The sequence below is a fragment of the Mytilus trossulus genome, chromosome 10 (genome assembly GCF_036588685.1).
Source record: "Mytilus trossulus isolate FHL-02 chromosome 10, PNRI_Mtr1.1.1.hap1, whole genome shotgun sequence".
Lineage (NCBI taxonomy): Eukaryota > Metazoa > Mollusca > Bivalvia > Mytilida > Mytilidae > Mytilus > Mytilus trossulus.
Genome location: NC_086382.1, coordinates 34,307,999 through 34,428,272, shown reverse-complemented (window position 1 = coordinate 34,428,272; position 120,274 = coordinate 34,307,999). Strand labels below are relative to the sequence as shown.

Genomic DNA, 120,274 nt, shown 5'->3' with positions numbered 1-120,274 from the left:
TGTTTTTGTGTAAATGATCGAGATACACACATGAAAGGGAATGATACCACTGAAATTTGAAGCCATTACAGATCATATGAAATACATGTTTCATTTACAGAAACTTGTTAGAGCTGCTAGGGCTGGAAATGTAGAAGACGTGAAACTATGCCTAGAGAATGGAGCAAAACTTGATTATAAAGTGGTACAGTAGTCATACTAAAAACAAACTGTTTTTTGCTAGACTGTAGAGCGAAATAAATCGTTTTATATATAAATTCATGTACAAAACACACAAAAAAGTTACTTCGCAATTGTGACAAAAATATCTTACTCAAAGGTATATGTTCAAAAAGGTACTTAACTTTTAGTTTACATGACATATACAAAACACACCTCACTATATATGTGACAGTGTTGTCAAGATTTGAAAACTTTCAGCATGAGTTACGGTCTTACAACTGGATTTTTTTTATCGACATATTTATCACCGTTTTAAGTAATTATTTTGACGATAAAAAATTGAAAACAACACGTTCAATAATTTCAATGCGTCCGAAGCGCTATTCTGGATTTACCTTCACCAGGAACGCTCAAAGCTTATGGGCGTCAAGTTGGTTACCTATTCCCTATTCCCTATTCGTTACCTATTCCCTATTCCCTATTCGTTACCTATTCCCTATTCCCTATTCCCTATTCGTTGCCTATTCGTTACCTATTCCCTATTCCCTGTTCGTTGCCTATTCGTTACCTATTCCCTATTCCCCATTCGTTGCCTATTCGTTACCTATTCCCTATTCCCTATTCGTTACCTATTCGTTACCTTTTGCCTATTCCCTATTCGTTACCTATTCGTTACTTATTTGATTTTTAATATCCTTCCCCCTTTTTAATTATGGCATGGAATAGTTTAATATGGCTGTCGTTACCATGGAAACGGCACAATTTTGAAAAAAAATCTGTTTTTGGTTTTTGGTGAACTGTTTGGATATGTTTCAATTCAGAATCATCATATTTTAAAACAATGTAGGTGTCCACTATGTACAGGTGTTGGATGATTTTGGCGATCATTGGAACTACTATGTTGCTATGGAAACTACACCAAAATTTTCAAAATTCTCCAAATGCTCAAAACTTCATGAAACTTCACAGTAATGACGAGCAACATTGGTAGATGTGGCATTTGGAGTTGGAATTTCCAAAATAGGTCTTGTTACCATGGAAACAATGCAAAAAGGTCCTAAATTTCAAAAATAAGAATTTTCAGCAAACTGGATGAAACTTTACAGGAATGGTAACTGGCATAGGCAGAGTTGGATTTTGAAGTTGGAATTTGCAAAATGGCCGCCGTAACCATGGAAACAGGGAAAATATCAAAAATTTTAAAATTTTCAATTGTGTCCGTGTCTCTGGTGGTAAAATTGTGTTTTTAGAGATGACAATACACTATTAGCGCGCATGTACCCGTTCCAGCGCTCGGTTAATACCCTGTTACCTATTCAATACCTATTCGTTACTTTTTCACTTATAATACGTTTGTTGTACGTTGCACCTTTTAGAAAGAAATTTTCAATTGTGTCCGTGTCTCTGGTGGTAAAAATGTGTTCTTAGAGATGAAAATATCCTATTAGCACGCATGTACCCGTTCCAGCGCTCGGTTAATACCCTGTTACCTATTCGTTACCTATTCGTAACCTATTCGCTTATCATACGTTTGTTGTACGTTGCACCTTTGAGAAAAGGATTTTCTATTAAATTCATATCTCTAGTGGTAATAATGTGTTCTTATAGATGAAATACTCCTATTACCGCGTATTTACCCGTTCCAGCGCTCAGTAAATACCGTTACCTATTCGTTACCTATTCACTTATAATACGTTTGTTGTACGTTGCACCTTTAAGAAAAGAATTTTTAATTAAGTTCATATCTCTGGTGGTAATAATGTGTTTTTATAGATGAAATACCCCTATTAGCGCGTATGTACTCGTTCTAGCGCTCTGATAATACCCTGTTACTTATTAGTTCCTTATTCGCTTTGAATGCGCGGGGGTATACGCTGCACCTTTAAAATAAATCGTTTTTTTAATTGTGTTCATGTCGATGGTGGTAACAATGTGTTCTTAGAGATGAAATGACCCTATTAGCGCGCATGTACCCGTTCCAGCGCTCGGTTAATACCCTGTTACCTATTCGTTACCTATTCGTTACCTATTCGTTACTTATTCGCTTGTTGTACGTTGCACATTTTAAAAAAGGATTTTCAATTGTGCTCATGTCTCTGGTGGTAACAATGTGTTCTTAGAGATGAAATGACCTTATTAGAGCGCATGTACCCGTTCCAGCGCTTGGTAAATAACCTGTTACCTATTCGTTACTTATTCGCTTTTAATGCGCTGGGTATACGGTGCACCTTGAAATTAATCCTTTTTTAATTGTGTTCATGTCTCTGGTGGTCACAATGTGTTCTAAGAGATGAAATAACCCTATTAGCGTGCATGTACCCGTTCCAGTGCTCGGTTAATACCCTGTTACCTATTCGTTACATATTCACTTATAATACGTTTGTTGTACGTTGCACCTATCGAGTTATGTCCCTTTATGAAAGGAAAAATTGACAATTTTCCTAACCTAATTTTACATTATCTGAACTAAATTTAATGAAACTTTTACACAATGATTGTTCAGATGTGCCACCAAAAATATTTGTGGGGTCATTTTCACCGTGTGAGTTACGTTCCTTTATACATAATTTGCCGTTTCCTCACTCTGACTTTAGTTTGCATCGACTCAATTGAAAAGTTGTAGAATTTATTGTATATTTACAAGCCGGGGCATCTGTGTCCTATGTCATAACTTGAAATTGTTGCCCAAGGAAAATATACATTGTAGTACGCTGTTGATATTTTACAATATCAATGTGTAGAAAACCTGATATATAAGTTATCAATTGTGTAAGTATAGCAGTCTCTATGTATGAATATTATATTATCTATTGAAAAGTTTTATTTCATTCATTATATATAAATAAATATTCTGAAAAACTAGTGATTTAAAACTACTAAAATCATTTAGTTGTTAGCTAGACTTTTGATTATTAGAATACAGACACACACAAAAACTAAAATGCATCCCAATAATATCGGAGTTTTTTAATTATCGAATTGACTAGAAAAAACGGCAAAATATATTGTTAAAAGAGTAAAAAAAAAATCGAGCATGTTTTTAATTGTTTTTGTGTAAATGATCGAGATACACACATGAAAGGGAATGATACCACTGAAATTTGAAGCCATTACAGATCATATGAAATACATGTTTCATTTACAGAAACTTGTTAGAGCTGCTAGGGCTGGAAATGTAGAAGACGTGAAACTATGCCTAGAGAATGGAGCAAAACTTGATTATAAAGTGGTACAGTAGTCATACTAAAAACAAACTGTTTTTTGCTAGACTGTAGAGCGAAATAAATCGTTTTATATATAAATTCATGTACAAAACACACAAAAAAGTTACTTCGCAATTGTGACAAAAATATCTTACTCAAAGGTATATGTTCAAAAAGGTACTTAACTTTTAGTTTACATGACATATACAAAACACACCTCACTATATATGTGACAGTGTTGTCAAGATTTGAAAACTTTCAGCATGAGTTACGGTCTTACAACTGGATTTTTTTTATCGACATATTTATCACCGTTTTAAGTAATTATTTTGACGATAAAAAATTGAAAACAACACGTTCAATAATTTCAATGCGTCCGAAGCGCTATTCTGGATTTACCTTCACCAGGAACGCTCAAAGCTTATGGGCGTCAAGTTGGTTACCTATTCCCTATTCCCTATTCGTTACCTATTCCCTATTCCCTATTCGTTACCTATTCCCTATTCCCTATTCCCTATTCGTTGCCTATTCGTTACCTATTCCCTATTCCCTGTTCGTTGCCTATTCGTTACCTATTCCCTATTCCCCATTCGTTGCCTATTCGTTACCTATTCCCTATTCCCTATTCGTTACCTATTCGTTACCTTTTGCCTATTCCCTATTCGTTACCTATTCGTTACTTATTTGATTTTTAATATCCTTCCCCCTTTTTAATTATGGCATGGAATAGTTTAATATGGCTGTCGTTACCATGGAAACGGCACAATTTTGAAAAAAAATCTGTTTTTGGTTTTTGGTGAACTGTTTGGATATGTTTCAATTCAGAATCATCATATTTTAAAACAATGTAGGTGTCCACTATGTACAGGTGTTGGATGATTTTGGCGATCATTGGAACTACTATGTTGCTATGGAAACTACACCAAAATTTTCAAAATTCTCCAAATGCTCAAAACTTCATGAAACTTCACAGTAATGACGAGCAACATTGGTAGATGTGGCATTTGGAGTTGGAATTTCCAAAATAGGTCTTGTTACCATGGAAACAATGCAAAAAGGTCCTAAATTTCAAAAATAAGAATTTTCAGCAAACTGGATGAAACTTTACAGGAATGGTAACTGGCATAGGCAGAGTTGGATTTTGAAGTTGGAATTTGCAAAATGGCCGCCGTAACCATGGAAACAGGGAAAATATCAAAAATTTTAAAATTTTCAATTGTGTCCGTGTCTCTGGTGGTAAAATTGTGTTTTTAGAGATGACAATACACTATTAGCGCGCATGTACCCGTTCCAGCGCTCGGTTAATACCCTGTTACCTATTCAATACCTATTCGTTACTTTTTCACTTATAATACGTTTGTTGTACGTTGCACCTTTTAGAAAGAAATTTTCAATTGTGTCCGTGTCTCTGGTGGTAAAAATGTGTTCTTAGAGATGAAAATATCCTATTAGCACGCATGTACCCGTTCCAGCGCTCGGTTAATACCCTGTTACCTATTCGTTACCTATTCGTAACCTATTCGCTTATCATACGTTTGTTGTACGTTGCACCTTTGAGAAAAGGATTTTCTATTAAATTCATATCTCTAGTGGTAATAATGTGTTCTTATAGATGAAATACTCCTATTACCGCGTATTTACCCGTTCCAGCGCTCAGTAAATACCGTTACCTATTCGTTACCTATTCACTTATAATACGTTTGTTGTACGTTGCACCTTTAAGAAAAGAATTTTTAATTAAGTTCATATCTCTGGTGGTAATAATGTGTTTTTATAGATGAAATACCCCTATTAGCGCGTATGTACTCGTTCTAGCGCTCTGATAATACCCTGTTACTTATTAGTTCCTTATTCGCTTTGAATGCGCGGGGGTATACGCTGCACCTTTAAAATAAATCGTTTTTTTAATTGTGTTCATGTCGATGGTGGTAACAATGTGTTCTTAGAGATGAAATGACCCTATTAGCGCGCATGTACCCGTTCCAGCGCTCGGTTAATACCCTGTTACCTATTCGTTACCTATTCGTTACCTATTCGTTACTTATTCGCTTGTTGTACGTTGCACATTTTAAAAAAGGATTTTCAATTGTGCTCATGTCTCTGGTGGTAACAATGTGTTCTTAGAGATGAAATGACCTTATTAGAGCGCATGTACCCGTTCCAGCGCTTGGTAAATAACCTGTTACCTATTCGTTACTTATTCGCTTTTAATGCGCTGGGTATACGGTGCACCTTGAAATTAATCCTTTTTTAATTGTGTTCATGTCTCTGGTGGTCACAATGTGTTCTAAGAGATGAAATAACCCTATTAGCGTGCATGTACCCGTTCCAGTGCTCGGTTAATACCCTGTTACCTATTCGTTACATATTCACTTATAATACGTTTGTTGTACGTTGCACCTATCGAGTTATGTCCCTTTATGAAAGGAAAAATTGACAATTTTCCTAACCTAATTTTACATTATCTGAACTAAATTTAATGAAACTTTTACACAATGATTGTTCAGATGTGCCACCAAAAATATTTGTGGGGTCATTTTCACCGTGTGAGTTACGTTCCTTTATACATAATTTGCCGTTTCCTCACTCTGACTTTAGTTTGCATCGACTCAATTGAAAAGTTGTAGAATTTATTGTATATTTACAAGCCGGGGCATCTGTGTCCTATGTCATAACTTGAAATTGTTGCCCAAGGAAAATATACATTGTAGTACGCTGTTGATATTTTACAATATCAATGTGTAGAAAACCTGATATATAAGTTATCAATTGTGTAAGTATAGCAGTCTCTATGTATGAATATTATATTATCTATTGAAAAGTTTTATTTCATTCATTATATATAAATAAATATTCTGAAAAACTAGTGATTTAAAACTACTAAAATCATTTAGTTGTTAGCTAGACTTTTGATTATTAGAATACAGACACACACAAAAACTAAAATGCATCCCAATAATATCGGAGTTTTTTAATTATCGAATTGACTAGAAAAAACGGCAAAATATATTGTTAAAAGAGTAAAAAAAAAATCGAGCATGTTTTTAATTGTTTTTGTGTAAATGATCGAGATACACACATGAAAGGGAATGATACCACTGAAATTTGAAGCCATTACAGATCATATGAAATACATGTTTCATTTACAGAAACTTGTTAGAGCTGCTAGGGCTGGAAATGTAGAAGACGTGAAACTATGCCTAGAGAATGGAGCAAAACTTGATTATAAAGTGGTACAGTAGTCATACTAAAAACAAACTGTTTTTTGCTAGACTGTAGAGCGAAATAAATCGTTTTATATATAAATTCATGTACAAAACACACAAAAAAGTTACTTCGCAATTGTGACAAAAATATCTTACTCAAAGGTATATGTTCAAAAAGGTACTTAACTTTTAGTTTACATGACATATACAAAACACACCTCACTATATATGTGACAGTGTTGTCAAGATTTGAAAACTTTCAGCATGAGTTACGGTCTTACAACTGGATTTTTTTTATCGACATATTTATCACCGTTTTAAGTAATTATTTTGACGATAAAAAATTGAAAACAACACGTTCAATAATTTCAATGCGTCCGAAGCGCTATTCTGGATTTACCTTCACCAGGAACGCTCAAAGCTTATGGGCGTCAAGTTGGTTACCTATTCCCTATTCCCTATTCGTTACCTATTCCCTATTCCCTATTCGTTACCTATTCCCTATTCCCTATTCCCTATTCGTTGCCTATTCGTTACCTATTCCCTATTCCCTGTTCGTTGCCTATTCGTTACCTATTCCCTATTCCCCATTCGTTGCCTATTCGTTACCTATTCCCTATTCCCTATTCGTTACCTATTCGTTACCTTTTGCCTATTCCCTATTCGTTACCTATTCGTTACTTATTTGATTTTTAATATCCTTCCCCCTTTTTAATTATGGCATGGAATAGTTTAATATGGCTGTCGTTACCATGGAAACGGCACAATTTTGAAAAAAAATCTGTTTTTGGTTTTTGGTGAACTGTTTGGATATGTTTCAATTCAGAATCATCATATTTTAAAACAATGTAGGTGTCCACTATGTACAGGTGTTGGATGATTTTGGCGATCATTGGAACTACTATGTTGCTATGGAAACTACACCAAAATTTTCAAAATTCTCCAAATGCTCAAAACTTCATGAAACTTCACAGTAATGACGAGCAACATTGGTAGATGTGGCATTTGGAGTTGGAATTTCCAAAATAGGTCTTGTTACCATGGAAACAATGCAAAAAGGTCCTAAATTTCAAAAATAAGAATTTTCAGCAAACTGGATGAAACTTTACAGGAATGGTAACTGGCATAGGCAGAGTTGGATTTTGAAGTTGGAATTTGCAAAATGGCCGCCGTAACCATGGAAACAGGGAAAATATCAAAAATTTTAAAATTTTCAATTGTGTCCGTGTCTCTGGTGGTAAAATTGTGTTTTTAGAGATGACAATACACTATTAGCGCGCATGTACCCGTTCCAGCGCTCGGTTAATACCCTGTTACCTATTCAATACCTATTCGTTACTTTTTCACTTATAATACGTTTGTTGTACGTTGCACCTTTTAGAAAGAAATTTTCAATTGTGTCCGTGTCTCTGGTGGTAAAAATGTGTTCTTAGAGATGAAAATATCCTATTAGCACGCATGTACCCGTTCCAGCGCTCGGTTAATACCCTGTTACCTATTCGTTACCTATTCGTAACCTATTCGCTTATCATACGTTTGTTGTACGTTGCACCTTTGAGAAAAGGATTTTCTATTAAATTCATATCTCTAGTGGTAATAATGTGTTCTTATAGATGAAATACTCCTATTACCGCGTATTTACCCGTTCCAGCGCTCAGTAAATACCGTTACCTATTCGTTACCTATTCACTTATAATACGTTTGTTGTACGTTGCACCTTTAAGAAAAGAATTTTTAATTAAGTTCATATCTCTGGTGGTAATAATGTGTTTTTATAGATGAAATACCCCTATTAGCGCGTATGTACTCGTTCTAGCGCTCTGATAATACCCTGTTACTTATTAGTTCCTTATTCGCTTTGAATGCGCGGGGGTATACGCTGCACCTTTAAAATAAATCGTTTTTTTAATTGTGTTCATGTCGATGGTGGTAACAATGTGTTCTTAGAGATGAAATGACCCTATTAGCGCGCATGTACCCGTTCCAGCGCTCGGTTAATACCCTGTTACCTATTCGTTACCTATTCGTTACCTATTCGTTACTTATTCGCTTGTTGTACGTTGCACATTTTAAAAAAGGATTTTCAATTGTGCTCATGTCTCTGGTGGTAACAATGTGTTCTTAGAGATGAAATGACCTTATTAGAGCGCATGTACCCGTTCCAGCGCTTGGTAAATAACCTGTTACCTATTCGTTACTTATTCGCTTTTAATGCGCTGGGTATACGGTGCACCTTGAAATTAATCCTTTTTTAATTGTGTTCATGTCTCTGGTGGTCACAATGTGTTCTAAGAGATGAAATAACCCTATTAGCGTGCATGTACCCGTTCCAGTGCTCGGTTAATACCCTGTTACCTATTCGTTACATATTCACTTATAATACGTTTGTTGTATAATTGACATGAACACAATTATAAAAAGATGTATTTGAAGGTGAACCGTATACCCCGCGCATCAAAAGCGAATAGGTATCGAATAGGTAACAGGTTATTTACCAAGCGCTGGAACGGGTGCATTTGCTCTAATAGGGTCATTTCATCTCTAAGAACACATTGTTACCACCAGAGACATGGGCATAATTGAAAATCCTTTTTTAAAAGGTGCAACGTACAACAAACATATGAAAAGCGAATAAGTAACGAATAGGTAACAGGGTATTAACCGAGCGCTTGAACGGGTACATGCGTGCTAATAGGGTCATGTCATCTCTTAGAACACATTGTTACCACCAGAGACACGGTCACAATTGAAAATCCTTTTCTAAAAGGTGCTACGTACAACAAACGTATTGTTAGTGAATAGGTAACAGAATATTAACCGAGCGCTGGAACGGGTTCATGCGCTCTAATAGGGTCATCTCATCTCTAAGATCACATTGTTACCACCAAAGACATGAACACAATTAAAAACGATTTATTTCAAGGTGCAACGTATACCTCGTGCAGTAAAAGCAAATATGGAACTAATAAGTGACAGGGTATTATCCGAGCGCTAGAACGAGTATATATGTGCTAATAGGGGTATTTCATCTATAAGAACACATTATTACCACCAGAGATATGAACTTAATTGAAAATTCTTTTGCAATGTACAACAAACTTTTTAAAAGCTAATAAGTAACGAATAGGTAAGAGGGTATTTTCCGAGCGCTGGAACGGATACAAATGCACTCTTAGAGTTATATCACCTCTAAGAGCCCAAATCTTCCACCAGTGACAACAAAACAATGGAAAATGATGTTTTAAAAGGTGCAACGTAAGATACTCGTATTATAAGCGAATTATAAGTGAGTGATCGAACGAATTAAACAAGGTAATAGCATGCTCCGAAACGATGTGCACCCTGCTTACATGTTTAACTCCACCATATTATGTTAGTATGTGCCTGTCCCTAGACAAGAGTCTGAAATTAAGTAGTTATTGTTTGTTTTTGTGTTACATATTTCCGTTTATTTTTTTTGTATATGAAATACGGCCGTCAATTTTGTTGTTTGAATTGTATGAGGTTGTCATGCCTGGGCCTTTAATAGGTGACTACACGGTTTGGGCTATTCTCATTGTTGAAGGCATTACAGTAAACTATAGTTGATAATTTCTGTGTCATTTTGGTCTAATGTGAAGTGTTGTCTCATTGGCAATCATACAACATCTTCTTTATTATGCAAGTGCTAACACGGTGATTTCATCCCGTCGAACCAAGATCCATCTTCAAACATACGGACATAAAGCAGTTAAAAGGTAGAACGTATAAAAAAAACCAAGTAAGGAACAAATGCGTATCGAACATGAAGTAAAAGGATCGGTTGAGCACAAACACATTTAAATAGGTCATAAAAAGATCATTTTACCTCAACAAATTTAGAACTATTACCATATGTAAGAGTATTAGCAACTAGATTGGTAATTGCTAGCAATAACGGATGGCACCTTCCTCCTATTACCAGGTGAGCGGCAGCCATTTTGACAATTCCAAAGTCAAAGAGAGCATCTACAGATGTCTAGTAACATTTTTGCAAAGTTTCATTAAGTTTGAACATTTTGATATGTTTGATATTTTTGCTGTTTCCATGGTTACGGCTGCCATTTTAAAAATTCTAACTTAAAAATCCGACTCTGCCTATGCCAGTTACCATCCTGTAAAGTTTCATCCAGTTTACTCAAAGTTCTTATTTTTGAAATTTTTGACCTTTTTGCATTATTTCCATGGTAACAAGACCTATTTTGGAAATTCCAACTCCAAATGCCACATCTACCATTGATGCTCATCATTACTGTGAAGTTTCATGAAGTTTTGAGCATTTTGAGAATTTTGAAAATTTTGGTGTAGTTTCCATGGCAACAAAGTAGTTCTAATGATCGCCAAAGTCATCCAACACCTGTATATAGTGGGCACCTACATTGTTTTAAAATATGATGATTCTGAGTTGAAGCATATCCAAACAGTTCACCAAAAACCAAAAACAGATTTTTTTTCACAATTGTGCCGTTTCCATGGCAGCCATATTAAACTTTTCCATGCCATAATTAAAAGGGGGAAGGATATTAAAAATCAAATAAGTAACGAATAGGTAACGAATAGGGAATAGGGAATAGGTAACGAATAGGTAACGAATAGGGAATAGGGAATAGGTAACGAATAGGCAACGAATAGGTAATAGGGAATAGGTAACGAATAGGCAACGAATAAAGAATAGGGAATAGGTAACGAATAGGTAACGAATAGGGAATAGGGAATAGGTAACGAATAGGGAATAGGGAATAGGTAACGAATAGGAAACGAATAGGGAATAGGGAATAGGTAACGAATAGGGAATAGGGAATAGGTAACCAACTTGACGCCCATTCAAAGCTTAACATTTTAAATCCGAAGATGTATAAGTACCGAAACCGTTGAAGAGCCATATGACAAAAATACATAAAATTGATAGCAAAATTATCTAAAGTCAACTTTGCCTGAGGAAGTTGAAACCTTAGTTTCTTATTAATTTCAAAATTTATAAACGGACAATTTGGCACTAAGTTTCAGCATGTTTATAGTACTCTTTTCCGCATTGTTTTTATGTTGATTTTTTAAAGGCTATTTACGTTTCCGCATTTTAATTTTGAATGTTTGACTCTTCCGTTTGCCAGTTAAACCTTTGGCCCCCTTCTCACCAACGGGGATACAGCTACATATTTCACACTCTTTTTTTATTTTATAAAAATAACAGTGTTAAAATGAATGGTTTCTCTCTGTATTGTTACCATGTGAAATATTTGTCAACATCAAGCTTTATATATACTATTGACATGTGTGTAGTTTCCTTTCCTCATCATTTTTATAATGTTGTGTTTCTCAATTTCATCATCAATTTTGTATTTTATTATGTGTTTTATAGTTTTTTTCCAATTATCTAGCTACTAAATTGTTATTTTGTTGTTTTTTCTTCGTCGGAACAGTAATAGGGGTGTGCTTATTTCGCCCCGTTAACAGTTAACACAAAAATAGCAAAGGCTATTAACTTGGGGTTTGGGCTTATTATCCCCTGTATTCTATTAACTTAAATCCAAATTTCTTTGCCATTTCTTCTTCGTCTTTTATTTCTTTCTTCCGAAAACGAGAAGTTCTTTTTGTCTCTTACATCTAGCCACTGTTCGTGACTGGGTCTTCATATAGCTCCTAATCGTTTACATTCACTCCTACTTACTATTCATGTTGATGATGGAAGTGTTTAACAACCTTGACTTGCTTTTCAGCCCTCGCACGTTTGGTTGTTCATGTTATGGTATAATGCATGTTCTTTAAGGATGTACACCTCTGAGGAGCCAAAAATTTCTAGAATTAAACTTTTTTCTAACCCTGTTTTTTTGGGTTCATATGACTGTAAAAAAATAATTGGTGAAGAAAAAATCATATGGTGGTGCACTTCTTTCTTTGCTACGGCCCTTTCAAAGTACTCAATTTTGATGATTTTCTCATTTTTCATCAGTTTTTACCTATTTTTTGTCTATAATCATGAAAAAAATCACATTTCCACAATTAAGCTTTTTGTCATACTTTCAATAAAGATAAAGGGGACCAATCTGAATAAATTTGAATTACAAAAACTATAGGTAGGTGTTAATATAAGAAAGTTTTATCATATTTTGATGCTTTTTTGTGCCAAATTTACCATGTTGTCAATTTTGTAAATTTGTGATTTTTCTCCGTTTTAAGTACAAATTGCATATTTTTTCAACTTCTTTGTTATAAATGTTTGAAAACATACATATCTAAGAAATTTGAAAAGAAAAAAGGGATGTGCGATGTACATGTTTCTGGTAAAATAATTTTTTGTATCCATCACCCATTTTCTCGAAATTTTGGCTAAAAATACTGACTTGATTGGTAATAAAATTTGAAAAATTGATTACTCAAAAACTACTCATTGGAAATACCCAATTTTTTCAAATAGTTGAGTTTGATTATAACATTTTTTAAATTCATTCATATTTTCCACTTGTACCACATGTTTTAGACATAATGTCAGAACGAGATTTCAACGAGACTGAACGACATTGAAAAGAAACATAGATATCTCAAATAATTTTCAACATTATATTTTCTTATTTGTCCTAAGATAATTAGAATCATTAAACTACCATCTTTATATGATTCTTTGTTCTCATTTGTTTTCATTTATATTCTTTTATTAATTTAAATAATTTTAAGGTGGGTATATCAATTGTTTTTTCTTATCTGCTATTAATTTCTCTGATTGATAAAAACACAAAATGTGTAGGGCAGTGATAGACAACTGTACAGTACAAAAGATATTTATACTCAAATTATAAAAAAGATTTGCTAAATAAATAAACTAACTCTTCAACAATTTACATTATTACTTCTGTCTTGGTTTTTGTGCTCACAGTGCTTTGATTTACACATCTTCGTCATGTTAATCAAACAAGCTATAGTTATAGCTTGTTCAATGTAATCCAAGGCTCCGTGTTGAAGACCGTACATTGACCTATAATGATTTACTTTTTAAAATTGTTATTTGGATAGAGAGTTGTCTCATTGGCACTCACACCAAATCGTCCTATATCTATATATAGTGTCATTTGTTTCGTTTCAGATAGAAGGATGAACAGCATTAATGTTGGCTACAAGGAATGAACACCTGGAGGTAATTCGACTGTTATTAGACGGAGGGTGTAACACTGAAGACAAACATGTATGTTTATGATTATATCTTATTCTAATTACATTCCTAGTTAGTGAATCATCTCCAAATCATGTTTTTAATCAGACAGGTTTGATAGGATGTCTTAAAAACAGATACTTGTTAGTGTTATATAAAGTCGGGTAAAATTGTATTTAAGACATTGTTCCGAATAAGAAAATAAAGTCTTATTTGTATTTCTTTCAAAAAATTATGTTATAAACATCAGCTAGTATTTATTTTACTGATAAAAGAAACAATTCTATTTAGAATTACAATAACTTGTTAGAATGGTATAAAATGGGGTCACAAACTTGTACTTATTCAAGAAATGTTACTTTTTATTTAACAGTTCTGTTAAAATTATTATTATTCAAAATCTCACATCTCTCAACAAAACATGTGTTTATCCCTGCACAAGGCCTTGCAAGGTACATAGAAATACCATGCATCAATCTGTCTACCTGTCCGCCTGTCCCTCTGTATGGGCGCTGTCTGTCTGGTTTTGTTAGCGCTCTCACATGTACAATCCTTGACAGTTTTTTTTTTTTATCAAACTTATTACATAGATATAAAAAAGATGTGGTATGAGTGCCAATGAGACAACCCTCCATCCAAGTCTAAATTTATAAAAGTAAACCATTATAGGTCAAAGTACAGTCTTCAACATAGAGTCTTGGATATTTTTAAATCCGAAATGACTTGTACAAGTTCAAAAATCAGTTCAGATCAATATTTTTTAAAGAGTTTATGACCCTTGGAAACATTAATTGTATTGAAAGTTTTATATATATATATATATTTCACCTTCTATAGATTTCTGGTGATATGATTGGTTAAACGACTACAAGTGGTGACTAGTAGGGAGTTACCTACCTTTCAAATAAAAAATGACATCTGAAAAGTTTGAACAGACGAAGAAACTGATAAAAAACTATTGAAGTACATTCATAAAACAAATTCAAATCTAACATGTTGTTATTGTTAGCATTTGTTTTTTTGTTTGTTTATATAAATGGAAGTAGGTTCTTAAATATGTTAAAACTGAGTATTGAAATCTTTTATTTGACTTTGATAGGCCGCTGTCTAAATAACACATGTCAGCACATGTCGGTAAGATAAATTCGTTACACGGTGTGCTATTGACCAAAAACGATATATATGGAATCAGTAAATTCCATATGGGGATTCGAGCTTCACTTTCACTTATAGGGAATTAACTGACCCAATGTTTATCGTATTAGGTCACTAACACTCTATGTAACTGATAATATATATACTAGTAGCACAATATTATCCAATTCATAGGACAACTTTTGATGTCCATTGTATAATTCCAGGGTGATGGATGGACAGCACTAATGTTGGCTGCAGTGGGAGGACACCTTGCGGCTACTAAACTATTACTCGACGGAGGGTGTGAAAAAGATGCCACAGATGTATGTGGATAATTAGAATTTTTAAAGGCATTAGAATAATACTGTTTATCGCCAATCAGTATAATTGCAGTATATTTACTTTTAGCAGAGTATCATTAATGCAAAAATTGTTCTGCATTATGCAAATGTTATTTATGCGTTCTGATAAACTGAATGAATGGCAGTAAAACTTACGTTTAAGATGCAATACGGTTATCTCTATTCTAATGAAAAATAAATACATTCATCCATTTTAATATTATTTTAATGTAAAATTTCATAAATGGAGAATTCCGCTATCTTTGGCAAATAGATAAGGTCATGTTATATGTATGCTGCCGGCTTCATGTGTATTCAAGAACAAAAACAACAAAAGAGAAAGGCATGTTTGGTTCTTTTTATTGGGCAATGTTGTATCATTTTATAGATGTTAAACCGAAATTCCGAAACAATATTATATCATGTGAAAAGGGCTACCAAGGTTGACAAAATTACCGTTTTTGTCCTCTAAAAATTGACATTATTCCTTGCAGCTGTAGATTTGTTTTCATGTAAACATGGTTTGGCAGTAATAAACCATAACTTTTGCCTTTCGCACAGGATAAAATAATTGATTATACATGCCCAACCTATGTTTAAATGAAAACAAATCTATGGCTGCCATGAGTTATTTCTTATACATTATATTTTTTTTAGAATAATAGGTAGTCACCTTTTCTTTTCTTATCATACTGATCCAGATATTAAATGTCTAATATTGGTTTCTTTCAAACAATTAATTTGTGAACATTAGAAACATTTAGATTAAGACAGCACTGATGTAAATTTCTTTTATATATTATAAATATGTACTAGAACCATATGACAAAGGATTACATTTTACAAGCTTATAGTAAAGGGAAATGTAACTTTTTTTTCTAATACCGCAGTCCCACTAGGCCACGATCATACTACGATCTGTGAAAGAATGCAAATTTTGAGGATCGTAGTACGATCGTGTAGATCGCAGTAAGGTCGTATCTTATCGTGGTGAGGTCTTCGAGATCGTGATGAGCGTGGCCAACTGTGAACATGTTCAAAACAATCTTGGTGCGGTCATGGCGAAATCAGGTCGTAGTAGAAGCGTGATGAGAGCGCACTAAGGTCATAGTAAGATCTCAAAGGTCGTTGTACCATAGTAATGAGAGCGTAGCGAAAGCGTGGTTCTTTTAGGATATACAATGGTGAGCGTGGTGCGATCGTGGTCTAGTGGGACTGGGGCTTAAGGGTTTTCTTATCCCAGGCATATATTACCTTAGCCGTATTTGGCACAACCTTTTGGAATTTTGGATCCTCAATGCTCTTCATCTTTGTACTTGTTTGGCTTTATAAATATTTTGATATAAGCGTCACTGAGTCTTATGTAGACGAAACGCGCGTCTGGCGTACTAAATTATAATCCTGGTACCTTTGATAACTATTTACACCACTGGGTCGATGCCACTGCTGGTGGACGTTTCATCCCCGAGGGTATCACCAGCCCAGTAGCCAATACTTCGGTGTTAACATGAATATGAGTAATGGGGTCATTTTTTATAAATATCCTGTTTACCAAACTTTGAATTTTTCAAAAACTAAGGATTTTCTTATCCCAGGCATAGATTGCTTTAGCCGTATTTGGCACAACATTTTGGGAATTTTGGATCCTCAATGCTCTTCAACTTTGTACTTGTTTGGCTTTATAAATATTTTGATATGAGCGTCACCGATGAACCGCGCGTCTGACGTACTTAATTACAATCCTGGTATAAAAAAAAAGTTACTTTGACCTGATTTGTTATCTAAATCTTCCAAGGCTTATTACTACTTTTTTGATACACAAAATATAGTGCAGTGACCATAACAGTCTTCTTCACCCTATCTATGAACATTTCCAGCAATTTATCAATGTAATACATGCACAAATATTCAAGTCAAAAAATGATGTCACACAAGTCATGACAATTACATAATTTTTGCAAGATGTAGGAATCTAATATATGTTCTAAAACATAAATAATGTCATTGTTAAAGTTTAATTAGACTACACATTGTCCTCAATCAATGATGAATATCTGATATAGCTTCTCAAAAACGTTTTTTCTTTGTCATAACGGGCTTGATGAAAGATGCTCAGATGAAAAAAGCTCGAAAGCCAAAACAAGAACAAAGTTGTAAAGCACTGATGACCAAAAGTTCCAAAAAGTTGTGACCAATACGGCTAAGGTTTTCTGTCTTGGATAAAAACATCCTTACTATTTGGAATAATTCATACTTTTGCAAACAGTAAATTTTATAAAATGACTATATAATAGATACACATGATAAAACCGAAGTGGTGACTAACTACAGAATAAAAACGGATACATTACATGAAACATCTTAAACCAGCACATCAGCCGAGTAAGCCCAAGTCATCAACGCACTTGGTGACGTCAAATTATTAAAATAACAATACTTATTAATATCAAATTGTGGTAGTAATTAAATAATTTACAAGTACTTGTGAGAATAATGTAAAGTGGGGTCGCCATTTACTAATTTCATCATATACAGGAAATGTATATATTTTTCGCATTTCTGTATTCCTCTTAACATGTTAATCAGAAACGCTCACTTCCCAAATATTTGTTGAATTGTAAAACACAAGGTTTTATTTAGAACATTGTCTTGTAGTAAATCCATTAATATAAAATATTTATATGTTGTGTGAAGAAGAAATTTGTATGTCATCACTGGTAGGTAAATAGGGTATTCCGGTATACAGTTGATCGTCTTGTCTGTCCATACTTCTGTCCAGACATTGGTTTCTGTTCTGTGATTTTAGTTTGCCTCTACCAAATGTTATGAAACTTTAATGCAATGTTTATTACCACATAAAAATAGAACAAGTTCAAACTTGAATTTAGGAACCAAAAAATTGAACTGATTAAGAGTTGTAAACAAATTTTCCTTACCTTAATTGCTTCTCTCTGATAGTTCCCATTGATGGACACTAGACTTTTGACCAAGATATTATCTAGCAATAAATGATCCTTTGATTTTGTCATTTGATTAGGGACTTTCCGTTTTTAATTTTCCTCGGAGTTAAGTATTTATGTTATTTTACTTTTTTATAATGGAGAATACATGTCTCCAGTTGTTTATGTACATATTTTCCAAGAATTGTAGAAACAGTACAAAAAATATGCTCACCGTTTTTAACTTCCTAGTTTCTATCTTTGTTTTCTTCAAATATTTTTTTTACTGTTGTGAGTTGTACTATCTGTGGTACTATATGGCCGAGATCACTTAAAACTCTAAGAGTCCACTTTTTTCTGGACTTACTTTTTGTTTCTCCTTTGGCGAAATCCAAAAAAATCCATAGCCTCCCAAAAAATCAAATGGTTGCTGCCTAAACTCGGACCAAGAGTCGTAATTGATGTAGTCACCCGGTAAATTATAGGTTTTGACAGAGCAATTCCTTCATCTTTGATGCATTTTGCAGGAATGTTATGCATTCCTGTGCTCTCCAAAAAGTTAAAATTGCAAAGTTCTTTTATCTTTAAAGTATGAAAATACTTTTGTTAGCTCTAATTGGTCATTATTGCTTGTAACCTTACTGCAACATTGTCTCAACAGTATGGAATTAATATTCAATATTTCTTGAGCCGATGGTAAATTGTCCACATGAGGAGAAGCATGCTTTAGAATATGATAAATGATTTACAAATTCTTCAGTTTTAGCATTCTGATCCGGCTACACTAAAATGATACTTGTCCCATCATCACTGGATCCTAGGAGTTTCAATTATTGCCAGAGCTTTTTAGGTGATTTGTCATGTTCCTAAATTTTGCCTGACCCATAGTTTATAATCTCTCTAGACTTTCTTTCTCTTGTTACAAAGATGTTGCATCGTGTTTATTGTGTGTTCTATTGTAAGGTTGCAAGAGGTGTCTGATGTTATCTAGGATATCAGATGTGATCCATTGTTTAGATTGATGCTTATTATGCCCCACCTACGATAGTAGAGGGCATTATGTTTTCTGGTCTGTGCGTCCGTTTGTTCGTCCGTCCGTCCGTCCGTCTGTCCGTCCGTCTGTTCGTTCGTCCGTCTGTCTGTCCCGCTTCAGGGTAAAGTTTTTGGTCAAGGTAGTTTTTGATGAAGTTGAAGTCCAATCAACTTGAAACTTAGTACACATGTTCCTTATGATATGATCTTTCTAATTTTAAAGCCAAATTAAACTTTTGACCCCAATTTCACGGTCCACTGAACATAGAAAACGTTGATCATGAAAAATGATCGTGCGAGTGGGGCATCCGTGTACTTTGGACACATTCTTGTTTTTATCTTTTTATACAGAGCAATTTCGTCAAGGGTTGAATGAGAATTTCTACCGGCAACCAATCTATGGCATTCAGTTAGTGAATCTTTAGTGAATCTTATTCTGACTGTATTAACATATACACAATGTCTTATTACCACAAAACACAGATCAAGTTCAAATTTGAATTAAATCACTTTCTCCATTCTTCAGTAATGTCCCTTTGTAAATGGAAAAAGTTCTGAATATGAAGGCAGAAGCATCTGTGTCCCATGGACACATTCTTGACACTGACGATTCTCCGTTTTCCACAGAGCTGATGAAAGTTCAAACATCCAACAACAAAACGAAATGAAATATATCGAATATGAGTTCAAGTATGACTGGACATTTCAATTAGTTTTGATCACTTCTTTATTTGATAGACGTTTTGTTTATATTTATCACACAACTATGTTTAGACTTTTTCTATGTCAGTTGAAGGATATGTTATATATATACTAGTGATGCTCATAACAAAGTATTGTCCATTATATTATATGTTATTTGATATTATAGAAAGATGGAAAATCCGCTTTACATTTGGCTGCAGAGTATGGATATTTACAGGTCACCAGATGTCTTGTAGAACAAGGCGGTATCATTCCATTACTTACGACGCATCAGGTACTGTTTATATTATAGGCCCTGTGTTAAACTTCAAAATAATAATTACTAAAATGATCTTTTGTGAAAATTGATCTATTTTTTTGTTTTTTCAAGGTTTAACAAATTTCCCGAAAAAAATCAATTGCTTAACATTTTGTAGTATTAAACAACTGTATCAGTTTAAATACGCTCGGTCTGTTCCAGTAGTATTGTTTGATAAACTTTGCCGAACACGTAAAAATGATGTGGAACTCGTCCTCAATACACTGACCACATACTTTGCATAAACATCCATCACATCATATTTTGATAACGACTAGTCTCAATACTTTATGAACTTGACGATACTTTTATTTTGATAAATGCCTTCCAGCACAAAATTAAGGTAAAATAAATAATTTTGTAAATTTAGATTTGTGATTATATTTCTTTAAATAACACAGATGATAATACAAAAGATTTGTATGAATTTTAGAGTTATACTCCATACAATCTAGCAGCAGCAGGAAAAAAGAGTCAGCATAAAGAAGTGATGGAATATTTACAGGTACATATTCTTTTGAATGAAACATTTTTACATTTAGGAGAAATAAGGCAGTACCGTTATCGGGCTTGTACAGATCGCACTGCTAGTACATTGTCTGAATCCCCTTCGTGCCACAAAATATCAGGTAACAGATTTTTTTATGTAACTGTTAGAAATTGTCTAATTTCTTGAAAACTATAAAAGATAGATAGCAAAAATTGATCAACAAGTCAATAATTTTTTATTAATAAAATCAATTCCTTATTGAAGATCATGCCCTTTAGTGATGGTTCTCCAAGATTTTTTTATAGAAGTTTTGCCTATTATCTTGAAAACTATAAAAATTGAATAGAACTTTGAACAACACAATTGATCATTATAGTTTTTATTATAAAACATTCTTAAAATAATCTCTATCAAAACTGAATCTTAGCTCTAACAATTCCACATCATCTCATTATAATATTACACAACATGGTAAGGTGTAATGCGAGCGTCAGCGCGCTTTTGCTCTTGTTTTTAGCAAAGTACAAATACAGCTGATATTTAAAGACACTAAAGTTTATTGTCTTTATCCTGCTATTAATTTTGAACATTTTATTGCTTTGAAAGACAGAAAAACTACCATTTATTGCACTTATTTCAGATATAAAGTCCTTTGAATCCTGCATAGTAATATAGAAAAAAAAAATCACACAATCTGCTGATGAATGATACGCCGAAAAAAAACCATTCATGCATGGCCAACAATAATAGATCGCTCAAAGTTAATAGTATGAAAAAGAAGTAATTTATTTTAATATAGCAGTTGGCAGCACTTTAAAGTGATATCTGTATAGTAGAATACATATACAGGCTAGCAATATTTGTTGGTTTGTTAATGTATGATAAGACACCCAATTGCAGGATAAAACGTGAAAATATTGGAGACGGGTTAGTTATTTTGAACAGGCAGATGAACATTGACAAATTAATTTACACCCTGTCCTTTTTTTTTAATTTAACTTGATCAGTGTATTGACAAAATGTAGGAATAAGAACATAATGAACAGGAATTATAGTTTTTCTTTTATCTTGCTTTGCTAGCTAGGCATTATTTGATTATGGCAGAATATGATATTTTCTAATCAAAGTTTTTCGCGTAAGTTCTAAATTAATAACTAACATTAGTTTGTAAATTATCTTAAGATCCCTAATGGTAACTGTTTAAATTGATGTATATGTTGAAGAGTCATATTTTTTCTCATTGCTTCAGATGGAGTAAAACACTAGATGACAAGTCACAGACAGAATAAAATAGCACCATCAGTTTTGTGTATTGGTCATATGGTGATCAGAATTATTTAAGTGTTTTACTTACTGATCTGTATTATGTCTTGTGAATGCTTTAAGGTCATCGGAGCATAGTGTTAATACGAGGAAGGCGCCACCTTAAATGCCAGCTTTATACTAAGACAATGTCCTATATATTGATTGATTGTTGGTTGTTTAACGTCCAGTGGCAAATATTGCATGCATGTTCAAAACGAATGTCCTAGGCTACATTAACATATTGTTTATGTCTAAAATAAAATTAAAAGTTCAGAAGGAAAATGTTTAGGGAACGAACATTGAACTTGATAAGGCATGAGGGGGTAATGGTATTGTTCAATCCTGAAAGAAATATTCTGATTCCCAAATTGATGAATAAAACTTATGTTCAAGCATAGGACAAAAAAAATATTTTTTGAATACAGATCTTCACCAGAAATGTTTTTATCTTTCAGATATGTAAAATAGATTAAACTTTTATATATTTAAAAACATAGAAACTTCCCAAACTGCACAGATGAGTCTGTACACAGTAGTTTTTTTATGTGATGATTAGGCCGTATTTGCCAATTTGTTATGATAAACCTTAATACTAGTGTTTAATTTTGACTATATAGTTTTAATTGATAGCGCTGAAGGGCTTCCGTAAAAAAATCTGCCTCAAATAAAAAAACATTTGTATTTCTGATCATCTTCAGTTTGTGAGTTCTACATCAATTTCATGTACTAATTCAGAGTCAGTTTTATGTCATTTCTTGCATGTATTTATTTATTGTTACATGTACATGATGTAGCTTACTTTTCAAGTGACGGCAAAATAAAATTGAGAATGGAAATGGGAAATACAAGCATGTCAAAAATTTGATTTTGAGTAATGATTTAAAAAATAATCATGTCACAGTTTCAAGAAGACACATTTGGTTTCCAGACAATAAGTGAATGGATCTCAATGAAATTTTACTAGAAGGTTCAATACACAAAAGGAAGATTAGAATTGATTTTGGAGTTATGGTACAACATTATTGGGGGTGTTTTTTCTTCAAAAGTTTGGGGTTTTCTTCCAAAAATTACCTTATTTACATTGATTATACTCATCTAGTATATATAGATGCAACAAATACTGATTTAGCAGGAGATGCACTCAAAATAGGGTGTTTTAAATATTTTATCTGTAATTTGTGCATTTTCCTATGATAGGTTCTTCTTGATAATGTTGATGTGAGTATCATGATAAAACAAATATATTTGGTAAGTATATATTCACAATTGACATGCACAAGTGCACTGCAAAAGGATCTTCTTTCCCTTTCATTCCAAAAATTGCACATGATTTTTTTTCTCTCACAGAAACACATGAGTCATTTGGTAAATAAAACGCTTGTCATTGTTTGAAACTTTCAGTAATAAAAATTTAGTTTAGCCTGTTTCACTGATTGTGTGAAAATTTTAAAAGAAAATGTATAAAACACTTGATAAAATTGCATTATCTGCAGAATTATTGATAACTTTCCTCACGATATATTCACAAGGACATAGAACTAACATATTGTCCATGCTATTATGATCTGAGTTTTTATTCATACATACATGTATACTGGCATGGCTGGTGCTGTTTCAAGTTGTCTTCTTTTTTCTGTTTCTTGAGAAGTATTTGTTTAACCTGTTCAGTCACTATAAAGTGTTACAATTCTTATTAAAAAGCAACACATAAATAGTGACCAAAAAGGTACTGCTTTCACATAAGAGAAGGTAGAAAAAAATTAAATGTACACATTTTCAATATTTTTTTGGGACTTACTATCATATAGATATGTAGTTAGAGACTTCGGCTGGATTGAAATATGTGGGTTCATCTGATACCTGTTTTCAAATTAGTTCATATTGAAGTTTAAAGGATTCAAAATTAAAATATGTTTGATTTCAACTGACATAAAAAATGGTGTTTTTTATATGCTTAATACACATCTGTGGTCGTCTCAGGCTGTGTGTGGCGAAGCATTTTATTGCTTTTAGGTCGGTACTTTTTTTTTTGGTCATGAAACTAAATGTGTAGTTCTGTTGTGAAGTTGCTAACATGAGAATACCCAAATTGCACCTAAATTGTCAGTTTTTTTACCAATTTTTTGTATGTACCAAACAAAAGTTATTCTATGCTTATTTTGTAGACTATCCTGGTTTACTATATAGCTACACCAATCTCATTTTGAGTCCATGTAGAGTCATTGAAAAATGGGTTTGAAATTACATCCAAACAATCCATGATACTGTAATGGGGTCAGTACCCAAATTCCATACATCATTACATGTATGGTTAATTTCAAATCCTTAAAACTGGGATATAAACAGAGATTTGTTTTATTTCTTCAAATATTTCGAACAATTTGACATTATTTCATGCTTTAACTATTCTTTTTCGAAGAAAAGGATGCTGGTAAAAAATTTAATTTGTTCATTTTAAAATTTTAAAAAGATGAAAATAAGATAACTTCACATCACATGCATTATGACATGGTGCAAGAAAACTTGTAAGATATTTGCAGGTTTTATTTTTGCTGAATAGGTGCAATTTGGTTACTGAGTACAATTTTGGTACTGTGATGTTATGTAACCATAAATGTGTACTGCTAAATAGGTTGAAATGTGAATCTGATAGGGATATAGTGATAAAGTACTTGTTAGAGTGAAAATGTTTTGATCAGGTTTAAACTGATGCATACAATATGCAGGGGACTGTTGCAGCTTGTATTTTAAAGGATATAGCCTACATACTTCCAAGTAACATGCCCCGTATATACCTATCAAAGTCATGGTATTCTCATGGGTTATCATAATAACTCCATCTTCCCATAAAATCCAATTTTGGACAATATGCATATGAGAGCAAACAATATAACAATAGTCAGTTCTAAATGTACTACTAGTACATTGTCTACTCAGACTCAAGTCTCCTTTTATGATTTAACTTAGAAAGAGAAAACAAAACAGTTTCCATCTCCGGGGACTGTATTGTATAAGGTATATATCTGATATGTGACATATTAAATCAACATGATCAATGAAAAGATTTGTTGAGAGTTTGCCAAAGGAAGTACATAATTAGAAGTTTGTGAATTATTTGAATATTTTTTTTATTTTTTAAAAGTTTTGAATTAGTCTGTGGGCTACCATAGGATCCAGAGGGGGGCCCTAATCTTTGAAGAAAAAATGTTGGGAATCACTGAAGCGTGACTGGAGCGCTCCGTCAACAGCCCCCTCAGCCCTCTTACAATATGAAAAATGATGGATTCGCCATGGACTACAATGAATAACCGTGATCACATTCAACAGTACTTCTACTTCTACTTCTTCTACTATATAATGACCACCTTCAACACGTTGAAGTTTACGTCACTTGTAATTGTAACAGTATAATTATCACTGTTCCTTGGTGTGGGGAATAATGTGACTGGCAGATGAACATAAGAAGTCATGGTCAACAAGTGCACCGGAGTTTAACCCGCTTGCCGCATGGCCATTATAAAAAACTAGAGGCTCTAAAGAGCCTGTGTCGCTCACCTTGGTATATGTGAACAAAGGAAGCAGACAGTTCATGACAAAATTGTGTTTAGTTGATTGTGATGTGTTTGTACATCTTACTTTACTGAACATGCTTGCTGCTTACAATTATCTCTATCTATAATGAACTTGTCCGTGTAGTTTCAGTGAGTAAAAATTTACAAATTTTATGAAAATTGTTAAAAATTGATTATCATGATTATAAAGGACAATAACTTCTTAGGCGGTCAATTGACCATTTTGGTCATTTTGACTTATTTTTGAGTCTTAAATTGCTGTATGATTATTGCTGTTTACAGTTTATCTTTATCTATAATAATATTCAAGATAATAACCCAAAACAGCAAAATTTCCTTAAAATTACCAACTTAGGGGCAGCAACCCAACAACGGGTTGTCCAATTCATCTGAAAATTTCCGGGCAGATAGATCTTGAACTGATAAACAACTTTACCACATGTCAGATTTGCTCTAAGTGCTTTGGTTTTTGAGTTGTAAGCCAAAAACTGCATTTTACCCCTATGTTCTATTTTTAGCCAGTGTGCCCATTTTGGTTGGTTGACCGGGTCACCGGACACATTTTATAAACTAGATACCTTAATAATGCTTGTGTCCAAGTTTGGATTAATTTGGCTCAGTAGTTTCAGAGAAGAAGATTTTTGTAAAAGCTAACGACGGACGACGGACGACGGACGCCAAGTGATGAGAAAAATACTGAACTCCAAGGAAAATTCAAAAAGAAAAGTCACTAATCAAATTGAAAAATCAAAAGCTGAAACACATCAAACGAATAGATAACAATGTCATATTCCTGACTGGTTTTATAGCTAAACCAAAGCATTTAGAGAAAATCTGACTCGGTTAAGTTCTTTATCAGGTCAAGATCTATCTGCCCTGAAATTTTCAGATTGATCGGACAACCTGTTGTTAGGTTGCTGCCCCTTAATTGGTAATTTTAAGGAAATTTTGTCGTCTTTTGTTATTATTTTGATTATTATTATAGACAGAGATAAACTGTAAACAGCAATAATGTACAGCAAAGTAAGACCTTAAAATAAGCAACACTCCCTAAGGAGTTATTGTCCTTTTTAACAATTTTCATAAAATTTCATAAAATATTTTCCACTGAAACTACTGGGCCAAGTTCATTATAGATAGAGATAATTGTAAGCAGCAAGAATGTTCAGTAAAGTAAGATGTACAAACACATCACCATCACCAAAACACAATTTTGTCATGAATCCATCTGCGTCCTTTGTTTAATATTCAAATAGACAAAGGTGAGCGACACAGGCTCTTAAGAGTCTCTAGTTATGATTTCACTTTTCTACAAATGCTGTGAACTAACTCTTGAATACTTGGAATAATTAATACATTTTTAATGTTATCGGGATTAGGAAAAGTGTGTGCGCAATTGACTGTACTCATTCAGATTGCCTGCAATATTCCATTATTTTTGGAACAGATGTGCAGATTATATTGCGTAGGAATTTATTTTCTATATAATTGAAAAGAAAGGATGTTTTAGAGGATCAAGATTCTGACCCAAAATCAACACATCCAAATGAAAAACTAAAAGCAAAAGTTTATGGGGTTTCGCCCCCTGTTCCTCATCTAAAAGTCACACTGAAACTCAACTGTTGGTCACAACCTTCACCTCACTATAGAATCAGTAGGGCATTTTTTACGAACGTAATAAACGAATTAGCTACACTGAGAAATTCAACTTAGGGTTTATATCAACTAATTAAAACATTTGAAAATAGAATCTGATAGATACTGTCATAAAATTAGATGTTTTCACTGTAAAATGCAGTAATTAAAGGTACCAGGCTGATAATTTAATATGCCAGACGCGCGTTTGACTTTCGTCTTCATAAGACTCATCAGTGACGCTCAGATCAAAATAGTTTGAATCCAAACAAGTACCAAGTTGAAGAGCATTAAGGACCCGTAATTCCAAAAAGTTGTGCTAAATACAACTAAGGTTACCTATGCCTTGGATAAGAAGATCCTAAGTATTTCGAATTATTAATACTTTTGCGAACAGTAAATTTATAAAAAATGACCTTAACATTGAAGTGCTGAGTGATACTGGGCTGATGATACCCTCGTGGACAAAATGTCTACCATCAGTGGCATCGACCCAGCGGTGTAAATAGTTATCAAAGATGCCAGACTTAAGATTTAATACGCCAGACTCGAGTTTTGTCTTCATAAGACTCATCAGTGACGCTCGGATCAAAATAGTTTGAAAGCCAACCAAGTACCAAGTTGAGCCTTGGGGGTTCGAAATTCCTCAATTGTGCCAAATACGGCCTTGGATAAGACAATCCTTAGTGTTTCGAATAATACATACTTTTGCGAACAGTAAATTTATAAATTTAACTATACAATTGATATTTATGTCAACACCGAAGTACTGAATACTGAGATGGTAATACCCTCGGGGATGAAACGTCCATCAGCAGTGGCATCGACCCAGTGGTGTAAATAGTTATCAGTAACATGATTTATTTTTAGGTAACTATAGAGTACACTAAGATGTATTTTCAATTACTTGAAAGCAAATTATAAATAAAAAATAATTTCGGAAAAGTTTCAATGTTCTTTTCATAGAAAATGATTTCATATATTTGTAGATGATTTGATTCCAACTGAAATAAAGTTAATGGCTGACAAAAGATCGATTCCTCTATATCTTGAATTACTTAAGTCAGGCTCTGAGAAAAAAAGGGACATACGTTTAGTAATAGTTGGGAAAAAAAGGTGCTGGAAAGACATCATTGATTAAAAGATTGTTTTCTGAAGAGAATACAGAAGTTACTAGTACAAATGGTATAGAAATCCACACAATAAAATGCAAGGCAATGTCTGATGATGGCATATGGAATAAATTAGATGGTATGATATATAATTTTGAACACATAATTGAAAGTGCATGATCTAATAATAGTTACTCTAAGCGTTTAACATAAAAACAGTCTAAAAACGAGTAAAAATTATCAAAAGATACAAAAAAGATGGATTAGCTGTGGTACAAAATATGTTTGCATATACAAGTGCTAATTGACTAACTGGCTATTTTTATCACAAAATGAGTGATACAAACCCATTTGTGCTTCTTGTTTTGATTTTGAGTTTATCAAAATTATCAAAATTAAATGAAACTTAATCACTTTATATAGCAAAATATTGATTATGGTTAAGTGTCAATCATGTGTCAAGATTGTCACCAAATTACCCTAAAAAAACTTATAAATAATTCTTACAACCTATTAAAAAAGAATTTTGTATAACTAATTTCAAGTCTTTGTGTTGTTGATAGTTTTTGGTAAACTGTTAAGGCTGTTTTTAAGATAACAAAATAGAAGAGGATTGACAATGTTTATAATGTAACTGTTCATTGCTTATGTTATAAATGAGCGTCCTAAACAAATATCCTATATTTCTTATGATAGGAACCAATGAAGAAAAAGAAATGCATGCAAGACTGTTAAAACAGTACAAAGGAACAATTGAAGCATCAGTAGAAGAAGGATCCCACGATGATGTCCAGGAGGACACCAACATATCCACTTCTTACAGTAGTATTGATGAACCAAATGAATCAGCAATAGTTCCTCAGCAGCCTGCAATAGTGAAACCTTCAGCAGCCATTGAATCTACAGTTGAACTTGCAGCACCCAATTAGCAACCAAACAAATCAATAGAACAAGCACAATTGGACATTGAAAACATGCTTAAATCTAATATTGATTTACATGACAAAGAGGAGTATGCTACATTACTGTTATGGGATTTTGCAGGATATGAAGAACTTTACCACACACATCAAACCTTTTTATCATCAGATGCGATTTATCTTGTTCTAACACAACTAAATGAGGCTGACGATAAAGAAGCACAAAGTAATGTTTCATTTTACTCCTAGGTGCCAAATTCCATGGATACATAAGTTTGTGGTCTGCATACAACTCTATAAAAAAAAACCACTTAGTTGACCAATTAAAAATAGGTAATAGATAAAGAAGATGTGGTATGAGTGCCAATGAGACAACTTTCAATCCTAGTCACGAAATGTAAAAGTAAACCTGTATATGTCAAATTTTGAGTAAAAACTCAACTGATCGAACATAGTCCTCTCATCAATGCTAACATGTTTAAGTTAAGAGTTATCTAAGTATAATACATACTAAAAGTGCTAGTTTTGTATTTGGTATAACCGTTTAAAGACCCACATAAATTTATACATGTGATGGCTGAATTAAGTCTAAAACAAGTTGTATTGAGCATTGAGGTTTTTTTTTCATTAAGTTTATGTATTAATCCCTTCTTTATTGTTAGCAAAGCTTCTCTTTTAAAATTCAGGGTTAGAGTTGAGCCTTGAAACTAGTTTAACCCTGCCGCATTATTTATGTGTCATAAGTCAAGGGAATACAATTCAGTGGTTGTCGTTATTGCCTCATATCTTTTTTGTTTTTCGTTCATTAGTTTGTACATTTATCAGGCCATTTGTTTTTTCATTTGAACTGTTTTACATTTATCAGGCCATTAGTTTTTTTTTCATTTGAATTGTTTAACATTTGTCATTTCAGGGTCTTTTAGAGCTGACTATGTGGTATGGATTTTACACATTGTTGAAGGTCATACAGTGACCTACTGTTGTTAATTTATGTGTCATTTGAAGAATTGTCTCCTTGGCAATCTCTTTATTTTTATATTGATAATTTATACTATTTCTTTGCAGACTTGTTCCAATTATGGATGGACTCAATACATTGCTACAGTAGACTTGAAATGGACACCAATAAACCAGATGACAACAAGAGAAAGTCAGTTGATCTTGATCCACCAGTAGTTATTGTTGGCACTTGGAAAGACGCTGTGACCTCCGATGTAGATGAGGTATTTAAAATTTTAAAAATATTTAATAATTTCAGACATACTGATGCTGTTTGTGTTACAATGTATTTGTATAGGAACATGCTTTGCTGTTACTGTAGTGTACCAACATTATGAAAATATCAAATTAATACTTTTTTTTAGATTTAAAATAATTCCAGGGAAAGAAAATCATACCTCATAGTTTACAAAAAAGTGTGGTCTTTCAACAACTTTTTTAAATATAGTATTGAATTATGACTATCATACATGTTTATAGTACATGTATTTACTGAATGTTTTCAATATGTTCAATGCATTCAGTAGATAGATATAGGAAGATGTGGTGTGAGTGCCAATGAGACAACTCTCCATCCAAATAACAATTTAAAAATTAAACCATTATAGGTTAAAGTACGGCCTTCAACACGGAGCCTTGGCTCACACCGAACAACAAGCTATAAAGGGCCCCAAAATTACTAGTGTAAAACCATTCAAACGGGAAAACCAACGGTCTAATCTATATAAACAAAACGAGAAACGAGAAACACGTATATATTACATAAACAAACGACAACTACTGTACATCAGATTCCTGACTTAGGACAGGTGCAAACATTTGCAGCGGGATTAAACGTTTTAATGGGCCCAAACCTTCTCCCTTTTTCTGAAACAATAGCATTACATCACAACATATAAAAACATACGATAAAATATCAATTAGCAGACTTAACTCAATCAAAAAACGTATGATTACACAAAGAACGAATAAATTTGATCTGCGATATCTGAATACAAATGCACAGTTAATTAAATATTAGAGACAAACAGTCATGACCAAAAGGCTATCAAATAAATTCAAACACACTGAGAAATATTTAACCAATCAATGTTCACTTTAGAAAAAAACCGGTTTTTTATAATCTTGAAGTTTATACAAATGTTGTAAGAATAAGTGAAAAATTGAAGATATTACAAATAATCAAAGCTGGTATACAGCCAAGATCCATATAAATAAAAAATGACAAAAAAGCATTATAAACAGTATCAACAGGTCGAATTAACAAGAAAATACGATTTGAGAGTACTCGCAGTTACTGACAGCTAGTTAAAAGCCAAAACCAATTAATAGTAAAAAATCATGCATCAGAGACTAAAATCGACTAAAACACATCACAGGGATTTAGTATTTTAACGTCATTAATAGTCAAAGAAGACATGACTTGTGCAATGCCAAAAATAAATGTATCGACAGGTAGTAGTATAGTGAAGAGCGACTTCTATAGAAATAAAAGTTAACGTGGCTGTGTCCCCTATACATCTCGCCTCAAAAGATAATGAAATTTAGTTATGTTTTAATTTGCTAATGACAAAATCAATATTAGTGCCAAATGTGAACTATATTCAGAGATCTAATTACAATATTGGTACGATAACCCTTACTTATAAGTTTGTTCAAAGGTTCGATGAGTTTACAAGGATCACATAGTGATTTCCTCGCTTTAAGTACAATATTACCATAAAATTTAGGATGAGAAATACCATTTTTAATAAGCTTTCTACAGGTATAGCCAAATTTACTAATCAAATCTTTGTATCTATGAAAGAATTTAGTAAAAGTTTTAAGTAATTTATGGTATCGAAATCCCTGACACAACAATTTACCAGTGATGCATTGATTACGTTCGTTAAAATCTATGACATCAGAACACACACGGGCAAACCGAACGAGTTGCGATATATAAACACCGTATGATGGAGCCAAAGGCACATCGCCGTCTAAAAAAGGAAAATTAACAATAGGAAATGAAAAATCGTCTCTTTTGTCGTACATTTTAATTTTTAGTTTATTTGTAAAGACTAAGCAAACAAACACATATTTTATTTTGTAGATTGAAGATGTTTGTAGAAAAAACATTGTTAAAAATATGAAAAATATGTCAGACGATGAACTAAGACATATAAGGTGTGAATACTTCCTTTCCAATACAGAGGATGACCCCAGTGTTTTCCAGCAAATAAGAGAAGATATCTTAAACTTAGCCAGAAAAATGAAAACTTGGAACAAAGCCTATCCTTTAAAATTTATTCAGCTGGAAAAACGACTACAAGAGAAGAAGAAGAAGTTACCAATTATTTCCTTTCAGGAAATAAGGCGTATTGCTATTGATACACCAAAGCCGCTTAGTGATGAGGAACTTAGATCGTTCCTTGAATTTCACCATGCCATTAGGGCTTTAGTTTATTTTAAAGATCTTCCTTCATATATTATTTTAGACACACAGTGGTTGTCAGATATCTTCAAATGTATAGTAACAGCAAGAAAATTTAGAGCTATTAGTATAAAGAATATAAAAAAATGGGATGAATTGTATAGTAAGGGCACATTAGATAGTGAGGTTTTAGATGATATATTTAAAAAAGAGCAACATTTTTTTTCCAAACACAAGGATCATATTCTGGATGTAATGGAGAAATTTGATATCATTATACGTCCATCCATTTCAGAGAGAGACGCTGCTAATGAAATACCTCGCTATTATGTGCCTTGTATGATTAAAGCAGAACCTGAGTGTGACATATACAAAATGTTTAATGTGACAGAAGAAACATGTAAAAAGTCTTCCTGGTTATGTTATAAGTTTAGTTTCCTACCACCTCATTTGATAAACCATTTAGTTGCCTCTCTGTGCAGGAAATATAAAGTTGCAGAAGTTTTCACTTAAGAACAAAACAGACAGCTTGCTCTTTTTAGAGGCTCAGCTGTCTTTGAGGTTCAGAAAACCACAAAATTAACAAAACTTCATGTAATGAAATGTCCAAATTGGATTCGGATTCAGGTATCATGGCAATTTGGGAAAGAATATGAAAACAATTTGTACAAATGCATTGACGACTTTGTTACAGAGGAAATTGTCAAGATAATCAGCACAAGATTTAAGATGTCTAATGTGAAATTTGAGAAAAAATGGGAATGTGGTCGTACAAAACCTGAGTCTGTTACAGGATCAAATGACTTTGCTGAAGAACATTTTAGAGAATATTACTGTGAGACATGTACATGAACACACATATTCATTGATGAATGGCAAGATATGCAAAGTAGAAAACATTTCGTAAGTTTATTTATTTCAAAGAAACTACGAATTAAGGAAAGGATTATATTTGTTGATTTCTGCGTATCTTTCTGTTCCATGGAGCTTCCAAAATTTTTGTCCGTCGTCCCCTTCCATTATAGTTTACAATTAACTCGGAAACTACTGGGCCAAATAAAACAAAACTTGACCATGGTCATCAAAGGGTATCTAGTTTAAAAATGTGTCTGATGACCCCACCTGCAGGCAAACATAGCTGATTTTGCAACAAAAAAAGAACATGAGGATAAAGTGTAGTTTTTTTTAATATCTTGAAAACCTCTAAAGGTAAAGATAAATTTGACAAGGCATTAATGTTGAGAATGATAAGACATACCTTCGACGAAGGACATTAAAACTGCCAAGTAATTTCTTAAAGGTGTCATTGCTTTTAAACGATAAGTTTTACCTTTTTTTCATTTTTGCATATTATCTTGAAAATTATGATAGATTAACAGAAACTTTGAATATCTGAAATGATCAGTTAGACAAGCTCTGTTCTGTTCTCCTTCAGCATTGCTCTTTAGTTTTAAAAAAAGATTTTCTACCATTTTTTGTTTGCATTTTGGCCTATTACTTTGACAATTATTATCGATAGATAAAAAGTTTTTATGAGAATTTTTCATTCATAATTTTTGGGGTGTTGTTTTCAAATTTTTTCAAATATTTCCATTGATTATATCTGATTTATATAAGCAACAAATGCTGATATTCCAGGAGATATGCAGCAACTAGGATATGTAAATTATTACATATAACTTATTTTAAAGTATGTATTGTACATGTGCAACAGTACAGTATAGCGCAATAGCACAATATATCCCAATGGCACATTTTACTTATACTAATAAATGTTGTTATATGAATCATTTCAGATGTCCCAGAGTTCTGAATCTGATACAGGAATGAATCATTACTCAGAAATCTCTAGTCAAACCCAAACTACATGCACAAAGGTAATAACTATTGGATGCAAGTTATTGTATATTATATATTTTGTAAAAGGACCGAAATTATTATAACACAGTGAGATGGTTTTATAGGAATTGATAATTTGATATAGCTTGATATTAAAATATACGTATAACTGGACATACTATCATTCGTTCTAGTTACGATCGATATCTGCGTTCACATATATACATTTAGATCAGTTCACCTATGATCGATTCAAACTAAATTAACTCTTTTTTGTGTTTAAGTTTAGACCGATTAAGAATCGATTCAAAACGTTCTCATTAATCTTTCTAAAGTCAACTGAAATTGTTTAAATTGATCTAAATGTCCTAGAGTGTTTGGGGTCTTACTAAAACAATAAAAAAATTGTGAAAAAAATGGCTTCCAGATGCCAAATCAAATACTATATTTGAAGTAACGAACTAATAGTAATAGTTTTAATTTTCAAGCTCTAAGTTCAAGGTTAATATCACTGAAAATATTTTTTTGATTCATTATAGCTGCATGAAATTATAATTAAATAGAATCATTTTTTAAAGTCAAAATAAAAAACTGTGTTTAGGTGATTATAAGCTTTTGACTTTTATATAGGCGAGTAGGTTATGTCATCATGCTTACTAAAGTTTTTATATTTGTTAATTACAGTTATGTTTCCGTTTCGAAGGTAGTAAGAGAGAAATTTCGAATGTCATTGAAGATTCATCTGGAACAGCTAGTATGACACAGGTATGTATTCTCACAGATATATATAGTTAGTGTTGTTTCCACCTGATTAAGAAACCAGGACAAACTTGCAAAAATATGTCTCTGCATCATTTGTTTTGTTATTATTTTGGACAACATAAGCAATTTGGTTGTTACATTTTTTTTAAAATTAAGTCGGGAGTTATTTTGGTCACTGATTGGTTTGAATTTTAATTGTTGTTTTTGTTTTTTTGTCTTACCTGGTATGAACGTTGTGTAACGCTAGAGCTAGGGATTACTATCCATCAGCATCATGGTTCATTACTCAACAGATTTTGTTATGGTCTTTCGGTTTATCATAATCAGATTGGTTAAAAGCAATGAGTCAACTTCATGCATATTTGGTGTATGGTTAATTGCACGGTGTAAATGGTGTTGCCATGGGTGGGGAGTGAGGCTTAAGTAATGAGTTTTTGTGGCAAGTTTAATTTTTCAAAAATTACAAGCAGTCAAGCAATTTATTACATTTAGTGTGTGGAATGATGTAAGGTGTAGATATCTGTATGACGGTGATCATCTGACCTTGGCCTCCTTTTCATTTTTCATTTGTTAATGTAAAACTTTTGAGTTTTGTTCTGAATTTTGAATATGATAAGCATTAGGTCAAACATATTTGTTTTATGAAATTGTTGTAAGGTGTGCATGTCTGTCTGCACGTTTAATCTGACATTGAATTCATTTTCATTGACTAATTGTCGATGTTAAGTTTTTGGGTTTAAATTTGATTTTCATATACCATTAGCAATAGGTCAACCGTTTTTGGTGAACTTGTTCTTGTAAGGTGCTCGTTTTTTGTCTGAAAGGATATATATGACATTAACCTCAGTGTCATGGATTTATAAAAATGTCAAATGTATGTGACACTTATGGTTATTCCTTTGATTTGTCTTTAAATTTTCAACATAAAATCAATGGTCAGTCAAACTAGTTAGACATTTTAGCATGTACAATCTTGTCTTAATTATGTTTATTTCTTAAATATCATAAGCAATATGCTATAGTTGGTGTATGGTATAATTGTAAGGTGTACTTTCTATCTTCGAGGATTCAACCCAGCTTGACCTCATTTACATGTATCGTATGTGAAAATTGCCGTAAAACCTATTGTTAACTATATTGCAGACTTTTGCCATGAATTCAATTATTCAAGTGATGCAGGTGAGACATTTCAGCTTCTCTAATTCTTACACGAACTATCTACTCCCTGACCTGTTGATTATTTTATTTAATCAACGTGTGGTTCGTTTGATCCCATTTCTTTATTTGTAAAAATTTGTTAATGTCATCAAATGTTCTTGCTTTCCTCAAAACTTCCTATTGAGATGACATGAAAAAAGCAACCATGCATGATGACGTCACATAAAAAAGAACACATTTTTTCTAGGTAAATTGAAGGAAAAAAATTGCATTTCTTGAAAAATGATTTGCAAGGTAGAAAAGATGTCATTAAAATGATATTATAAAAAAATTAAGAATGATAAAAACACATGTAAATATTTTTATCGATTGTTTAAAGAAAATATACAAGTAAATCCTTCAAGATGCCATTAGAAATGGTGGTTTGATTAAAGTCTTAAAGGTTAAGTTTTATTTTTTATTTTTACTATTTTCTGTTATCAAGCTTGATCTATTCTGTGTCAAAAATAAACAGATTTCTAAAGCTAGGTAAATTAAGTCTTAATTTTGCCTTTTATTTATATATTATCAGAATTCTTTACTTTTATCTGCTTTTCAGTTCACTTAAGAAGAAATGAATTATACAAAGATAGGAATGGTTGTCCTAAATATTTTGGCTGATGTTTTGTATACGTATGACCTATTGAAGCCAGATAAACCAAATCTACGTCCAAGGAATGATTGTGATATAACACTCTTGTACAAAGAGCACCGGCATCTTAATAAACATATTCCAACAAATGGATGGGGAGGGGAATGGCATATTATTCAGAATACAGACACAGCTATTGGAGATGATATTGAACGCATAAGACTTACTAGGAATGAACTACAACACTCAAAAAAAAATTAAAATGGAAGATACACGTTTAAATGAGTTAGTTTTAATATCAAGTGACCTTTTAGAACGGTTAGATCAATATAATAAACCATCAACGCGGTATACAGATGATCTGAGTAAGATTTTGGCTAAAACGGTTTCTGCAGAGGAAGTAATATCAATTGAAAAAGAAATAACAGGTAAATATTATTTAAATAGTTGAATTTCTAACTATTTTTTCACGCTCTTATGTTATGTTCAAAGTTACTTACAATGTTATCTAGACTTGCTTTTTTTTTTATTAAAGTATGAGTGTACTGGAGTGATCATTCGAAGTTATTGTATGCCTCTTGTTTTGGATCATTTTACATGAAGTTTTCTAAAATACCTGATAACTACTACAGTTTCTTCTTCTGGATCTGCTAGTTAATAAAAGTGTAACTCTATAAAACTTCGATTAGAATAAAGTAGAATGTTTTGGAAAATAGAAACATGGTCACCTTTGCTGCCAGTAAAATGTGGTGTTCATTTGGTTGTGTGAGATATTAAATATTCAGCTATATCTTATAAACAGTGTTAAGAGAGTGCCAGGATCTCTGCACAAAAAACCTTGCAATTATCTAAGAGGTCCTTATGTAGCATGTTGATATGCTAATTTTTCTTTTTTCAATATCCACTAATTTTCTTATGGCAATCCAAATTCCCCCAGATTTATTATGGTCAACCCCTATTACAGGACCTTAATATTGTATTTATTGTGAAATTCTTTAATGTCCTCAACATGCATGACAAATTTGCAACTGGATAAGAAGCAAACAACAATTAATCAATCTTTTAAATAGTAAATCTCATTTTATTTCTGCAATTGTGACTCATTTTTGTTTTGTTTTATTGCAGGAATGACTATTGAAGTTGAAATTCAACACTAAATCAAATTTTAGTCACAATAGAGATAACATCATCCTAAGGATTTTAAAGTTAAGACAAGCATTTAATTGTACACATTATGAGAAATACACATACTACAGGAGCAACAGATTTGCAAAGACTGATTCTGATTAATGCAAGACAATCATCTATAGTAGAAATAGAATGTTGCTGATTAATTTCAGATTAAATCAGTCTACTAGTCATAAAATCATAGAAGGAATTGACCAAAGTGAAAAAGTCGATGAAAGTGTAAATATTGATTGGACTATTATTAAAATTATACCAACATTGGACTGTTAAACAAGTAGAACTATTTGGACTATATAATCACATTTAGCAAAGACTGAAATGTAAATATAACTTAAATACTAACATATAAAAAAAATCGTAAGGGTTCCGCGGAATCCATTGTCTCGTCTACTTTTGATGTTAATAGCAGGCTCAACAAAAATGAGGAAAAGATTTAATAAAAATATTCCTTTCTATACTATCTTTTGATTGTAAGAAGCTTCTGTCCAAGTTTGGTAAAAATCAAGGATAGTTTGTGCATCTAATAAATGTTTTAAAAATTTTAACTGCAGACTGTATGTAATGTTTGCTGGTAGAAAAACTTCGATCATTCATATTAAGTGAAATACGGAAAAACAGGAACAAAATTTTAACAAAATTTCCTTCTAGATACTAGCTTCTGAAAGTTATTAAAGTTTTAAAAAGTTTAACCATAGAATGAATGTTATGTTTCCTAGCAGAATAACTTATTCCATTTATAAGTAAAATACGAGAAGAATGCATGGACTTTTTTTTTAATTTCCTCTGAATACTATCTTATGATCATAAAAAAGCTTCTGTCCAAGTTAGGTAGATATCCGGGATAGTTTAAGAGATTCATTAAGAATTTCAAAAACTTCAATCACAAAGTAAATATTTGTGGATGCCTCCGCCGACGACGACGGAATGTGGGATCGCTATTTCTCGGGGTTTTTTTTTCGACAAAAATTTGCAGGCTCGACAAAAAGGAAGGATAATTTTAAATATGTTTTCAAGAAGATTTTCTTTGTGTTTTTGAAGTTAAAGATACATTTGTATGTGAAAAAACTTATCATAGATACCAGGATTGAAATTTTATGTTAAATTATTAAATGTGTTTTTGTCATTTTAATTTTTTAGTATTGATTTATTTTTGGTTAAATATATTTACAGCTTTAGTTCCTTTCTCATTGAGATATGACACCATCTTCTTTCATTCATTAAAAGGAAAATACAAATAATTTATAGGAAATATGTAAGTCAAATTTTATTTCCAGATACTTTGGGAAATTTTTGTCAGTTTGTCTTCTGCTTTAATATGTTTAATTTAACGAAAGCAATAAACTAGGAATGGACAAATATATCACAGAATGTATTATATAATCTTTTGAAAGAGTGTATATTCAAGATTTGAATTTGGAAACTTGTGGTGGTTTTAAGCCAATTCTGGGTAACACAAGGCCCAATAGCAGCACCCAGACATTGTGGATATATATGTCCATTTAATTCGTTGACATTATTGACAAGAACAGTTACACTAATTATCAAAGGTACCAGGCTTATAAGTTGATACATGAGACTCAACATTGACGCTTAGATCAAAATTGTTAGAAAGCAAAACATGTAAAAGTTGAAGAACATCGAGAACGCCAAAAAAAGTTGTGCCAAATACGGCTTTAACTCGAGGCATCATAGATCAAATGTGACGGGCATTTAATTTGAAGTGTGATTTGTCAAAATTATAAGAGGTAATTCTCAAAACATATTTCATCAAATGAAAAAAAATGAAAATATTTTGCATAAACATAGCATTCAATCAACATATTGTCTAACTGTTTTTAATTTGTGTATGAAATTGGACGTGTATTTTATGTACATTTGTAGTTTTTGCATGATAGGCTTACGAAACAAAGTTTAGATCACAGCACTTTTTTTGCAAAACATTAAGATAAAAAAGCAAATTGATATGCTCATATTAGAATTTAGTAAAGCATTGGATGTAGTGCCTCACATACGGCTTCTGCGATAATTAGAGCACTGTGGAATAATGGCAAAATAATGGAGTGGATAAAGGCCTGGCTCTCACAACGACAACAGTGTGTAGCAGTGTTAAAGGTGAAACGCCTTTGTTAAATCAGGAGTACCCCAAGGTACAGTTTTAGGTCCATTGATATTTTTTTATATATATCAATGATATTGGGGATGATATCAAGTCAAAGTTGTGTCTCTTTTGCAGATTATATCCTTTTATTCTGAGAATAACTAATAAGAAAATTCTATAAAACACAACTATCCCAAGTATGGCAAATTTTAGAAAGTATAAGCCAAAAAATTTATAAGGGTTCCGCAGAACCCAGTGTCTCGCCTACTTTTTTTTTAAAAAGTAAAATACAGAAAAAATGGAGCTATCTTTTTAAAAAAATTACTTCTGGATACTATCGTATGATCATAAATAAGCTTCTGTCCAAGTTTGGAACAAACCCAGGATAGTTTAAGAAAGTTATTAAAATTTTAAAAACTTTAACTGCAGACTGAATGTAATGTTTCCCTGCAGAAAAACTAAGTCCATTTAAAAGTAAAATACGGAAAAAAATGATTTATATTTTTACAAAACTTACTTCTGGATACCATCTAATGATCATAAACAAGCTTATGTCCAAGTTTGGTTCAAACCCAGGATAGTTTAAGAAAGTTATTAAAATTCTAAAAACTTTAACCACAGAGTGAATGTTATGTTTCCCCGCAGAAAAAAACTAAGTCCATTTATAAGTCAAATACAGAAAAAATGGAATTTTATTTTTAAAAAATTTCTGGATACTATCTTATGATCATAAACAAGCTTCTGTCCATGTTTGGTAGAAATCCAGTTTAGTTTAAGAAAGTTATTAAAATTTCAAAAACTTTAACCACAGAGTGAATCTTTGTTGACGCCGCCGACGACACCGACGACGACGGAATGTAGGATCGCTTAGTCTCGCTTTTTCGACTAAAGTCGAAGGCTCGACAAAAACATATTTTAGAGTTCAGTTAATTAACCAACAATCTGACATGGGATATACACATCAACAACATCCCGGCAAAAGCAAATATATCCTTAGACTTTCTGAGGAGAAACATATTCCCAGAAGAAATTAAGAAAGGGGCATATCCATTCATTGTAAGACCAAGCATTGAATACACAAGCAGTGCCTGGGATCCATATCAGGAAAACCACATCAAACAGATAGAAATGGTACAAAGAAGATCATCACGTTTCATAAAAAAATCACTAAGTGAACTATGTTCCATTCGATACCTTTTAATCACTTAACACTAATTACACTACAGGATAACTTATGTTAAAAATTCTTAAGGGTTCCGCGGAACCCAGTGTCTCGCCTACTTATGATGCTTATCGCAGGCTCAACAAAAGAGGAATAAAATCAATAAAAATATTCCTCTTGATACTATCTTATGTTTCTAAGAAGCTTCTGTCCAAGTATGGTAAAAATACAGTATGTTTTAAAAACTTTAACTGCAGACTGTCTGTAATGTAAACTGGAAGAAAAACTAAGTCCATTTATAGGTAAAATACAGATACACAGGCACAAAATTTTAACAAAATTTTCTTAAAGATACTAGCTTTTGATCATAAACAAGCTTCTGTCCAAGTTTGGTACAGGTCCAAAATAGTATAAGAAAGTTATTAAAATTTTAAAAACTTTAACCACAGAGTGAATGCGTTGTTTCCTGGCAGAAAATCTAAGTCCGTTTAAAAGTAAAATGCACAAAAAAATGGATTTATTTGTTAACAAAATTTCACTTCTGGATACTATGTTGTGATCATAAACAAGCTTCTGTCTAAGTTTGGTACAAACCCAGGATAGTTTAAGAAAGTTATTAAAATTTCAAAAACTTCAACCACAGAGTGAATGTAATGTTTCCTGGCAGAAAAACTAAGTCCATTTTTAAGTAAAATATGTAAAAAAAGGAATTTTGTTTTTTTCCAAAATTTCCTTCTGGATACTATCTTATGATAGATAAACAAGCTTCTGTCCAAGTTTGGTACAAATACAGTATAGTTTAAGAAAGTTATTAAAATTTCAAAAACTTTAACCACAGAGTGAATGTAATGTTTCCCGGCAGAAAAACTAAGTCCATTTATAAGTAAAATACAGAAAAAATGGAATTTTATTTTTACAAAATTTACTTCTGCATACTATCTTATGAACATAAAAAAGCTTCTGTCCAAGTTCGTTAGAAATCCAGTTTAGTTTAAGAAAGTTATTAAAATTTCAAAAACTTAAACCACAGAGTGAATATTTGTGGACGACGCCGACGACGACGCCGACGCCGACGGAATGTAGGATCGCTATGTCTCGCTTTTTCGACTAAAGTCGAAGGCTCGACAAAAATTACACATCTATATCTTATCTTAGATAGGAAATGGCTTATTAGCTTGCAAGACGGAGTTCTTTGTTATTTGACTAATAATCAAGTTTGTATTTATCAATTAAAGGTGATAAAAACAATTTCACAAGTTCACCCTTATCCCTTATCCAGTATTATTTATATTAGAACACTTCGAATGTAAACGAAAAATTAGACCTGAACGCCAGGAGTTTTCAAGTGTTTCATTCTTCTTGGTTGCGGGATGTTCTCGATGTGATGAAGACGCATCGGTGGCTTTCGGTTGTTTTCTACTGACTGGTTGGGTTGTTGTCTCTTTGGCATACTCTCCATTTTCAGTCTCAATTTTAACTAAAAGGTGGGTTACAATAAAGGGGAGGGTCAATTAACTCAACGTTAAGTGCAAAATGATAGAATTATTTCGGATAAACACAATTCCCAGTTCAAAAGTTCACAATTAAAAACCAGTTAACATTACAAATTCAAATGAGAAAACAAAACATTCAGAATGTCCAATTTAAGTCCAATGAAATTGAAAGACTTGTTGATTATAGTCTCTATCAAGGTAAACCAATACACAGTCAAAATCACTGTTAGTCAGGAGCTAGTTGGCAAGATGGTTTACGCATTCCAGAAAATTTTAAACAGGAATACCATAGACAGTACAATGCAAAAAGACAACAATGTCCAAGAAAACACTTTCACAATGCATGTTTTTTTTTGTTTTAAATTAAAATATTTCCCTGCTTTTCTACCACATGACCTGGTTGTGGGAAAATAATTAAAAAAAAATCTTCAGTTTTCAATGGTGAAATCTATGCATGGTCAATCCATAATATGCTACCATGCTGGCTGTGAGATAAAACAAGAGCATTTTCAAAAGACTGGAGATTTTACATCCGTTCATGGAACACATTTAGTTCTTCTTGGCGAATCTCGATTGGAATATTTAATTCATTGAATACATCCAGTATATGTAATCTTAATTTTGTGTAATGGTCTCTCTTCTGTATGGAAAAACATTTAGGAATTTTGGTTCTCACTGCTCTTCAACTTCGTACTTTATTTGGCCTTTTTAACTTTTTTGGATTCGAGCGTCACTGATGAGTCTTTTGTAGACGAAACGCACGTCTGGCGGATATACTAAATTTAGTCCTGGTATCTATGATGAATTTATTTACAACTACTGGGTCGATGCCACTACTGCTGGAGATTTAAAGCTACAACTTCAATATAACTGACCAATACATATAGATTCATCAACTGTTACAAGTGTATTACGATATTTCTACACTCGAGACAGTTAAAGTTTAATATTTAAAGCGCGAGGCTTCATGCGCTTTTTAAATAATTAAAATTTAACTGTCGAGATTGAAGAAATATCGTAACACACGAGTTACAGTGGTGGAATCTGTTTCTCTTATGATTGGTATCAATCCTTTTCAAAGATTCGAGGAAAGTTATGTACTTTTGATGTGACGTCATCAGGCATGGTCGCCTTTTTTCATGACGTCACAATAAGAAAATTCAGAAGAAAACAAGAAAATTAAACGTCACAATTGAATTTCTACCAATCATTTGCCGATAACAGATTTTTTACTAGTGAGGAGAAATATTTTTTCCCACACCGTTCAGGAAATGTGAAAATAGCACAAAAATTAGAGAAATAATGTTTCTCACCAGATCGAGCTATATAATATAAAAAAGAAGATGTGGTATGATTGCCAATGAGACAACTATCCACAAAAAAACCAAACTGACACAGACAAAAACAACTATAGGTCACCGTATGGCCAACAATGAGCAAAGCCCATACCGCCGAGTCAGCTATAAATTTTACGTAAATTTTACGGACGCCATCACGAGTTGGTTGACCGTTATGGAATAACCGTTTCACAAATGATATCGGATATGTTCCTTACGTTGTAACTACAATCCCCTTCCCTTTCATGAATTTGACCTACCGAATTAGACTACTTACCGGATTTGTAATCACATAAGCAACACGACGGGTGCCGCATGTGGAGCAGGATCTGCTTACCCTTCCGGAGCACCTGAGATCACCCCTAGTTTTTGGTGGGGTTCGTGTTGTTTATTCTATAGTTTTCTATGTTGTGTCATGTGTACTATTGTTTTTCTGTTTGTCTTTTTCATTTTTAGCCATGGCTTTGTCAGTTTGTTTTAGATTTACGAGTTTGACTGTCCCTTTGGTATCTTTCGTCCCTCTCCTATAAAAGGCCCCGATTAATTTAGATTGAACATTGCTTAATGGTCTAAGATTATTTTGATAAACTTGTAAATGTTATTGCTGTACTACTGTGCAACTTATGTACCGTATAAAGTGTCACATTAATCAAGATGAAAGATCATTAAACTGATTAAGAACTGACCATCAACTTTTTGATGTAATTGACCACGCCACGTTTGTGTGTGTCTCTGTGAACTTCAATGTGTATATGGATTTCACATTTTTACATCCGTTCATGTAAAACATTACATCCGTTCATGAAAACATGAGTGTCTCCGTAAATCCCTATGTGGGTATGGAATTTATTTGTTACATTCGGTACATGTAACCCAATGTTTTGGTGTCACTGGCCATGGAGCTTCCACGTGGATAAGGAGTTCACAGTTTAACCAGAATTGCGCTTTGTTTTCCCAACTGTATGTGTCTTGTCAGGTTCGTGGTAGTGATCTTGATGAGTTTTTTTCGTCATGAGAACTAAGTATATCCATCTTCAATGTCACAGTTTGGTCAGTTGAGTTTGGTTCCAAGTCTGATTTGTTAGTGCAATTAGAGAAAATTTTCGTGATTGTAACTAAGAGTCCTGAGGAAGATGATTATTCTAGACGGAGCTGTTTTTGTTAATATACTGAAGCCTAGTTTTTGCAAAACCTTTGAGAATTACTCGAAGCAAGTTTTCCTTCCTCACATTACTTATTATATCACCAATGAAAAAAGATGTATTTTTCATAGGCAACAGAGGAGATACATGTATATATAACAATATCTCTGTTACAGTCTAAACAGGTTCGCCTTTAAAAATGAAAATAACAAATAAAAAAGATTTTCCGAATATTCTAAATGAAAAGTTCCTTCGTAAAAGGCAAAACTGTAAGCTCAAAATATATAGCTAGTTATGAAGATTTTGAACCACATAAATGAGTTTACACCGATTTATAAGATTAGTAGTTCTCCTGGAATAGAAGTGAGTTACAGAATAAACAAGTGAAACTGCGAGCTACTGCTCACTGATGATACCCCCGCCGCAAATGGATAATATTAATAGTGTTAAAATATGCAAGTGTTCGGTAAACAGGAAGTTGTCGAGTGATGAATCTGAAAACGCATCACACCGTATAGCTGACTTATATAAATCCTGAAACCAAATTTCAGAAATCCTTGTATTGTAGTTGCTGAGAAAAATGTGACGAAAATTTTCAACTTGGCTATCATGTGTAAAATCATACAAGTGTTCGGTAAACAAGAAGTTGTCAAGTGATCAATCTGAAAACGCATCACACGGTATAGCTGACTTAGATAAACCCTGAAACCAAATTTCAGAAATCCCTGTATTGTAGTTCCTGAGAAAAATGTGACGAAAATTTTCAACTTGGCTATCATGTGTAAAATCATACAAGTGTTCGGTAAACAGGAAGTTGTCAAGCGATCAATATGAAAACGCATCACACGGTATAGCTGACTTAGATAAACCCTGAAACCAAATTTTAGAAATCCCTGTATTGTGACGAAAGTTTCATGGGACGGACTGACTGACGGACGGACTGATGGACGGACGGACGGACAGACAGTAAAAACAGGTAAAACAGTATACCCCCCCTTTTTCAAAGCGGTTCAAAGCGGGGGTATAAATATACTAAAATTCGTTTCAGATTTATTCAGAATGAAACTATAAAGGGTGAAGTATAACTTGTATATATAACGTTTGGATCTTTGTTAAAGTTAATGATCAGAACTTGTCAGTTATAAAAATTAGTACTGTAAATACTGTTCAGGGCAAAGCAAAAACTGTTCTAAATTTCTGGCAGCAAGATTCAGTCCTCTATAATCTTTCTTATCTGCGAACAGGTTTTTTGGCCTGTTGAAAAACTGTGGCATATGCATGGCAGATAGACGACCTTTGAGCTGCTCACACATACCAATTATTCGTTCACCCATCATTTCCATACTCCACTGATAATCGTTTGGCAGTCTTTCGCATTCATAAAATAACAAATTCTTCAGATGATAGGATGTGAGACCGTCTCGATCGTCTTGATCTGAACACCAAAAGAGTTCTCGAAGTCTTTTCATGATTCTAAGAGATCTCCTCCTGCATGTCCCAGATCCATCCCTATCTATATCTACAAGGAGTTCTCTTTCACAAATTGCGAAAGACAATTTCCAGTAAAGACGATCGGATGTAACTAAGTTTACTTTGATATGTTTTAGTTGTTGATTTTTTTCTATAGCTGGCCATTGAGCCCTATGGTTAGGCCATCCGAACTCATCTTTAAATGGCAGTCTTGTATTGATCATTGGTGCCAAATCAACATTTAATTCGTCTCTACCACGCTGCTTAACGGTGATCGTCACAGCTGGCGAATCGGACAAAGGTTTAACGATAACTGTCTGGTTAATTTTGGAATTCTTTGTCAAGTAATCAACAGCTTTAAGTACCAGCTGTCTGAAATGTCTTTTAAATGTTAGAGGCACAAGACAACCATTTTCTGACATACTATTAGGTCCTCTGTTATGGGTTTTTAAAGTATATTTCATCGGCAAAATTCGCAATGGTACTGCTGATTTGACAATCCTATGCTTTGCATCAACAGCATACAAGGCAGGTTGGTTCAAATCACTCCAACTGTGCTCCATTCCGGTATTAAATAGAATGCTGTAGTCAAACTCGTCTGCCCCCGAAACCTTTGTGAATGAATGAAAGCTCCCAACTTGTTCCGGTTCCTTTTGAAACCTTGAATCTAGTCCGTTCACATATTCTAGGATTTTTTCAACTACGTCCCTCACAACATTTGCATTTCTCTTGGTTTCATCTCTGTTCATTTGAACATGTTCGTGATAAAATGATTGAAACATTCTATATAAATCCCCATTATGTCTTGCCATTTTGTAAATAAAGGTTGCGCGATCTTATCAAGCACAGAATGTTGGCACTGTCACTCGTATTGAAGTGTATACATCTAAGTTCTCTGTCTGTAATCGAAAGTGCCGGAAAATCAATAAGCTAGGAATTCCCAATACAATCCATATCCTAGTAGCAAGTCTATTATTAGACCTTTTCAACATCTGTCGACACTCATGACTAACTGACTAATGACACCTACAGTTTACAGGTAAAATGGAGGGGTCGTCTAAATTTTTTTTATATATTTCTCTATTATATAATATTTTTATAGGATTTATTTACACGACATTTCACGTTCAATTGATTTAAAAATTACTGCAATCATTTCGCATCTTGATCAGCTGTCTTTTAAATTTTATGATTATACGAGTCGTCTATCAAATATTGTGCCGCATGACAAGTTGAAAGCAATTTATTTATTTCAATTTTAGCATTACATATATAGTGGCAGCGGAGGGTGAAACAAACATTTTTTTTCTCAGGGTCAAAAACAAATTATTTTTTTCTCTCCCAAAACTGGAAACAAACTTTTTTTCAAAGAAAATCCATAGCCCCACAGACAATCAATTGGTTGCTGCATACAATAAATTTGTTTCTGTAAAATGATAATGAAAATTTTGAAATTAACAAAAGATAATTACTGGACTGTTTGTCCGTCCGTTACACACTTATAAAAACGGCACAGTTGGTGTTTTTAACCGATCTTCATTTAGGAAATCAGATGCGCATGGGGGTGTGCTGATAGCTGTAAAATTAAACTTGGAATTTTAATAACATCATACAAAGTGAGTCAGTTGAACTTATCTCTGGTACTTAAGAACTACCAAAAGGGAAAGAAAATGGTCATTACAGCATACTACAGACGACCAAACAGAACTGATGACAACTATATCACTGATACATACAATGAGTTGGCGAAACTTCATTTTCATCTTATCGGGAGACTACAACATCCCAGACATCTGCTGGAAAACAACACCATAGTTGGTCGTCAATATTCACAGAAAGTCATTTAACCATACTTAGACCTACAACATGATTTAGGAATAGAACATTTTGTGGATTTCCCTACTCGAAAAGACAATTTTCTTGATCTTCTTATTACTAGTCACGCAGCATTTAAACTACGTTGTTAACAACTACCACCACTTGGTGACAAAAGTGACCATGACATAGTCCTTTATGATAGTACCCACCAAGTCTCAAGGGAAAAAACCACAACGTAGGAAAATTCATCTTTGGAAAAAGATCGATGAAACAGCACTAAGATCTGCAACTACAGAATTCGCTAAACAATTCAGATTCTCTGAATTTAAAAATCTAAACCAGATGTGGCAAGCATTTAAGGAAGGAGTAATATCACTCATTGTCACTCATATTCCATCCAAGATGTCATCATCAGAACACACACATCCATGTGTTAACACCTAGACTCGCAGCTTAAGTAGAAGGAAAGCAGGAGCTTACAGGAGAGCAAACACCACCAAATACTTGAAGGATTGGGCACGTTATAAAAAATTAAAAGCAGAACAGCACAGCGTGAGTTTATAAAAACAACAGTTAACGATGACATTAAAACCAAATAATTACATTAGATGTATGTTTCATTATAATACGTTACTCTGATTGGCTAACTGCACATCACATGTTATTCCGTAAGCAATTGCATTAGACAATAAAATGCACAGGTGAATTAAATAAAACTGGACAAAAATCGTGTTTTCATGCTCCTAGCTAAAAAAAATGTAATTATAAGTATTGAATGCTTCTTTTTGTAATTTTATAGGGGTGTAAAAGCGTTGAACGTGCGTACATTTTTAGAATGAAGCGCTTCCGCGCTTCATACAAAATGTACTTCGGTCAACGCTTTTACACCCCAATAAATTTACAAAAAGAAGCATTCAATTCTTAACCCAAAACGCTTTTGGTCCTATGTAAAAAGTAAAAAGCAAGAACCAGCTGGAATATCATCTCTTTTGAATAAAGATGTTTTTTTACACAGCGACAGTCATTCCAAATCTGAAATCCTGAACCACCAATTCTAATCTATGTACACAGAAGAGGACTTAACCACTATGCCTGATAAAGGCCCAAGCCCATATGAAAGCATGAATGACATCCGGATCAATGAAATTGGCATCATCAAGCTATTGAAAGGACTTAATAAATACAAAGCATCTGGTCCAGACCAAATACCAACCCGGTTCCTGAAAACATGTGCAGCTGAGACCTCACCAGCAGTCTCACTCTACTATTCCAGTATTCCATCAACTCAGGGACTGTTCCATTAGACTTGAGAGAAGCTCTTATTACACCGCTTTTTAAGAAAGGAGAGCGCAATGTTCGACCAAATTACAGACCAGTGTCCCTTACATCAGTTGTCAGAGCAAATATCTTGAACATGTCGTTCATTCAACCATAATGAGACATCTAGATAATTTCTGACAGATTGCCAACATGGATTCCGCTCCAAAAGATCGTGCGAATCACAGTTGATATCAACCATCCAAGGAATAGCAGAAAAACTGAAAAAGCTGAGAGATCAGGTTGATATAGTACTACTGGATTTTTCTAAGGTTTTCGACAAAGTGCCACACCAACGCCTTTTGTACAAGCTAGGTTTTTATTGGATAATAGGTAACATCCTAAAATGAATTTCATCATTTTTGTCATCTCGAACTCAAAGAGTGATAGTAGAAGGCTCTACCTCAGTGAAGCTAAATGTTCTTTCTGGAGTTCCTCAAGGCACTGTCCTAGGTCCCCTCTTGTTCCTGTTATACATTAACGACCTGCCTGACACAGTATTATCTTCTGCAGTTCGCCTTTTTGCCGATGACAGCTTGTTATATAAGCACATCAGGAATCAAGCAGATGCAATAACCTTCATCAAGATCTGACTGCCCTAGAGCAATGGGAACATGAATGGCAGATGAGCTTTCATCCGGCTAAATGCAGTCATCAGAATAGGCATCAACCGAAAAAAAAACATCTTGGAGACACAGTACCACCTACATGGACACCAACTCGAAGTTGTGGACAGCAGCAAATATCATGGTGTTACTCTTAGCGAAGACATAACTTGGAAAAAGCACGCAGAGATAACAGCAGCCAAAGCATCAAGAACTCTAGGATTCTTGTGCCGCAACTTTGGGGACTGTAACTAAACAGTCCGATCATCATTGGAATATGCGTCTGCTGTTTGGGACCCATACAAAGTGGAAGACATAAACCGACTGGACAAAGTGCAAAGAAGGGGAGCCCGTTATGTCTGTAATAACTACAGAGATAAAACCCCTTGGATGTGTCACCAACATGATTTAGCTTCTCTAATGGGAATCATTACAAGATCGACGCAAGAACCATCGCCTATTGATCATGTACAAGGCCATGATTTCCATACCAGAAGTCAACAGTATCATAAACAAAAGTGACACAAGAACCAGAGGGGCAAACAGATTGAGGCAGGTCTACACCAAAACAGAAGTGTACCGACAATCCTTCTTTCCTCGCACTATCCAGAATTGGAACCATCTACCAACAACGGTAACAAACTCAACCACTTTGGACGACTTAAAGGCCAGCCTCCAGGAAGCGGCGGCCCTGAGGACAACCACATAAACCACCATTTGATGTAGATAGTTTTAACTGTACATAGATACTAGCTTTTTATTTGTACATATCAATTTTGGGAGGAGTGAACACATATTGATTTCATGGGTCGAAGAAAAATATCACAGCGCTATTCTCATCAACGAGAGACTACTCCGCTTCAAGATCATTCATGCTTCTTCCTTGATGAATTGAAAAAAAAAATATTGACTTCTCGTTCCAATGTATTTAAGCAGCCGTACATACCTGCGTATGGAATTTAAATATAAACTGTTAGTTACTGAAGAGCATGTTTTCATTGCAAAGTCTTTTTGAAGAGTGTCAAGCAGGGGTTTGAAGTCTTACGACTTAGAATATCCCTCATTTAATTAAATGGTCGTCCTTGTTATGTTGTGTGTTTGGCTATTCGGGCCGTTATATGAGCGGTAAGGCATATAAATATGTGACTACACGGAGAGTGTCATCTTTAATCCAAAAAAAAGCAAAACGGAAATTATCAGCACAAATTACAGATTTGTACAAACGAAACGAATATAATAAAGTATAATCGTTACTTACTTCTTTCTTTTTAGTTCGATCGTTCGGTTTCGGAGCTATCCATACACATTGTCCACGTTCTTACTCTAGTTAGTCTCCCGCGTTTCGGTCATACTATTCACACTTGATCTTTGTTTCGTTCGATTTCCTTTGATGCAGATACAGAAATCTACGGTTTCAGGACAGACCACGAAGTTCGTTATAGATATATATCGCGTTTTCGTTTTTCTTCACATAAGTCGTTGTGATGAACTGCTAGACATTCCTTCAGTTGGCGTGTTACGGAAGACTAGAATACTCATGTAAATATCTGTTTTGTCTTTTCGTGCACGTTTCATGAGTTTCTTTGCGGATTTCACTGCTTGTTCTGCTTTTCCGTTTCTTTGCAGGTGCGTTGGAGAAGAAGTTTAATGGTCAAATTCCCATAAGGTCGCGAATTTCGCAAATTCGTTGTTACTTAATTGTGGTTTTTTATCGGACATCACGATGTAAGGTATGCCATACCTTGCAAATAAGGCTCGTAGTTTGCGAATAACGGGTTTCGGTTTCTTGCTTCCTAGAAAGTCAATTAATCTAAAAATAGAAGAATAATCCAGTCACAAGATAGTCATTACCTTCAAAACAACACAGATCGGTTCCAACCTTTGCCTATGGTCGGTCTGGGACTACGTGCGGAATTAAAGTCTCTGTCTGTTTATTCTCAAACATTTGGCACGTTTAGCATGATTGAATATACTGTGGTATGTAAGAATGCATAACGGGCCAATACAAGCATTCTTTTTAATAGCGTAAACTACCACCAATGTCAATATGAGACGAGTGAATACGCTGCATCATTTCCAAACGGAGAGTTCTCGGAATAAGTGCTCTCTCGCCGTGGAAAAGAATTCTACCGTGTAGGGTTATCTCATTTCTGAAGTCGAAGTACGGTTTCGCAAGCGAGGGCATGTTCTCGCGCTTAATCGGCCATCCATGTAATACGATAGTTTTAAATACGTGTACCGACTGGTCATTCTGCGTATCAAACTCCCCGGCAGTTCCAGTTCCGATCCGAAAACGGGTCCGAATACTACTTTACAGGTGGCACGGTAGTATTTGCTTTCCATAATTTAAGTTGCTCTTTTGTGTAGTTAGGTAAATGTATCTAAACAGTATGATTGAACAAGACCTAAAAGTACTACATGTACTAGTGGTAAGCACAGGCACTTGTCTCAGAAAAAAAAATTCCTATATACCTTATTATAATAAGGTATATAGAATTTTTTTTTCTGTGACAAGTGCCTGTGGTGGTAAGTTAGGTTTTTAAAATAGCAAAAAAATTAAACGGTCATGATACATATTCAAATTCTTTTCTGAATAGTAAAATGAAAGTACTTCAGTTAACTGTGAATGTAGATTTTTTTGCAGTGTTGGATAGTGGAGAAAATTCTAAAAAGGCTTTCATTATCCCTTATGGGCCAGGAAATACTACCGTGCCACCTACACTAATAAAGGAAAAAAGTTCCCGGGAACGGAAACGATCACTGTCCGTAGTTTGCCTGCATATGCAACTTAATGTATTTCACTCGGTGAGTATTTCCCCATATTTATAACTAGCAAGTCCTTTTCAAAGCTTGTTGTATCAGACTCTTTTAAATACTTACAACCCAGTGTATCAGCAATATACATTTTACTTCCGGGTTTATATCTTGTATTGTAATTGTATTGCTGAACAACGTACACTGTAAACGTCTCGGAGCGGCTAAAAGTGATTTATCACTATCGGCTCGAGAGGTTTATGATCGCTCTCAACATTGTAACAATTCGACTGTAAGTGTATTGGTGAAATCGTTCTAAGCCAAATGCTATTTCATATCTCTTCTTAGCTCACCTGGCCCGCATCACTTGGCGTCCGTCGTCCGTCGTCGTTAACTTTTGCAAAAATCTTCTTTTCTGAAACAACTGGGCCAGATTTAACCAAACTTGGCCACAATCATTATTGGGGTATCTAGTTTAAAAATTGTGTGCGGTGACCCAGCCAACCAACCAAGATGGCTACCATGGCTAAAAATAGAACATCGGGGTAAAATGTAGAGTTTGGCTTATAACACTGAATCCAAAGCATTTAAAGCAAATCTTACAAGGGGTTAACTTGTTTATCTAGTAAATATCTATCTGCCCTGAAATTTTCAGATGAATTGGATAACTGGTTGTTGGGTTGCTGTCGCCCAATTGGTAATTTTTAAAGAAATTTAGCCGTTTTTGGTTATTATCTTGAATACTATTATAGATAGAGATAAACTGTAAACAGCAATAATGTTCAGCAAATTAAGATCTACAAATAAGCCAAAAATGGTCAATTGGCCCCTTAAGGAGTTATTGACCTTTATAATCATTTTTTTTAGCTCTGAATGTAAATTACTGCCTTTTTGATTGGGTGTGAACCATTGATGTTTACAGCAATATCAAAGAATAAGATGATGATGGTAGAAAGAACTATGGACGTCATGTGGCAAATATTACATGCATATCGGACCATGATTTGTCAATCTGTATGAAAAGATTTCCAATACAACCATATTGAGAAAAAATGTTTACATGCTATTCTCTCGAACTAGAATTACAGGGTTCTTGCGTCGTTCACCTTAGACACACATCTTTTTAACGATGTTTAAAAAAACCCAGAACCAATTTAATGTCATATTTCCCTATTTTTTAATATAACTATTAGTCTTTTATCTGGAGAGAATATTCCTATTTATCGGACAAGCAGTTTATTTTTTTTCTTCTGTTATTGAATATCAAGCGAAATTAATTGGAAACTTTGATACTCAATAGCAAAATATTCACATCCCTTGGGGATAATTAGTGTACGTCCAGTGGCATATATATAACATGCATGTCGGAAAAGGAAAGGAGTAGGCCTTTTTGGCCTCAAAATATAGCAGTGTTACAAAATTGATAATATGTAAACTTTTAGTTATTTATTGAACAGTAGAGTGCTTCTGCAACATAAATATGGGCTATTTTTGACTATACAATGAACATGTATCGGATACTGGCACCTTAAAGTCATGCTAAATTACTGAATTCTTCACAATTCTAGCATTTTAGTTAAATTTTAGACGGTTTTCGTGTAAAACGAAAGTGGCCGCATTCGTGCTCATCCTTAATATTGAAATGGAAGTTGTATTTTATGATAATACATAACATATATAAAGGTTGAGGATGAACACGGATGCGGCCACTTTCATTTTTGACAAAAACCATCCGAAAAGTGACATTTTTCGGCATATTTGGTTGATTTTTCATATTTGAGCTAGAATCGGATCGTTTTTAATGACTAAATCAGTTCAAATCTTTCACACAAACTAATTGATTCAAATGAAATAGACACTTAAGTGTTTAAAAAGTGGTCAGAATCTTTTGTCAGATGAATCTGAAATTTAAGGCCAAAATCGGTCCTTACCGGACCTACTCCTTTGGCATAAAGTACTTTCAGAACCATGTTCACATTATTATATACATTATATCCAACAATTGTGATGATGACGAATTTCTCCCTTTGTTCGAAAACAACCTTATTGAAATATAAATCTGTGATCTTTATTTCATCAAATCTTTCTTTTTTTTTTGTATTATTTATATTTTTATATGAAATGTTATTTATAAACAAACGTACGAGTTTAGTAATGACTAGTATAATATATCACTTTCGGACACGCAAGACAGAGATGTATATTATACACCTGATAGTTCAAATTGAAAAGTCATCGGCCGTGTACACTGATCAATACCTTCACGAAGTTGCAAGCCAGACAAGAAATCGCTTGAATACCTGAACGTGTCACCTCACACCCCTTACAATACCTTTGGGAGTAATACCTTTAGCCATGCTGGTGATCGGATGAGGGAAGATCCGAATTTATTTGAATACAGTTTATTACTTTAAAGAATTATGAACGAATTACATTTTCGATTATCACGAAACACTTATTTATGATTTGAACTTTTTTTTTAACTAATTCCTATATTAACAGTCTATTAAAAATAACAGACTATGTTTATTTAAAAAAAATAAGAACATTTTCCGTATCAAGTTAGTTAGTCAGATAAAAACAACCGTACGATTGGCAAGATATCGACACGTAATTACGACTACATCGGTTACTGTAGTTTTGGTCCTTTGTGGTTTATAGACATATCATGATTTTAAATCGGAGAAGATGACAAAATGGCGGAACGAAAGAATTGATACTCTAAATTTAAAATCGATGGTGATCTCTTATCTAGCGGAATAATACTTTTATATATATAGATTTGAGCATTTTTATACAGAATGGACCTAATGTCAATTTTTGATTTTTTTGCGAAGTTCCCCTTTAAATAACATCAAAAAAGTTATCAACAGCCTACCTCTGCAACTATCTGGAACTATACATATTCAGTAAATAGTACTGAACAAGATCAACAGGAATTGCTCAATCTTTTTTAACAGTAGCATTAGACCAACAACTAGCAACATCCGTCAGCTCCGGAAAAAAAAATATACTGACAAGGAAATCCTGTAGATGCTACGTAAACAACACCTCGAAGCCACTAGTTCCTTGTTTTGATTTTTATCATTATATATAGATATTTTGGTCTTTGGTTATTGGTTTTCTTTTTTGTGTTCGTTTACCTTGATTTGCCATAGCTGGTTCTAGTTGTAGAATTTTGGATTATTACTTTGATCTTGATCGTACAATGTAAAATAATAACATTAGACATGTTAGATGTATGTTTCATTATAATACGTTATTCTGATTGCAGGGGAGGATCCAGCCATTTTAAAAAGGGGGATCCAACCACATGTCCCCATTCAAATGCATTGATCATCCAAAAAAAGGGGGTTCCGACCCCCGGACCCCCCTCCCCCTGGATCCGCCACTGTGACTTGGCTACACTAAGGCGCGGATCCAGAGAAAGGGGGGGGGGGTTCCGGGGGTTGGAAACCCCCTTTTTTGAAGATCAATGCATTTGAATGGGGACATGTAATTGTACCCCCCCTTTTTTTGTCATGGGTTAGGAACCCCCCCTTTTTAAAATGGCTGGATCCGCCCCTGACACTGCAATCTCGCGTATTCCTTTAATAATCATCTTCATTACACTATAAAATTTACCATTCATAATGACACGAGGTCCCACAATAAAGTGCACAGGTACATTAAAGCTCTTATGACAGATCATATAAAAAATTATATAATGAAGTTTGAATTAAATGAGTATCAGGAAAATCAAAAAGGGGTTGATAGTGCAACTGAAAATTTAACTAACATTTTTGAAAATATCTCTGATATTACTTGTAAAATTACAAAAAGAACTAAAAGTAAGAGAAAAAAATACAGACAGGTATGGTCAGACAATTGTGTATATGAGACAAAAAAAGAAATAAACAGGGTTGGAAATAAACTTAAAAATGTCCAAATAACTTAAATAGAAATATTTTGAATAGTTAAAAAAGTTTTTAAAAAATTGGTACAATTTAAAAAAGCACAATACAGAGAGAAAATATTTAACTCATTAACAGATAGTTTTGATAAGAAACCTAAAGATTATTGGGAAATACTTAAAGGAAGGAAAAACAAAAACAATACTGGTAATGAAGTGCCAGAAATTTTAAAAGATGAAGATATATTACGAAGCATATTCAGGACCAAGGAAAACCCACATTAGTAAATGTAAAATGGAAAGAGGAAATAGAAAAACAACTTGTTAATATTGAAAAGAACATAATATCTAATAGAGAAACAGATGCTCCAATAAAATACTCTGAAATAAAAAATGTTATTAGTAAGCTAAAAAAAAGAAAAAGCGCATGGGCCAGGTACCATTATAAATGAAATGGTAAAATTTAGTAAAAATGTATCTATCAAAAGTATTGTTAAACTGTTTAACCTTATTTTGAATACAGGTATTTACCCATCAAAAGGGAAATACTCATACTTAATTTTATTGCATAAATCAGGAGTAAAAACTTATCCTAATAATTACAGGGGAATATCTCTGATAAGTTGCTTACCAAAGTTGTTTAATGCTGTATTAAATGACAGATTGATTAAACTGATGGAAAACACTATAAGTAATACTCAATTTGGCATTAGAAAAAAATCACAGAACCTCTGATAGTATATTTGACTTGTGCTTAAGTCTTTAATAAACAAACACTTACACAAAAATAAAAATAAAATATATGCCTGCTTTGTAGATTAAAAAAAGGCTTTTGATTCTGTCTGGAGAAAAGCTTTACATCATAAACTGTATAAGGCAGGAGCAGGGAAAAAATATTTAATATTATTAAAGACAGTATGAGGAAACAAAATCTGCCTTCAAGCATCAAGAGCGGCATTCAGAATATTTTGAAATCACACAAGGGGTTAAACAAGGGGATTCATTGAGTCCTACTTTATTTAATTTATTTATTAATGATTTAGATGCAGAGTTTTCAAATGAAAATAGCTGTCCATTAGAACTAATTGATACTAAAGTAGGATCTTTACAATTTGCTGATGACCTTTTAATATTATCTGAAAGTAAAGAAGACCTACAAAATAGTCTGAACAACTTAGAAATTTATTGTGAAAAATGGCAATTAACTTTAAATATTAATAAAACTAAAACAATGATTCTGCAGCAAAATAATAAAAAAGTGGAAACATCTTTATCAAAATATAAAAATGAAAATGTGTCAAATGTCTCTGAGTATTCATTTCTTGGAATTCTTGTGAAATCAAATGGAAACTTATTGCATAGCTCTGAAGAGCTTGTAAATAAAGCAAGGAAAGTGATGTTTGCCATTAAAACTTATACTGCTTCCTTAAATAATCTGCCAGTTAAAGTAGCTTGTAGTCTTTTTGATTCTATAGTTAAACCAATAGCCACTTATAATTCCGAAATTACTTATATGGATACTTATGTTTCAAAATTTAGAGCAGAAAAACGTGCAAGATTTCCCAAACAAATATAGACCCCCTTAATTTTACTGATAAATCAAGTTTAGTAAAATTACCTTGGTCTCTCTGTAAATATATCCTCGGAACAAGAAAATCTTCATCCAACATAGCTGTGAGAATAGAGCTAGGGAGATACCCACTAGAGATGCATATATAAAAACTCAAAGTATACTTTACTTATCAAGATTACTAAATTCTGAAATTAATCCATTATTATACGAATCCTTTTTACTTTATAAAAGTTTAGATAATTCAGGTTGCCTATACCTGGTTTACATATATTAAAAATATTTTGAAAGAGGTAAACATGGATGCATCCATTCTTGAGGGAAACAAAAGAAAAAAATTACTCAAAGTTGTTAAAAAAAACCCTTAAAACATCAATTCTTAAATTTCTACACAAATATATTAGAACAAAAATTTGAAAAAATAGATCAAATAAGTAAATTGTATTTATATAAAAGTTTAAAGCAAAATTTAGAAATGGAAAACTACTTAAACAGTAAATCTTCTGAAAAGATAAGTCACATAACAAAAATGAGAATTAGCGATCATAATTTAATGATAGAAAAAGGAAGACATTTAAAAATACCTAGAGAAAAAAGACTATGCACATCCTGTTATACAATGGAGGATGCAGCCCATTTTATTTTATACTGCAACAAAAAATGCTAAACTAAAAGATAACTTTATAGGAAATGTAATTAAACATATGCCAGATTTTATGTCCTGGCAAGAAAATGAAAAAAATAAATATCTTCTTTGTCCATCAACCTCAAAAGAAGAAGAAAGCTTGGGGTCCTATTTTAAACAGGCATTAGAACTGAGGACAGTGGACTCTTGGTTTATTTATAAAATATATATTTATATATCATATAGTTAGATTGTTTTGCTTTTTTGCTTTTTTTGTTTTCATGGTTTTGTTTGTTAAATGTATTTTGTGCCCGTATGTTTATATTATTTGTCACAAACTCATTGTTCAGAGTTTATATGACAATAAATATTTGAATTTGAATTTGAATTAAACAAAAACTTGATATAAATAGTAATAGTTGTGTTTTTTTCATACTCCTAGCGTAAAAAAATGTAATATAAGTATGGAATGCTTCTTTTTGTAACTTCATAGGGTTGTAAAAGCGTTGACCTTGTGCACAATTTAAAAATGAAGCGCAGTTACACCCCAAATGAAGTTTACAAAAAGAAGCATTTAATTCTTAATTGGTACTGCATGGGTTCCGTAACTTAACGGTTAAGAACAGACAAGAATTAGGGAACATTTGGGAACGATTACTGTATATAGTCGATCCGCTAACATAGCAAATTTAAGTGAAATATATAATACCCAATTATTGTTAGCTTATTAAAGAAGAAAAAGAAAACTTTAAAACATTAACAGTTGAAGTAAGAAACTATTTCGTGTACAATTTCATTCGTTAGTACTTGTAGTCGTAAATAAACATATAAAGAAAAACCGACAAACAAAATCGAAACATTAGTCACGGTCACCAAACTCAAACATCAAGTACCAATTTAAAAAAGAGTAAACAAACCAAATGTCAATCCGACTTGTATTAAATTACATCATTATCCATAGTTTAGAACTAAATATTTTTTATATGCCCAACAAGTAACACTTATATACAAATAAATCTTGAAGAGTACCATTCCTATAGGATTTTTTTTAAAAAGTCATTATTTTGATGAGATATTTTAGTATTTAACGTCACTGTCAGTACGATTGGCCCGCTATTTCATCGCGGCATATGTTGATTGGTGGTGGTAGCCGGAGGCAGTAGATACATCATGTAACCACCGACCTTCGATGAGGAACTATGCGGTTGGAAAACATATAAATAGATATACTGTTCCCAGGAAAAACTAACAGTGTAAGTCAATTAAATCGAGGTCACGACTGAGTCAAACACGGTACTTGGCGTATAAAAAACAAACTGTGTCAGTGTATTTTACAAATTTTATTAACTGAAATAAGGTATTTTTTATTCATGGAAAAAAACACCCAACAACACCACTTCCATCCTTTCTGTATGATGATAAAATACAACAGGAAGTTGAGAAGATTAAATAACTGCTCCCCAAATGTAAATAACCTGACCAATGTTTTCTTCCGCAATAACTTAAGAAAAGAACATATCGTAAAACTTAATGAGTAATCAATTCTGTTTTTGTTTCATTGGAGCGTAAATACACCTCCAGTCCAACTACAGCGTAAATGATCCAATTCTAGGACATCTGAATCAATAAGTTCTTTTAAAAATCCATTCGGAACACTCTTCATTATAAAAAAAGGGAGATAATCAACACGAATTTCCGGAATATTGCATTGTGGATAATTATGAAGTCGTAGTCGCAAGAAATATCAAATGCATTTAATTTAAAGCAGTGCTGTTGAAATTTCTGCACAATATCTGAGTAAATATAGTATTTATTTAAATGTCAATGTTTTTTATACGGAAAATGATGGTAAAACGATTAAATATTTCCCTTATCTGAATATCATTTTGAACGGTCAAAAGGTAAATGTAATAACCGGAACTGTTTACGTCTAATGGAAAAATGCGTATTACATTTTATGTATATATATGTTTAACATGTTTAACCTTAAATCTTTTGATTTAAATAAAGAAACTTCTCGACGCATTACAATAGAAATTTAAAAAAAAAACCTACAGTATGTTTTGTATTATGATTTTACATGGAAACATGAAATTTGCGAACTTTGACATATATATGAAACGTACATTATATTATGTATGCATATTCAAATTTAATGTTTTTATCTGATCCATATTTATAAATAGAATTATATGATCATACTTTAAGGCTTCACGTGGAGTGCTAATATTTATTTATATTTGTTTTTTTTTATTTACTGAGTAAGCATTCGTATGTTCATAATATGTATAGTACATTACTCCGTTTTGCACAGTCAGAGACGCATGATATTTACGAATATGTCTCTGGTACAATCATCTCATCTGTATCAAAGATGATAAATTCTTTTCCAGCTATGGTAGTAACCACTCATCTATTGTGGGAGCGTGATCTTTAACCGATAGTCATTTTTTTTAATTAAGATACAGTATACATTTACGTAATTCCATGAGAAGTTGAGCATTAGATAGTGAAACATAACTTGTTATAGTTGGGGGAGGGGGGATACGACATTGATTGTCGAAACTCATTGTTTCTGTTTGATTTTATAAATAAAAACTAGGTTTTTTTTTCAGTTAAAAACAAAATGCAAAAAAATAAACCTGACTTGTCCAGAGCCGGTTCACCTTAAAAGATAAATGATCGGTGCATGCCTTAAACTACACATGTAACTTCAGAATAAGAAACGAAAACAAAGTATTGCCTCCAAAATAATTTAGAAAAAAAAATCAAATTAAGAAAGGAGGATATTTTTTTTTTATGAGATAACTTTACAATTTACATTATCATGATACTTACTATATTTTGCAGATAAAACAAGTGATAGTTTCTTTTGAAAAGGTTACTACAGACTCCGTTTGTCATGTTTATTGTAAGTATGGTTATCTCTCAATCTTTTGGTGTAATTTTCCGACTCGTATATTATCATCACTAAGCATACATCATTCGCATTTTATCAAAATTTCCTCTAAAATTACGGGACCAAAATAGTACCAAACATAGCCAAAATAATCCTCGATAAAGTTATCAAGACATCTAAACTTTGGAACTAGTTATCACTCATTTATGTTATTCGTTACCAAGGATTAAATCCGTCGTAACAAATTTCAAATCTGTGATAGCAAATTCCCTTCTATTTGAAATTTGTTTTCTACTATTTGAAATTAAAGAAGTTGTACTTAGATTTTTTTTATTTCGTAAATCACGGATTTAAAAAAGATATCAGAAAAAACTTATTATTGAATATTATCAATACGAAAAAAATCTCGTAATTAAGGTTTAAATTCGTTATAACGAAGCAGAGGTTAATGAACAGAGACTTCCGTTATTCATGATTACAGAAATTCTTAGTTGTCAGAATCAGATTCAATAGTTTATTAAAGTCTCACCACTTGTATACTATTATACATTACAGTATGCATATAACACATTGCGTATATGTATATTGTGTCACGAATGATTGCAATTAGTTATAACGTGACAACGAATATGTGGAACTAGACTAAGTTATCACAGATTTTTGTAATTCGGATTAAATCAGTTATCATAACTTGTCGTAGTAGTCTAAATATGTGGTAAAAAAATATTGAAGATTTTTTTCGTGATTTCGAATTCAAATAACATTTTTGGAAGTCGTGAATGTCCTTCCTGATAATTTGATAGTCTACAATTGTAGAAATTTTAAATTGTATCAACTTTTAAAATTCGTAATCACTAGTGTTTGAAATATAGTAATTTCAAATTATAATTTGTGATAACGCATTTATTTCGCGATCTCTCATTCAGACCAGATATTACGAATGTATTTATTAATTCGTTATATTACGAATGTATTTATTAACTCGTTAACCTGAATTGTATAACCTTGTGATAATAAACATAAATTCTAAAGTAAAGAATTTACGGATCAGCGAAACGAATCTACAATATGAATGAAAGAGGGAAGAAAGATACCAAAGGGACAGCCAAACTCATAATTCTAAAAAAAACTGACAAAGCCATGGCTAAAAATGAAAAAGACAAAAAGACAAACAATACTACACATGAAACAACATAGAAAACTAAAGAATAAACAACACGAACCCCACCAAAAACTAGGGGTGATCTCAGGTGCTCCGGAAGGGTAAGCAGATCCTGCTCCACATGTGGCACCCGTCGTGTTGCTTATGTGATAACAAATCCGGTAAATTGTATAATTCGGTAGGTCACATTCATGAAAGGGAAGGGGATTGTAGTTACGACGTAAAGAACATATCCGATATCATTTTTGAAACGGTTATTCCATTAAGTTGGCATTTATTGAATGCACATGAACAAATGTGTTACATGTAGTTTAAACATATTTATTTATAGTGGATTCAGAAACAAATTATTAAGAGTGCTGCATTGTAGCGGCATTAGCCTGCTTTCAAATGTGTTGTTCCAACTGCACAAGTCACATGTGGTATTATCAATAGATTAGTAGACGTCCGTCCGTCTGTACTCCCTGTTTTATGAGCATATTCTTTTCTCCCTATCCGGAAGTTTTATTTGTCAATTTTTACCTTTTTGGCTCACCGGGAACCAATTAAGGGCCCATGTGAACGTATGCCATCACTTGGCGTCTGTCGTCGTCCGTCGTCGTAAACTATTTAAAAAAAACTTCTTCCTTTGAAACTACGTGGGCTTCGAACTTTAACTAAATGTTCCTTAGGGTATTTAGTTTACAAATTGTATCCAAAGTTTTGACCCATCGACAAATATGGCCGCCATGACTAAAAGTAGAACTTAGGAGACAAATCATTTTTGCGTATAACTCAAAAACTAAAGCTTTAAGAGCAAATCTGACAGGAGTGACAATGATTGTTTGTTCTAAATTTATCATTCAGCCCTGCAATTTTCAGTTTAATCGAACAACCCATTGTTGGGTTGCTGCCGATAAATGACAGTTTTAAGGAAATTTTGCAGTTTGTTGTTATTATCATGAATATTATTATAGATAAATATAAACTGTAAACAGCAACAGTGTTCAGAAAAGTACAATCCACAAAAAGATTAATATGACCAAAATTGTCAATTGACCCCTTGAGGAGTTATTGCCCTTTAAAGACAATTTTACACAATTTGTTCATCAAATTTACAATCGTGCCTAATACTTCTTAACTTTTAATGAATGTTCCTGTTAAAATATTGCACTATTTCCAGCCACTAAGACACGAAACAGCGTTAAAGTTCACCTGAACATGCGGGTCCACTTGGTATCCGTCAACGTAAACCTTTTCAAAAATGTTCTCTGAAACCATTTGCCCAAATTTCAATAATAAGTTGGCTGACTAACCCTAAGGTCTCTAGTACAAAGGTACTAAGTCTTTATTTTGGTTCTAATTAATCAACCAGCAAGTCAACCTTGTATAAAAAGGTGCCATGAGGGTTAAATTCAAGTAATTACTAGTATATCTTGCATCTTAACAATCAACAAAGACGAAACAATCTGACGGCTAAAGATTATTAAGATCTCTACTTTTCATGCAGTTTACCTCAACCACATTTTATGAAACTTATTACTTATTAATTATTAATTTACAACAAAAAATCAGTTCAAGTACAAATAGCGTCCCTTTATAACTTCATATAAGAAATTGGTGGCATTATCTGTGTCCCATGGACACTTTCCCTATTTCTTTTTTGAAGTTTTACTTTCATTGTAAATTGTCTTTGTAATCGTACTGATAAATATGAAACGTAATCAGATTAACTGATCAGCACATTCTGGCAAAGAAATCAGCGTGACAAAAATCGCAACTTGACTCCATCATTCATGTATGAGTTGATTAATCAAATAAAAAGTTTCCCCAATGTGTAGATGATAAAGGTTTATTTATAATTTCCAATTTGAAAAATAGTAAATATAACACATTCACATGTTAAGAGTTTGCATTATAAAAGAGTGGCGAAAGATATTCCAATTGGCAAAGTGAAATTCAAACAAACAAGCCGAAAATAAACTGACAACGTCATGGCAAAAAAGCAAAATCCCCACCCAAATGACAAACAATAGTACAAAACATAACATAGAAAACTAAAAACTGTGCAAGACGAACCCGACAAATCCTGGGAAGTTCTCATATGCTCAAGAATGGCAAGCAGATCCTGCTCGGCATGTGCAACCCGTCTTGTTGCTCATGTACAAACCCGTTGAGTGACAATATAATGTCTAGCTTGTATACCGAATGAGATATCGTATATCCTTTCGATTCGATACCCGAGAGTCCCTTTAAGGCAACCCCTTAAAAATCTAAAAAAGAAAGTAACAAGAACCTAAGTAAGATGCAAATTTCATGCTTACAAACCCCAATAAAAAATGAAGCGGATTCGCCGGGTGCCTGGAATGGATATGTTTTGTTTTATTGTCGAGCCTGCATTTTTTATCGCAGAAAGCTCAACATAGGGATAGTGATCCGGCGGCGGCAGCGTAAGCCAACTTCTTTAAAGCTTTATATTTTAGAAAGTGGAAAACCTGAATGCTTCATACTGTGTATATAGATGCCTCATGTTACGAAGTTTCTGTCAGTCACGTGCACATGTCCAATGTCCATGACCTCATTTTAATGGTTTAGTGACTACTTGAAAAAAGTTAAGATTTTTTTGTAATGTTAAATTCTCTCTTATTATAAGTAATTGGATAACTATATTTGGTATGTGCGTACCTTGCAATGTCATCATGCTCGTCAGATAGTTTTCACATGACCTCGACCTCATTTCATGGATCAGTGAACAAGGTTTAGTTTTGGTGGTCAAGTCCATATCTGAAATACTATAAGCAATAGGGCTAGTATATTTGTTGTATGGAAGGACTGTAAGGTGTACATGTCCAACTGGCAGGTGTCATCTGACCTTGACCTCATTTCATGGTTTAGCGCTCAAAGTTAAGTTTTTGAGTTTTTCTTATACTATATGCAATAGGTCAACTATATTTGTTGTATGGCAGAATTGTTAGCTGTACACGTCTGCCTGGCATATTTCATTTGACGTTGACCTCATTTTCATGGTTCTTTGATCAATATTTAGTTTTCTTGGTTTAGTGTTAAGTTTATGTGAAAGTTGTTATAAAGCTTTATATTTTATAGGACTATCAACATAATATCAATGATTAGCAAAGAAGGCGAGACATTTCAGCGTGTGCACTCTTGTTTACTTCAGTCTAACGAGTCAAATATTATACTTTTATATTACCGGGTTAAAATATTATTTACCAATATTCTATAATTTCAGACTGCCTTATAATAGCCATAATAATGGAGGAAAGTGTGGTGTTGTTAGAAGAGACCCCAGTCCATCACTCATCTGAAGATGACCCACCATCATTGCAAGCAGCTTCAGACAAAATTGGCATAACATTAAGTTCGGCTAAGACAACTTCTTCACATCCTGCTATTCGGAACTCGGCTTCATCTACAGAGTTACCCTACCTTGCGGATATGGATACAATCGCGGATGTTTGTCTTGTTGGTTCCACAGCCACAGTAACACTAGGTTCGTCATCACAAACATTGACAGATCAAAGTAAAATAAAAGGATCTGCAACAAAATATGAAACTTTACCAGCTTCAGCTCATGTGTTATCATCAGTCAGTGGTAAGACAGACGATCTGCTCGTTACTTCTAAGTCAACAGGGATAAATAATGTGCCGATTCCGAAAAAAGCCACGTGTCACAATGAAGCATCTGTCAGTGGTAAGGCAAGTGATCTGACAGTTACTTCTAAGTCGACAGGGATAAATAATGTGCCGATTCCGAAAAGAGTCACGTGTCAAAAAGAAGCATCTAAACACCCACCAGTTGGATTGTCACTGGCTGTTATGTCTAGTTATTCTTCTGGTGAATATATCTCGCGGATAACACGTACATTTGCACCACCAGGATCATCACTGATTTCATCTACCAAACACAGCCCAAAAAGTACTTTGAAATCAGTTATTTCATCAAATATTTCATCTACACAACAAGGTTCATTGGTACCAGCAGGATCATCAAGTATTTCATCTACCACAGGTACTTTGACATCAATAACTCCAACAAATATTTCATCTACACAACAAGGTTCATTGGTACCAGCCGGATCAATAAGTATTTCATCTACCACAGGTACTTTGACATCAACAACTCCAACAAATATTTCATCTACACAACAGGACTCATTGGTACCATCAGGATTATCAAGTATTTCATCTACCACAGGTACTTTGACATCAATAGCTCCAACAAATATTTCATCGACACAACAAGGTTCATTGGTATCAGCAGGATCATCAAGTATTTCATCTACCAAACACAGCCCAATAGGTACTTTTACATCAATAACTCCATCAAATATTTCATCTACACAACAAGGCTCATTGGTATCAGCAGGATCATCAAGTATTTCATCTACCACAGGTACTTTGGCATCAATAACTCCATCAAATATTTCATCTACAAAACAAGGTTCATTGGTATCAGCAGGATCATCAAGTATTTTATCTACCAAACACAGCCCAATAGGTACTTTGACATCAATAATTTCATCATCAGAACATTTCTCATCAGGTGTATTGGTATCATCAGTTTCATCAAGTATTTCATCTACCAAACACAGCACACTTGGTACTGTGACATCAATAATGCCATCAGATATTGCGTCTACAGAACAAGGTTCATCAGGTTCATTAGTATCAGCAGTTTCATCAAGTATTCCATCCACCGAAAATTTGACCAAAACCGAGGAAAACATTATGTTACCTTCTCAAACCGAAAAATTATCCAGTTCACAAAATCCGACTTCTTATAAAAAGGAACACTGTTATACAAAATCTAGCCCAGAAACAATGTCAAATGCTAAGGCTATGGAAACAGAAACAGAAACAACATGTGAAGTGGATACTACCAAAAGAGATGTTGAATTTGTAAGTAAAGAGAACGAACATTTTGCTCCAAGTCACATGCCACTTGACAATAGTCAACCCTCGACACCAACATCTTTAGATTCCATAATGTCGTTCTCTTTGTCAAATAATGACAGTAATGATGGATCGTTTTATATGGAGGTGGAGGATGGCATTGACAATGAAAGAAATGATGACAGGGAAAACAATGACGGGGATAACGCAGATGGAAGTCACCTTTCTGCTGAGTTAAAGACAAAATTGAGTGAAAGCAGGTATACATGATATCAATATATATTTGTACGAAAACACACGTTTTTTTAACAATGCTCATCAGATAAGTTCGAAACATACTCGGAAATTCAAATTTACTCAAAATCAATTACAGCACAAATCAAAAGTGCATGACAAGAAAAAATCAACCTAACACTGTCCTTTTGAGTTATAACTTTTACATACAAAGTACATCATTTCTTTTTGAGTTTTACTACTTACGTAAGTTGGAACATTCTAAAACCAGGCACTCGAACCTCAATGTATAGAGGACAGACTTAGTTTCACGAGTTCCAAACTGAGAACAGGCTATTTGGCAAAGTCTCTGTTTTGCATGTTTTCTTCACGATTCCAAGTTTCAAAGCGATGGACACATTACTTTATTACTTTATAAATGTCAGTCCGAAGCGCTTTTCTGGATAAACAATTTATCATGGACGTTCATATTCATATATCTGTATATTTGAAATCAAAGGGTACATACAAACCGAAATAATGGGGGATCTATATAACCAAAACGGATTAAAACCTTATAATTTAATTAAACTAAGGCCAACTTGAGGTAAAACCTTAGTTTCTTAATATTTTTTTAAGTTCATGACTGGACAATTAAAATAACGTTTTGGAATGCATATGTATTATGACCACTTATGGGGTGTTAGCTGTCAAATTCATATTCACCGATTTGACTCAAATGCTCATATTTGATTTATAACATAACAAAAAGGATATGCAACATGTTCAAGTAACAATAATTTTGAAATTAACAATTTACAATGCATGCGCATGTAGTCGACAATATATTTACCAGCATATCGTGTATTTTAGTCCATACGCTATATCTAACTAACCATCAAAATGACATCCAAAGACTACCGACGGTCATATAAACCGATATAACTAGAAATTGTTTGAAATAGATTGAAGCATCGTGCAATTGGATTGTTATATGTATGTTTGGTTTCATGATAGGAGTTAATAAAAATAAGTGAATCATTGTTTGCCTGTTTCAAGACAGGAATATGACAGTTGTTATTCATTAGTTTGATGTGTTTGAGCTTTCGATTTGGTCATTTGATCAGAGATTTTCCGTTTTGAATTTCATTGGGAGTTTGGTATTTTTGTTATTTTACGTTTTACGTATATAAAAATGTTTTTACAACAGTGTTAAAACAAATCAATTAAAATAAACCAAACTTTTCTTTTTCAGCGATTCGTTTGTATTGCCACCAGCACAAAGTATGGAAAAGGACAAAATATCGACAGAGCTAAGCAGGTCGAAATATTCTCTCGACCAGCCTATAGAACGAACATCAATTAATAATGACAAAGATACAGATAAAGATCAGTCAGAGGAAGCTTCAAATAGTACCGATTTTTATCTTCGATTTCCTGAAATTACGAAGCAGCTTGCTTGCAAGTTTCCATCTCTACCACATGCCGACAAAAGTTGTGATGAGAAACGATCACCAGAAACTGTAACACAAAATACATCTGCTGAATCAAACTTAGATGGAAGGGAGACCAGCACAGCAATAAAACAGAAAAACAATGACACACACCACGCTCCAGGTGGTACAATATCACCAGAAAAAGTAAAGGTTGCTGTAGAAATATCATCCAAAAGTAGAAATGATAACAACAGTCAAAGTAATGTAACTGGTAGGGTACTAAATGAAATCTGTATTCAGAATGACGATGAAATAGATCATGGAGTTAGAAGTTCTGAAAACGAGGAACTGAATGAGAACCAGATATCTAAATCAGAACGTACCGTCAGTTTTACTAATCCAACACCTGTCTTTCTATTTGCTAACAAGAATAACAAAAAGTTTTACCAGACAGATATAAATGAATTAATTATACCAAAAGATTTTGAAGACAGTCCAGATTTTTCTCTTTGCACGGATTTAACTGCAAAAAAAAATCTTCAAACAAGCCATGGTTCAAAGACGAAAACAATAGCAACGTTGAAGAAAGTGTCCAAGTCATTAAGTAGCACAACGAATGTATCTACAGAAAAAACAACTGCAATCAAAAGCAACAACTCGAGTTCAATTTCGTTGGTAAAAATTCACGACACAACTAGTCCAGTAGAGCGAAATATTATCGTTTTGCGTCCAACCTCCGTAGTTTCATCGACACAAACCACTTTAGTAGGTAGTTCAGGAACACAAACCCCCCGTTTAATTGGAAACGCGTCAGTATTCCCTACCTGTGCTACAAGTTTGTTGAAATCGTTTGCTTCTGATTCTCTGAAGATTTGCAACACTGATAATTCTGTAGTACAGTCTTCAAAACGACCAGAAACCTCCAACGTCACAAATGCTACATTAAATAGCAATCGCCCAATGCATTCTGGGAAATACAATAATAATCTCTTTAGAAACAAAAATGCAAATCCGGAAGTTATTGTGAATATTTCGATGAATTCTACAAAAGCTGGCACTATAGTTACATTAAATTCATGTGGAGCACAAAATCTCAAGAATACTGACAGTAAACCAACTATCGCTGCTGCTGGTCATACGAGGCCGAATCTCTCAACACTACTATCAACAAAGCTGAATGTTGTAACTGCTATGCCCTCTCAAATGAATGTATCAACTACAGTGCCGACGAAACACAATGTTGCAAATGCAGTGCCGACGAAACCGAATGTAGCAAATTCAATGCCGTCTAAGGTGAATGTTTCAACTGTAGCGCCGACGAAATTGACTGCTGTATCTGCAATACCCTCTGACGTGAACGTATCGTCTGCATTACCCACAAACCTAAATGTTCCAACTGCAGTGAGGACTGAGATCAAGCGAAAATTACGACCAATGTTAATACCAACTTCTTCGTCAAATCCAAACGCAAACAATGTACAGTTATTTAAGTGTGAACTCCCAAAAGTCAATATTGTGAGAGACAATGATGTTATCAACAAAACAACTGTTGAAAATAAGACACTATGTTATAAACATAGTTCGACATTCAGAAATCCTACCTATACAAATGTCAACTCATCGGGACCTTATCATTGCCAGTTAGTAAACACGGGACCACACCCACGTGTAAGTTTTAGCGATGTTAACAACGTAGAAAAAGGTACAAATCCTAACCAAAACCCATTAGTAATTACTGTTTATCCAACAAATTATAGTTTGTCATCTGCATTGATACCATCATCGAAAAGTGTTCAAGCTAAAACTGTTCAAGTTAAAACTGTTCCAGCTAAAAGTGCGCCAGCTAAACCTGTTCCAGTTAAAAGTGTTCCAGCTAACACTGTTCCAGCTAAAAGTGCCCCAGCTAAACCTGTTCCAGTTAAAAGTGTTCCAGCTAACACTGTTCCAGCTAAAAGTGCTCCAGCTAAAACTGTTCCAGCTAAAAGTGCTCCAGCTAAAACTGTTCAGGGAAAAATGTTGATGCAAACTGAAAAGTCTTTACTTAAATCTCCGACAGTATACACTGCTGTGCGTAAATTGACAAGCCAAACAACAAGCTTTCAGATACGTCCACCTAACAATATGAGCAGTCAGATACGTCCATCTAACATTATAAGCAGTAGTAATGCATCGTTAAAAAATTTGGGCAAACTTGTTTCTGTCCTTCCGAAAACCGTGCACAAACAAACAGCAACAGCTTCTGCTGAAAGTGTTCTCGAGAACACGAGAGAAAAACTTGAACAAAAATTAGTAGAAATTTTAAACAAGACAAGTGATAATCCGGATGTTTTCAACCATACCAACACAAAGCTAGTGAGTTCAAAAAAACAAATGTTATCGACAGCTAATCATCCTACAAAATGTGTTGTATCAGCAACTTCTCCAGGTATTACCATTATTCCACCAACTATAACTATCCCACCTAAAGAAGTCATTGTGCGGCCGCCCATTATTGTTAAGGTCATAAATCATGTAGATACGCAATCTAACAATTCTGTATCTATACTTCCAAAAGCAGGTGGATTACATCCTCAAAGTACAACAATGAAAAAAATGACCTTTGTTTCGCCGTTAAAAACACTTACCGTAAGTGATGCATTGAAACATTCGGTTGGTTGTTCTTCAGCTAGACCGTTGAAGACAACAACAGTGACACAGCAACTTCCTGAGATGTACATCCGTTCTAATAAACAACCAACGGCATCTGAACAAAATAAGTATTCAAAAACAACAATGGTGAGTCAAGATGTTCATTATTATGTTGAGAATGATTCGACATCAGTAGACCCACGTGATCTAATAAATCAACAGAATAGAGGTAATATATCTGTCAAATTGCCTTTGACTTCGAAAGAAGACATCAACTTGAGTAAAGTCAACGCGGCTTCTCAATTTAGTGTGCCAATCATCGGATCACATAGCCAAGGCATAGGTACCGTTGGTCGTTTAGCTACTGCTCTTCCTACGGTGGAAACATCTAACATAGATTATGAGTCAAACTGCGAAGAAAATACAGAAAGTTCCGGAATTTTAATCGATTCTGTTTATTCGCTGCGGCAGAATGATCCTGAGGCACAAAATGGACTTTCAAGGGAGGCAATTTGGCCTAAAGTCGACAAAGAACAGATTAGACATTTTGCTTATCAGTTTGATTGTAATGTTCAACGCGCAAACGTGAAATTAGATAAAGAAACTAAAGAGGATGATCGGCTCAGAGAACCTTGTTTTGTTGTTCTCAAGAGCTCAAACGACGGATCGACAGCTATTGATTCACGGTGTTCTCTGAAATGTAGGAGACCTTTTGTAAAAAGATTAAGTGAAAGAATTGTTCGAAAAGGATTGAAATCTAATAAAATAAGTATAAGAAAAAGTATTTATAGATCGGCAAAAAAACAACAGAAGTCATTCCCAGTTAAATCTGGTCAAAATCAACAAAAGGAAAGACTGCAAAAGAAGTCATCTCCAGGTCAATCTGGTCAAAATACACAAAACACTAAGTCTTTATCTCTTGAACCTAATGCTATGTCTTCTGCACAAAAAAGTGCAATTGTACCGCCAACTTCCGTGGCAAACAGACCTGGAAGAATGTTGCCAAATCCAATAAACACAGTTGCTAAAGTTAATGAAACGATCACCGATAAACAAGGCAACAAATTTATGATGATAAAGCTAGGCAGTAAAACTATACTTATCCCAACTATCAATAATGCTGATAAACCCAAAGCTTACGTTCTAGAATGTGATCCGAAAACATCACTCCAAGAAGCCATTAAACAAGTAACAAAACAGCATATGGCCTCTTTTCCGGATAAAACAAATACATCCATTTTATCATTAGCCAGCTCAAAACCGTCGGCAACTGTAACTAGACAAACGCCTAATACTTCTAACGTGGCAACCTCATCATTTACGGGTTGGGCTTCCGCTTCAACTACTTCTGCGCATACGATATTACCAATGAACAGAGTGAAAAGCGAACCTGTTACTGCAGGATACGGAGATGAACAAGAGAATCATGATTACACCGTAACAGTAAAAACTGAACCCGAGATTTCTGGCGATAGAGATGAATCAAAAGATAATGACAGTGGTCCTTCAAAAAGCAAAATTGCCAGAACAGAAGGTGCTGTAAAGACTGAAAGTGCATCTGAAAGAATAAAACGTTTAAGGGATGAACTAAAGACTCAAGAAAAAGCTTTGGAGGAAGTTAGACGCAAAAGAAAACTAGACACGTCTCTTTTGTATTAAATTTATATAGACAATTTCTCCACCAAACTACGAGTCGACAGATATAAACGCGAAAATGAAAAAAAAAGAAAATATTTTTCATAATGTTCATTGAGTAAATATATCGAGATAAATGAAACATTTTCAATACCTAGATACACTTTTATATTTGCCAGTAAAAATGTTATTGGCATTTTTGTTTTTACGATGACCTCAAAGTGAAACCAAGATTGTTTCTAATGAAAGCCATTCTTTATCAAACAAAACACGGTTTAAGATTTTATTCATAGGCGATATTTTAGGGGTCTAACAATTTATTGGTTTAAAAGTGGCGTACATTTATCATAAAGAAAGGTATTCTAGCATTTAAATTACGGGGATAAGTAAAATACAAAGGTTATAGCGGAATGTGTTGTAAATATTTATTTGTGCAATTTCTTACTGTTAATTTTTTAATTTGAATGTTTTTCCCCAATTGTTTTAAATTTTTTTCTATGTGTTTTAAATATTGGGCTGAATAAATGTAACTATATGAAAGTCAAGTGAGATTTCGTTTGAAAGAGACTTATAAGTACTTAAAAACCCTAATTTAAAGATCAGTACTGTATGTATTTTATAGCGGTTCTTAGTGATGAAAATATGAAAAGTTAGAGTTAAAGGTGAATGCGGTCAATGTTCTTAACTGTCATTCAATGTTGTACAACATAAAAAGATAAAGTTTATTTAAGTTTTTGTTTTATAAATAAACTATTTTCCCCAGTGTTCACAATTGTCTCAAAGAGTGACATGTTACACCATTACTTCATATTACTACGTCAGTAGCACAAATCACTAATACGATTGGTTGATAAAATAAAATGAACACAGCACACATATAATAGCTGGTGTTAACAGAAAACTATGCCAACATAACAAAATCGACAGTCTGGAAAAGTACCATAACGTATATAAAACTTCGTTTATAACAATATATTACTTAAATAAAATTGAGAATGGAAATGGGGAATGTGTAAAAGAGACAACAACCCGACCATAGAACAGAACGTGAACATTACCAACAGGTCTTCAATGAAGCGAGAACTTCCCGCACCCGGAGGAGTCCTTCAACTGGCCCCTTAACAAATGTATGTACAAGTTCAGTGATAATGAACTCCATAAGTAAATGGAATTAAAAATAATACAAGACTGACAATGGCCAGAGGAAAGGCGGAAAAATGCGACGGGGTTAAACATGTTTATGAGATCTCAACCCTCCCCCTATACCTCTAGCCAATGTAGAAAGTATAACAATACGCACATTAAAATTCAGTTCAAGAGAAGTTCGAGTCTGATGTCAGAAGATGTAACCAAAGAAAATAAACAAAATGACAATAACACATAAATAACAACAGACTACTAGCAGTTTACTGACATTCCAGCTCCAGACGACTTCAATTAAACTGATTGAAAGATTATGTCTTCATCATATGAATATCAGGCACACTCCTTCCCGTTAGGGGTTTAGTATCATATCATCATACCATATATGAGAAGAACACAACCAGTGTCATGCCACCAACTGTTTTTTTTAGATAAATGTGTTAGTTCCGTTGCAAAGACCATATAAGTGAATCAATATTAACGCCAAAATATGCAATCTTTAATGACCTGACAACAGTATCGTAACTATATTCCTTCTTGATAAGTCTATTTAAAGGTGTTAGCTTCTGATGTGAATACTGACATGTTTGTGCTTTATAAAGAATATTTTCATAAAAAACTTGAACGTGTAAGGAGTCTGCATGTTGAGCTATATTTACGAATGATGTCCATATACCGATCGGTGATGAAATTTAGTAAATGTTTTGACTAGTTTGTGATGTCGAAACCCCCTAAAAAAAATCAGTAATACATAAAAGTTCTCTCGTTTAAATCTAAAACATTGTTACAAACACGAGCGAATCGTACAAGTTGAGATATATTAACACCGTAAGATGGTGGCAAGGGAACGTCACCATCTAAAAATGGATAATTAACGATAGGAAAATAAAAATCATCTCTTTTATTATAAATTTTATATATACTATTCATATAAAAAAACAAACACAAAAATATTAATAAAGCTGTTAATTGTCAAAAATATGCACGACCAAACCCAGTGTTCCTGTTATCAGACCATGTAGGTGAATCCGGCATTATTCTACTAGCAATAAATAGAGGCCGAATATAACAAAAACTCATAAGTCGACATATCGTAAAAATCATAGTACAAACGAAAACCAACGAAAGAAATAAAACACTACAATAAGATTGAGAATGGAAATGGAGAATGTGTCAAAGAGACAACAACCCGGACACTGAAGAGTAAAAACAACAACAGAAGGCCACCAATGGGTCTTTTACACAGCAAGAAAATCGCGAACCCGAAGGGTAAAACATATTCTGCTCCGCATGTGGAATCCGTCATGTTGCTCAAGGTAAGTACACTTAAATTGTGGTTGTCTCGTGTGTAAACCATAACTTCTCTAATCATTACCAATTACTTAATTACCTGGAACCTGTTGAAAAAATATTTTATGAGCAACATGGAGTTCATTTGTATAAATTTAATTATGATAGACGGTCAAATTTTCTAACTTAAAACAAAATGATTGCACATCTTTTTGCAGATCAGTGAAAAGTTTAGATGTCGTCTTCAAGATATCATTGTTAAGAGTAACAGATTTCAACATCGAATCCTGTGCGTAACGATTTCTACAATTTTGGCAGTTACAATTTAAATCGCTCGGTAAACATCGAAATTTAGATTAAAAAATGATTTATCTGAAGCGCAGAAATGTATCGCAGTCGATGAAGGTGTTTCCAAGGATTTTTATAGCTAACTATACAAAGCCTTGGTGTTTCTGTGTCGTTTAAGGCAGAGTTGATCTTGTGTATATATTTGTTTGTGTGTTTCGGAGAAGTCGGATACTGTTGGTGGTTGATGATATCTTTTCGGTAATTGGGGGGAATTCCTGTTCTTTGAGGATTATGTATTTTTGTGATAGTCGTGTGTAGTCATGCAAATAGGGAGGTCTGTATCATGAATTAACAGATACTAGAGTGCATGGTTACCAAAAAGAATAATGTTATGCTATTAAAGATAAGGTAGAGAATATTTGACAAAAAATAAATGATAGAAAATAATACACGGGGAAATGAAGCATAGAATAAGTTAGCAGTGGAACCTTACCCGAGTGAATCAATTCTTCTATAGTCTCATGCCATCAATTGACGGTAATCTTTGTTTGGTCAACCTTTACATAGCCACACTTGACTTTTTTCAGAATATTGAACATACAGAAGCCTTTCAAGTCAGATTATACATAATTGATAGATTGCCGGTAATTGCTTAACTTCCCGCACAGGACAGAATAAAATTTGGGCGAGACAATTTTCAGTATACACATAAATTTTAGAATGACACTTGCAAACAATGGCAAAACTTCAAATTTAAACTTAAGCAATAAGAAATTCCATTAAAAAATAGGGAGTGTTATCACGTGATTCCGAAAAGAATGTTTATCAATAACTGCATAAATTTAACTGAACTATCTACTATGTTTTTGCGTGTCCAAAAATGCAGAACGATGCCATCATAGCGATTAGTTTGGTAATTAAAGGAACATAGTAAATGTGATTCACCGAATTTAAAGAACAAACGCTAGAATTTCAGTTAGAGAAAATATGATGGAGAGAGATTAAAAGTTATTAATTTTACCTAATTTTTGTCGAGCAAAAGTTGCAGAAAGCTTGACATAGGGATAGTGATCCGGCGGCGGCGGCGGCCGTTAGCTAACTTTTTAAAAGCTTTATATTTTAGAAGGTTGAATACCTGGATGCTTCATACTTTGTATATAAATGCCTCATGTTACGAAGTTTCCATCAGTCACATGTCAAAGGTCCTTGACCTCATTTTCATGGTTCAGTGACCACTTGAAATAAAAGTTCAGATTTTTTGTAATGTTGAATTCTCTCTTATTATAAGTAATAGGATAATTATATTTGGTATGTGCATACCTTGCAAGGTCCTCATGCCCCTCACACAGTTTTCACTTGACCTCGACCTCATTACATTGATCAGTGAACAAGATTAAGTTTTGGTGGTCAAGTCTATATCTCAGATACTATAAGCAATAGGGCTAGTATATTCGGTGTATGGAAGGACTGTAATGTGTACATGTCCAACTGGCAGGTGTCATCCGACCTTGACCTCATTTTCATGGTTCAGTGGTTATAGTTAAGTTTTTGTGTTTTGGTCTGTATTTCTCATACTTTATGCGATAGATCTACTATATTTGTTGTATGGAATGATTGTAAGGTTTACATGTCTAGCAGGCAGATGTAATCTGACCTTGACCTCATTTTCATGGTTGAGAGGTCAAAGTTTAAGTTTTTGAGTTTTGGTCTTTTAATCTAATACTATATGCCATAGCCTAGGTCAACTATATTTGGTGTATGGAAATATTTTGTGATCTATATGTCAGTCGCGCAGGTTTTATTTGACCTCGACCTCATTTTCACGGTTCATTGCTCAGTGTTAAGTTTTTGTGTTTTGTTCTATTTTTCTTAAACTACTAGTATAAGTAATAGGTCAACTATATTTGTTGTATGGAAGCATTGTTAGCTGTACATGTTTGCCTGGCATGGTTAATATAATCTGACCTTGACCTCATTTTCATGGTTCATTGGTCTGTGTTTTGTTATCTTGGTTGATGTTAAGTTTATGTGACAGTTTTTAATAAATCTTTATACTTAGGACTATCAACATAATATCAATGTTTAGTAAAGAAGGCGAGATATTTCAGCGTGTGTAGTCTTGTTTTATGTAGGTACTGAAATAAGTTTTAATAAATGGAAATCAGAAGCAAGCTACATCTTTTTTATTTGCGTCTATATATATAGTATGATGTTTTCAATCTTATCAATGTAAATTAAAATAAGGGACGACATCAAAAGTTCAATGAAGGATAAAAAACTTAATTCACATAGTTTTTTCACTGAACCCCCCCCCCCCCCCTCTTTCCCCAACAGGAATGTTGACCCCCAACCCCCAAACTATTTGATTTAATTTTTTTTTTATCCTACATGATGTCATCGATCTTTTGATGTCGTCCCTACGCAAGTAAATTACATCTTTTCAAAGAAGCCCAAGTACGGAAATTGCTTTCCCGGGATACGATCCGATATTACTAAGACAAGTGCATTTCCGGTAAAAACTTTCAACAACGTTTTTTTACTAAAAATGATAAAGAGAAAGAATTAATAAGATAATAGAACTTACCCATCATGTCTGTGATAATAGAGACTTCACTTGGAGATTTTACAATCGACCTGTTCACTGACGAAAGGCCAAAATGTAATTAGTTATTTAAACATCAGATATTACTCGATTTATTTCACTTGACTGGGCGGAGTTTAACCGGTTCGCTCATAATAAACCAGTCCATCTATAGATAGGTGTTTTAGGATAAACTCATCAATGAAGTGTCTAGTCATTCTTTTGTAAATTCGTTTGATGACACTGATTGGTGAATATGAAATCAGTATTAATTATAACGGCAATCATCCTTATCACACACATTTTCAAATAGACTGTCCACATGCAAATTAAAACGTTAGCTCCGCCCGATCAGTTGAAATAACATTGGTAATACATGTACATAACACTTTACACAAGTTTGACTCGTCACTGAAAATAATTGTCTCTGCTTTTCACAATAAAAGAATTTAATTTTGACATAAACATAGAAACGATTTCATTTCATCGTTTCAGTTCAGAATGTGAAATTGAATTTCAAGATGCCAAGATATTTAAAAACACTACCACTGCCACTGGAAATCTTACAATTTTTTTTAAACACTTCTGTTTTTTAGCAAACTATATATATGTTATTTTAACTTTCAAAAGCTTAAACAAAATTGGTAGATAAAAAAATCCATAGTTAATAGATTATGAGCACATTTATTAAACCCTTATTGGAAGTCATTTTTTGAATATTGCAATCTTTTAGATATGTTAAAAAATTATGTCTGAAAAGAAAATAATTTTAATTCTTCGTTGCAGGTTGTAAAAATTTCCTGAAGTTATGCAAAGTCAAGTATTATAACTTCTGCCTATTCCATTCTGTTCAGGTATGTATGCTTTATATAAATATAGATGTGTTCTGTTAGTACTCTTGGCTTAAAATGTTAAACTTCCCTTCTTTTTTGACAGAGAAACATAACTTCTCTACTAGGCCTGAAGTCAGAAATGTCTCCAAAAGCAATTATATATTAAGAATTGTAACTGCCTATCTAATTTTATATAGCTTTTTTTTTAATGTGGGAATTTAATGTCATATGAGTGAGAAATAGGAGTATGTTTTCTACTGCATTTGAACATTCTTGAATAGAAAATAACAGTCAGATGGATAGCACATGTTGCATAAGATAAACTTGACACTATATAGCTACCATGACTACAGCTCAGGTGGATTTTGCTTTTTCCACCCATCCACAGTGGGAGTGGGCACCTGATGGGCAAAAAAATTCTAGCTTGTCCACTCTGCCCACCCATATGAGTGTGCATGTAATTTCTCTTGTTTAATCAAAATACATAAAAGACTTGCAGGTACAATCAGTTGAAAAAAACAGATAAGCATTTGTAATCAATATTTTTACAAAAAAAGAGATTAAAGCTGGAGTGGGCATGGGTCCACAGTGGGTCGGCGCAAAAAGCAAAATCATCCCAGGCTGTGATATTGGTCAATACATTGCTTATCTAAAGAAGAAAAGTGGTAATCAGAAACTTGAAATTGCAAGGATTGTCATCATGTTTTATATTCCTAAAATCAACTGCAATATTAAGAGTGTAATACATAATTAAAAAAATATGTTTTTCTTTTCAAATTTAAGAGAAAATTTTATTTTACATGAAAACAAAATAATAAGTGCGAGTTATACTTATTTCAGAGAAATTTCATAGCTCAAACTGGTGATCCCGATGGAAATGGTAGAGGGGGAGAATCTATTTATGGGTAAGTTTTCTTCTACTGCATGTATATCCTTCTAATCAAGGAACACCACAAATGTATGAGTAAAGAGAATAATACCATGTCTTTGTTTATTGGATTTACAGTAGTAACCATCTATGTGTTAAATTTTTTTAAAAAGAGTTTATCAATTAGATTCTGCTTAACAGTTTATTGTGAAGTTCTCAATGTTTAGATTATATTGAAAGTACATACAAATGACATGTGTTTTTAAGAGGTTCTCAAACATAGAAACTGTGCACTAAAAGCCAACAAAATATGTCAATTTATTTGAGAAAAAAAACAGGTAAAAAGAACTAACAAGATTAATATGTGAATTTTTAAGATTTAAAAAAAAAAATTCAATATAATGTTGAAAAATCATTTTTGTAAATTATTAATTATTTCATTAGTGATTTATTTCATATTTGTTTGTAGAACTTTATATGGAGAGCAAGCCAGATATTTTGATTGGGAGTTTGTGCCTAAAATAAAACATGTAAAACAAGGTCTTGTTTCTATGGTAAACAATGGCAACAATATGCATGGATCACAGGTAATGATATTTTGATCTTCATAGACAGTACCGGTAGACATTGTTAGGTAATGAAATACAAAAGCTCTGAAATAACCATTATGTAAAAGGAACAATAACTTTCATTCCTTTTGAAAGTTCCTGCTACATAAAGAGACAGAATTTGAAGAGAATTTTAAATGCAAACATAAAAGAATCATAATTTTAAAAACCAAATATACAAAAAGTTAAAACAGATTAGAAAACATTAAAAAAAAAAATGAAGGGGAAAAAAAATCAATTGAAAGGGTGTTTTTCAGTTTAATTTTTAATACATTTTAAGTTTTTTTGTAAATGATGATTTATCCATACAAGGTTGTGTTTGAGCTGTTAATTAGTTATTATGTTTATTTCATGTCCATTTCACAGTTTTTCCTGACTCTTGGTGATTCATTGGACTACTTGGATGGTGTACATACAGTAATTGGTGAGATCACCGAAGGGTTGGAGGTCATCCAGAAGTTAAATGAAGCATATTGTGATGAAAAGTTCAAACCATTCAGGGATATCAGGTAATGTTTTTTGATGAACAGACAAAGGACTTCTCATACAGTTTATTTATATAAAGAATCTCAAATACTGTGCACTGACTAATTTTTTCAATGTATTTTTTGCAACTTTGGCGAGTATCATAACCCTTACAGCTTAGTAAATTCTTCTTTCTACTGATTATGCAATTTTAAAATTTTGAATTATTTCCCTTTGGTCATAAAGTTACATGTACATTGATCAGTTTTCATAAATTTTACATTTTCTATTATGTACCAAACAAACTGAAGTTAATTAGTAATATAGAAACTATTAAAGCAGTTATTCTAAAATTAGAAATATTTTATATTTTCAACACTTATTTGTTCTGCCTAATAGAGGCTTCCCTTCAAAATTTGTCATAAACTATGTCATAATATCTGTTCCTAATGGAACAAATATTCTATACACATATTCTGTAAGGAACAAATATTATTATTATTATTACAAGGCATTTTTATAGCACATTATATGACACTACAATTACTTTAAGCGCTTTACATGTTACAACAAATGTTAAAAAAATATTCTTATAAATACTAAAATTTGTTGGAAATAATATAACAGAATATTTATTCCACTAGAAACTTCTATTGCATAACAATATGCATCATTTGTACAGTTTGTACAGTAATGTAAACACTACAATCATAACACATCATTAATATTAATAATGATCTATAAGTTTGAATTATGTTTATTCCAGAATACACCACACTATCATCTTAGAAGATCCTTTTGAAGATCCACCAGGTTTAGATATGCCAGACAGATCTCCTTCTCCCCCTCCAGCAGTTATTGAGGTAAAACCTCTTTCCAAGCAGTTGGTTTGATGAACTCATTTTAATTAATTTAAGAAATAATTCTTTCATGCCATGCTCTATGCTCATTTTAACATGGATAGGCATTATATTTGTTAATATCTTAATACCGAGCGTTAGCGAGGTATTAAATGTTTACAAATATAATGCCTACCCATGTTAAAATGAGCATAGAGCATGGCATGATAGAATTATTTCGATTCTAATAGGAATATTTTGAACTTTTGTACTTCGAAGTGGACCTATAGTAGACACTCGATTTGTCGCCATTTTGATTTGATGAACAAAAACGTTATAGAAAAATCAACAGTTTATCAATAATAAAAAGAAGAGAAACATTTAAACTTACTTTTATAATGTTTTTATTTAATTTCCTAGCAAGCAACACCAACAAAAATGGCCATTTTGACATCTGGTTTTGTTCAAAATTCATCTGACGTTGCAATATCAATTGTGACGTCAATCACGTGCAGCCTATGTTCTATTCGAATTAGAACATGGCTTTGTATCTAAAGCTAAAGAAGAACGTCATATTAGAATTTATATGTTTCAATGTTAACAGTTGCAAGTGTAAACATTCTGCAATTTTGAAGTTAAGGGAATTTTATGTATGAAGAAGGTTTTCAAACATTGTTTTTTTTTTTTACATTTTAGCCTCATGTGGTTCTCATTGTTTTAGAGATTTAGTATAATGATTTCCAAAAAACACAAAGTAATCTTTTCATTCAAAATGAAACAAAGCAAGCTTAACTTTTTTCACTGCATAAGTTCAGTAATTTATTTTACAAAGACAGTAATTAAATAGTACTAAGTAAGATTTTAATGTTTAACAGCGAGCACGTTTAGCTGCTGATGCTGAAATTGATGACCTGGAAGGAATGACAGAAGAAGAAATTAGAGAAATTATGGAAGAGAGAGAAGAAAAAGCCAATGCCCAGTTATTAGAAATGGTAAGACAGTTTAAAGGGAATATATTTTGTGAATTTCAAATATTTTCCAAAATCATTGCCAAATTTTGTTTGGTAGAATTATAATGATCACGACACTAACGACAAAAAACAATTCAAACTGCCTAACTCAAGTGTTAGGATTACACAGGTAAATGAGCTTTTCGTAGATACCATGCTTAAAATGTTTTACACTAGACACACATTTTGAGTACTGGACTCCATAGTAACAGTCAAATCAAAAAGGCTAAATAATATTTGAGAGCATTGACGACTAAACCACTTTTTAATGCTGTAAGCAGGGCATTTTATTTCTGAAATTTAAGAAACGTATTCATATGATAGGAAATCAAAGTTTAGCATGTCATGACAATTTATGTTTTACAAACCCAAAATTACAAAAAAAAAATTGAGATTTTTTTTCTAGAGATATTTTACCTGTCTTTACACTAATATTACACATCTTTTTTTAATAGATAGGAGATTTACCTTCTACAGATATCACAGCACCTGAAAACATTCTATTTGTTTGTAAACTTAACTCTGTCACTACAGATGAAGATCTGGAAATTATATTTTCAAGATTTGGTACAATAAAAAGGTAATTTATATACGGTTAGCACAAATTATTCTTCTTAATGTTGAGTCTGAAATTGTTAGAATGAGTATTCTGGTCCTGCTGCAATGAATAATATAAAAATAAGGAGATGTGATATTATTGCCAATGATACAATTATCCACCAAAATTCAAATGAGGTAGATGTAAGCAATTATTGACAATCGTACAACCTTCCCTTACAGCTAATCCAAAGCAAAGAAATATTTAAGAATGAATATAGTATATAGAGATGGGGTATAATGTCAATGAGTCAAATATCCACCAGAGATCTTATGACATAGAAATTAGCAATGTTAGGTCACTGTGTGGCCTTCAACAATGAGCAAAATTCCTCACTGAATAGCAAGCTATAAAAGGAGATGACAGATAAAGAACAATCCAAACTAGAAAACTAGCGCCATGATTTAAGTTCAAAAGAGATAATGAAAACAAATATGATATACAGCAACAAAAGACAACCTCTAAAGTCCTGACTTTGGACAGTGACATACAGACTTTGAAATCAAAAATTATGTTTCAATGTCAGTGTTAGACTTATTATGTCATAAACATCATAGAAAAAACTTTGAATCAACAATTGAATAAGAAGTCCCAAAAGGACAACATTATATAATAACTGGAATTTCCATCAATATTTTAACCGTTATAGAAATATAGCATAGCTAAGGACTATTGCAACTGACCTAGACAAATGATAATTATCTAGACCTTAATTTCTACAATTATAAATTGAATTCTTAAACTTTTCATATGAGGAGTTGATATAATCTATTTAACACACGTGAGAGGGGTTGACAATAAGTTTTTAAGAATTCCAGTTAATTTCTAGCTCTTTATATGTAATATTTATGTTTTCAGCTGTGAAGTGATCAGAGATCAGAAAACAGGAGAGTCCCTACAGTATGCCTTTATTGAATTTGAAAAGGTATCATTAATGTTAACATAAATACTAAAGACACTTTATATTAAAGTTAAAAGTAACCTTTCCTACTCATACAGAGTTGGAATTGGTATTAGGGGAAGGGGTAAATGTTTCAGCTTTTAGTTTTTAGTGTTGACATGTTTATATTTTATAAGATTATAAGCATTTGCATTTATTATTTTTACCAAAAAAATGATAAAAACAGTAGTGGACATAGATAAGTTTTCAGAACATGGATAAGAGCAAATAGCAAAGTCCAAATGAGTCTTTTTTGTCTCTTGTGTTACATGTCATGGACATTATAAACTTGATTTGAAGACAGCAACCCAAAATATCAACAACCAAAATATGTCTAGAGGTAAAAGTACAATCTATAACTGTCTAAAAAATATGTCATGTCTTCTTTAGTCAAGAGACTTAAAAAGCAATGTATAAAATAAACAGAAACTAGCAAAATACATGAAGATACGACATAAAGAACATTGATTAGGTTTCAGGCTTAAAAAATTGTTTCATAGTGACCCTGTGTAAATGTCATTTTTAGCTCACCTGGCCCAAAGGGCCAAGTGAGCTTTTCTCATCACTTTGCGTCTGGCGTCGTCCGGCGTTAGCTTTTACAAAAATCTTCTCCTCTGAAACTACTGGGCCAAATCAAACCAAACTTGGCCACAATCATCATTGGTGTATCTAGTTAAAAAATGTGTGGCGTGACCCGGTCAACCAACCAAGATGGCCGCCACGGCTAAAAATAGAACATAGGGGTAAAATGCAGTTTTTGGCTTATAACTCAAAAACCAAAGCATTTAGAGCAAATCTGACATGGGGTAAAAATGTTTATCAGGTCAAGATCTATTTGCCCAGAAATTTTCAGTTGAATCGGTCAATCGATTGTTGGGTTGCTGCCCCTGAATTGGTAATTTTGAGGAAATTTTGCTGTTTTTGGTTATTATCTTGAATATTATTATAGATAGGGATAAACTGTAAGAGCATTAATGTTCAGCAAAGTAAGATCTACAAATAAGTCAACATGACCAAAATGGTCAGTTGACCCGTTTAGGAGTTATTGCCCTTTATAGTCAATTTTTAACCATTTTTCTTAAATTAAAGTAATCTTTTACAAAAATCTTCTCCTCTGAAACTACTGGGCCAAATTAATCCAAACTTGGCCACAATCAACTTTGGGGTATCTAGTTTAAAAAATGTGTGGCGTGACCTGGTCAACCAACTAAGATGGCCGCCACGGCTAATAATAGAACATAGGGGTAAAATGCAGTTTTTGGCTTATAACTCAAAAATCAAAGCATTTTGAGGAAATCTGACATAGGATAAAAATGTTTATCAGGTCAAGATTTATCTGCCCTGAAATTTTCAGTTGAATCAGTAATCACTGAATTGGTAATTTTGAGGAAATTTTGCTGTTTTTGGTTATTATCTTGAATATTATTATAGATAGAGATAAACTGTAAACATCAATTATGTTCAGCGAAGTAAGATCTACAAATAAGTCAACATGACCTAAATGGTCAGTTGACCCGTTTAGGAGTTATTGCCCTTTATAGTCAATTTTTAACAATTTTCATTAATTTGGTAAATTTATGTAAATTGTTACCAAATATAGTTCTCTGTTACTAATGGGCAAGTTCATTATAGATATAATTGTAAGAAGCAAAATCGTTCAGTAAAGTAAGAAATTCAAACACATCACCATCACCAAAATACAATTTTGTCATGAATCCATTTGTGTCCTTTGTTTAATATGCACATAGACCAAGGTGAGCGACACAGGCTCTTTAGAGCCTCTAGTTTTTGTATTGTATATGAACCCTCTAGGAAGATAAGTTGTAGTAAATAATTGTGTTTACCTTTTTTGAATAAAGATCTGTTTGATATTATTGATATAAAGAGAAATAAAACATTTTTTTAGAAAAAAGATTGTGAGAGTGCATACTTCAAGATGGATAATGTTCTTATTGATGATAGGAGAATTCATGTGGACTTCAGTCAGTCTGTCTCCAAAGTCAAATGGAAAGGAAAAGGTAATACTGTGGATTCATTTATTTTCGTGGGTACCAATTTGGGTACCAATTTTCGTGGATTAAAGAAAACTTACATGTTCGAGGATATATGATTTCGTGGTTTTACCGAAGTCTGCTTACAAGCCTTTAATGATTTTTTTATTCATTGAACATTTAATTCTGTGGTTCACCTGTATGAAATTCTAGAAAATTGGTATCCAACGAATAATAATGAATCCACAGCAATATTTAAATGGCACAAAATAAAAAGAGATTCTTCTGTTACTTTTAGGTTATGACATGTTAGTAATTAGTCAAACATATTTATTTTTTCTGTGACTAATGTCTTACATTATGAATGGCAAAAATCAAATCCTATGAGCAGTCTTTCATTTATTTTTGCAATAATTTAAATGGTTGACATTTCTGAGTAAACAGAAATATACATGTTTGTTTACAATGGAAGAAGCAAAAATACATATAAGACTTATGCTTATAAATTGTCTTCGTAATTAAAAAATTTGTTACATTTTTAAAAAACATCCAAAGAGTAAGGGCTATAACAGTTTGTTCATTCTCTCTTGCAGGAAAAGGTGTGGAAACAATAAAAGAAGATCCAAAGAAACCAAAATATACAATTAAAGATAAATCACAGAGACAAGACAAGTATCCTTTCAAGTCAGGAATATGACAGTTCTTGTCCATTCGTTTATTGATGTGTTTTGTCATTTGATTTCGCCATGTGATTAGGGACTTTCCGATTTGATTTTCCTCTGAGTTTAGAATTTTGGATTTTAGTTTTTTCTGTTTCATGTTGGTTTGCTTTTTGTGGTGTTTTTTTTCTGTACATGTACTGATTTTGTATCATGGTTTAACACCACAAATCCCATCATAAAGTTAGAACATCAATTTCACCAAAATGGATTTTTTTATACCTTCACCCCCAGAAAGTATGAATTAACAAACATCCCAATATGACAGACACAAATTCATGTAAATTTTATAAGGCTGATTTCTCCACTTTATCAGATTATTTTCAGATCTGTATTATGCCAAGAAACATTTTTATAAGCATTACTATTGATTTTTTTTCTCTAAATGATGGAAAAGCAACTAGAAGAAAGAAAATAAAGATACAAAAGTCAAATCCTAGAATGTCAATTATATATACCTGTATAAAAATTCAGAGATGTGCTATGAATGCCACTGATACATCTGTGGACAAGATTCCATATGATGAAGATATAACAAAGGAGGTTGTATTAGATTATTTTATGGTAACCTCATTGTGTAAGCAACAAGTATGCAAACATGCTATGGATGGCAATGTGCTGCATCTTCTTATAAAGACTTTAAATGGACTTTAATATTGCATTTTGCCATTTCTAGCAGCTTGTTTTTATTAAATGGTATATTAAACCAGGTTTAATGCACCATTTTCTACATAAGACTATGCCTATACCAATTCAGGAATATGACAATTGTTATCAATTTGTTTAATTTGTTTGAGCTTTTGATTTTGCCATTTGATTAGATACTTTCTGTTTTTAAATTTTTTTGAAGTTCAGTAAATTTTTATGAATTTTCTTTTTATTCCAATCTTGGGAACATACTTTAATAATGTGTCAATCCTTAGGATGAAAACTGTTAAGTAGAATTAACAATATATTTATACAAAGGAACATGTTGTACATATTTATCTTTAACAATCCACAGTAATTATGAACTGGTATTTGAAGAAAATGGTGATAACAAGAGTTCTAAGAAGAAACGTCAAGACAAGTCACATGACAGAGATGAGGATTACAGAAATAAGGTACTAGTACATGAAATAAATTTGTAGGCTATAGATTAGGTATGGGGAGACAATTTTAATAAAATAATGGCACAAAAACAAGGAGCATAATGTATTTGGGTTAGTTAGTCTTTTAAACTCAATCAGTTGTTAGTTATGTAAAAGTCCATCAAAGCATGTTTTTGATTTTTTCTAAACAAAATGTCATGTTGCCCAACTTATCTGAAAAGGCAATACATGTATATAGAATCTAAATGAATTATTTCCCCTTCATGCATTAACATGTTTATGTTTTTAAGTAAATACTTATATCCATTATAAAATTCTCTTTTACTGAGGTTGTTGTCATACAAAAGTATATAATCCTCAAATTTTGTCAAATGACTTGGATATTGATTTTATGACATTTGAATTATGGTTATATCCTCAAAATTTTGAAAGCCTTGGTTGTGAGTACAAACCCTTCTCGTGTACCTGCACTTGACTTAGATTTAATTAGATCACTTTCAAGTTCATCCATCACCAAAAAAAACTTGTCAGTTTTGTCAGGCGTGCCTTTGTGACATCATTTACCAGATAGAGGGGATCGCCTGTATCCCTGCACTATCAAAATTAATTAAGCGTCTTAGCGATCGTTATTGTGTGGCGTATAAAGTCCAACAATCAATCAATCAATCTAACATAAATATTTTGAAAAATGTAGTTTCATGCCACTGTGATATCTTGTTGTCAAATGTTGTTTTTCTAATTTTTGTCTATCAACTTATAAAAAATGTTGAAATACCAATGTTTGTTCAATTTCAGTGTGCGATAAATTACTAAAAGTACAAAAGTTAATGTCTTATTATGATTACAACAGGACATACAATGAGTAATTTATTTATTTTATTGTTCAAGATTTGTAAATTATAAATGCTTATAAAAATCCTCATTAAAGTCTTTATTAATTAAACTGTATGGAAAAATATGTTATCATGATTTGAAGATCATTGTGCTCTAGCTCATGTGCTGATTTATTTAGTCACATCAAAAACTAATGAAATAACAAATGGTTCATTTATTGCAGAAAAACAAGTTTTAATTTGCATATTAAAAATTTGTTTCAGGAACAAATTATAGCTTTATTTATAAAATGAATTTTAATTGGTATTCAAATCAGCAATATTTACACACTTCCTTACTCATTAATATTGTTTTGTACAAAAACACATTGCAATGTAACATGTGACTTATTTTCTTATTTCTAGTTTAGGGAATATTATTTTGGTTTTGGAGAGATGAAATTTTAAAGAAAAATTATTCTAACTATCATGCATTCACAACTGCTAAATTTATATATGGTATTTGCATTAGAAGAAAAAAGACTTTACTATTTGTTGATTTTGTTACAGTTGGTAAGCTATATATCAAGATATATTTTATTTAGATAGATAAACAACACAAAAACCACAAAAGATATCTAAGGAATATTTTGTGGAAATGAATATTTTATTTGTCAGGAAAAAAATGAGTTACTGCCCTTCTTCCAAGATATTCTGATAGGAATATGTATAGAGTAGCCTTGTACACATTGGAAAATATGATTAAACAGAGATATAAGGTCTGACTGTACTCTAACATATTACTGAAAGCACTTAACCATTAACTCAAGATTGTATTTAAATATTAAGTTTTGAAATTAAGTATTTATATTTTCTAAAGACATTTCATGCTGCTTAGTACTGTACCTCTCTGTCTAATTTTAAGGAAAGTTTATTCATTTATGTACTATTATAAACAACTTGCTGTGTCCTAGATCTTCAAAATTTGTTGGTCCAATGAATGACAAAAATGCCAAAGCTAACATCATTTAATATTATAAAAATGAGTTATATTTGTGCCAGCCTATGATAGTATTAAAATTAGTCTTCAAGTTTTTGGTTAATGTTGAATACTATAAAGTTAAAGTAAAATCATAGGTTTATTACTTTTAAATTACATGTTTATGCCAAGATAAGGTTTTTGAGCTAGTATTTTATTTTGTAATATTAATAAATCAAAAGTGGTTATCAGCAGAATCATTAAACTCTTTGTAAATCATATTGCATGTAATAATATGTAGACATGGATTGGGCTTTTCTGCATCTTTTCGTCTATTTATACAAAACAAAAATAATAAAATATCAAATGATTCATTTATTGTAGAAAAAGAACAAGTTTAAATTTGCATATTTAAAACATGTTTTAGGAATGAATTATTGCAATATTTACAAAATGCGATTAAATCGATGATAATTTTTATATTAAATGCATATTTTACATAAAATTTACAGATGTGCATAAGATAAAAGATTACATCAGTTTTGTATGGAATATGGGTAATATAATCTGTTAAACTGACTGTTAAACTAAATGCATTTTGAAAATTTGCATTTTATTGCAAAATTAGAAATTAATGCAAGGTTTTAATAATGTGAAAATACATCATTATGCATCAATTTCTGAAAATACATTATCACAAACTGATGAGAAATGAAAGAAAAGGGGCATTTTTGAACGAGAATTATCTCAACACATCTTACAGACCGTGCATGTATTAATGTTTTTTTTATAAAACTGATTCATTTGCTCATTGTTGAAGGCTGTACATTGACCTATAATTGTTAATTTCTGTGTTATTTTGGTCTTTTCTGGAGAGTTGTCTCATTGGCAATCAAACCACATCTTCTTTTATTGTATTTTGTTTACCTCAGTGGTTGATTTTAAACTGAAATTTTTAACTTATATTTCTGTCGGAATATTTCTAAATATTTTTTTTACTTCAAATAGAAATAAAGGCTGATTTTAGGTTGTCACAGAAAACATCCAGAGTACATAACTTTAATCAAGAATCATATAACAGTAATATATCTTGTTTTTGTCTAACTTGAATACTTTAAAAGATAAATAAAAATAAAAATGAGTTACTTCCCTTTATCCATGATATGTACAGTAAAACATACTCAAACTTAAACATTACCTTGAATGTCAATCATTGACTCAAGATACTGTAAATTTAGAAGTTATTACAATATTTTTATCTTTGTGAAAAATGCAACAGAGTTATTTACAATCACAATAAAGAACTCACAGTTTAAAAAACAAATTTTGAATTAAACAAATATCAAAAATTAAACATGTGTTTTAGTCTAAATTGACAAAATCACAATAATAAATGCATGCACAATTTCTGAACAGAACTGAAAATGAGTTTTTTATTTATTTTATTTTTATTAATTAATTGTTAATACATTAAAAGTGCTAATAGAAGCCCTATTAAAGTCTTTGTAAATCATATTCTATATAATGATATTAGACATAGATTGTGTTCTTCCCAATCATATGATTTAATTATTCAAAACAAAAAGTAATAAACACCAAATTCTTCATTTAATTTATTTTATGATAGCAACAAATTTTAATTTGCATATTTGAAACTTGTTTCAGGATCAAATCAGTGCAAGTGTAAATTTAGAATCTATTGCGAGGTTATTATAATTTGGGATAATGCGAACTGGCCGGGGCAGGGGTGCAGTTATCATTTTAATAAGAACTTTCATTCTGATATCTGGTGCATTATATCTGTATGAAGATTTTCTTGAAATCTAAAAAAATAATCTAGTATTTTTGTCAATTCTTCAAAAATGTCAATAATTTCTAAATTTATCAAAAGCCCATCTTCTATGTGTTTCTAGGTGGCTTTAATTATATTACAGTCTTGGTGATCTTTAAACTAGTTCTGCTTTCTTTGTAAAGTTAGCTTATTGGTTTCTTCTGTCCACAAGGGCCTCAGTGGTCAAGTGGTCTCAGTTGTTCTACTACTGAAATCACAAGCCTGTCTACACAAAGAGGTTGTGAATTTCAAACCCTGCCAATGTGGGTGCACTCGACACAAATCTTTCTTAACTAGTATTGTCAGTTTTCCTATCAAAAGGTTTAAGTTTGATCCAGGCACTCCAGCTTCCTCCACCAATACAAGTTGACCACCACGGAATACCCCCAAAATCATGAAAATGGTGCTTAAAAGTGGTGTTAAAACACCAACAATTGATCAATCAATCTTCTGTCCACATGATATATCCTTTAATCATTAATTAATTCACTCATTTTTATCCTGGACACCCTCTATTACAAGGCCTACTTATTTTAACAATGTTAATTTGTACTTGTCCTGCAGGAAATATTTGTCGCTGGACATAAAGCAAACAACAATAAATGGTATTTTCATTCCCTTTATTATAAATTTAGAAAGAAATCTACAACTATAACTGGTTTTAATTTGCATATTAGAAAGTTGCATCAGAAACAAATCATGATCATATTATAGATATCATTCAATTCAATGATTTTACTTTTAAATTTGCAGATGAGCAGATTAAATCAGTTTTACACACTATTTAAGTTCTAATATCTGTTAAACAGACTGTTAATGTGTTTGATTTTTTTTTGCATATCATTTTCAACAATAAATTAATATGATGTTTTTGGTTTTGATCAGGATACATCAATTTCTGAAAATGCAGTACTTAAAACTAACAGATTTAGATTTTGAATTAGAAATATTTTACTAAAATAAACTGATCAAACGGCTAAATTATTTAGGTGATGTTGAAATGGAAAGGTATGATAATGCCCTTTATTTGGCCCCTTTGAATACAAAAAAGACTGCATACCAATGTTAGCGGAATTGGCTTTGCTCATTGTTGAAGGCTGTATGGTGACCTATAGTTGTTAATGTCTGTGTCCTTTTGGTCTCTTGTGGACAGTTGTCTCATTGTAAATTGGCAATCATACCACATCTTCTTTTTTTATATTAGTTCAGCTTCTTTGTTACAAAAACTGTCAAAGTTTAGATCTTCTTATAATTACATAGAACTGAAATTAATTGTCAGATTCATTTATTTTATTTTGTAATATTAATAAATTAGAATTACTGATAAAAATTGCCAACAAAGTCTTTATCAATTATATTGTATGTAATGATATATATATATATGTAAACATTGATTGTAGATTACTGTGAATAAATAAATTTATTTATATTTTTATGCCCCACCTACGATAGTAGAGGGGCATTATTTTTTCTGGTCTGAGCGTCCGTCCGTTCGTTCGTTCGTTCGTCAGTCTGTCCCGCTTCAGGTTAAAGTTTTTGGTCAAGGTAGTTTTTGATGAAGCTGAAGTCCAATCAACTTGAAACTTAGTACACATGTTGCTTATGATATGATCTTTCTAATTTTAAGGCCAAATTAGACTTTTGACCCCGATTTCACGGTCCACTCAACATAGAAAATGAAAGTGTGAGTTTCAGGTTAAAGTTTTTGGTCAAGGTAGTTTTTGATGATGTTGAATTCCAATCAACTTGAAACTTAGTACACATGTTCCCTATCATATGATCTTTCTAATTTGAATGCCAAATTAGATTTTTTACTCATTTTCACGGTCCATTGAACATAGAAAATTATAGTGCAAGTGGGGCATCTGTGTACTTTGAACACATTCTTGTTATTTTATTTTTTAAGATTGATGAATACGAGTACAAAACAAAATGCCATTAATGTCTATATTTAATTGTATGCTGTGTAATAATATGTAGACATGCATTGTCTATATCATTGTACTCTTCCTCATACCATGCTTTGTTTATTAAAAACAAAAACTAATGAAATATCACTTGATTCATTGAATGTTAAAAAACAACAAGCTTTAATTTGCATATTTGACACTTGTTTTAGGAGAAAACCAAGGCCATATTTACACAGCTTTATTGTTGTTGTAGAGGTCCATGTAAATCAGTCTTGAAAGTAGATTTTCGAACTCTTTGTTTGATTTTCATGCACCTGCCAGCGTGAAATTGGTTTCCGTTCTCTAACTTAAGTTTGCCTTAACCAGATTTCATAAAACTTAATATACACAATGCTTATTTAGGGGCCTTGGTGGCCAAGTTTTCTTAGTATATCTACTACTATAATAGCTAGCCAGTCAACACTGAGGTTGTGAATTTGTGTATGTTCAATCGACTTCAATCTTAATTGACTAGGATTGTCAGTTTTTCTCCTGGTACTCAAGCTTCCTCCACCAATAAAAGTTGATGGCCAAATAGTGCTTAAAAGTGGTGTTAAAAAAACCTAACAAGCAATCAATTACAATGCTTATTACAATAGCACAGATCAAGTTTGAATTTTGGTGGTGTCACTTTTAGCTTCCTAGAGCTAAGCTCCTTTACAAATAGAATAATTGCTGAATTTAAGATTCATTCTCTGACTTAACTCTGCCTCAACTAAATGTTATGAAACTTATACCCAATGCTTATTACCACATTACTCATATCATGACAAATTTAGGTAAAGTCATGTTTACTATTCTTGGATTATGCCTTTTTGTAATATTGTATGCAAGTGCTTTCATCATCTGCACCCCACCCATCCATCCTCCATTTATTTCCATATATTTTAATTGTTTGGTTCCTCTTTTTATTGTCTTCTGTTTGTCAAACTTTAGAAATAGAACAGTTTTAATTGGCTTTTTTCAAACTTTCAGTTTCAGAAACTGGTTTGAATTGTTATACCTTTTGTTATTTTAAGTCTTTTATAGTTTACTTATACTATGAACTATAATTGTCTAATTTGCAATCTTACCTCATCTCATCATTGCTAATGGTCATATTTACAAATTAGATTCAAATAAATGATAACATTTTTTGAATAAACATTTTACTTAAAATATAAAGTAGTAGATCAATATTTGATAAAAATGATTAAATCAGTATTTCAGGGTAGTTAGTAATAAAATCTTCTAACGACTGTATATGCATTCTAAAATCTGCATATAACTATAAAACCAGAAAATAATGTAATAATTTTTAATAATAACAGGGTGCATTAATTACTGTAGCTTCATTATTATTCCTTCAATACAAATTTTTATAGATTTAGTGGATAAAGGTGAAACTCAAATTTTCAACAAAAACAAATTTTCTATAGGTTTATATACAGATATTGGTGGTGAAGTCAAATCCACAGAAATACATGTTTTTTTTTCTGAATCTATATATTATGTAAATTGGTATCAACAAAAATAAATGAGTCTTCAGTTGTTAAACATTTTTTACATTACCTCACTCTTAAATTTGAAATCCCAAAATGTCACGAAGTTGCAAGCATAACGATTTTCCAAGGATGGACAATAGCAGGGGAAGACAAACACAACACATTTGGGGGGTTTGTCCATTTGTTTGTCCCCCCAAGCTATGTCCCTTGGAAACATTAATTCTTTGAAAAATTGTATCATAAGTTTTCTCAAATTTAATAATTATTGCCATAATTTTAAGAAATTTATATCATATTCATAGGTATCAGCAATGTTTTGAACAAATTAAAGAAAATTAGTCAGAAAAAAATTATTTTTAAAAGATTTATGGTCTTTAAGTTTGGAAACATTAATTATAAGTAAAATTGCATTGTTATATGCAATGGGGCTGGTGTACAGAGTACTGTAACTTCCCTTTGTTATTTCATTTGTCTTAAAATGTGTAAATTTCAAGTCTTGTTTTGAATCGGCTTTGTCAACATTCATTTGACATAAACTTTATCGTTTTTTTTGTTGCAGACAAAACACAGAAGTAGATCGCGAAGTCCTGACAGGAGAAAACACAGGTCACCAGAGAGAAACAGAAGAGATGAAAGAAAAAGAAGCAATGACAGACGCAACAGATATTCTCCTCCTCAAAGATCTAGAGGAGAAAGGTACTCATCACCGTCAAGATATAGGGACAACAGGCAGAGGTCACCACATAGAGGAAAGGGAGACAACTACTTTACACCTCCAAGATATTGGGATGATAGAAACTCTCCATCAATGCAGAGGGAAAGAAAAATGGACAGACATAGGTCACCAGCACACAGGGATAGAGGAATAGAAGAGCGGAATAATAGCAGATTATCAGAAAAAGTAGTGGACAAAAAGAGGAATAAGAAAAAATATGAAAGTTCTGATAACGAATCATTAGATAGACAGAAAAGTAAAAAGAAAAAGAGACATTCAGTTAGTTCTGAAGATGAATCATTAGAAAGACAGAAAAGTAAAAAGAAGAAAAGAGTTTCAGTGAGTTCTGATGAAGATGAAAGAAAGAAGGCCAAAAAGAAAAAAACTAAAAAAAATGACAGTTCAGATGATGAACATGTTCCTTAAAAGAAGAAAAATAAAAAGGATCAGTTTTCAGATGATAGTGATGACAAGGAGAGTAAGAGTGGAAAGAAAAAGAAAAAGAAGAAAAAATATAGTAGCTCTGAGGAAGAACCAGTTAAACATTCCAAGAAAAAACAATATCGAACAAATTCAAAATCTGACAGTGAATCGCCACTAAATGATAGAAAATATAACTCTGATAAATATCAGTCTAAATCTGTAAAAGACTATAGAGAGAGAGATGAAAGGAGTGACAATCATAGAAAAAGAGAAAGAGATGAATATAAAGAAAAAAGAAGGTAACATTTGATCTTGTTGTTCAATTGTGGCAGCTGTTAATAGAGTAAATCCTACATAAAAAGAAAAATGCAATAAAATAAAATATTAAACATAAATGCAGATATTATTTCATATTTAATATGGATTATATGTGTTAAATGCATGTTGAATCCCCTCCCACTTTAGAAGAGAGATTTAAACGTTGTTTTATACCTATACACTTGGTCTGACCTTTTAAACATGTAAGAAAGATAATGAATCAGCATCTATAAGGGGGCGGTTCCAAGTGCAGTAAAACTTGGTTCAACCCACTACTTTCTTTTGAAGTGTCATTACCATGTCAGAAATATGTCAGTTGATCACCAACTGATTCTGTGAATAAAGTTTACAAAAATTCCCCCAAATTTGCCAGATAAAATTGTCAGATTTTCATTACCTATCTTGAAATATACTGTACCTTATTATCCAGATATAATTCATCTTGCATAATCTTCAATTTACAAAGTTATTTTTCTGTTCTATGTTCGTATATTGGTACCTAATGGGTTGACCTAAATTAACAGTGTATGTTTTGAGTAGTAAGATGTTAGAGGCCAAGGAGACCAGAATCTTTAAATTATTAACCAATTTCGTTCCTGTTCCATAGTCCTTGAGGGAAATATGCTGGTTTTCACTATTATTTCTGTTGAAAAATACTGAAAGTGTGCCGGTCCTTTACAAATTTGATCAAAACCTTAGGACCACCACTTTTTGAGAACTCTGCTGTTCTTTGTCTTAGAATCTAATACAATGTATTTCAAATACTCTTATGAACTAACAACATGATGTTATTACCTATGTTTGTATAAGAAGTGAGAGCCTCATGCTTTAATTAATGGATTTGTACTAAATAATTCACCCAGTTGACAATCAATGATTTTAGCTGTGATATGATTGTCAATGAAGCAACTATCCACAGAAGTTTAAATGAAGTGGATGTAAGCAATAATGGGCAATGCTACAGCTTCAACGATGAGAAAATCCATACTATAAAGTCAGATATAAGAATCCTGAGACAAGAAAAACATGAAACAATTTCATTGAGAAAACTAACTGCCTACATTTATCAAATTATGACTGACAAGAACCAACAACAACGGGGTTACAACCACTGAAATAAAGGTCCTGACTTTGGACAGGCACATAAAGAATAAGGCAGGGTTGGAACATGAAGGGGCCAACCCTTCCCTAACCTAGGTCAGTGGTGTAACAATACAACATAGGAACTAACTACAAAAACCAGTTGGAAATGGGTGAACTCATCAAGCTGATACAAAGCAGGAAAAATTTCTAACAAAAACATAGAACCATATGGCAGGGAATTTAAACATCCCTTTTAACAAAAAACACAGTTACTGACAGCTAGTTTAAATCCAATGTAATGTATATAAGACTAAATATCAATCATTATGCAATTAACATCCAATGGATTTAGTGCAAATACGTCATTTTGCAGTAAGAAGAAAACATTACCTTGTGCCATGCTAAATTTATAGGTATCAACAGATTGTAGAATTGAATGTGCATATGTGTATAGCAATAATATTCAATTAATTGGTTTTAAGGTAACCTATAAGAAAATCAATATTTATACAAATAAAACCATGTTCAATGTTTTGATTACTTAGTATAGGGTTGACTTGGCCACTCTTATAAAAGTTTTTGACATGATAAAACAAGATTCCTGTTTTATGAGATATGAGATCAGTGTAAGTCTCATTGAGACAGCTATCCCGCACCACATTTCAAAGAAAGGCGTCTGAAGGTCATGAAATAGTGTTGAACAAGTCAATATGCTTTAGTATATATATCAATGTACAATTTATACCATGAGATATTTGCAACTGGATTTTGAAGTAAACAAGTGAAAATCGTTGGAATCGTTTTACATTGTCTCATCGGGGCCTTTTATAGCTGACAATGTGGTATGGGCTTTGTTCATTGTTGAAGGCCGTACGGTGACCTATAGCTGTTAATGTTTGTGTCATTTTGGTCTTTTGTGGATAGTTGTCTCATTGGCAATCATACCACATCTTCTTTTTTATAAATCGCCAATTTTCAAAATTTTGTCAAAAAATTAAATATTCGAGCCAATCAAACAATACAAAAATATGATCGCATGTAGGATGATTAGCAATACCTCAGGCTTTCATCAGAGTTAATGGTTGCAAAACACATGATTGTATAGGATATATATATATATATGATAGATCAGACCTGTACTGAATCATGCTGTTCGTTTGCTGTCAATCAGTTAAAAAGAATTGATCTTTCACACTTTTGAGCTACTAGTATTATGTGAGAACTGGACATATTGTGTTTCAATACAAAGGAGGTTGAATTTACATAAAAAATAAAATTTCATTATAATAAAAGTCGTGTAATATCTACCACTGAATCATATATTTTAAAATCAACATTCAATCAATAAATCAAACCTAACACATTTTAGATAAATACTAGTAACCGATTCGTTTAAATTTCAAAATCATAAGGCTTTGTTTCAACCTGAAAATAGAAAAAAGACACAGAGGATACCAAAAAGAGAACAAAAATCAGATCCTTCTGATCATGTGCACCCCTTGTGTCACGTTAAAGCAGATCCTTCTCAACATGTGCACCCCTCGCGTCACTTTAAAGCAGATCCTGCTCAACTTGTGCATCCCTCGTGTCGCGTTAAAGCAGATCCTGATCAACATGTGGCACCCCTCGTGGGGCGTTAAAGCAGATCCTAATCAACATGTGGCACCCCTCCTGTCGCGTTAAAGCAGATCCTGCTCAATATGTGGTACCCCTCGTGTCAAGTAAAATCAGATTCTGTTCAACATGTGGAACCAAGCAAGTCCTGCTCAACATGTGGCACCCCTCGTGTTGCTCATAGTTTCATTCAGTGAAGTCACTATCACCGGAAAGAGGATGAGAAAATGCACGGCTGAGGTGATTTATTTCGTGTAAAATAAATCAGACTCTTTGTTTGAGTCGGATAGTTATCCACACGACCCCAAGGCGCTATCAATCTTGGTACAAAAAAATCAAAGTACCCTATTGATGATAAACATGAAGGGGGTTTAGAATCTCATATAGATATTTTTACAAAGTCAATTTTGTATAGACATGTTGGCATGCTGAGGAAAATGTAAGAAAATTTCATGTTAATGCAGTTGACATTAATTATGATGTGAAATATTACACTTGATTTCGTACCTTGTCAACATAATAGATATAAATATAAACGTCAGATTTAATTAAATTTTTTGAAAAAAAATCATTTAATAAAATAATTAATGTTTTTAAATTAAGTTTTTCCGTAATCTATTTACTGTTGAAATCTGGCTTATAATGGCTCGGTCGTTAGGCCGAACACACGTTTAGAAGTTTCATATACTGGTTAACAATAAATTATGATTCACCAAAAGAATTTCTTAATGCGTTATTAATTGGCTCATCTCATATGTACTTTTGTGTAAATAAAGAGATGTACAAATATTAAGTTATATTTTTTGCATATGAATACAAACCAGACGGGGATTGTCTAGGATAAGTCAATAAATCTCGAATTTGTTTGACAGCCTCATTATTTATGTGTTCATTTTAACAATTAATTTTAAATTAATTTCAAAACCTTGTGTCACATAGACTCGGATTTGATTCCTCAGAAAAATAAATTCATAAAAGGTTTAGTTTTACATTTTTAAAAATGTCCATTAAACATGCTAATGTATTAAATTTGTCTATTTTTTTAAGCATTTTCTAAGGACACAAGATAGCCAAAGTATACACATTATAACGCATGTACTTTATAATATTTTTTGTTGAAAAACTTGTTATTTTGAAAGTCTTTAGGTTAAAGTACTGCAACACGCCATCCATGTACCATGTGTACGCCGACAATTGTAGCTGCAGTATGGATTATGCAAATTTTAGATATACTATATCCTGGTACCTTATATTTTTGTGTATGCTTATTACAATCAAATATAGCAATGACTTTATTTTCATTCACTTATTAAGTTATCAAAATAATTACACTTAAATTTTGAGGCCAACATATTTCACGAAACATTGCTGAAGATGGTTACCACAAATGCACACTTGTCCTGAATATGCATGAACTATTTGTCACTGTAATTTAAGCAATCAACAATCAATCAATCCATTATGCTCTAATTAGTTAAGATAAAGTTTCATTCCAAAATTTCACCACTTCCTCGCCTCTGAATGGAAATATTTGGACATATATCATGAAAATATCACGAGTTAGAAGGGTTCTATGTCTACCAACTTCTTGTATAAGTTTTGCAGATTTCAAATTTAAATTCAACTTTGCAAAATAAATAAGGATGAAAGTTAAAAAGAAAGATGCGAGTAGGTTTAGTTTATATATAACATACTTTAGATCAATCAATGTTACGAGAAAGGGATAATAACAAAGAACGATAATTAATTTTGCGAGACTTTTAAACTTTAAAAATAGTTTTCCTCCATGGACTACATTTTTAAGGAAACAAGTTTGAGGAAAAGTGCATAACTGTATTTTATGTTGGTGGCTTACAGACATTTACATGTTGTTTACCTGTCTTAAACCCCTACAAAGGTCATATATTCAAGTGATCCCCTTTCAAGTGACATCAAAAACTGGAAATATTTTTATTTGATATACCTCTCCGAGTTTTATTGGTTTCCCATGAAGGGAGTAAAATGCAGCGTACATAAAATGCGATCATCCCCTCGTTTATTTGTCGTCAGTGACATTTTTATATCGTACGTTTTGCATTTATTTCAATTTATATTAAAATTTATTAAATTGAATGCTTTAAAAAGCAGTATATGTCAGTTACAGTTCCTTTAAGGAGGAAGAATTAGAATTTCGATGGAATTTGTGATTTAAATTCAATTGAAATGTTTCAATTTAAGTAACAAAATGACTGTCATGTTTGAATAAATTTGTAAAAAAAAAGAATAGAATTTTTTGTCAAGTTCGATCGCGCTTCATGACCCACCACGCGATGGTATTGTGTATAGAATACAGATGTACATTTGAATTTGAATTTAATTGTATTTTAGATAGTTGAAATGCTTGTAATTGTATAATTAAATGTTTAATCTTTGGCTATATTTGTGACCTCTTTGTATTTCCTTTTATCTGTTGAACAATAGTGGTTTGACGTCTCAAAGTATTCTACTATGTTGAGAAACAGTGTAATTCTTGGTACATTTTTATTGACTTCGTATGTCATTCAATTTGTGTTTTACAATTTAAGGATCAAAGTCGGTTAAAGAAGTTTTAAATTGACTGTACTGACGATTTATGTTTACAGACTATATTCAATTTGTGACCCTATCATGCTTAAACAGAGCTTTGCGATAAAACCCTAATATTATGATCATGGGACCAATTTTCTCAGTGGGGATAAATCTAGTATACAAAAGAACTTGGTGTTACCGGTACTTTTTCTTGGCCTTAATTTGGACGTCTGTACATTCACGATGTGGTTGTCAAGATGTGTTTTTTTTTGTTGATTTTTTTTTAATTATATCAAGGTATTACCAGGAGGTATAAGGGCATGTTACTGGTTGTAAGCGTGCATTTTATGGGATGATAAGTCAATCTTATCTTAACTGACTTTAGCGGTTTAACTGTTAAGTCCATTGCATGTTTGAGTTACACAAAATTTAATATAGATATGAAATGAATACTACATGCGTACATGACAACATAAGTTATTGCTCCATAAATCCCAGAAAATGTAATAACTTCCACTGTTATATAACAATTTGCCAAAATGGCGAATTCCGTATTCATGTTTTATTTCCTAAGCGGATTATTTTTAATTAAAAGAGTTTCCTAGTTACAGAAATAACAATTAACTATATGAGCTAAGTTTATGTATTCCTGAGATAGAAAAGCCTTTGTATTTCAAAAGTTCAAATTAAAGATTTGTAAACAGTTAATTCATAAATATGACCATATCAATGATAATTCTTAGAAATGCTTACTACTGGACTTGCGATTCACTTGGCAAAAAAAAAAAAACTTCACCAGCAGTGGTATACCCAGTGGTTGTAAATTTACTCATCATAGATACCAGGAATGAAATTTTGTATTTGTGTCAGACTCGCATTCGTTTATAAAAGACTCGTTAGTGACGCTCGAATCATATAAAGATAACCAAAAAAAATGATCTGCACGATACTATTGATAATGTTTCAACTTGTTTGTCTTGCAACTTTATTAGCATAGACATAGCCAGTGAGAAAATGCAATCTGTTTTAAAATAGGTGTCGACATTGAGTTGAGGGAGATAACTCTTTAAATCGGCGCTTAGTTTGTACTCCTGCAGTACCCAACTTCCTCCTGTTGTCAAACAGTAAGACAGAATCCCAGGCTAATCCATATTCACTGCATCCATGGCACTTTCGTCAATGTTCGATATTCACGCATCATTGATTTAAAATAATTTGCACTAGTTAGAAACTTGAAAAATATTTATGGATTTTGCTGATGCAATTTTATCAGTGATTTCTTTGCGTTCTGTCCCCTTAATCTAGGTCACTCTCCATAATTAAAAGATAATATGATCTATAATAAAAATCATGTATATGACAGATGTCATGAAACTGGATACCTGTCGGTTTTTTTCCAAAAAGGAAACTGTGGTGTCACGTTGCTAATTAATGGTGATACATGTACATGAAGTTCAGTAAGCAGCAAACTCGACTATTGTAATACGAAAAAGTATTTTTTAACTGTAGATGATATCTAAAGGAAATTGTATACAAAGACCACACACATTAGAAATTGACAATAATATATGACATAGCAAAATTCATTTTCCTATTTCATCATTTAAAAACGAATATAAGAAACTCGATAATATTCCTTTAGGCAGCTTTTGATGCGTAAACGTAACTTGCGTGCTGATGGCATTCTCTCTGCACTTTTAACGCCATTACCATATTCTCTATTCTCGCTGGAAGCCAAGCAAGTAGCAACTCTGATGACGGCAACTAAGGCAATACAAAACATACTACAAAGATAGCCTAAATAAAGGCAATCTCAGTAGTATACCGCTGTTCAAAACTCATAAATCCATGGACAAAAAACAAAATCGGGGTAACAAACTAAAACATTAAAATGTAACACAAACACTTATAATTACCCCACCCAACCAGTTTTTGGAGAACGTCAATTTGAAATTTGAAATGTACGCTTTATGTTCTATCATTTGATATACGATAACTTTACAATCTGAGAAATTTGAATTTTTGCACTAAATGAATAAAGGCAACAGTAGTATACCGCTGTTCAAAACTCGTAAATCTATGGACAAAAAACAAAATTGGGGTAACACACTAAAACTGAGGGAAACGCATTAAATATAAGAGGAGAACAACGACACAACATTAAAATGTAACACACAGAGAAACGGACTAAGCCTTAGACAAAATCCTATGAGAATAACAAATATAACATCAAGACCAAATACATGAATTTGGGATAGATAAGTACCGTGACACGTCTTATAGTAATATGAATTCACACTCGAAAAGAAGAAAAAAAAAACCCGCCAGAAGTGCATTTTGTCCACACAAGACTTACCCTAAACTTTTGTAGCCAGAGTTTTGAAAATAGAACTTCAAACATCATACGAGGACTTGTCATCAATCACTTAAGTCGTTTAACTATTTTAAAAACATTTCAATTTTCGCATTACTCTGTTTTACGGAGACTGTCATGTTGTCAGGAATAGGATTTTCATACATTTCCATGGCTCATATTTAAATTCATCAACTAAGAATTAACTCAAAACCTATTAATAGATAATTGCCACTTGCAATAGACGAAATATAAAAAATAAGATGTGGTATGATTGCCAAATGAGACAACTATCCACAAAAGACCAAAATGACACAGACAGTAACAACTATAGATGACCGTACGGCCTTCAACAATGAGCAAAGCCCATACCGCATAGTCAGCTATAAAAGGCCCCGATAAGACAATGTAAAACAATTCAAACGAGAAAACTAACGGCCTTATTTATGTATAAAAATGAACGAAAAACAAAAAAGTTCATTATCAACAACATGAACCACATTTACATTAATCCCCTTAATATATGCTATCATGTAAATGCTGTAGTATACAGTGTGATGTCCTTGTATGAGATATATCTTGGTTTCAATCCATGGAGAGTCAAACACCCATATACCACAACCACTGATAATAATCATACTAATAAATAATAAAAGAGTAAAGTGCTACACCACACGACAGGGTCGAGGGGTGGTTTAATAACAACCATTTAATAATATTTATTGTACACAAATTACGAATCAGAACGAAAAGTCATCATATATATCTATATATACTAGTATTTCAATACACACACTCATTTGTAAATCAATCAATCAATCTCTTATATATTGCTTGATACAAAATAACAAATAGCATGGATGTACAAATTAACGTGACATATCGAGTAGGACCTGTCGTGCCGAATGATTTAACCGCCAAATCACACAAAACACTTAACCTTAACGCCATCTATGGGCAGACAATTCAGAAAATAATTTCATTCTAATTCATAAAATCAAACGACTGAAATTGTATAAACTTTGTGTTTGCTGCTTAACCGCCATTCATTTGACATTTAGGGATAAGAGCCAACGTGCTGTTTCAAAGACAGAATAATCTGTTATGTCTCCATAAAGACGCTTTCATTGTTAAGAAGAAATGTAACACATTAAAATCCGATAAGTGTTTTGGTCTAGTACAAATCAGGGTTTATACTTATATTGTACAAACTTTTTCTCATCTTGTCTCAAGTAATAACTGTCGCTGGACGTTCAATTTATGATCATCAGCATTATTATACTAATTTTCATACGTAAATTTTATGATACTATAGCGCTTAAACTATCAAGATTACAAAACATAAAGGAGGATGAAAACACTTTGTAAAACATGTTGCGTAGTTTTACACAAATCTACATAATGGACCATACAAACTTCAATGCTAACGACACATGTATTTGAATGAGCTTTAATTAACATTCGAGAACAGGCGTTTGGGGAAATTATACATATGTATAAGAATAAACTGAAATGTTAGGTATACGGTAATGCAACCACAATTTTAAACAGTACAAAATTCAAAAATAGACAGGTGTTTCATGTACAATACGCAAAGTATTTAAAATTTTCAAATTAAAAACATGTATATTAGGGTATGCTTAGTGTGACGTCTATTTTCGCTGAACTAGTACAAATTTTTAAGGAAAGGGCCATCTGAAGGTAGCCTAAAAATTCAGATTTCCATAGGTGGCTTAGGAGTATTTTCTGCTCATTGGTCGGGATATTGTCTCTTTAACACATTTCTCGTTTCAATTCTTATTTTTTATCATAAAAACAAACAAATAACTTGAGTTTTGTATTGTGACATATATTTCAGACTACTAAACACTAGTTCTACGCACCTTTAACATTTAAAGGATACAAAGACTATCTAAAATGTTGGTTTGTTCATTATACAACACCAAACACAACGTTTACTCTGTCAAATAAACCAGTAGACGTTTCCAACAACCAATTAAAATCATTGCATATTCAAATCACTTAACGCTTTTAAGTACTTCCTCTAATTTGGCGGCTAGCATTTTTATATTTTATAGTCTATGTTCTTTCATATCAAATTTAAATTACTTTTTTCATTGGCATCTTTAATAAAAAAAAAAAAAAAAAAAATTCTTATGAAGAGGACATTGCAGTTATAATTATTAAACTGCCCTTGTGGCATTATTATTGAAATACCCATTGGTGAATAAAGTGATTTTTATGTCCAAATGTCATGGTAAAGCGTACAACCTATATGCACCGGAAGCGGGTATTATCATTGTTTCTTTTAAAACTGCTTTCTTTTTGACAATCTACAGTACTTGCATATGCATACTATAACCATTTATAACGAATGGTTACTTGTTTCAATGTTTCAACTTTTCAGAGACTTTCTTACAGAAATGACATGTCCAGTATCCTTCTTTATCGAGGAAGAGAAAATGATTGTGGAATTGATTGAGTTTGAGTGTATATCATATCCGACGTCATCAGCGATACAGATATTCCATAACTGCCAACCAAATTATGATGGCGTCTGCAAAACTTGAAGATATGAATTCATTCTTTGGAACAAAGGTACCAACCGTCTATCAGCCTTATCCCTATATAAACGTATCAGACGATTTATCAAAGATTCTATCTTATCCTTTAATACATCGACAAAATTTGAGGTTGTTTACTGTTGCATATATTTCATACCAACATTTTATCTACATTAGATATGCACTTGTATTAACACTGGGAACAAAATAATTAGGTATATTTGGTATTTGCTTTTTTCGTAGTTACATTTGATGTCTGCATATTTTCACACCATAACCTGTGCAATATGAATTTATATTTGATGTACGAGCAATATGACATTTATATCAATGAATTTTGCATTTTAAATAGATTTAATCGAACCAAAAACTTATCAGCCAATGTCAGATGTTTTCAGATTACTCAGTTTGTTTAAACGATCGTGAAATACTGAAGATCTATGGCAGCCTAGAACATGAATATAATGTGGTAGATTAACATTGGCTATATTAAATTAGGTATTGATTTGTTATTTTCCAATTGTATTCAAATAAGACATCAAAAGCAACATGAGTTTTCACATGGTATAAAAGTATGATTTTTTGGCCAGGGAGCTTTTAAGGGCTTTGATTTTATACTTCAGACATGCATTTCGGATACATAAGAATTATCAAGGCTCTTGCATTAAGACGATCGAAAGGCAAAAACGAACAAGAACTTTAACCAGAAAATTATACCAAGACTTAAACCCATTTACACCATGACAATAAAACTTAACTGGATATACTTATTAATTAATAAGAAAAATAACAACATAATGCCATAGGTAAAAAGTGAAGTAATATATTACTCACTAATGCATTTTTCTTATTCCTACAATGTATAGATTTAAAATTACTGAACATAGTTTTACTATCGATAAATCAGAAATTGCACTTTTGGTTATTCATTTTTTATCTCCGACTTAACTTTTAGTGAGTCTTTCCTTTTCTGTTATACTTTCCTTTTGAAGTCATAGAAATAAAGCTATTTGTGTACTTACATATTTGCATTTTGCAATTGATGTCAAAATCGACCAATGAACCAATTATTCACTGCAAGCTGGATTGCTTTTTATTGAGCTATCGACTATTATTTTTAGAAATTTAATGCTGACCATAATAATAAGAAGAAAAGAATTTCTTGACAAAAAAAATATATGTAATCAGAGAAATAATGACCTCATTTGGCTGCTCTGTTTTAATCCTGTACACTACATTACTTTGTTTGAATGAATAGTTTGATGAGCCAATATGATAATCCCTGTATTTCAAAGAGAAGGAATGAAGCCAGTCAACTGTAAAACTAATAGATTCTCTTTTGGTATTTATAAAAGTAATGAAGATATTATATATATTAGTTGTGTGTTCATGTATTCACATGAGACAATGCCTTGATCATTTATAAACTATACATGATAATGTTAAATAATTACATACCAGTATTTAAATTGAAATGACAGTTCATGATATCTTTTTCATTGTTCTATTATTTTTAAATATGTTTTTTTTTTATTAAGACAACAGTATGTATACCGCTGTTCAAAAGTCATAAATCGATTGAGACAAACACAAATCCGGGTTGCAAACTAAAACTGAGGGCTACACATCCACTACAAATGGATATCAACGAAACAACAGAATCACTGACGTAGAACAAAAAACAAACGCCAACAAACAAAGAAACTAAATATTTAATAACAACTGCAATATTCCTGTCATGGTATAAAACATTTAAAAAAAAATTATGGTTTGAACCTGGTTAATGGCTAGATAAACCTCCCACTTATATACCAATGTTAACAAATATCACTAGAATGAAACCACTACGTAAAAAAATACAATACAAACAAACGCAAGAACACTCATCACAAAGCTACACACAATTAATATTCAATAGTCGTTCAAACATCTAAACCACAGAATAACAATAAACATTTCAATCTTCCTTTTACCACTTACAAAGCTGGTTCATATATGAAGCATACAGTCAAAAGAAAATATAATATTTCTTACAATTTATAGCTCATTTCAACGTACCCTGGTTCGTATTAACAATGAAGATGAAGTTGAACTTAACAAAATCTTTTCGTTTAGGGGTCTAATTAAGGTTTCTATTGGATCATAAAAGTTATTTAAAAATTTGATCATGGTGCAATCGAATTGTGTTTTCCTTATTTAAAAGAAATGTTTTTTCGTTCGAAAAATATTTTTTTGATGTATGAGAAATATGACATATATATTAATGAATTTTATATTTTATACATTAGAATCGACAAAAAAATGTTATCAGTTTGTGTCATATTGCTAAATTTGTTTGAACAAACCTAACAATTTATAAACTAATCAAGATATATGACAGCTTAGAATATGAGTTGAACTCATTAGGAAAAGAACGGGTATTGGTTTTTGCTTGGTATTGCTTTATCCCTAACTTACACATGGTTTGCTATTATATGACTTGTGTTTCCTTTGTAGTTAGGTAGTAGTTGGTGTGAGCTTTTTCTTTAAAATCATATGGCATCTGTCATCTCTGGTTAACCGTTTCAACAAAAAGTTCTCTTAAACAACTAGTCAAATTTCATTGGCATTTATCAAAGAAAGTATGTAAATTTAAAGCAAATTCTTAATTTCAGTCTGGTTATGCTCAACACGAACACATGCATTTCAGATCATTGCAAGTAAATTACTAGCCTCACAATGCCAATTAGCTGTGTATATACTTGTACACAGTTTTTTCATTGTTTTGTGGTCCCAGTCTGTGTGCATTGTCTTTAGTTAGTTATAAAAGAGGGACGAAAGATACCAAAGGGACAGTCAAAGTCATCGAAAATAAACTGACAAAGCCATGGCTAAAAATGAAAAAGAAAAACAGACGAAAAATAGTACACATGACACAAAATAGAAAACTAAAGAATAAGCAACACAAATCCCTCTAAAAACTAGGGGTGATCTCAGGTGCTTCAGAAGGGTAGGCATATCCTGCTCCACATATGGCACACATTGTGTTGCTCACTTTATATCAAAATCCGGTAAATAGTCTAATTCAGTAGGTAATTTGGTATGTAATTATGCTGTAATTTGAGATATTCCAATGATTTCAATAAAATTACTTACTCACCACACAAATGAGTCTTTTTCAATTCTAATAAATTAACTCGCTGACAAATTGTCAACGGAGAGTTTTCTTTTAAGTGAATTTTTCATATGCCCTTTCCTAATTTAGCATTCTGAATGCATGATTTGTAAAGTCAGTATTACATATTTTATCAGTCCTTTTTCGTCTATTTGTTTATTCTTGCAATATATTATTGCTCTCGAAGCTCTTTATGTTAACCCTACGAAAAACTATTTCGTATGTCATTAAACATACAAATTTGTATGTTTGAAAGACAAAACTGTGTTTATTCAACTACCAAAATTTAGTAAAATATTTGAAGCTACTTTTTTTTTCTTAAAGTTAATATCATTCATTATATCGCTCTCAGTTTTGCATACGGTTTGTTTATTAGTTTGTATTGTTCGCTGTCATTTTACGTATTTAGCTAGAACCTTTTTATCAAACAGAACAAAGTTGTATACTATAGATATCATTTTATAAAAGGTCTTTCTCTACTTTAAAGGATATTTTTCATGTAAATCTTTTTATATACTATCTATGTATATGATGGAGTTATGGATTCTTTAGTCTTTTGTAGACGAAAAGTGCGTCTGGCGTACATTCAAAAAGTTTATTTAGATACAAAATCATGAGGATCAAAATTCGAAACGGTTGCTTCTCATATAGAAATATAAATTTCGTTATGATTGCTAAATTGACAAACATACACCAGGGTATACCAATATTTACATGTAAGCAATTATTTAAATCCATACTGCATATACTGTCAGCTATCAAAGGACACAACAAGACAACATTATAAACAATTTAACCGTGACCTATAATGGTTTAATTCAACATTGACCTATGATGGTTTACTTTTTTTTAAATTGTTATTTGAATGGAGAGTTGTCTCATTGGCATTCACACCACATCTTCCTATATCTATCTACAAACAAATAAAAAATCTAACGGCTTAAAGAAACCTCATAATGGCAGGTGGCGACTAACGACAACCAGTATTAGGGTTACGATGAATGAAACACATATAACGTCATCTGCGATAAAGGTGTAATACCACAATTGATTTTCCCCTATTAGTCTTGCACTTTCGAAAAAAAGATTCAGAATTTATCTATGTTTCATATTAAGAAATACTTGACACGAGTGAAGTTTTATCTTGTTCAGCATTATGGAAAGAAATTCACATATTATTTCATTGCATATGAGAAAATAACTATCACTGAAAATTAATCAATCAAAAATTTGCCCCTTATTAACCTGTGTTCAAGCTTTAGTAACCATGAAACCTCAAGTTTCAAAATTATTCTATAGCAACCTCATATATTTTTTTTTAGTGCTTTGAAATACCCAAGAGATACGTTTATGACCTAGAAATATTTCAACCGGGTGTGACGTACCATGATTTAGTGTTATTACATCTAAAGATATTTCAAAAACGTCTTATCAAATCATTGTGGATATTGTCAAACGTAAAGTTATTACTTCAACTTTACCACTTGAAATCTAAGCCGCCACTGTATATAATGATAAACTTATCAACTGTTAGAGACATATACTAGAATTTAAAATTGCGAATTTGCTACAAAAACATAAACTATGATGCTTTATAAAAAAATATGCCTTAAATGCATCAACAACATTTGATTGTTTACTGTTGAACATATTTCATGTTTAGAAGGTGTAAAATACACTTATATCTACCATTGGAGCAAAATAGTTAAGTAGATTTGGTATTTATTTTTTTAGTGGTTCCATTTGGTGTTAACTTATTTTTATATCTGAATCATTGTAAAGTGAATCTGTTTTTGATGCACGAGTAAAATGATATTTATATCAATGAATTTTGCATTTAAGAGATTTAATTAATTCAAAAACTTATCAACCAATGTCAGAGGGTTTCAAATTACTCAGTTTGTTCAAACGATCATGAAATATTGAAGATCTATGGCAACCTAGAACATAAATTAAATGTATTGAATGAAGATTGACTATATTAAATTAGATATTGATTTGTTATTCTAATACAGACATAAAAAGAAATAAGTTTTAAAATTGTCAATGCTCTTCAACTTTGTACTTGTTTGGCTTTCTTTACTATTTTGATCTGAGCGTCACTGGTGGGTCGTGTGTAGACGAGATGCACGTACGGTATATTAAATTATAAGCACGGTACCTTTGACAACAATTAGCATGTCAAAATGTCCTATAGTAATGTTTATTTGTGTATTTATCTGTCCTGAATGTTATTAATTTTATGTGTACTGTAGTCCTGTCATGAAATGTTGTCATGTTTTTGTTATATTTAACATTGTCATAAAAGCGTGAGGTTTGACTAGCAACAAAACCAGTTTCAATCCACCATTTTTCTTAAAATATCCTGTACCAAGTCAGGAAAATGGCAGTTGTTATCTTATAGTTCATTTCTGAGTGTGTTGCATTGTCTTTTTTTTTTTGTTGCACTTCAGTGTTTCTGTTGTTTCGCTGTTTACCTCTTATAGTCGATGTTTTAACCTCAGTTTTAGTTTGTAATCCGGATTTGTTTTCTCGCAATCGATTGATAACTTTTAAATAGTGGTATACTACTGTTGCCTTTATATGAGAATGGTTTTGACATGACAAAAAACACCAATTTAGGAGCAATGCATACAAAAACGTTAAAACAACGTTGCTTGTCCCATATCTACATTATGCCATCTTGTAAGGGCCTAATATTCTTCGGAGAAGAAAAATCCTATTGTTTACAGCACATTTCAGTCAGTATGTAGGTAATGGTAATATCTTTGGTTAGCTTGCTTGTTAGCTGAACCGTAAAGTCATTGTTATGTAAGGTAAACTTCCCTCCTTTAATAGTAGCTTAGTCCTACAGAGAGATAGATTTTTCATCTGTTGGGCTAGTCTACTATTAAAGGAGGGAAGTTTACCTTACCTAACAATGACTTCACGGTTCAGCTAACAAGCAAGCTAACCAAAGATATTACCATTAGCTACATACTGACTGAAATGTGCTGTAATCATATTTATAACTTTGATTTTGGATTGAAGTTTGAAATGTCATATTTTTTTGGACATGAATTAAATGTTTGTTTATTTGATTTTCTTAATGACCTTAAAAATGAAGTTTTGATCAACATATAATGAACACAATAGAAATGTTTTAGAAAACGAAAAAAAAAATCAACTAACATTATACAGCAAATATTTTTCCGGCAACAATTTTGTCGTCATCTCTTTAATGTATCTTCTATAAGTTCAATGATCGGAATAAAAAAAACCAAAAGGGTTGATATCTCAAAACAAATTATATGTGTTAACCACCGCCAAATATGGATATGTACTTTCTTAGGCAAGTTCTCGTCAATATTTCATCATGATGAATTTTTGTTAATGACACATCTTGGATATTCGAGGTTGAGTTTATTTACAAGGTTTTAAGACCATCGATTTGCAAATTGACATGTTGAAGACAAACGTCTCTTTGTGTAGACAGTATGTTGACGTCAAGATGTCTTTGTTTTCTTTGTAACTTTGGTGTGCTGTATCACTCCTGTATAAATACAATAGAAAAAAAAACCTTTGTAGTTAAGCTCAAGAAATTTTAACTATAACTAAATATAAGGTAATGATATACAGGAAAACTAAAGAAATGTATTATTCATTGATGCCGATGATTGTATTATTTCTTACAATTTATGTTAATTCTACTATCTTCATACAATCTATTAATTTAAAGTTCTACTCTTTTATATGACTTTCCTTTTCTGTTATACTTTCCTTTTGAAGTTGTTCTAGGAATTGAAGACATTTGTGTTCTTTCATTTGCATTTGCTATTAAAGTCGAAGTCGATCACGGAACCAATTATTCACTGCATTCTTGATTACTTTATATTAAGCGACCAAATACAATATTTTTAGCAATTTTATGATGACCATAATAAGAAAAGGAAACATAAACTATTACCCGACATTTGCTCAGGAAAACGGCTTGAACATTCATGTGCATACACATCTACTATCATATGACATTGCTTTTTCGTACTTCTATAAAAGATGACATTCACTGTAAATCAACTTATTTTCACGAGCGATTTATTTTCGCGACTCTCGCGAGGAGAAAAATAACGCGAATATAAACCGTCGCGAATAAGTAAATCTTTATTAAGCTAAATCAAGAAAATAAGAAAATCGCAAATTCGAGAAGCCGCGAATAAACTAGAATTGGTATAACCAGAAAAAAAGTATCCGTGAAAATAAGTTGGTTTACAGTATTTAAACAAACACTACGGAAGAAAATAAAATTACTTTTAACTATACATTGTGGTTCTTTTCGATTATATCAGTTCCTTCAAAGTTTATTTTAGGCATTGCGTTTCACTAATATTATGACGTACGGCATCACTGCACACACACGCAGTGTCGGTCGAAATGCACAGCTGGTGCAGTGAAATTGGTTTCGTTATCTGTTGATCAATTAGTAGGGTTTCTTGGAACATGTATATGTAGTAAGAGTTTAACTTTAAAAGATTCAACTTAAAACTTAGTTCGTGGACGTTTCAAGCTATCATTGTGCATGGGTATTACATCTTCTTCATGAAAAAGTTTGATTTGGCTTACATATAGAACTTCCATGTACAGGTTATAAAAGTAACCCGTAGTAAATAAATTGTGCTCAGTTTCCCGTTCGAGGGGTACAACTTCTATCAAAGGACTTCCGTTTGACTGTGTAAAATGTAAAAATGGAAACATTCATGTTACCAAATCTGGTAGGAATGTGGACTTTAAATCCAAAATCTTCTGTATGTAAAGTGAATTACTATCTGTTACTGAAAACCTTGGAACGAACCCATGAAGATACCTTTCTGTAAAGTAAAATTTATGTTTTTATCAATATACCCCGAATTTACAGAAACATTACAAATGTACAACCCTTCATCACGGTAGAACAGCTTTTCCAAAATTTCCGATTTATTTTATCAATTGAGAAACTGAGACAACGGACCTGCTTACCCTTCAGGAGCACCTGATATCACCCCAATATTTGGTGGGGTTCGTGTTGCTTATTGTTTTAGTTTTTAATGTTGTGTCATATGTACTATTGTTTGTCTGTTTGTCTTTTTTTTTTAGTTTGACTGTTCCTCTAGTATCTTTATCCCCTCTTTTACATGTATTATACATGTTATATGGTGTGTATCTTTATGTAAGAGTAAAATCAAACTCATTGTTGAAACATAAATATCATGTATCAAAATTACATCGATGTGCCATTGAATATGTGCTTTCCTTATTCTTTACATTAGAGTTCCTGTGTGATTTTAAAAATCTTTTGATTAAGATTTTTAGATTAATGAATTTCGTTTGATTTGCATAAAAATCATATTAAAAAGTGTATCAGTGATAACGTGTCATTTTCTATGTCTGTTTGAACGAACTTGAAATTTTGTAAATTAATTAAGATTTATGACAACGCAGAATATTATTTCAGCTTATTAGTAAGATAATGGCCTTTGGTATATGCTCTCGATTGTTTTAATTAAGGTAGATCACAAGTATATAATTTTTGAGACCGAATTTTTTTATAATGTGCCAAAATGAAGATTTTACTATGCTCTTTTCAAAAATTCAATAAAAAGTATGGGTCACCGTGCTATTTTTCAAGCTATGAGTTGTTGAAAATTACCAAAATTTGGTTAGTTTGTTCATGAAAAAAACACATTAGTGTGCATAAAAAAATTCTATGAGATAGAATTTTATAATAAGTTGTGACAAGAAAGGTTTCATAATATGTTTTAAGAAAATAAAAAGAAAACATGGTGTCACCGAACTTGTATTCTTGCTACAAGTAAAATAAAAAAAAAACCTATTAGCCCAGTATAAATTTTGTACTAAAAGAGTTATCTCCACTTAAATGGCTCATTTGAAAAAAATGATTTTAAAACCAAAAAAAAATGATATTTGTTAAAATATTTTGTATAATACGATTCATTGAATCTAACCATTGAATTGCAAATCTGTCTCCAAATTTGCAGATTTAGGCAAATAAATAGACCGATTTTGTACTGTGATGGTTCAATCCAAGATGGCGGTATACCATGAATCTACCTTAATATGTATACTTGGTTTGCCTTAGTATGACATTGGATCTAGATATAAGATGAAGTGGTATGAGTGCCAATGAGACAACTCCCGATCCAAGTAACAATTTATAAAAAGTGAACCATTATATTGTGTGTTTTTCTCGTCACATGATATCTGTCAGCTTTTTCTGACAGAAATTCAGATAACCTTGCCAATAAAAATCTTTAAAATACAAGCAAATTTCAATAATCATTCTGCATATGCTTTAACCGAACATATTCTCTTTTTCCAAATCGTGTGAAGTTAAAATAATAACAATCAGAATTTAAAAAGATGAATACAAAAGAACAGGTGAAACCAAAATCAAGAAGGCATATCTTACGAAAAACACGAAAATGTATAAGTATTTACCAAACACTAAACATTGATATTTGGACAGATTATTTACTTGTCAAAATCTCAAGTGTAATCATTGGCCAGGTTTGCATTTTCTTTATTGATTATATGGCAATTGTTTCAAGTATATTTTAGATTTATTGGCACCTTTCAGTTTGTTAGTTTAAACATATTTATTTATAGTGGATTGGGAAACAAGTTTTGCAACTTATAATAATCCCTTTCCACTTTGCGGGTGCGAGTGCTGCCTTGTAGCGGCATTAGCCTACTCTTTTTCGAAATCTACAAGGGTGTCTTTAACGTGCAAGAGATATGGCTCTCTCTTAACACGGGTCAGCCATTTATCGTCCCCGTCCGACGGACTATCATCGTTTCCTCAAGACCATACTCGCAAATGGTGTCAAGGGAGAGCCGAAAATTGAATTCCTGAAATTTTCATCCCAAACGGGAATCGAACCAGGAACCTTTGTGTTAGTAGTCCGATGCACTAACCACTACACCACGGCTCTAATTTTAGTTTGTTGCTTTACGCACTATGTTAAAAGTAAAAACACAAAAATACTGAACTCCGAGGAAAATTCAAAAAGGAAAGTCCAAAATCAAAAGTCCAAACACATCAAACGAATGGATAACAACTGTCATATTCCTGACTTGGTGCAGGCATTTTCTAATGTAGAAAATGGTGGATTGAACCTGGTTTTATAGCTAGCTAAACCTCTCACTTGTATGACAGTTGCATCAAATTCCATTACTTTGTCAACGATGTATGAACAAAACAAACATACTCAAAGAGTAAAAATGTCAAAAATAGGGGTACAGCAGTCAATATTGTGTTATGATCTTAATCACTATAAAAAACAACAAATGTAACGAGGAAGCACAAAAAGGCATACATCAAATTTAACATAATCATGATGTAACGCATCTATCTTGCCTAGCAGAGACCTCTTTTCCTACCAGAACCTGGACATCTTAGCACCAAATGTAAGGTGAGACCACAAGGTCCATGTTTGGGGTTTTACTTTGACTTTGAAATGATGACCGTTGCTTCTGTTTGATACGTAATATCATTAGGGAAGAAAGTATATCATAGCTTGTGAAGCATTTACTTAAGTAAAGGCAACAGTAGTATACCGCAGTTAAAAATTCATAAAGCGATTGAGAGAAAACACAACAACTATTAGAAGAAACCCACGGAACAACAGAAACACTGAAATGCAACAAAAATAAACGCCTATTTAACTTACATAGAAACGAAATATAAGTTAACAACTGCCATATTCCTGACTTGGTATAGGATATTTTAAGAATGAATGGTTATTCTAACCTGGTTTTATGGCACAATTTCGGCAGGGCTAACATAAACCTTTTAAATACACAGAATTAAACCAAAATAAAATCACTTACTTCGAATTTAAAGTTACTTTCTATTGAAGAAGACTCTTCTTATATTTTGTCTTCTAAAAGGAGCATCTGCGATATATATACATCGTACGTAGGTGGAATATTCATATTGCTTCTATAAGAAAGTAAATATACATTACATTTGAAAGTAAAATTATCACATTATGCTTACAACCTAAAAAGAAGTAGAAAGCTTGGAGTCCTTTTAAAACAGGCATTAGAACTGAGGACAGGGGACTCTTGATTTATTTATAAAATATATTTATACATCACATAGATAGATTGTCTTGCTTTTTTTACTTTTTGTGTTTTCTTATGGTTTTGTTTGTTAAATGTATTTTGTTTATGTTAATATTATTTTTCACAAACTTATTGTTCAGAGTTGATATGACAATATATATTTGAACTTGAACATTGTATTGATTAAATTGGAGATCAAGTAAACTTGAGCAATTGTGAGATAAGACGAATATATTCATGTTTTAAGGTAAAACTGTTGACAAAATACTTTTCTATGGTATGCTTTCCGATTTTGTTTGCTGAGTATGAAGAAGAAAACTAACAGAATTCATGACATGTAAGTTACATTGTATCTAGGTTAAGACCGCAAATTCATTTTACAAAGTATTAGAGATAACAAATATTGCAGATTTTAATTGAATCCCATTAGAAGACAAAAGGACACTATATTTATCAGTAGAAGGCATGTTTTGTCTTAAGCATAAGAACATTCTTTCTCCATAACTTTCATTTCAATTTTACCTCAGACTATCTTCCGCATTGCATTCATTTCTACATTTAATCTTTATTAATTTTACTATCGACCATACATATCAATTGCCTGTGAACACGTTTCTTTTCACCCTTGAATTAAGTTTGAATATGAATATGTATTTCCTTAATTCACATGCATTTCTTTTGATGTCCTGGGACAATTGTGAGATAAGACGAATATATTCATGTTTT

General features: G+C 32.5%; 4 protein-coding genes across 4 annotated transcripts; 3 read left to right on the top strand and 1 right to left on the bottom strand.

Annotated features, from left to right (window-relative positions):
* Window positions 1–45,618: 45,618 nt before the first annotated feature.
* LOC134687846 (protein mab-21-like 3) lies at window positions 45,619–47,923 on the bottom strand. Its single transcript, XM_063548305.1, has 2 exons — window positions 46,792–47,923; window positions 45,619–45,676 (listed from the first exon to the last, which is right to left on the bottom strand). Exons 1-2 carry the CDS (start codon window positions 47,721–47,723, stop codon window positions 45,619–45,621), a joined length of 990 nt encoding a protein of 329 aa, XP_063404375.1. The 5' UTR covers window positions 47,724–47,923.
* Window positions 47,924–61,178: 13,255 nt separating this feature from the next.
* LOC134687255 (mucin-2-like) lies at window positions 61,179–74,554 on the top strand. The gene is made up of 4 exons (XM_063547399.1): window positions 61,179–61,289; window positions 62,343–62,403; window positions 66,783–68,706; window positions 69,915–74,554. Exons 3-4 carry the CDS (start codon window positions 66,806–66,808, stop codon window positions 74,380–74,382), a joined length of 6,369 nt encoding a protein of 2,122 aa, XP_063403469.1. The 5' UTR covers window positions 61,179–61,289; window positions 62,343–62,403; window positions 66,783–66,805; the 3' UTR covers window positions 74,383–74,554.
* Window positions 74,555–79,566: 5,012 nt separating this feature from the next.
* LOC134687253 (peptidyl-prolyl cis-trans isomerase-like 4) lies at window positions 79,567–98,047 on the top strand. Its single transcript, XM_063547397.1, has 13 exons — window positions 79,567–79,738; window positions 80,447–80,514; window positions 81,334–81,398; window positions 81,831–81,948; window positions 82,336–82,478; window positions 83,201–83,297; window positions 84,149–84,265; window positions 84,739–84,863; window positions 85,740–85,806; window positions 87,728–87,839; window positions 88,406–88,484; window positions 89,535–89,634; window positions 97,237–98,047. The coding sequence occupies exons 1-13, from the start codon at window positions 79,669–79,671 to the stop codon at window positions 97,816–97,818; spliced, it is 1,743 nt and encodes a 580-aa protein (XP_063403467.1). The 5' UTR covers window positions 79,567–79,668; the 3' UTR covers window positions 97,819–98,047.
* On the top strand, window positions 97,819–98,214 carry LOC134687254 (protein FAM133A-like; the record flags this gene model as incomplete). The annotated part of the gene is made up of 1 exon (XM_063547398.1): window positions 97,819–98,214. A coding segment is annotated over one exon (300 nt), but the record flags the coding sequence as incomplete, so codon positions are not given.
* Between the last annotated feature and the right edge of the window lie 22,060 nt (window positions 98,215–120,274).

Bases quoted from the DNA above. Each gene is read 5' to 3' on its own strand.
- LOC134687846 (XM_063548305.1), bottom strand. From the start codon at position 47,723: ATGGCAAGACATAATGGGGATTTATATAGAATGTTTCAATCATTTTAT. The intron at 45,677-46,791 runs GTGGAGTATGGA...CTTTTCATTTAG, and splicing joins AGACTGCCAAACGATTATCA to AATATTCGGAAAATCTTTTT.
- LOC134687255 (XM_063547399.1), top strand. From the start codon at position 66,806: ATGGAGGAAAGTGTGGTGTTGTTAGAAGAGACCCCAGTCCATCACTCA. The intron at 68,707-69,914 runs GTATACATGATA...TTTCTTTTTCAG, and splicing joins ACAAAATTGAGTGAAAGCAG to CGATTCGTTTGTATTGCCAC.
- LOC134687253 (XM_063547397.1), top strand. From the start codon at position 79,669: ATGTCTGTGATAATAGAGACTTCACTTGGAGATTTTACAATCGACCTG. The intron at 81,949-82,335 runs GTAATGATATTT...TCCATTTCACAG, and splicing joins ACAATATGCATGGATCACAG to TTTTTCCTGACTCTTGGTGA. The intron at 83,298-84,148 runs GTAAAACCTCTT...AATGTTTAACAG, and splicing joins CCCCTCCAGCAGTTATTGAG to CGAGCACGTTTAGCTGCTGA.